This window comes from Ovis aries, chromosome 15 (assembly GCF_016772045.2).
Source record: "Ovis aries strain OAR_USU_Benz2616 breed Rambouillet chromosome 15, ARS-UI_Ramb_v3.0, whole genome shotgun sequence".
Lineage (NCBI taxonomy): Eukaryota > Metazoa > Chordata > Mammalia > Artiodactyla > Bovidae > Ovis > Ovis aries.
In genome coordinates, this window is record NC_056068.1 from 1160940 (window position 1) to 1282835 (window position 121896).

Sequence of the window (121896 nt, forward strand, 5' to 3'; positions counted from 1 at the left end):
TTAAAAAAAGTTAAAGGAGTAATAAAGAACCATATTAGAACAGTTTGAAGGAAAAAAGAAAATGAGAAGGGGAGGGAAGGAGAAAAAAGAGAGGAAAAACAAAATAAAAAAGAAAGAAAGAAAGAATAACATTTTTAAAAATTAAAAATAATATGGTAAAATAATATGGTAGTAGTGAGGTGGATGTTCATGTGATTCCTCCGTTTTCCTTCTCCAGTCGAGTTGCCTACTCAGAAATTCTTCCAGTATACCTAGGAATGTCTCTGGAGCTCTTGTTAGTATAGATTCAGTCCATTGTTCTGGCTTGTACTTGTTCTCAAAGTCTACAGGTGCCCCTCAAATGCACAGTCTCAGCTTAACTGCAGGAGTTTAATCTGTTGCACCTGCCACCTCTGGGGCGATTCCTCCTTTTTTATTTTTTGCTTAGGTTGGCCTCCTCTGCTTGCAAGTCTCTCTTCAGTGTTTGATTTCCACCCTGACATGACGGGGTGAAAGTGGTCACTTATTCGGGCTCACCTGCTCAGTTGTACTGTGGAGAGGGAGGGACACTGCAAACAAATACTACTGGTGTGTGGGGGGAGCTCTCACAGTTGATATACCACTGGGGAGTCTAAGTCACCTGGGCTCCCAGGTGCCCTGTGAGGGCACAGTCCATGGCATTTTCTTAATTGCTTTTGGGTTTTTGTCAGTCTTTTCCTTCTCTTGTGTTTCCTGCCTATAGAAGTCACTTTAACATTTGTTGTAAAGCTAGTTTGGTGGCGCTAAATTCTCTTAACTTTTGCTTGTCTGTACACCTTTTGATTTCTCTATAAATTTTGAATGAGACCCTTGCCAGGTAGAGTAATATTGGTTGTAGATTTTTCCCTTTCAGTAATTTAAATATATCCTGCCATTCCCTTCTGGCCTGAAGAATTTCTGCTGAAAGATTAGCTGTTAAACTTTTGGGGTTTCCTTAGTATGTTACTTATTGCTTTTCCTTTGCTGCTTTTAATATTCTTTTTTGTGTGTTTAGTCTTTGTTAGTATAATTATTATGTGTCTCAGGATGTTTCTTATTGGGTTTGCCCTGTATGGGTCTCTCTGTGCTTCTTGGACTCGATTGACTATTTCCTATCCCATGCTGGAGAATTTTTTGACTATATCGCTTCAGAAATATTCTCAGACCTTTTCTTTTTCTCTTCTTCTTCTGGAACCCCTACGATTTGAATGTTAGTGCATTTAATATTGTTTCACAGGTCTCTGAGACTATCCTCAATTCTTTACATTTTTTTTCCCTTTTTCTGCTCTTCAGTAGTTATTTCCACCATTGTATCTTCCAGCTCACTAAATCCTTCATCTGCCTCAGTTATTCTGCTATCAATTCATTCTAAAGTACTTTTAATTTCAAAATTAAGTAATTTCAATACTTAATTTTAAAATTAAGTATTAATTTTTAATACTTAAAAATACTTTTAAGTATTTAAAATTTTTACTTTCTAAAGTATTTTTATTTTTAATTGTGTCATTCATTTCTGTTTGTTTATTCTTTCTTTCTTCTAGGTCCTTGTTACATGTGTTAATTTATCCTTTCATTTTCTCCATTCTATTTTCAAAGTTTTGGATGATCTTTTCTAACATTACTCTGCTTTTTAGTAGTTTGCCTATTTCCTCTTCGTTTATTTGGCCTTGTGAGTTTCTAATTTGTACCTTAATTTTCATAATATTTTTCTGTCCTTTCATTTTTTTTCTAACTTACAGTTCTTGAGGTCTCCTTGTCCTAGGCTTTAGGGTCATATTCCTTCTTCATTTTGGTTTCTGTCCTTGGTGGGTTAGGTTGGTTCAGTGGTTTGTGTAGGATTTGTATTGGGAGGGACTTGTGCCTGCATTCTGGTAGGAAAAGGTGAATTTTTTTTCCCCCCTCAGATAAGCAGGGCTGTGTGATGAAGTATGTTTTGAGCTGTCCGTGGGAACCCTGTGGGCTGATGTAGGTTTGTGTTTTCGTCTTGCTTCTCTTTTATGTGAGGCATCTTACACTGTCTACTCCCAGCAGCTGCGTGATGCTGAGTCTTGTAAACTTGTGGAGGCCTTCATGGGAGTTCTCACTGATTAATAAAGGTCCATCTAGTCAAGGCTACGGTTTTTCCAGTGGTCATGTATGGATGTGAGAGTTGGACTGTGAAGAAAGCTGAGCACTGAAGAATTGATGCTTTTGAACTGTGGTGTTAGAGAAGACTCTTGAGAGTCCCTTGGACTGCAAGGAGATCCAACCAGTCCATTCTGATGGAGATCAGCCCTGGGATTTCTTTGGAGGGAATGATGCTAAAGCTGAAACTCCAGTATTTTGGCCATCTCATGCGAAGAGTTGACTCATTGGAAAAGACTCTGATGGTGGGAGGGATTGGGGGCAGGAGGAGAAGGGGACGACAGAGGATGAGATGGCTGGATGGCATCACTGACTCGATGGATGTGAGTCTGAGTGAACTCCAGGAGTTGGTGATGGACACGGAGGCCTGGCATGCTGCATTTCATGGGGTCACAAAGAGTCGGACACGACTGCGCAACTGAACTGAACTGAACTGAGGGTTAGGAGTTCTCTGTCAGTCTAGGGTCTTGGGTCCAGGACCCAATCCAAAGACTCAGGGCTGATCGCTGGCTGGGGAACTGTGATTCTACAAGTCATTTGTTATGTCATTAAAGGGAGTTAAAATAAACGTACAAAAACAAGAAATAAAGATGAACCCCAGGCAAATGGTAAATACAAAATCAGAAAAATAACAAAAAATAATGGAATTCACATACACTCAGGTACATACACACAAACAAAACCAAAATAGTACAAAGAAAAAGTACAAAAGCATGATCTGGCAAGCAAAGAATACTAAAAATGATATTGAGGAAAAACAAAATAACTAAAACACAAACTGGAAAATAAAACCAAGCAGAGTGCCAACTGGGGAATAAAGCAAAAACAAAAACAAAAACAAAAACAAACAAACAAAAAAACCCCCACAAAACTAACAAACATGGTGAAAAAGAGAAAGAGAATGAAAGAAAGGAAAAGTAGAAAAGCAAAGTTAAATAGAATTATATTTAAAAGATTTATATATATTAAAAAATAACTACAGCAGGAAAAGAACAGTAATGAATAAAACAAAAAAATATATATATTTTTTAAATTTAAGAAAAGAAAAAAATATCCCCAGAGAACCACAAAATGCCAGTGTAGTGGTAGAAGTGACATCTTATGGTGAATGATGTTGGATTTGTGATCTCTGAAGAAGATTCAGTTTGGGGATTGGGCACCAGGCTTAATCACTCAGAGCTTTTGTGCAATAAAACTCAGAAATTTTATTATAGTCAAAGAGGACAGAGAAAGCTTCTCCCACAGACATCAGAACGCAGATGGAGACTGTCCCACAAGCTAGTATGGTTAAGGCCTTATATCTTTTTAACATACCCACTCCAACAGTGGAAGTGGCAAATAGATTCAAGGGATTCGATCTGACAGAGAGTGCCTGATGAACTATGGGTGGAAGTTCATGACATTGTACAGGAGGCAGTGATCAAGATCATCCCCAAGAAAAAGAAATGCAAAAAGGCAAAATGGCTGTCTGAGGAGGCCTTTCAAACAGCTGAGAAAAGAAGAGAAGTGAAAGGCAAAGGAGAAAAGGAAAGATATACTCATTTGAATACAGAGTTTCAAAGAATAGCAAGGAGAGATAAGAAAGCCTTCCTCAGTGATCAATGCAAAGAAATAGAGTAAAACAATAGAATGGGAAAGATTAGAGATTTCTTCAGGAAAATTAGAGATACAAAGGGAAAATTTCATGCAAAGATGTTCATAATAAAGAACCTAACAGAAGCAGAAGATGTTTTAAAAAGGTGGCAAGAATACACAGAAGAACAGTACAAAAAAGATCTTCACGACCAAGATAACCACGATGGTGTGATCACTCACCTGGAGCCAGACACCCTGGAATGCAAAGTCAAGTGGGCCTCAGGAAGCATCACTACGAATAAAGCTAGTGGATGTGATGAAATTCCAATTGAGCGATTTCAAATCCTAAAAGATGATGCTGTGAAAGTGCTTCGCTCAATATGCCAGCAAATTTAGAAAACTCGGTAGTGGCAACAGGACTGGAAAAGGTCAGTTTTCATTCCAATCCTTAAGAAAAGCAATGCCAAAGACTGTTCAAACTATGCACAATTGCATTCATCTCACACACTAGCAAAGTAAAGCTCAAAATTTTCCAAGTTAGGCTTCAACAGTACATAAACGGTGAACTTCCTGATATTCAAGCTGGATTTAGAAAAGGCAGAGGAACCAGAAATCAAATTGCCAACATCTACTGGATCATAGAAAAAGCTAGAGAGTTCCAGAAAAACATCTACTTCTCCTTTATTGACTACGCCAAAGCCTTTGACTGCATGGATCATAAAAAACCGTGGAAAATTCTTCAAAAGATGGGAATACCAGACCACCTTACCTGCCTTCTACACAGGTCAAGAGGCAACAATTAGAACTGGTCATGCCCCCTGCTGCCTATGCCCAGAGCTACAGCCAACCTGGGAGAACACTCTCCCACTGCATACCGGTGGCCCCCATGGCCCTAACACACACAACCTACTGCATCGACCTTCCCCTGCTCAGGGACTGAGGGCATTGCTCCACCCAGTGATGCCACCGGCCAATGGAGACCAGGGGACGACACCCACATGATGCATGGAACAACAGACTGGTTCCAAATCAGGAAAGGAGTACATCAAGGCTGTATATTGTTGCCTTGCTTATTTAACTTATATGTAAAGTATATCATGCAAAATGCCAGGCTGGATGAAGTACAAGTGGGAATCAAGATTGCCGGAAGAAATATCAATGACTCCAGGACACAGATGACACCACCCTTATGGAAGAAAGTGAAGAGGAACTAAAGAGCCTCTTGATGAAAGCGAAAGAGGAGAGTGAAAAAGTTGGCTTAAAACTCAACATACAGAAAACTAAGATCATGGCATCTGGTCCCACCAGTTCATGGAAAATAGATGGGGAAACAATGGAAACAGTGAGAGACTTTATTTTTTTGCACTCCAAAATCACTGCAGATGGTGACTGCAGCCATGAAATTAAAAAACACTTGCTCCTTGGAAGAAAAGCTGTGACGAACCCAGACAGTATATTGCAAAGCAGAGACATTACTTTGCCAACAAGTCTGTTTAGTCAAAGCTATGGTTTTTCCACCAGTTATGTCTGGATGTGAGAGTTGGATGATAAAGAAAGCTGAGTACCAAAGAATTGATGCTTTGGAACTGTGTTGTTGGAGAAGACTCTTGAAAGTCCCTTGGACTGCAAGGGGATCCAACCAGTCCATTCTAAAGGAAATCAGCCCTGAATATTCACTGGAAGAACTGATGCTGAAGCTGAAATTTCAATACTTTGGCCACCTGATGTGAAGAACTGATTCACCGAAAAAGACCCTGAAGCTGGGAAAGATTGAAGGCAGGAGGAGAAGGGGACCACAGGGGATGAGATGGTTGGATGGCATCACTGACTCAATGGACATGAGTTTGAACAAGTTCCAGGAGTTGGTGATGGACAGGGAAACCTGACATGGTGTAGTTCATGGTGTTGCAGAGTCAGACACAACTGATTGACTATACTGAACTGAACTGAACTCCCACAACATACATATTAAATTAACAAGATTAGAACTAGCAATAGAAATGTCTTACCAGACCCACTGGTACAACATATATCTTAAGATAACAAGATCATCTAAGATTAGTCAGAATGTTCTTTTAAGAAGGACAAACATATCCTCAAGATACATTGTTCTTATAAAATCATTAGTACAGAGCTTAAGGAAAAACATATCCTTGAGCAAGATGAGTTGTTTTGTTGTATAATCATTAGCTCTGAGCTTAAGGAAAGTTAGTCTTAAAAACTGTTGTCATAACAACTCAGAGTTTAAGAATAAACATGTTATGTGACTAACACAAAGTAACGCAGAAAAAATGGTTGTCCTTTTCTCCTCCTTGAGAGCCCTAGACCCCTTTCTCCTTGAGGGCCCTGGACTCCTTATCAACCTACCTAAGAATTAACTCTCTCACAAGCATATGAAAGAAATAGAAAGTGTGATTAAAAAGAAGTTCTCAAAAGACTAAGTAGAGTTAATAGGAATAATAAAATCAACAACCACAGCAACAGGGGGAAAAGAAAAAGAATCCAGAACCAATAATAGAACAAATCAAAATAAAAGAATGATAAATATTTTTCTCAGATCTCAGCTATCAGTGTCCTTTCCTTCACTGTTATAGACCACCTGCGTCTCCTTAGGGATCCCTCCAGTACTGGCGTGGTCTCTGGACCTACTGTGGGAACAGCTCAGACTCTAATCTTGTCCTACTGTTGGGTGTTCTTGCCTCCAATGTCCACAGTTGCCAGAGTTAGTGCATTTCCTTTTGTGGGAACTCTCATTGTTCTTTCATAGACACAGAGTCTGCCTAGTCGAGTGTGTGGATTTAATCTGCAGCTTGTACAATTGGTGGGAAGGTATTTGCTCCTCCTCCTTAGCCCCACTGCCCCTGCATTTCAATTGTGTTTTTATCTTGAAAGGTTGTTGCTTGCTGAGCTGTGAAAAATGCTGGGATTCTTGGCCTCCAGAGTAGAAGAATTCAATCCGGGGCTAGTGCTGAGGCTTGACTGCTCAGAGCTTTTGTGTAATAAAGTTTTATAAAGTATAAAAGAGATAGAGAAAGCTTCTGACATAGACATCTGAAGTGGACAGAAAGAGTGCTTCCCCGCTAGTCTTTAGCCGGATGCTGGGTCTCATGTATTGCAGGCAGATGCTTTACCATCTGAACTACTAGAGAAGCCTTATATAGCTACTAGCATGCTGCTAATTGGAGAAAGGAAATGTTTCAAAACTCAGAGAATGGCACAAGTCCCCTCACATGCAACATGCATTTTGAAATAACATTGGCACAAGGTGAGTGGTGTCCTAGGCCATAAAATGGCTGACATGAATCTTGAAGAAAGGCAGGTTTCCAAGCAAATACTGTCTTATTAACATAGCTCAAGAGAACGTTTGAATGAGTAAAACATACTGGTTTGTCAAGTTGGTTCTGAGTCTTAAGCAGAACCAACTTGAAGACAGGGTCTAGGATAAATACATAGCTCACTAACATAGCTTAAGACAAACATTTCATAAGAAAAATACATTGGTTAGCTCAAGGTTTGAGAAAAGTTAAGTTCAGGTGGAACTGGGTGTTGTCATGGCAACACATAATTTTAAAAGAAACCTCTTTTTAAATTTCTATAGAGAAGGGGAAATAATCTAACACTTGTAGTTTATTTCCTCTGAAGGAGGAAAGGAACAGGCTGAGCTGACTTCATTTTGAAAAGGAAGGTTTCCTTGTCCATCTTACATTCCCAGTGAACTTTGGACTATGTGCCTGGAGGCCATAGAGATCACATACCTATGACAGAACAGACCTCCCAGCCTGACAGACACCAGATCCCATACCAAGATTTCCCTCTGCCAGAAAGAATGTAATAATCCCCTGTGTTGTCAATCACCTTCATAATCTTTATAGCACCTATTGGTGTAGGTTACAAAGTATAACCAGTTGACCTTTCTGATTATGAATCATGGCTGTAACCTGATTGTATCTCCCTTTAACATTTTCCAGGCTAAGCTTAAGGAATTTGGAGATGTGGGCCTGAGCAGTACACTTAAGGTATATAAGGTGTTCACAGAAGTTGGTTGGGGTCCCTGGCTAAAGAGGAAACTCTGCCTCAGACCCACCTGTGTAATAAACTGCACTCCAGTATCCACACTGTCCTTCTGAGTGGGTTTGTTTCCTGGAGCATTTGGCTATAACACCTCCTGCCACTTAAGAGAGAGATAAAAAATCTCTGACACTTGCTGCCTATATCCCCCATTTGGAGAACCCTAGATTCCTGCCTGTTACCCTCTCAATCTCTATTCTACACGTGGATTATCCACAGAAATTTGCTTCTGAGGCTGCCCTGGAGGACTTGCCCAGTGAGGACTGAGTGTGGAGGTGGTGCAGATGTTTGGATTTCAGGGACCCTGGTGGTACAAAGTGTGCTGGATGCCAGCTGCCTCAGCTGCCTCAGCTATAGTACTATTAAGAGTCTTTTTCTAGCCTCTGACAGCTGGCATACTATTCATACTGTTCATGGGGTTCTCAAGGCAAGAATACTGAAGTGGTTTGCCATTCCCTTCTCCAGTAGACCACATTCTGTCAGACCTCTCCACCATGACCCGCCTGTATTGGGTGGCCCCACATGACATGGCTTAGTTTCATTGAGTTAGACAAGGCTGTGGTCCGTGTAATCAGATTGGCTAGTTGTCTGGGATTGTGGTTTCAGTCTGTCTGCCCTCTGAAGTCTTCTCTCAGCACCTACCATCTTACTTGAGTTTGTCTTACCTTAGACGTAGGGTATCTCTTCACGGCTGCTCCAGTAAAGCGCAGCCACTGCTTCTTACCTTCAACATGGGGCAGTTCCTCTCGGCTGTGCTTCTATGCTGTCGCAGCTGCCATGCTTCAACAACACCCAGTTGTGGATGGGACTGGGGGTAGAAGCAAGGTTCAATGCTGTAAAGAGCAATATTGCATAGGAACCTGGAATGTTAGGTCCATGAATCAAGGCAAATGGGAAGTGGTCAAATAGAAGATGACAAGAGTGAACATCGACATTCTAGGAATCAGCAAACTAAGATGGACTGGAATGGGTGAATTTAACTCATACGACCATTATATCTACTTACTGTGGGCAGGAATCCCTTAGAAGAAATGGAGTAGCCATCATAGTCAAGAAAAGAGTCTGAAATGTAGCATTTGGATGCAATCTCAAAAACAACAGAATGATCTCTGTTTGTTTCCAAGGCAAACCATTCAATATCACAGTAATCCACGTCTATGCCCCAACCAGAAATGCTGAAGAAGCTGAAGTTGAACAGTTCTATGAAGACCTACAAGACCTTCTAGAACTAACACCCAAAAAAGATGTCCTTTTCATTATAAGGGACTTGAATGCAAAAGTAGGAAGTCAAGAAACTCCTGGAGTAACAAGCAAATTTGGCCTTGGAGTACAGAATGAAGCAGGTCAAAGGCAAATAGAGTTTTGCCAAGAAAACTGGTCATAGCAAACACCCTCTTCCATCAACACGAGAGAAGACTCTACAGATGGACATCACCAGATGGTCAACACCGAAATCAGATTGATTATATTCTTTGCAGCCAAAGATGGAGAAGCTCTATACAGTCAACAAAATCAAGACTGGGAGCTGACTTGCTCAGATCATGAACTCCTTATTGCCAAATTCAGACTTAAATTGAAGAAAGTGGAGAAAACCACGAGACCATTCAGGTATGACCTGAGTCAAATCCCTTAGGACTATACAGTGGAAGTGAGAAATAGATTTAAGGGACTAGATCTGACAGACAGAGTGTGTGAGGAACTATGGATGGAGGTTCGTGACATTGTAGAGGAGACAGAGATCAAGACCATCCCCAAGAAAAAAAATGCAAAAAGCAAAATGGCTGTCTGATGAGGCCTTACAAACAGCTGTGAAAAGAAGAGAAGTGAAAAGCAAAGGAGAAATGGAAAGATATACCCATTTGAATGCAGAGTTCCAAAGAATAGCAAGAAGAGATAAGAAAGCCTTTCTCAGCAATCAATGCAAAGAAATAGACGAAAATAATAGAATGGGAACACTAGAGATCTCTTCAGGAAAATTAGAGATACCAAGGGAACATTTCATGCAAAAATGGGCTCAATAAAGGACAGATGGTAGGGACCTAACAGAAGCAGAAGATATTAAGAAGAGGTGGAAGGAAATACACAGAAAACTGTACAAAAAAGATCTTCACAACCCAGATAACCACGATGGTGGGATCACTCACCTAGAGCCAGACATCCTGGAATATGAAGGCAAGTGGGCCTGAGAAAGCATCACTATGAACAAAGTTATTGGAGGTGATGGAATTCCAGCTGAGCTATTTCAAATCCTGAAAGATGATGCTGTGAAAGTGCTGCACTCCATACGCCAGCAAATTTGGAAAACTCAGCAGTGGCCACAGGACTGGAAAAGGTCAGTTCTCATTCCAATCTCAAAGAAAGGCAATGCCAAAGAATGCTCAGACTACCACACAATTGCACTCATCTCACACGCTAGTAAAGTAATGCTTAAAATTCTCCAAGCCAGGCTTCAGCAATACATGAACCATGAACTCCCAGATGTTCAAGCTGGATTTAGAAAAGACAGATGAACTAGAGATCAAATTGCCAACATCCACTGGATCATGGAAAAAGCAAGAGAGTTCCAGAAAAACATCTATTTCTACTTTATTGACTATGCCAAAGCCTTTAACTGTGTGGATCACAAGAAATTGTGGAAAATTCTTCAAGAAATGGGAATACCAGACCACCTGACCTGCCTCTTGAGAAACCTGTATACAGGTCAGGAAGCAACAGTTAGAACTGGACATGGAACAACAGACTGGTTCATAATAGGAAAAGAAGTACGTCAAGGCTGTATACTGTCACCTTGCTCATTTAACTTATATGCAAAGTACATCATGAGAAACACTGGGCTGGAGGAAGCACAAACTGAAATCAAGACTGCCAGGAGAAATACCAGTAACCTCAGATATGCAGATGACACCACCCTTATGGCAGAAAGTGAAAAAGAGCTAAAGGGCCTCTTGATGAAAGTTAAAGAGGAGAGTGAAAAAGTTGGCTTAAAGCTCAACATTCAGAAAACATAGATCATGGCATCCGGTCACATCACTTCATGTCAAACAAATGGGCATACAGTGGAAACAGTGTCAGACTTTATTTTTCTGGACTCCAAAATCACTGCAGATGGTGACTGCAGCCATGAAATTAAAAGACACTTGCTCCTTGGAAGTAAAGCTCTGACCAACCTAGACAGCATATTAAAAAGCAGAGAAATTACTTTGTCAACAAAGGTCCTTCTAGTTATGGCTATCGTTTTTTCCAGTGGTCAGGTGTGGATTTGAGTTGTATTATAAAGAAAACTGAGCACCGGAGAATTGATGCTTTTGAACTGTGGTGTTGGAGAAGACTCTTGAGAGTCCCTTGGGCTGCAAGGAGATCCAACCAGTCCATCCTAAAGGAGATCAGCCCTGGGTGTTCATTGGCAGGACTGAAGTTGAAGCTGAAACTCGAATACTTTGGCCACCTGATGTGGAGAGCTGACTGACTGGAAAAGACCCTGATGCTGGGAAAGACTGAAGGCAGGAAGAGAAGGGGAAGAAAGAGGATGAGATGGTTGGATGGCATCACCGACTCAACGGACATGGGTTTGGGTGGACTCTGGGAGTTGGTGATGGACAGGGAGGCCTGGCGTGCTGTGGTTCATGGGGTTGCAAAGAGTCGGACATGAGTGAGGGACTGAACTGAACTGACAGCTGGCATTCAAGGAAACTCCAACTGGTTCTTCTCTGTTGCTCGAGGCATTCAGGCAGTTAGATGCCCCCCCTGGCTGTGGTCCTTTTTTATTGCTTCGCATGTGAGGCACTTAAGTGGCCCCGTGGCTGGGGTCCTTCTTTAGGCACTTAACCCTCCTTTCCCCTCGGCTTAGATTCTTTTCCATTTCTTGGTGTGTCGGGGACCACCCTGTCTGAGGTCTTTCTGTGTTGATCAGCTGCTGGTGCTGGCATGTGGGCAGAGAGGTGATGGTGATGGCCCCACCCTCTGTGTGTAACTCAGCAGTATTGCTCAAAGGCATTTCTCATGGCGATCTCCTCTCTAATATCCCCTTGGGCAGTCTTCCTACAGTCAACAGCAGACTTTGTCCTGGGGTTGCTCTCCAATTCTTAGGGTTTAGCTCCCAGCCGCCGCGCATTCCAGGGGAGTTGCATCCTTTTCCAGGGTACGTACAGATGTGGCAAGACTGTATTGTTCTCATTCCATTCAGCCAATCGCAGATCACTGCTGCACTCTTGAACAGTCTCAAATTCTCCTGTGTCCCAAACAATTGCAGTTTCATTTCCCCCATCTACCGGGTGTAGGATCAGTCCTGCTCACTCTCTGGTTTTTCTCCTCCTTCATTTGTTCTGCCAAATTTTGCAAGGGTCTATATATTCCTTTCCAGTGGTCAAGGATTCCTGCCTGCTGTCAGCTGGTGTCCTGCAAAAGCTTCTGTGTCTGAAGGTGTATTCCTGATGCATCAGTGGAGAGATATACTCCATGTCACCTACTCCTCTGCCATTTTGTTTCTCCTGTTATCTGTAAACTTTTTAATGATGACCATTCTGACTGGTGTGAAGTGACATACTGTACTTTTCATTTGCATTTCTCTAATAATTAGCTATATTGAGCATCTTTTTATAGCCTATTGGCCATCTAGATGTCTTCTTTGGAGAAATGTCTGTTTAGGTTTTCTTCCCCATTTTTTATTGGCTTGTCTTTTAGTTGTTGAGTAGGATATTTTTAAATTATGCACTTTATTTTGACATTATTGGAAATTCATATGTAGCTGTAAAATACTAGAGATATCCTGTTTACTATGCATACAAAACTTCTCAGTCGTGTCTGACTCTTTGCGACCCATGGACTGTAGCCCACCAGGCTCCTCCGCCATGGGATTCTCCAGGGAAGAATACTGGAGTGGGTTGCCATTTCCTTCTCCAGGGGATCTTCCTGACCCAGGGATTGAACCCAGGTCTCCCACATTGCAGGCAGATGCTTTAACCTCTGAGCCACCAGGGAAGCCCATAGAACAATATTACAATCAGAATTTTGATATTGATACAATCAAGCTACATAACATTAACATCTCAACAAGGATCCCTTGTGTCTTACTGCAGACATACCTTCCTCCTTCCTGTCCCCAGCACCTCTTTATCCCCTGGCAGTCACTAATCTGCTATTTCTAGAATTTCATCATTTAAAGGATGTTATATAAATCCTTTATATATATGTGTGTTTATCAGTTCAGTTCAGTCACTCAGTCGTGTCCGACTCTTTGCGACCTCATGAACCACAGCATGCCAGGCCTCCCTGTCCATCACCAACTCCCGGAGTTCACTCAAACTCAAGTCCATCAAGTTGGTGATACCATCCAGACAGCTCATCCTCTGTCGTCCCCTTCTCTTCCTGCCCCCAATCCCTCCCAGCATCAGAGTATTTTCCAATGAGTCAACTCTTTGCATGAGGTGGCCAAAGTATTGGAGTTTCAGCTTTAGCATCAGTCCTTCCAAAGAACACCTAGGACTGATCTCCTTTAGAATGGACTGGTTGGATCTCCTTGCAGTCCAAGGGACTCTCAAGAGTCTTCTCCAACACCACAGTTTAAAAACATCAATTCTTCAGCGCTCAGCTTTCTTCACAGTCCAACTTTCACATCCATACATGACCACTGGAAAAACCATAGCTTTCACTAGACAGACCTTTGTTGACAAAGTAATATCTCTGCTTTTGAATATGCTATCTAGGTTGGTCATAACTTTTCTTCCAAGGAGTAAGCATCTTTTAATTTCATGGCTGCAATCACCATCTGCAGTGATTTTGGAGCCCCCCTACCAAATAAAGTCTGACACTGTTTCCTCACCTATTTCCCATGAAGTGATGGGACCAGATGCCATGATCTTAGTTTTCTGAATGTTGAGCTTTAAGCCAACTTTTTCACTCTTCTCTTTCACTTTCATCAAGAGGCTTTTAGTTCCTCTTCAGTTTCTGCCATAAGGATGGTGTCATCTGCATATCTGAGGTTATTGATATTTCTCCCGGAAATCTCGATTCCAGCTTGTGTGTGTGTGTGTGTGTGTGTATATGTATAAATGTAAATATATACACTATGTATACTTTCATAACTGACTTTTTCACTCAGTGCAATTTTCTGGTCATTTACCCATACTGTAATATGTATCAATAGTTCATTTTTTTTTTAGTTCATTACTTTTTATTGCTGAGTTAGTATACCATGGTATAGATGTATGATAATTAAACCATTCACTATATAATAGTAGATTGAATAACTGTCCCCAAAATAGCAATCCCTAATCCCTGGAACTTGTGAATTTAATTTTTATGGCAAAAAAAACCCCATAAATATGACTTAGTTTAAGAAATTTGAGTCCTAGATTATTTGAGTGGGCCATAAATTCAGTCACAACCATCCTTGTAAGGTAGAGGCAGAGGTAGATTTGACACGTGCTAAAGAAGAGGCAATGTGTCCTTGAAGACTATGAACACCAGCTGAGGGATGTTGGCAGCCCCCAGAAGCTAAGAGGCAAGGGACTGATCTCCCCTGGAGCCCTAGAGCCTCTGGAGTACAGCCCTGCTGACACCTTAATCTCAGCCCAGATTTTAGACTTCTGGCCTCCAGAAGTGTGAAAGAATACATTTGTCTTCTTGTAAGCAACCAAATTTTTGGTAATGAGCAAGCCCACATTCCCATTTCCCTAAGACTCTGGACCCTTCCAAACGTACTGACGTTTCCACCGAGCTGACTGTAGGCACCTATTGTGTCTATACTGCTATCATTCCCAGCTTTCCAAGCCAATACATTAAATCACATTTCCCATGTGAGTACACCGGTATCAATAACCCTGGCCTATCCTATGTTACACTTTTGGTGTGAACCCTTAGAATCCTCTTCCATACTTGTTTCGCAGACTCCTACTGATGCAAAGTGGTAATATCTTGTACAGGTGCCTTTTCTTGGGCTCAACCTTGTACTCATTTGGGATATACTGGCATTTTATTGTTTTCCAGAGTGTAAAGGTGGATGGCAGATGTAGACCCTGATATCCTCTGAGAGAATTTTCTTAGGTGAAGTCACTGAAAGCTTTATTTTCTTGAGAGTAAGACTGTTTCCCTCAAAGAGGAAGGATTCTTTCTGTCAACTATAAAGGACAAGATATTCCTCTAAAGCTGCCACAGTTAAGTTTTCTGAAGTTTCACACTTGCTTTCAATTTATCCTTTACCCTGTGCCTATCTCCTGGACATTAAAAAGACTAGCCCAGGACTTCCCTGGCGCTCCAGTGGCTTAGACTCTGTGCTTCCACTGCAGAGGGTACAGGTTTGATCCCTGGTCAGGGAACTAATATCTCACATTCCATGTGGCATAGCCAAAACATAAAATCCCAAACGACTAGCTCTCACAACCTCTGTAATCCCCACCGTGACCACAGTGACTGAACGCCACAGTGACTGAATCTTCTTAACCCATTGTTCTCCAACACCCTGCAACACCATTAGGGATGATATGAACAAAGGTGAAATCACCTTTTGCCACAAACATCATTTCCCCTACACTCAGGCTCTGCCTCCTAGAGCTAGTTGTGGTACAGATGACTATACTATACAGGACTGCATCAGGAAACGGGAATGGAGTGAACAAAGAATGCAGGCAAGGATAAAGGACACTGCAAGAGTTGGTGAAGCAGCCTGGGTTAAGCAAAAGCATCATGTTTCTATTCATAAGAAAATGAAAGGAAAAAGCAGTTGCTGAACCTATGAGATCTACTTTTGGGCTACATCAGGAGCTGTAATCTGGAGAAATACAGCCATTTCCAAATCACTGCATGAGAAGAGGCAAAAGCATAAACTCTTGGCCTCTTTCCCTTCCCAGTCTTCTAATGGCTTTGCCCATTTGCAATACTCTACCAAGGAAGAGGAATTCTGGTTACTATAGTGCACAGAAGTCAACTTCTTGGGCACTGAGCAGGGTGAAGGGTGGAGTAGTTAGATGGCCAGGTTATCAGGGTTCCTTATTAAGGCACTGGGAAAAGCACAGAAAGGGTGCCAAGTACAAACAGATATGCAGCGTACTGTTCAGTTCAGTTGTTTAGTCATGTCTCACTCTGCGACCCCATGTATTGCAGCACACCAGGCTTCCCTGTCCAACACCAACTCCCAGAGCTTACTCAAACTGCTATCCATCCAACCATCTCATGCTCTGTCACCCTCTTCTCCTCCTGCCTTCAATCTTTCCCAGCATCGGGGTCTTTTCAAGTCAGTTCTTCCCATCAGGTGGTCAAAGTATTGGGAGTTTCAGCTTCAGCATTAGCCCTTTCAATGAACACACAGGACTGATCTCCTTTAGGATGGGCTGGTTGGATCTCCTTGCAGTCCAAGGGACTCGCAAGATTCTTCTCCAACACCACAGTTCAAAAGCATTGATTCTTTGGTGCTCAGTTTTCTTTATGGTCCAACTCTCACATCCATACATGACTACTAGAGAAACCATAGCGTTGACTAGATGGACCTTTGTTGGCAAAGTAATGTCTCTGCTTTTCAATATGCTGCCTAGGTTGGTCAGAGGTTTTCTTCCAAGGAGCAAGCGGCTTTTAATTTCATGGCTGAAGTCACCATCTGCAGTGATTTTGGAGCCCAAGAAAATAAAGTCTGACACTTTTTCCATTGTTTACCCATCTATTTGCCATGAAGTGATGGGATCACCAAAACTCTGGGCTTCCACTAACCTACTACTTAAGCTCCAGGCTGGTAGAAGAGTGGCTTTGTATCTAGCACACAGGTGCTTTCTTGAAGGTGACTTGCAAAGGTAGCCATTATGCCAAGCATTAGGCTCTACTTCTGATTAAGTATTCAACAAATTTCATTTTGTCCTAATGTTGGCTCCTATTTAATTTTTACATTGAACAATGATCCTGAAGGAACTGTGACTGCATATTCCTAGGCAAGAAAGCTCTTCTGTTGTCCTTTTTAACAGTTGGGCAAGTTTATGTTCTGTATTGCTTCCATCATATTCTTTTCAAAAATTTAGATAAAAAATGAATGCCTCCAGGTGTCCTATTGTAACTCCTAATGGTGACCACCTACCTTTAAGGTTATGTATGGATGTACGTGCATCCTAAGTCACTTCAGTCGTGTCTGACTCTGTGACTCTATGAACTGTAGCCCCCAGGCTCTTCTGTCCATGGAATTCTCCAGGCAAGAATACTGGAGTGGGTTGCCATGCCCTCCTCCAGGGATCTTCCTGACCCAGGAATTGAATCCTCATTGCTTGTTTCCTGTATTGGCAGGTTCTTTACCACTAGTACCATCTGGGATGCCTCAAGGGTAGGTATAATTCAATTGAGTGAGCTGATTATTCTCATACTGTTGCCACTTTGAAGACATCCAATCCTGATGTTTCAATTCTAATAGGAAAAGATAGGCTGGAAGTATATAACATTATACATAGACTATGGATGCATATACAAGTAGTTAAGTCCATAAAACTACAAGTGATACAAGTTCTCTCTGGAGAGAGAAAAAGGAATAGGACTGGGGGTGATATCAAAACTCAGCCTCTGTGCGTCAGTGCCAAATTGAATCTAGAAGACAAAGTTTTGGGTGAAGTAGAAAAGAAGAGCTTTATTGCCTTGCTGGGTAAAGCCTCAAAACTGTGCACCCCAAGTCAGGGAGGATTTGGTGAAGAGTTTTATAGCAATGGTTCAAGGGTAGGATTGCTGAGAAGAGGATCAGTTATGTTTATGGCCTGCATTGTTTTAATCTGGCCTCAGGTGGTCTTCTGATGAGCTTCTGTGGTTCTCAAACTATGACCTTCTCTGGAATAAAGAATGAGCAAATAGTAAACATCTCCCACTTGTTGGGGGTTTTAGTTCTGTGGAAGAGCTCGTCATGTCTATCACTTGAGGCAGAATCATGACCCTGCACATTACTGTTTAATTATTCCTCCTGTCTCTGCATTCCCTCCATTCCTTGATTACCAACAGTTTGAACCTGTCCTTTGGAACTCAGAGGTCACGGAAGCTGAAGTCTATACTGTATAAACAAGAAATGAGAAACATGGAAAGGCTTCCATGCCCAGGAGCCCCACATAGTCCTGCTTGGTTTCAGGGATGGGAGCTCTTAGGCACTATCTTTGGGATAAAAAGTTTGAGGCAAATATGGCAAGACAGTGATAAACCTAGGTGTTGGTGACCTGGCATTATTTAATGAAATCAGCAAAAGCTACAAATTAAGGCTCCCAGGCTCTATCATCCTTGCCCCCAGGATCACTTTCATTCTTTACAGCGTTATCACTGAATTTCAGTACAGTTCAATTCAGACCCTGGGACTAGGCTACCTGGTTCAAATGTGGAGTCCACTATATAATTCCATCTAATTTATTAGTAAACTGCTTAACATCTCAGTACCTTATTTTACCCATCAGTAAAAAGGGGATACTAGGACTTACCCTGCAGTTATAAGGATTGCTTGATATATGTGAAGCAAAATGGAAGATAGGTATTCTAACATAGATGCTCTAAGACAGACAAATGATATTATTTTATGTTCAAAGACTTTTGCCAACCTCAAATTCACAAACTCTGGTGGCATATTTTTCCTATAATTTGATCAAGAACTGCTGCTACTGCTAAGTTGCTTCAGTCATGTCCAACCCTTTGTGACCGAATGGACTGTAACCTGCCAGGCTCCACTGCCCATGGGATTCTCCAGGCAAAAGCAGTAGGTTGCCATGCCCCTCTCCAGGGGATCTTCCCAACCCAGGGATTGAACCTGCATCTCATGTCTCCTCCAATGGGCAGGCAGGTTCTTTACTGCTAGTGCTACCTGTGAAGTACAAGTACTAGATGGAATTATCCTTAGGCATATTTTTGATCAAAGATGAATATATTTAGGTATACATATATTTATGTATATACACACATAAAAACATATACAGAAACATACACATATAAATCTCTTGAGCTGTAAGTTCAGATGGCAATACTTCAGTCAGCGAGGGGCTATTTAGTTACCCAAATCTAGTTTCTGAGTTTCAGATACTTAGTAGTAACGATGACAAATATTTTAATTGAAAATATATCCAAATATATTCAATTCCTGAGTTTGACGAGCACAGGATACGTGAATATGTTTATGTGCACACATACACACACAGATTCATTTTAAAAAGTCAATCCATCAGAGTTCCTAGGTAGGAAAATATTAACAGAAACCAATGAAGCTATAAATACTGGGCAGTATGGTACAATGCAAAGAATGCTTCTGAACTCAGCAAAATATGGATATGAAACAGTGCTGTGGTCCAGCCCAGCTCCAGACTCAAAAACTGGTGACACCAAATACAGGGTGCTTTGGTGGGGGAACTGAATGGCATAATCTGTAAGAAGAAATTAGATCTCCTATACCACTCTGTGAAAAAATGTATCTCTATACTCTCTTTGTTCTCAAGAAGTTACTTGATAATGATCCACACAAATGAAGCAGTAAATCTTAGAACATGAGACACAGAAAATGGGCCATCAGGGAACCCAATATAGGGGTGTGTGCTAGTTTGCCTGACTCTTGGACTATGGCCTCTATGCCCCTCTGTCCACAGGATTATCCTGGCAATAACACTACAGTGGGTTGCCATTTCCTCCTCCAGGGCATCTTCCTGACTCAGAGACTGAACTGCATCTCCTGCACCGGCAGGTGGATTCTCTACCACTGAGCCACCTGGTGAGCTGCCAACATAAGGGAGACAGAAGTAATTCCTAGGACGATGGTGAAGAGATCCCAGGATGACAGCTGTGCACTAGCCACAGAAGGCAAAAAGCTCAGAATGGACAACACAGATTATTGCTTCAGGAGCAACTTCTTCAAGATGGATGAAAGTGATAAACAACTGGTATGTCTGAAAGTAGAGTTTTGGGTTTAATTAGCAATAAGTACACAGAACCTACACAAACAAAGTTAATTATTAAGTCAAGGAAATAAAAAGGCAGTACAGGGTAAGAGTAACATATCACTTGGCTGTACAGCGTTACATAATCTCAATCGTGCACACATTCTTAATCACAGTCAATAATGAAAGCACTGAAGTACACACACTGGGAAAAGGGGAGCAGGACGGGAAAGCGTAATGGCTGGGAAGCAGCAGAACCAAGTTTTATATTAGAAATTAAAGAAACGCCTCAAACTGGAAACAGGTAAAGCAAGATAAGCATGCTATTTAGAGATACGGTAATAAATAACAAAAACAAAATCAGTGAAACAGCTCACTCTGGGGACAGGAAATAGGAGGTGGTCAAGGAAATGGTAATTTTTATTAGAAAAAAAGATTTTTATAGACCTACTTGAATCTAAACTATGTGCATTTATTTGATTCTGACTATGTGAAACCTTAAGACAACAGATCTCCACCCACTGACCCCCCGCCCCACCCCCGGAAACGCAGCATGGTGCCTGATCCATAAAAGTTCAGAAATGTTATAATGACAAGACAGACGGCAGCGTTTTCATATCACCATTATACTCATGCTACGGTTAACAATGCTTCCTCTGCTACAAATGCTACTTGATCCTTTTAAAACAAGTTATTTACTATGCTTGGAATATCTGTGCATGCTTAACGAGGTAAAAAATAAAATGTTCAAAATTTTTGTTGTACTTAAGCAAAATACCTAATTTTATACAATTTAAACACAACTTTTCACTTCAGTAATAGAAACAATGAAACTATTTCACTTCTGACATTTAACAATTATTAATGTAGGACTTCAAACTCCCCAAGACATGCACTACAACCATAGAATAGATTCTGTCATCAATATGATGGTCTTGCATCTTGCATATTATGTTTGTACTTTAAGTCTTATTTACCAAAATAAAAACAGGTTAAGATAATGAACAGGCAGTTCATACTAAAAGAAAACAAACAGCCAATAATAACACTGCCATAGTAACCTTGTTTGTAATGAAAGAAACACAGTTTTAAAATATAAGGTACCATTTTTAACCTATATTGGCAAAGATTATTTTTTTTTTTTTTAAGATCCTATCTATGATGACCTACAGATGACCAAGTCTGTAGGCTGATGGAGGGTGGGGGTGGTGAGAGAATGATCAAACATCTAACACTAACTGGAAATAATTATGCAGCCTTTTTGGAGAAAAATTTGGCAATACTTATTGAGGCTCTAAATATATTTAATTCTTTTGGACATAATTAAACCTGTACTTCAAAATGTGGCTACAAAGGATATTCAATAAACCACTGCTTACAGTAAAAACTGCAGACATTCAAAATGCCTAGCAGAGAGGACAGAATCAGTCAGCTGTGGCACACCTTCCTCATGGCAGGCAGTGGGCCTCCCCTAGGTATCACTCCCCCAGACTCTGCCTTAGGCTTCTTCCTTACTAAGAGTTTTCTTTCCACAGAAGCCAAGAGTGTCAAGTTCAGCTTTCTCAGTGACCTGATCAGGGTCACCAGAAACTTTGTGGAAATTTTCTGGGGGCTCTTAAGAGGGAAAAACCTTCCTCACTAACAAAACTGAGATGTGAGAGGCAAAACAGCCTTTTCTGCCTTTCAGATGCTTGAGGGAGACCAGGCTAAAGCAGAACAAATAAGCTAAGATGGAGGTAAAAGAAAAAAAGGCCCTAATGGGCAACTTTAAATTGTTTGTTATGTGACACAATAAATGTCCTTGGTTACTAAGTCAATTACAGTTGAACTGTATTACCTCTGGTCAATTGCATCTTGATAGTAGCTGGAAAACAGAATACTTAAGTAGCACTAAAAGTTATGCTACACCAGTATATTTATGGACCTCAGATGTAGAGTCAAGACAAAAATTAAATACAGTATTTTCTATTAAAAAATAAGAGTAAGTATATTAATAGGGTATCATTTGCCAAGAAAAAGATCTGGGAAGATACTCCATGTTTTAAGGATAGGTACCTCTAAAATAGTTCTCTCTGAAAAACACGAATTTGAACATTCTCTATTTTGTGTATTCCGTTTTATCACTTAAGGATTCTATTTTTTTTTTTTAGCAAATCCAATGTAATTTTGGGGAGGAAGAAGAGGTAAACATGTATTCTAGTCGTCTATCTTGATCTGAGAGTCTGCCTTTTTAATAGGAAAAGTTGTTTCTTCTTTTTAAAAATGTTTTGTGAAATAAAATTTGATACTCTCAGGCATTTATTTTTTTAGTGAATACAGAAGACTACAGTTTTCACTTCCCTTTGTTACTCAGAAAATCGTATCATGACTTTGTACCATTTCTTATTGAAATCTCTTCTGTAAAGCAAAAACAGTCCCAAAATGAAGGATCTTCAGGGGTCATAGGAACTGCAGATGATATTAAATCATTAAAGGTGAGAATAGTAAACTGCCTCTGGGTTGCTTTAGAATCATCTTGAGATGTAACCTAAAAGGGGGGGAAAAAAACCCTTAGATTACCTCAAAATTATAATGTGTATTAATCTTATGGTCAATTTTATAATTAGGAAAATAAATCAGTAATCACAATTCAGTAATATTAAATTACACTTCAATAACATTAAATAACACAGTGGGATTTTAGATAATTGTTTCTATTTCTTGTATTAGTGCTGTCAACATAAATAATATGAAATAATCTGATTCTTAAACTTTTTGTAGATAAAATTGCCTGTGGTATTTGTTTAAAATGTAGATTTATTGAGCCATACGTCCAACAATTCTGATTCAATAGAAGAGGATCCCCAGATAGATAACTTTAACAAACATGTGGGTTATTCTGACAGGGAGAGACCACCAGGTAAACTTCTGAGAAATACTCTAGAGGGTGCATCTAATACAATTCCCGTAACTACTTAGAGATGCAGCACTTCATTAGTAAGTGATTCATTCAACACTAAATCGAAATTATATCTTCTACTCTGTGATATAGCCCTTGTTCAAAAACTTAGCCCAGTGTGGACTGTCTTTAACATTCTATACATTCTAGTAAAGACAGTACTTGGGTCTTCTGCAGTGCTTTTACAGGGTCAATGTGTTTCATATGATTTAATTTTCATTATTATGTTGATACGGTTCTGTTACCTCAATTCTATTGATGGGGAAACTGAGGCTCAGTAAGATCAGTCAATGTATACACGCGTACAACACAGCTTAAATGGTAGATCTGGACCTGGAACCCTTGCCCTCTTCTCACTATGATACTGCTGCCCAAACAGACTCTCTTCAAGGAAATATGGTACTGCTATGTGCAAATGTTACAAAAAATATAAAGCTCTATGGAATCATAAGGTATCTGCAGAAAGGGCAATGCTGAGACTTCAGCATACAAGGACAGCTAACCTGTTTCAGAATATCTTCAGATAAAAGGAGTCAATTTTAACATGTTTTCCCTTTTAAAATAAAATAATTTATGAAGAATTTTACTTTTTTAATCTATCAAAGGCATGATCTGTATTGAGCTTTCATCCTAGAAGTAATGAAAATATACTGATCACACTACATTCCCTTATGCAGATTCCCTAAAATAATCATATGCATTTAATTTCAATTATTGTAACATTATCAGTATTCCTTAAATAAATACTTCTACAGAATCACAACTGTACGTAGACTAGAGTCAAGGCCCTAAGGTTTCTCATAAAAAATTTCCCAACTTACCAATTAATAGGAAAAGAAAGTAAAAACAGATTTTAATTGCAAGAATTGATGTTATGCTAGAATATAACATAAGGTCTCTCACACGTTTGATATTTGGGGAATAATTTAGGAGAGAACTATAAAAAGAGGAAGGAGATCAATTTGATAGATAATCTCATTGTTCACTACCTCTCAACTTAGTACCATTATATTCATCAGTTCAGTTCAGTTGCTCAGTCGTGTCTGACTCTTTGCAACTCCATGGACTGCAGTATACCATGCCTCCCTGTCCATCACCAACTCCCAGAGTTTACTCAAACTCATGTCCATTGAGTTGGTGATGCCATCCAACCATCTTATACTCTCTCGTCCCCTTCTCCTCCCGCCTTCAATCTCCTCCAGCATCAGGGTCTTTTCCAATGAATCAGTTCTTTGCATCAGATGGCCCAAGTATTGGAGTTTCAACTTCAGCCATCAGTCCTTCCAATGAATATTCAGGACCAACTTCCTTTAGGATGGACTGCTTGGATCTCCTTGCAGTCCAGGGGACTCTCCAAAGTCTTCTCCAACACCACAGTTCAAAAACATCAATTATTTGGCACTCAGCTTTCTTTATGGTCCAACTATCACATCTATACATGACTACTGGAAAAACCATAGCTTTGACAAGACAGACCTTTGTTGGCAAAGTAACGTCTCTGCTTTTTAATATGCTTTCTAGGTTGGTCATAGCTTTTCTTATATTCAAGACAGCCCCAGTTCACTAGGAAATAAACCATTGTTAAGATGACCAAGATAGTAATTACTTGAATTTCTACTGATAATACGAATATTGGAACAATACTGAAAAATTTTTTTCTTTGTAATACTTAGGTGTATTTGAATGTGAAGTAGCTGGTAACATATTTTAAAAACATTTCTGTGAAATCCCAAATGATCTTAAGGATTAGATAATGAACACTTCTAAAGTCTATCATTAAAAAAAACAAAAAGCTAAAACCTCTACCTGATATAAAACAAACGATTATTTCCATCACTAACAAATTCAACTTTAACACGTGCTTTTTAGAAAAACAAAAAAAAGCAAACAGAGAAGTCTTACATTCTGATGTCTAGATCCATTGGGTTTCCTAAGAGCTACTGCAACAAAATGGTGCTCATCTATTTTGCTTTCCTGAAAAATAAAACATAAGTAAATAGAGAATCGGAGAAGGCAATGGCAACCAACTCTAGTACTCTTGCCGGGAAAATCCCATGGACGGAGGAGCCTGGTAGGCTGCAGTACATGGGGTCGCTAAGAGTGGGACACGACTGAGAGACTCCACTTTCACTTTTCACTTTCATGCATTGGAGCAGGAAATGTCAACCCACTCCAGTGTTCTTGCCTGGAGAATCCCAGGGACAGGGGAGCCTGGTTGGCTTCCGTCTATGGGGTCACACAGAGTTGGACATGACTGAAGCAACTTAGCGGCAGCAGCAAACAGAGAATACTAAATACAGAAACTTAGATACAGTTCTATTTTCATCTAAATCTCACAACCACCCACCATACACACACACACACACTCTCACTTCCCCTGAATAGTTTAAGGTAAAGTCACATACATTTTGGCCCTTTACACTGAAATATTGCAATGTATCTTCTAATAGGGACACTCTCACATACCCACGGTAGTTAATAACTTCAATAAATTTAACATTGAAATAATACTTAAATCTACTCTCTGTATTTCAGATTATGTGAATACAATAATGTCCTTTACACCATTTCCCCACCTTCAGTATAGGAACCAGTTTGTGGTCAAGTATTGCACTCAGTTGCCATGCCTTGCTAAATGTTTTGTCTTTTATGACACTAATATTTTAAGATGCAAGCTCCACCCCCCACTTTTTTATTAATAAACACTGCTTATTTTTTGTCTGATGGCTCTTAATGATTATTTAGATTATAGATTCTAAATAGGAATACGATATAGATAAAGCATCATACCTAGAGGCATGTCTAGAGAGTCATCTGCCCTCATTGGTGGTGTTAGTTTTGTACATGCTTAAAGTGATTAATATGCAGATGACACCACCCTTATGGCAGAAAGTGAAGAGAAGCTAAAAAGCCTCTTGATGAAAGTGAAAGAGGAGAGCGAAAAAGTTGGCTTAAAGCTCAACATTCAGAAAACGAAGATCATGGCATCTGGTCCCATCACTTCATGGGAAATAGATGAGGAAACAGTAGAAACAGTATCAGACTTTATTTTTTTGGGCTCCAAAATCACTGCAGATGGTGACTGCAGCCATGAAATTAAAAGATGCTTACTCCTTGGAAGAAAAGTTATGACCAACCTAGATAGTATATTCAAAAGCAGACACATTGCTTTGCCGACTAAGGTCCGTCTAGTCAAGGCTATGGTTTTCCCTGTGGTCATGTATGGATGTGAGAGCTGGACTGTGAAGAAGGCTGAGTACTGAAGAATTGATGCTTTTGAACTGTGGTGTTGGAGAAGACTCTTGAGAGTCCCTTGGACTGCAAGGAGATCCAACCAGTCCATTCTGAAGGAGATCAGTCCTAGGTGTTCTTTGGAAGAAATGATGCTAAAGCTAAAACTCCAGTACTTTGGCCACCTCATGCGAAGAGTTGACTTATTGGAAAAGACTCTGATGCTGGGAGGGATTGGGGGCAGGAGGAGAAGGGGACGACTGAGGATGAGATGGCTGGATGGCATCACTGACTTGATGGACATGAGTCTGAGTGAACTCCAGGAGATGGTGATGGACAGGGAGGCCTGGTGTGCTGCGATTCATGGGGTCGCAAAGAGTCGGACACGACTGAGCGACTGAACTGAACTGAATTGAAAGTGATTAAAAAAAAAAAACAGTCTGCAACATTGGTTTATAAGCATTAAGTTAACTACATATTACAGCTTAAGGAAAATCATGTGGAAACTCTTAGGTACAACTTAAAATATGCGATTTCCTATTTTCCCCTATGTGTGAGACAAATGGAGAGGGGGCTTTAAAATAGACACTGAGGCAGTTACTAGAGAATAGTATGAACTATTAAAAACTAAACAAAATTTCACTGAGAAGCCACTTTACTAAGGCAGCACTCCATAAGAAATCAGTTGAAATAGGAAACTACAATAAAAAATAATGTTAGAGACTTTTCATCCTTTATCCTCCTCTGTGTATCTTCGTACCTTAAGATATCCAAATTTGTAAAAAACAAATAAAAGAAATTCAAAAGAGATAAACTTAGGAAAATATTTCAAGAGAAAAAATAACTAAGTATGAGAAAGATTTAATAGGCTACAGTTTGTTATTAATATTATAAACAGAACTATTCTTTTTGAACATGGTCCTCCCATTCTTTACACTGAATATATTGATAATACAAACACTGTAACACAGAGGTGTTTTGGCTATAGTCACTTTTGGAAAACTACTTAGATCAGCAGTTTTGTATCTGTATCTAAGGTGGAATATCAGTGTTCACCATGGGCAGCAGACCATTTTCATTCAGTCTGTCCTCTAAAATTCCAAGGTACCCTGCTCAATTTGTCTATTTACTTCATAATGAGCCAAAATTTAATGAGATTGACTTCAAAATAAAGATTCACTGTATCTACTCACCCTTCATCAACATCACATAAATATGAAATTTAACACCGCAAAACTAAAGAAGTTATTTGACAATGATTCCAGTTATCAAACATTAATATTTGATGTCTTACCAGAATAAAAGTTCTATGCAATTAACTTTACCCTAAATCCCTTCTGCCTAGTATGTCTATAATATTAGTTGAAAAAGGAAATGAAACTAGCAAGGTAGCTAGCTAAAGTTAAGGCAATACATTCAACACTACTGAACTTAAGACTTAATTTTAAGACTTTCTAAATTTAAAATTTTTTTCTCAGCTTAGGTTTTTATCCATAGAATTATGAATAGCAAAAATTTCCTTAGAAACGCCAACAAACCCAAAGAAACAATATTCTATTTATTCAAGAGGTAGTTTAGCATTAGACTACAAAGGTTAATCTGCTTCAGTTAAATTGTGTGTCAGTCATTTTCTTAGTATAATTTTAGTTTGTTTATAAGATAAAATACAAAGTTTAACTTAAAACATTCAAGTTTTACAATGCTTTCCCAATGGTAAAGTGCTGAACAAAATCTGTCATAAATATTCTTTCTACGCTTAAAATGCCTCCTTTCAAAAGTAAAGCAAAGAATTAATCTAATCTCATCATTTTAAACTATGATGGTAAATTTAACTTTCCAAATAGAAACTGGTTATGAAAACTGAGAGCCTATGAAAACACAAGATTCCTCTTGGCATAAGAATTCATACTTCTGAGTATTATTTTTCTAGGTGTGAGATACACGTGTGCCTACTAAGTTGCCTGGGTCATGTCTGACTCTGTGCTACCCTACGGACTGTAGCCTGCCAGGCTCCTGTGTCCATAGGGTTCTCCAGGAAAGAATACTGCAGTGGGTTGCCATGCGCTCCTCCAGGGGATCCTTCTGACAGAGGGATCAAATTCATGTCTCTTCAGTCTACCTGCATTGGCTGGCGGGTTCCTGACCACTAGCGCACCCTGGGAAACTCCATGAGATACATCTCTCTTCCGGACTCTGGGTGCTCCCTCATTCACTATGCCTCACCAGGCAAAGTAATGATAACACTTGTTGTAATGCAGCTTTTAGAACCCTGGGTCATATCAAGTATCCAGTGTGGGTGAATTCAGTGGATGAAATGAGGGCAGATCGGGAGGAAAGGCCAGTGAAGACCACTTACACCGCAGGTGTCCACTGTGATCACAGCCATCCCTCCGCTGCACTCCTAAAGGCTGGCTCTTTATCTCATGTGGGTACTCAGAGATGCCCCAAAAGGAATTCCCATCTGTGTTCCTTGACTCTAGGCATGCCTCCCCTGACTCCAGGCTCATCATTCTCCCCTCAAACCCTGGCTTCTGGCTGTCCATACCACCAGACTCATTCTGTTAAGGTCACTCTCTCTTCCCAGGCCTGTTTACAGTATAATATAGTCCACACTTAAATATATGTATCTAACATATTATTTGTATATTTTCCTAACTGGTACACTGAACAGACAAAACGCTCAAGTACATTCAATTCAATAAAGAATTTTTCTTCCATAGATGTTTCCAAATGTGCCCTGCTAGATCTCCATTCCCAGTTCCTGGACAAGCTCTGAGGCAAACCTGATAGCTCCTCAGTCACTTTCAGCTTAAAAAAAAAAATTCTATTTCAGTTCTTAAGATACTTTCTTCCTGGCCTCACCTTCCTCTTCCTCTGGTTTCCTTCAGGCAGGTGGCAGAGAGGAAAGCAATGGAGAACAGGCAAAGTAATGATCAACACTGTTGCAATCTACTTTTTAGAACCCTGGGTCACATCAAGTATCCAAAAGCTAGGTTAGTGGGCATGTGAGGGATTTTCAGAGAAACACTATCTGTTCCTCTGCCCTATACCACTGCATGGGCCTAGCAGTGCATTTAAAAGCTGACTTCTTGTATTTCCTATCCTCAGCAATTAATACACAGTAGAATGCCCACTACTTCTTTCTTTTGGAAATCCTCTTAGGTATCTTTTCAAGATACTTCAGGCCCTTTTTCTATAGCATTTCACAGGCCCACAGGAACTCAGACATCTTTGTCACCTAAAAAGTTGAAGCACAGCTGGCCCAATCACTGATTCTTTCCTCCTCACCCTGCTACTAGGTCTGTTCCATCTGGCACCATTAAGAATAAAGGAGTCTCCATGAATGAAATGGCTGACATCTGCCCCTTTCATAATGAGAAAAAAATTTTTAATTGTATTAAAAAATAGTATGCTAAATATAATTTACTCTTTAACTGATAGAATCCCTATCTTACTTGGTATGATAGCAATTTTGCTAACTTTCTGCCTTTGGAATCACCTAAACCTACTTTCTGTCATTAAAAATATTTATATATATTTATTGGGCTGCACAGGATCTTCATTGCAGCATATGAGACCTTCCTTGTGTTGTGCGGGTTCTTCTGCTGAGGCGCCAACTCCAGAGCTCAAGCAGCACTCAGGCTTAGCTGTTCCACAGCTCGTGGGATCTTAGATCTCTGGCCAGAGATCGAACCTGTGTCGCCTGCACTGCAAGGTGAATTCTCAACCACTGGACCACCAGAGAAACCTCTACTTTCTTTAATTTACATTTTGGTTATTCTTCCTCGGTCTCCTCTTCACCCCACCTTTAAGCAGCATTCTCAGGACTGGACTAGGTCTTTCTAAATTCTAATTTAGGTACTCTCACTGCTGCAACTGTAAATCCCATGGTTTCAGCTACCACTCACATGTTAATGATTACCTTTTTTCCTTTAGCCCAGTCTTTCACTCTATTCGCCTGCTCAATGCCTTCACTTAGATGTTTCTATGGTATCTCACACTTAAATCCCACTTGTTTTCTAATATTCAGTATCTCAACAGACAGTCCTATAAGTCACAGAATTGATAACTTCTTTGACACCTCACTTCCTTAACCTCCAGATACCATCATACAGAGAACATGGTCTTAAAATATGATTCTGATCTTACATCTATTTACAACTTGTTAAAATTCCCTTGAGAAAATGAATGAACATCTCCTATTCTACCTACTCATCATGAATTCTTTTTTTATTTTTAATGCATTAATTATTTTATTTTTGGCTGTGTCAGGTCGCGGCACGTGGGACCTTGTGTTGCGGCAAGCAGGCTCTAGAGCGCACGGGTTCAGTAGCTGTGGCTCGAAGTCTCAGCCGCCCTGCAGTATGTGTGCTCTTAGTTCCCTGACCAGGGATTGAACGTGTATCCCCTGCATTGGAAAGCGGATTCTCAACCACTGGACCACCAGGGAAGTCCCTCATCATGAATTCTTTATTCTGGATACTGACGTTCTCCGCACAATTCAGGTGATGACTGCGAGAACCACCACATTATAGTACAGACCATTTGGTTGGGCTATGGACACTTGATATCAGTTGTAACACACTTCCTTGGCTATGTCTGGTCAAGAGAAAGGCAACTAACATCCAACCTAAGCCATGGAATCTCTTTTCTGGAGCTTTTATGCTTTGAACCAATGAGTTCACCAATCTCTGTGGGTTTTTAAACTGTAAATTGTTACACATAAGAGTGGTAAACAATCATACTTCCTGCCACATAAGGATTCTTAACTAGATAAGGTTAAGAAAGCTGGTGTATAGAATGAGAAATGTGGGTGGGAGAAAACTGAAGCCAGGAAGGCAAAAGAGAAAAGATAAAGAGTTCTGAGTTTTCCAGTCTCTAATTCTAGCCAATTCTGCAATTTGGTTTTAGGAATCACTCTAATAACCTATCATAATGTCTTTTTGGCTAAAATGAGTTTGTTAAGATTTCTCTCATTAGCAGCCAAGAACTGCTAGTGACAGAAACCAGATAAGTAAGACGCCAAAATATAAACCGACTCATAATGCCCTACATGATCTTATCAGCCTGAATCAGCATCTCTCTCCAGCCCCCTCACCTCAGCATAGTGACAGAATGGCGGCCTTTAGTGGTTCTATTACAGGGGCTCCTTGCCTCTTCTCTTTCACTTTATGTACTATGACTTATCTCTCATGCATCAGCTTAAACGTTACATGTGCTCCCGGTATCTCTGACTTCACCTTCAGAGCACCCAGACTGGATTTCGAATGTGTCAAGTTTCAATGACTAGCCTCCCCAAGCTGAGCTTATAGCAATTCTGATAAATTTCTTACCTCAAATGCCCATTCTTTTTCTTCTTCTCCATCCAAAAATAAACGTGTTTCTTTATAGACTTGGCCTATATCCAGGTTTAATGGGGATATATCGAATTCAAGCCGCTGCAATTCAAATCCTAATCCAACACCTATTGCTTTTATGAAGCTTTCTTTCAGTGCCTAAGATACAGACAGACATTTTCTCTTAGAGCTTTAGTAGATAAAATTGTTCATAAAATCTTCAACCCTCAAAAAACATATGGATTTTTAATTCTCTACCACACTACAACTATAAACTACTTATTTTCACCTTTATACTAGCACAGAAGCCAGCCAGCTGTGAAAGTTGAAGATAAACCACTGGGCTCCCCGTGCCTCCATTACCCCATGTGTAACATGCAATAATAATAGCACCTTCCTCATGGGGTTATGACAACTAACTTATGAAAGGCTTACAGTAATGTCTTTTGGTACATAATAAATATTATGTGTTTTTTAATTAAGTTCTATTATGTATGAGATTCCTTAAGACAGAAACCATTAAACTTTACTAATAATGATAAATGACTTATTTTAGTTTTAAGAGTACGGATCTTCTAATTGAATATTAAACATGTTAAATTTTCTTAAATGTCATTATAATATAATAACATATACAAAAAAATCATGAAGTTCCCAAGTAGTGACTTATGTACTTCAAACACTGTACAAAATATAGGGTTATCAATGGACTTTTGCTCCTGCTTTTAACAACACAGGGCTTACTCTCAAAACTAGAAAGAAATTATACCCAATTCCTATAAAACATATCCAGCTGAGTCCATTCATCCTTAAAGCTTCTGATTGTTTCCCATTCTTTGTTGGTGAACTTTCTTTTCATAATATGAAAAAATTCTGGAATTGAACCACGACCTGTCAATTGAGGAAATAGAGAATTACCAAACTGTTAAAGATAGCACACAAAAGGAAACAACAGTCCAATATTGCTTTTGAATACAGTCACAATATTGCTAATCAAAGCAAGTTGAGAATTAAAAGGATAACATGCAAGACAAGCGTGGGTTAGTCCAGAAAGAAGGGTGACTTAAGAGAGTGGTGAGACTCTCTGAGCTACTAAATAGTTAAGGAGAAAAACACGTTTATATAAACAGATGCCCACCAAAAATCTGATAAATTTTTATAGATCTTAAAATAACTAGGGGAAGTTTCCTACATACGGTAGAATATCAGAAATCCAAAACAAGTACTCTTTAGAATTTTACTTTGCTATTTAACAGGAAAATCAGGAACAATTTCTTTACAATTTTGGGGGAATTGGTAGAAAGCTAAGAAAGTGTTCTTTTAAGTGAATAACATGACTGGAAAGTTAATATACACTTATTTCCTTCACAATAACTGTTTTTAAACATGTATTCTAATATGATTTTTCCAAATAAAAATAGATTTGACTTTTGTTCTATTGGCTCATTAAAAAAAAAATACTGTTCCACATAAAATATTACACAGCATCCAAAACATCAATAGAACTCCAAGAATCTGATTCCCACAATTAAGAGCTAAATTTGTAATTTATATATTACAAATTATAATATATAGCATGCTTTTCATATTACATTTTTCAAAATATTATGTGTTCATCATTACTACTAAACGGGAACCTTCTATCATCATCGATTTACTTACTCTACAATTATGCAGAATGTGTACTAGTATTATACCGTTATGAACTGAACTAATGGTTAAAAACAAATCGGTCATGATTCTTACTCTCACACAATTACAGCCTAAGTGGTCTATCAGAAAAATCTGGCCACAAGGTGCATGTGTGCTAAGTCATTTTAGTCGTGTCCGACTCTTTCCGATCCCGTGGACTGTAGCTCTCCAGGCTCTTCTGTCCATGGGATTCTCCAGGCAAGAATACTGCCCTCCTCTAGGGCATTTTCCCACTCCAGGGAATCAAAACCCAGGTCTCCTGCATTGCAGGCAGATTTGTTACCCTCTGAGCCACCAGGGAAACCCAGCAACGAGGTAGGTAAATCATAAATGTTTACTATATGAATAAATGTATGTAAACTATTACCTGCTAAATTAAATGCTCTATTGTCCTATATCTTTATTTCATGATTACATTACTTCCAGCAAGCATCTTGAAACAGTCCTTCTGCAGCTTCTGTTAACACAGTTTGTCTACTCCTGAACTTCCATTTCTAAAATACTTAACTTCAAAATCTGACATTCCCAACTGGCTGGAACTATAGCACGTCTGGAAAGAAAAAAGATGTCAAATCCCCCTACTTCATGCTTTCCTGGCATTTAATCACTAACTAACCCCATGAGAATTCAACAATTAGAATGCACACTATATTATCCACTCTAAAAGTACCTTTTCCATGGTTATTTCAAAGGCAGAAAATATTAAAAACCAGCTCTTCCACAGAATTGCCCATAATTCCCCCACCATCCCGACTTCGAAATAATAAAAATAGCCTCCTCTCGTTTACATAGGTAATATTCCTAACGGCCCTCCGATGATATGTGATCTTTTAGTTCAAAGCAAAGATCCTCCATTATTTTCAAGTTCATCACACTCATTTGATTTATCTATCTACTCAGTCCTCTACTGTTTTCAAGAATGAAAACTTTACAATCCATTTTTATGAATCAATTAATGTTTATTGTTTGTATTCACATTAATGTTATAAGGCTATCATTTGTGGGACTTTCCTGGTGGTCCAGAGGTTAGGACTTCACCTTCCAATGCAAGGGGTGCAGGTTCCATTCCTGGTCAGGGAGCTAAGATTCCACATGCCTCACGGCCAGAAAGTCAAAACAGAAGCAGTATTGTAACAAATTCCATAAAGACCATAAAATTTTTAAAAAGGTAGATTACACACACACACACACAGAGCTATTACTTCCTAAAATAGCTCTGCAAAGCTGTAAAGTCATTTCATGCAAAAGCACTGAAATATTAAACTGGGATCTTAGGAGTCCTGGGGGGATTCTAAGCCTTTTGGGGCTATGAACACTCTTTGACAGGCTGGTGTTTATTCCTTAAGCCTCTTAATAAGACTGTCTTGTTAAAATGCAAGCATCACTAGTATATCCTGGCTTGACAGGTAAATCACTAAAAGTATGGTAAGCTAAGCTTGCTTTTTCAAAAGTGACAGAAGAAAATCTGGAGATTTTAAACACTAGGAGCACTAAACACATACAAATCATAAACTGTTTTCTTTTGAATAGATTCTGTTACAAATAGGATAAATAATAACGGAATGAACAGCTACCTTGAATTTGGAAGACACCATTTTATATTTTGAGTGGAAGGGAAAGTCATTCAGTGGTGTCAGACTCCTTGCGACCCCATGGACTATACAGTTCATGAAATTCTCTAGGCAATAATACTGGAGTGGGTAGCTATTCCCTTCTCCAGGGGATCTTCCCAACCCAGGGATTGAACCCATGTCTCCTGCACTGCAGGCGGATTCTTTACCAGCTGAGCCACAAGGGAAGCCCGTTTTGAATGGAACTGCAGCTTTAACAGAATACTATCCAAAAAACCCTAAAATTTTAACAGATATGCCTGTTCTCATCTATAGTGTCATTATGTTCGTTGGTTTCCTTAAGCTATAATTTCATAACCTTCAAGAAGTTCTCTGATTTTTACCTAAATATGATGGGGTAATCAAGGAAATAAATTTAGTCATGCTAGTAAAAACACTCATTTAACATAAAAAAGCAATCTAGCACAATCACTGAAAAAAGTAATAACTGATCATGCACACTAAAAAAAAAAATCTATGACTATTTTCATATACTTTTGAGGGCATCATATGCCACAAAAAGAGACTGACAGCAACAGAAAACAGCTTTGTAAATATTCAGCCAAAGAGCCACAGTGCCACACCGTGACTTCAGGTGAAAATACACATGCACTGGATGAGCACTCTGTTAAGGACTCAGTTTATCGTCAATATTGGAATTTAAAATACCAGTAAGAAATATCAGAACAGAACACCCTCAAACTAGCTGAAAATGACACAATCATTAGTTACATAAATTGGCAAAGCTTCTAAGTAATACCAACACAATTCATGTCTATTACAACCTTCAATTTAATAGACAGGTGAGAACTTAAGTACATAAAAGTACATACATAAAGATAAAATAACTGAAAAACTTCTATAGAATGAATCACTAACCAGGTTGAGAAAAACAGGATTCCCCCACCTTACAGCTTAATCTTTCGGGAAAGCAGCACTAGATATTAACTAAGTGTTCTGCAATGATCAATTAATCAAGGTCACAACTAAAAAAATACTTTATATAGTTGAGCCTTGAATAAGGCGGGTTTGAACTGTGAGGGTCTAGTTGTCCTAAAACTCACGCCCACATAGAAACTAAAAATGTGACCTTATTGGAAACATAGTCTTTACAGATGTAATCAAGTTAAGATGATGTCATCTTGGATTAGATAGGTCCTATATCCAATGACTGATGTCCTTTAAGGAGAAACGTTTAGACACACAAGAGAGAATACAGGGGAAAAGGAGCCCTAGGAAACTAATACATAAACGCAAACAATTTAATCTATATATACAGACACATTCATATACTCAGCTTCAGTGTTACGCCACTGGAGTCAAATGTTCAAATCTTGGCTCTATCACTTCTTTTAACTGTTTATTTTATATTGGGGTATAGGTAATTAACAATGTTGTGATAGTTTCAGGTAAAGAGCGAAGGGACTCAGCCATACACATACACATATCCACTCTCCTCTAAACTCCTCCCATCAGTCTACCACATATTGAGCAGCGTTTCATGTGCTAAACAGTAGGTCCTTGCTAGTTATCAATTTTAAATACAGCAGCGTACATGTCCATTCTAAACTTCCTAACTACCCCTTCCCCTCTTCCCTCTGGCAGCCATGAATTATTCTCTAAGTCTATGAGTCTCTTTCTATTTTCTAAGTTCCATTGTATCATTTCTTTTTAGATTCCACATATGAGGGATGTCATACAATATTTCTCCTTCTTTACCTGACTGAATTCTCTCAGTATGACACTCTCTAAGTCCCACCAACAGTGTAGGAGGGTTCCCTTCCCCAGTATTTATTTATTAAATTTCTACTCATTTATTTGGCCATGTCACACAGCATGCGGGCTCTTAGTTCTTCAACTAGGGTTGGAACCCATGCTCCCTGCTGTGGAAGCCCAGAGTCTTAACCTCTGTGCCACCAGGGAAGTCCTCAGCATTTATTTTTGATGACAGCCATTCTGCTTGGTATCACTTCTTTACTATTATTTAACTTCTCTATGGCTGTTTCTTAAGCTGTAAGATAGGGAAAAGAGTTGGGTAGTTCAAGAAAGAAACATATAAATGACCTGGGCCTGGAGCTAATAAGTACTTAATAAATATTAGCTTTAAGTCTGCTGCAGTAATTGTTATATATATACATTGCTTCTCTTTTGTGAAATGTTTTATCAAGCCCTTCGTCCATTTGTTAGGTAAGTTTTAAGGGGCTTTTCTAGCAATACTTATAAAGTACTTTTATTAACCATATTAACCTCTGTGTGTCTTATTTGCCCCTGTTTGTGTGAGAGAAGAGACTTAACATGAAATCAATGACATCTGCTAACTTTGTGGGTTCTTCTTACCTAAGTTTAAAAGGTATCTTTCTTTCGGAAGTCTGGCCAAATATACAATTCTATTGTGTTCTAGTAACCTTTGTTAAAACCCAATTCTAATTAACTTTGTTGTACATGGTGAAACAAGATCTAATGGCTTTCAGATAATCTTACTCATTAAAAAATGTTGACAGGTTACAATCTTCTTGTTGGTTCCATAAATTTACATCTAATACAGTGTTTCCTGAACACTAGTATGTCTAACAATCACCTGAGAAACTGTTTTGAGTATAGGATCACTCACTGGCTGCATCTAAGAAATTCTAGTTTGAGAGGTCTGAGATGGTTTCAAGGAACCTGCACAGGCATCCTGGCTGATTGTTAACATCCCGATCACTGTTTTAGAAACACCATTCTATACATGTAACAGCTATCACAACCACCTTAAACTAACATTTACTTATAAAGTACTTAATAATTCCAGGAACTTTATATGCTTATTCCTAATCTATCCCATGCTGATGGTGCTAAAACTTTTGTGCCGTATGATGTAAAATATATACACAAAAATTCTAGGGGAATTAAAGATTTAAAGGTAAAAGAGAAGGTACAATTTTGAAACAAAAACTAAGAGACTCTATAACTTATTGTTGGAGTAAATCTTTTACCAATTTATTTATTTTTTTCAAATGAGAGTTCAGTATTTATCAAGGAAATGTTAGATATATTAATTTAAAAAAAGATAAATAAAATTCAGACATAAAAAACAAAAACAAACAAATTCAAGATAAATAGTATAGTGGGAAAAATATTTGTAGGGGCTTCACTGGTGACTCAGTGGTAAAGAATCTGTTTGCCAATGCAGGAGACACAGGTTCAATCCCTGATCTAGAAAGATCCCACGTGCTGAGGAGCAACTAAGTCCATGCACCACAACTACTGAGCCCATGTGATGCAATTACTGAAGCCTGCACTCTGTAACAAGAGAAGCCACTGCAATGAGAAGCATGCATATCACGGCTAGAGTAGCCTCTGCTCTCTGCAACTAGAGAAAAGTCTGCACAGGAACAAACACCCAGCACAGCTGAAAATAAATATATAAATAAATACAATTAAAAAAAATAAAGAAAATAATTGTAACAGATATTAAAGAAGAATCACTATCCAAAGTACATAAAGAGCTTTTATATATGGGTTAGAAAATATTAACAAGCAGTTTACGGAAGAGCAAATTCAAGTAGCCAACAAGCTAGTGATTAATGTACCACTTAATAAAAATCTTTAACTACTGAATTGAAATATTACATATAAGAACTAATCAGTACTAGTTGTCTTTTCTTTCACTAACATCACGCTTTTTTGTTCAGGATGACTCAGTTTAGCTCAGTTCAGTCACTCAGTCGTGTCTGACTCTTTGCGACCCCATGGACTACAGCATGCCAGGCCTCCCTGTCCATCACCAACTCCCGGAGTTTACTCAAACTCACGTCCATTGAGTAGGTGATGCCATCCAACCACCTCATCCTGTCGTCCCCTTCTCCTCCCATCTTCAATCTTTCCCAGCATCAGGGTCTTTTCCAATCAGTCAGTTCTTTGCATCAGGTAGCCAAAGCATTGGAGTTTCAGCTTCAATGACATCAGTCCTTCCAATGAACCCTGAGGACTGATCTCCTTTAGGATGGTCTGGCTGGATCTCCTTGCAGTCCAAGGGACTCTCAAAAGTCTTCTTCAATACCACAGTTCAAAAACATTAATTCTTCGGCGCTCAGCTTTCTTTATAGTCCAACTCTCACATCCATACATGACTACTGGAAAAACCATAGCCTTGACTAGACGGACCTTTGTTGACAAAGTAATGTCTCTGCTTTTTAATGTGCTGTCTAGGTTGGTCATAGCTTTTCTTCCAAGCAGCAAGCCTAGTATAAGTTTAAACAATAGTAAGGCCAGTTCAGCTCACTTTTGTATACTCTTCTGAGACATCAGTTTCTTCCTCAAAACTTTAAATTCATTTAACCCAGTTCCATAGAATTTTTAAGTATTTTGTACCTGCAAATTCTTAGCATTTAACACACAGAAGTTGCTCAATAAATACTAGTTCTATGTTGTGATCCCACTGAATTCCTCTGCACAATGGGAAAGACCTATTCTGTAACCTGGGAAAAGGGAAAAATTACCTGCCAGTAAACACCTGCTTTTCCAGTAGCAGTTCAAAGCACAAAAAGAAGTGTGACTTATTTAAGCTGCTTGACAGCTGTAAACTCCCAGTTTAAAAAAACCCCCAAAATCCCAAAACAATGCTTTAACTAAGCATATCTTTCAAAATGCAGATCCAGAAGAATGTAGATCAGCTTAAAAATGTAGATCAGAAATGACAGTGGAATGCAGTTCTTTGATTTATGATGTAGTTATGTCCTGATAAACCCACTGTTAAGCTGAAAATATTTTAGGATTGAAAACGCATTTAATATCCCTAAGCTATGACACGTCACAGCTTAGCTTTGCCTACTTTAAACGTGTTCAGAACACTTACATTAGCCTACAAAAAGCCTATAACAGAGCGTAGAATACTTCATAAAATGCACTGAATACCTCACTGAAAGTGAAAAAACACAATGGTTGTACTGGGTGTTTACCCTTGTGACTGTGTAGCTGACTGGGACTTATGGCTCACTGCTGCTGCCTAGAATTAAGACATATGGCTAGCCTGAGAAAAGGTCAAAATTAAAAGTATGGCTTCTACTAAATTGCTTTTAAACCATCATAAAGTTAAAAAATTTTAAGTCAGAGACTGTAGGTTGCAACAGTAACAAAGTTGGAAACTGAATCTGATGGGGATGCAAATACAGGAGAGAAGCAGCTAGGGAGATTATGGAGGGTGAGGAAGAAGACGTGAAGGAAGAATTGTTTGTAACCACAACTCACTAATGAGAGCAGTTTATACTCCAACTACAATCTGATATGAACATCACTGTTTACTGTAGCTGCAAACCAACTTTTCAACAAATTTAAGGAATATTTTAAGTGAAATTGAGAATTTCTATTATTTGTTCATTCAATGAATATTTACTAAGCACCTTCAATGTGCTATACACACTAAGTACCAGGTCTGCATGGCTCCTGAACTTATTTAATGACGGGGGACAGAAATGAAGGATAATAATCAAATAACTAAGTTATAATTAGAAATGAGAAAGGCCATGAGAGAAAACAAGAGCCGGTGGTTGTCAGGAAAGCCCTTTCTGAGGAGGTACTAGAACTGGTTGCTTCCCAGCCTTCAGATCTCCGGTACTCAAGAAGAGTGAGAAGAAGAACAGGCAGAGGGATCAGCATTTTTTAAATGACCCTGAACCGGAAAAAAATTTGCTACATTCAAGGTAATAAAAGATGAGTGTGGAGAACAGTGAGCAGAGAACAGATAAAAATACAAAAGGAGAGATTAAGGAGAAGCGACAACAAGACGACACAGTCATGTTAGAAGGAATGAATTTAAGTTTTAAGACAATTGCTTTAAAAAAATTTTTAAAGACCACTCTAACTCTGTACAGACAATGTACTAAGTGAGAACAGAAGTAAAGAGGGAGAACCAATTAAGAAGCTACTAAAATAGTGCTACCAATTAGTATGGTGGAAGGAGACAACAAATAAACTCTACCAAAGCTATCATATAATACCATCACTTACTTTATACTTACTGTCCTTAATTTAGGTAGCAACTGTTCAAGAGAAACAGTTCTATGATGCACTCATTTCAAAGCTATTAAATTAGCATTAAATCTCATAATACTGAGTCATTTTTGTCCTGCCAATTAATATCCAGAAAAGTTTATAACAAAAACATGAACTACAAGTATAAACTCGTGGGGAAGAGTATATTGGGTCTTTCTCCAAATTCTAATAATTTTTACACTGTATCTATCTTATCTTGGCCTTCTCTCATAGTTCAGTTGGTAAAGAATCTACCTGCAATGCAGGAGACCCCAGTTTGATTCCCAGGTTGGGATGATCCACTGGAGAAGGGATAGGCTACCCATTCCAGTATTCTTGGGCTTCCCTTGTAGCTCAGCTGCTAAAGAATCTGCATGCAATGCGGGAGACCTGGGTTCGATCCCTGGGTTGGGAAAATCCCCTACAGAAGGGAAAGGCTACCCACTCCAGTATTCTGGCCTGAGAATTCCATGGACTACAGTCCATCGGGCTGCAAAGAGTCGGACACAACTGAGCAACTTTCATCTTTTTAAAAAATTAATTAATTTAACTGGAAGCTAATTACTTTACAATATTGTGGTGGTTTTTCACTTCCATCTTAACTTGGCATATCTTCTAAGTATGGGTACAAAACTGAACAATTTACAAAACTATTCATATACTTCTAACTGCAAAAGCCTTTAGTGGCAGACAAAAATTATTAGAAAAGGAAGGAAAAATCACCAATATTTCCCAACTGGGTGCAGCAGATTATAATGATGACCTATAAAACACCCACCCCCAGGGTTAGGATTATATTGCACTGGCAATTTATCTATACTGGAGCCCCAATATCTTATATTAACAACTCCTTCTCTGGATATTCATTAAACAAATAATTACTGAGTGCCAAATATACACCAGTTACTTTTGTATAAGGTTCCTCTCTCCATTACGCAGAGAAAATAGTGGCAGGTGCAACAGTGTCCTTAATTGTGGGCATCTGGCTAGAAGGAAGAAGCCCCAAAACTTCTTAATCCATGATATATTCTCTCCTACCCTGTCACAGCAACAAAGACAACTAGAAGGTGAAAAATGATCTGCACCTAGTAGGAATGTCTAATGAGACAAGGAAAGACTCCTCAAGTTCCTACGTGATGTTTGCATGTTAAGTCACTTCAATTGTGTCCAAACTCTTTGCAACCCTATGGACTGTAACCCACCAGGGTCCTCTGTCTGTGGGATTCTTCAGGCAATACTGGAGTGGGTTACCATGCCATGCAGACAAAATGGGAGTAATGGAACTAAGTCTTTCAATATACTGATGATGCCCCCAAAGTCTATGAGGTTAGATAATCTTAAGAACAACATTCAGAACAAAGTACAATACTTCCCTTGCTGCTATACTAAGTTTTACCCTCCATCATTTAGCAAATCTTAGGAATGTCTCCTGCTCAGTTTCCTCACTCTGATAAGCAGAGTAATTCAGTGAATTGTCAGTGAAGTAAACCAGTGTCTACTTCCTGAGAAACAATCCTGCATCCATTAATCTTCTCAATATTAGTGACAGAGTAACAATACTAATTAAAACTGGAAAATATCTCTTCCTCAGTGCATTACCGGATATGTCAACAGCTTTTTGGCAATGAAACAGCTAAAGAGTAAAAGGCCTGGATACTGTGATTAGGCAAATTAGAGCAAAGAAAAAAAGACGGCGGATAAAAAAGGCTAATAAAATATAATTAACAGATTATATTGTGTCTCACAGGCATGATTTTCAAGCAGATATCAACCTGATGAGCCAACCATTACTATGTAATTATGCTGACTGCATTCTAAGGAGCAATGGCCTCTCCAGTAATTTCTGATTTTAAGGGAAAATTCATGTAAGAAACACAGAAAACTGTGACGTTTACAGGCTCATTTGCATGCTCACTCTGAATCTTCTAGAGCAGTGGTTCTTTCACAATACATCTTCTATGACACTGCAGAAAACTAGATAATCTCTTTGAGAAAAGCATACCTGTGCATACAAAATGTAGAGAACAATTTCAGGTTAAAAAAATGCTTATTTGGGGTCAAGAACCTGTTATACTTAGTACGGCTCCCTTCTGAACAAAGAATAGAGTTTTAACAGATTTATGAATAGGTTAGAGAAAAACCAGCTGGTGGGAAAATTCAACATAAGGGAGAGATGATAGTCACAGCCATATTCTGAAGCCTTACTATTGTAGCACAGAATGCTTACTCATTCATTTAACAAATATTTATTATGCGTTACTTTGAACTAGGTAAGGGGTAGATGTGATAGTACAGTGGGAAGACAATCATCCTGATAAATAACTATAAAATGAAGTATATTATTGGAATGAAGGAAATATATTTTATTAGAGCCTAGAGCAAAGCAACCTAGCTTACTCTGAAGGTCCACAAAGGCTTCCCTAAAATAAGACTAAAGTGGAAGCTAACCAATAAATAAGTTATCTGTGCAGAAATGCAGGTGGGCACGATGTTATCACAAATATTCCAGTCCAAGGGAAACACAAGCAAAGAACCTGTGGTGGATGCAGTGTGGAGATTAAGAAATCGCACAATGAAATTAGGAGGACTGCCGGGAGCCAGCGTGAGGAATTCTACCCGTGACAAGGTCATGCGGCAGAGCTCTGATGGCAAGGCTAATCAGACCTCAGGTTTTCCCCTGGAATTTCCTGAGCATCCACCCCGCAAAAAATAAGAATCTGCCTGCTTTTCCACTCTTCTGATACCCTCTGGAAAAAAGTCAACTCAGGGCTTTAGTCTTCTGCATTTGAAAGGGATGTTTCAGTTAAACCCCCTCTGATAACTCTCTAGCTTGCCTAACAGGTTCCCCCGACCTCTTACAGCTTGTGAATTGCTTACAGCCCCCCAACCATGAGAGGCACAAAGCTTAAAGGCATCTTAAAGATACAGACCCTTTTCTAAAGAGTTAAAAATCATACTGGTGACGGGTTTTCACTGTTGACTTAACGACTGCTGCCAGGCCTCCATATTCTTTACCTTTTAGGCACCTGGGAGGATGTTAATCAATGTAAACAGGATATGGAAAAAGATATATAGCAGTTTTGATGTTAGCAACACTAGACTTTTGAGTGAATTACTTTTCTCTTTGTTATATATCACTGCACTCCTCTTGTGTCCTTGCTATGTAAGAATGTAACTTTATTTAGTGCTTTCTGAGAATGGCACCAGACTTTGGGAAGATCAACACAAGTAAGTCTTCTGGTTGACAAACCCTTATCAGAAAAAAAGCTGTAAAATGTTAATTGGCCCTTCTGGCTGGAAGATGATGTAAATTACTTAAGACTTGTGTACACAATTAGGTATGCAGAGAGAAAAGCCTGGTTTTGATAAGAGTCTGGGTTGCTAACGCTGCATAACCTTGTGTTACCCATTGATCTCCATGTTTTATCAAAAGTATAAAAGGTCTTCTGAACAATAGAGGACGGAACCAGTCGCTGGACTGGTTTCCCCAGTGCCTCTCTCTCTCTCTCCTTTTCTCCCTTTCCCTCCTTACTTTAATTTCAGGCTGAATTCCCATCTGGGGCGTGGAGGCTTGCGAAGTCTACTTACTTGCTCTGGCTAAGACCCGCGCGAAAGGGAGCCTAAGGCGAGGCACCCTTAGATATTCAAACTAGCGCTGGTGGCCCAACGCAGATGGTGCAAATTCCTTGTCTGGAATTTTATTGGTCTTCCACGTAATCCAAGTTATTCAGCCCTCTTTCTCCACTTAATTTTCCTACTACACTATTTCTTCCTAATCTAATCTTATATTAATAAATAAATAAGTTTTCCTCGCCAATGCCGTCCACCCTTCGAATTCCCTGGATCCACCAGGGCTGGACCCTGGCAGAGGATGTTGGTTCTCTTATTTTAACAGCTTTCTTCTTACCGTGTTACTTATCTTCTGAAAAGTCCCACTCAATATATAATATAATATACATAAAGCAGTGAGTAAAATGTCTTGGCACACAGTAACTGCTCATTAATGTTACTGATGATAAAAATTACAGAGGAGTTGAGAGAGCCTATGTTCTATTTAAATTACTTAAGTATAGTCAACCACACAATAAATGTCAGCAGTTCTGAGTCATCAACTGCAAATTTCTAAGGCAAAATATAAATATTTTAGAAACTGTTTGCTTTTTCTTTTCGTTGTATATAAATGTGCTACAAAGAACTATATTTAGATGTAATACAAATACATGTTATCTCTGCTTACGGATTATAATATACTTCACTACTGAGATTATTATTTTTTAAACAAGTTAATTAGCGTTAGTCACTCAGTCATGTTTGACTCTTTGCGAGTCCATGGACTATAGCCCACCAGGCTCCTCTGTCCACAGAATTTTCCAGGCAAGAACACAGGTGGGTAACCATTTCTCCAGGGCATCTTCTTGACCCAGGGATATTGAACCTGAGTCTCCTGCATTGCAGGCGGATTCGGAGCCACCAGGGAAGGCCACCAGTTTGATCTTCCTGACAAAGGGATAGAACCTGGGTCTCCCCTGGTGGCTCAGAATGTAAAAAATCTGCCTGCAATGCAGAAGACTTGGGTTCAATCCTGAGTTGGGAAGATCCCTTGGAGGAGGGCATGGGAACCCACTCCAGTCTTCTTCCCTGGAGAATTCCACGGACAGAGGAGCCTTGAGGGCTACAGTCCCTGGGGTCGCAGTCAGACACAATTGAGCAACTAAGCACAACACAAGAACTAAGACAAGACATTTAATAACTCATGTATTACAAAAATGCAACATTACCTGGAAAACTAGTCTTCATTATATCAATTCCAACTTGTAGCTCAGATTCTGCAGCAAGTACAGCATAGTCTCCTTGATGAGAGATGTTAAAGTTGAAATTGGGGTAAGGATTCAATGAGTCTTTTGCAAGAACTGGTTTTCCTTTTGCAGTTCTTTGCAAACGAATATTATTCCAAGGTATATTCAATTTCTCTGCAACTAATTTCCTTATCATCAGACGGCCAGCCTGTTAATAAAACATTTGGTAAGTATTGCTGTCTATACTAAAGATTCAAGTAAAACTGCCTATAACATACAAAGTCTGTTTTTGTGGTTTCTAAAATACTTCTTCAAGTATTAAAACTAAGTAGGTATGAAATATTCTGCATTAAGATTTAAGAAATGCTTAAGACAGAAGAGTCAAGTCCCTCTTTAGCAATTCCCTTCATCCCATCAATAAGTAACCAATGTTGACAAGTATTCATCCTTCATTTTTTCTCTAAGTATCCAAATATATGCTCATTTGCGATCCATCCATTTACTTGAAATCCCACTATATGTACTATTCTACCATGTATGAACTTTTTCATTTCTAAGCATTGGGAATTATTTTATGTCTGCACATAACCAATGGCCTGTGCATTTTTAAATGTAGCATAATATTTCATAGCATCAAGGTACCAAAACTTGACTATCCCCCTATTACTGGATATTTTGGGCTGGCTCTGGTTTTGCTATTATATATTAAAAAAAAAAAAATTCCCCAGTGGGCAATCCTGTTGTACTTACATCTTTGTGCACATGTGCAAGTGTTTCTAGATCACATGTACTTATCACGTGCCTCCACGATAGCAAGACATAACCTATCTTTTTTCACATATACCCATTCCACTCTCTCTCCGATTAAGGTCTAAAATCACAAAAAATACCCAACGACGTAAGAAAACAAGGTAGATAACATTTTGCAAAATCTTTCTCAAGTTTTTTTTTCCTTCAGTTCTAACACTGACTGCAACACTTTGAATTTCACGGAAATAGTCACTACTGTGCCTTCAAAAATCAATTAGTCTACATTTCGAAAGAAAAAGTCCTTTGACAGAGGGACATTTTCAGGATAACGAGTCTTTGACGAGATGGCACCCAGAAGCTGTTCCACACTGCGCTATATAGACATCATTTGAAACCTAAGTTCCCATTTGTTGCTAAAAATATATACGTAAAATAAACGATTATATTCAAAATAGTGTTTTCAGAGCTAAATAGTTAACAAGGTATGCCTAAGACCACATCCTTTCTTGGCTTCGGTTTCATCGGTAAAAGGAGGCTAGACTCTTCCAGTTCTACGGTGTGCAAGGTTAAACTGATACTATCAGTATTTTTTTAGGGCCTACCACGTTCACGGTGCACAGGGAGACTGGTGGGATATTTAACAGGCTGACTGTGCTATGAGCCCAAGCAAGGAAATTAAAAATAAGGAAAATCCTATTGACAGACCTCCGCAACAGCTATTTTAGGGTTTAGCAGGACCTCTCTTTTCAAATGCAACGGGGGAGGGGCTGATTTTTTCTGCGGACGAGGCGACGACAAAGGCGGCGGAGACTAGGCCGGGCACACCCCGGAGTCGCCCGGGGTGGCCGCCAAGGGTCGCGTGTGGGGTCTCTACTGCGCGGCCCACCACCCCGACGGCTGCTCCCCGACCCGAAGCGCGAAAGACCCGCGGTACCAGGGCGGCCTTAGCGTCCCGGGCGAAGACGAACTGGCCGATGCGCTCCTTCTCCTCGGGCTGGATCGATCGCACCGCTAGCAGCCATTCGGCGCGGCTGGGTAGCCACGTGCCACAGGGAAAAGCCCAGCGCACGCCCTCCATCGCCGGCAGCACGCAGAGTCGCTGGGCAAGGAGAACCATCCACCAAAGGCCCTCGCCGCCGCCCCGGGCTCGATGGCGCGGACGCGGGCGGAGAGCCTCCCAGCTGCCCCGGCGCCGCGTGCGTGGACTGGGCGCCGCGTGCGTCCGCAGGACCTCGGTCACGGGGGGCGGGGCTCCGCGTGCGTCCTCCCGCGCGGGGGCGGGGCGTCGAGTGCGTGGGAGGGGCGCCGCGCGCGTCCGCGGGACGTGGCTCACCGGTGACCCTCACTTCACATCACCCGCGCGGCCGCCGCCTCCTCTGTAGCGGGAGCCGGGACCCTGCTCTGCGCTCTGCGTCCTCTGCGTTCTGCGGCAGCGCGTGACCGCGCGCGGGGCGGGGCCTCGGGGGCGCGAGGGGCGGGACGGAGGCGCGGCTCGTACCGGCCGTCGCTCAGACTTGAAGAAGAGGTAGCGCGACAGCGGCGGGAGCCAATCGCAGCCAGGCCTCGGGAGCGGGGAGGCCGGGCTGGAGACTTCGGAGACCGCGGTGCAGGTGGGTGATCGCGGGGCGCCTCGTTCCCGGGGTAGGGCCGGCCCCGTCGTCCGCAGAGAGGAGGGCTCTTTAGCCTCGGCCGCCCATGCCGCTCGTCCTGCGCCGGGGCGAGGGGGCTTCCGTGACAGAGGGCGCCGCGGGGCGCCTCGGGAGTTGTTTCCCGGGCCCCGGGTTGCCTCCCCCAAGACCCAACTCCGGAGGCCTGAGCGCCCCGAGGCCCTTCCGGCCCTGTAGCCGCCCCGGCCCCCGAGCCCCGCCTCACTCCTCCTGGAGCGGCGCGGCCCCCGCCTGAAGGCGAGACTTCGGGCGAGCCGCGGAGCCGTGCCGAGGCCGTCAAGGGAGCCAGGGGCTGTTTCTGCGGTTGTCAAGCCCGGGCCGGAGCCCTGGGGAGAAAAGTGAGGTTTCTGTTGTTGAGGCCTCGGTGGTTCCGTTGTTATTACGGGTCCTGGCTCTGAAAGCTGCGGAACCAAGTTAAATAGTTTTAGGAGCCCTTCATAGTTGCTCTGCGCCTTTGCTCAGTTGTTTGTGATCAAAGATCTTGCGGGTTTGGGGCCAGGGAACAGTTGAGATCTGTAGATGAATATAAATGCCCATCTTTGAGATTAAATGCCACGCTGTGTGATTCAGCCGATTCCCTTCTTTGGCTGCCAGAGAGTATTAACTAAAGGCCAGCAGTAGCACTTAACAGTTACCTGCGGCTTACTTCCGTCTTTTTAAAAATGGATTCTATTCTATTTTCATTTATATTTATTTCTGTTAACTTTTCGTGATATCAGCCCCCTCCAATCATTTACAACTAAATGAGATGTTGAACACAAGCAAACACAAATCCTCAAAGGGCTTTAGAATTAATTACTCGCTTCACATATCAATTTAGCCAATACTAAAAACGTGTCAGGTGCTTTATCTGCTTACAGTCTGACAAAGAAGATGAAACATGTACAAAAAAGTACAGAAGGAGAAAATGTAAAGATATGTAAAGTATGAAGTGCTCATACCCATACCAGCAATGATTGTTACTAATTTCTCTACTTTTAACGTTATGTAGCTAAGCATCGTATTAAAACTTTTCCATTCTTGTTTATTTGAACTTTTACAATTTTGGTATATTTATGTTTCTGTTTGTAAACCTCTTATATGTTGATTATCTCGCGTGTTCTATGCAGTAATTTTTACTGATGCAGAAACTGAGATGAGAAAGAGAATTTATGGGATTACTTAAACTCAGATTTAGAAATTTATGGTCTACTCTTTTACTATTCAACTAAGCTCTGTGTATTCAATCTATAGAGCCCAATGTAGGCAGGTAATGTGGTGGTTATTTGTACTTGTTCTCTCAGAATATTCTCCGCAACTTCCATCATCGCCTTCCTTGTTTTTCTTTGTCATTCAGGTCTCAAATGTCATACCAAAGAGAATGTTTCCATGGAACATATATAAAAAGCTCACTCTTCCCATTCCCTAACCCCCAGCCCTGAGCCTTACCTTAGTCGACACTCTAATCCCCTTCCCCATCTACCCTTAAAATTCTTACTTGTCCTTGAAGGCTTAGCTCAAATCTAAAGGACTACCACAGTATACTAAAAAATATATACATATACACATATAGTCTATACAATTCGTTTGACAATTATTCTAGTACTATTTTATGACATCTCTTCTGTTGGCCTGAATTATTTATATGTGTGTTATCTTGCAAATTAGAATATAAACTGCTCAAGGGGGATTTCCTGTGTATCTTGTCCTTTACAAATAGTTTACTTCAGCAAATGTTTTTAATGAACTTTTAATAGACTTTACTCTTCATAAGCCAATACTGATATTTATATTCTACCTTTTTTCTTAAAGACATGTAAAGTGTGCAGTTAATAGCTTGCCTAATTATATGCAATGAACCCAAAAATGTATTGCAGTATTTTTTACTGCATTGGTTAGGGAAAAAAAAGGACTAAAGCTTCTGAAAGCATTCATCTTGCCAGATCCTGATCTGTGGCTTCTTAGGATTATGAGAGACTTGTGTTCTGTTTTCAGTTCTATCACCAGTTATCTTTGTGACTTTGGGTAAATCACACAACCTCTCCCAAGAATCAGTTTTAGTAGAAAAGTATCAAGTGAAATCCATCTCTAAAATTTGGTGATTTTTTTTTTTTTAGTTCATTAGTTTTTTATTCTATTGCAAAATCTTGATTTCCCCTATTCCTTTAATTCCTGTATCCGATCTGTCCCAAAGTTCTATTGGTTCTATTTCTAAAATAGAGCTAAAATCTATTTCTAATCTCTAGTCTAAACCACCGTCATTTCTAACCTGAAATACTGATTAGTTTTCTATCTTGTTCAGGAAAGGGAAACATTCTCTTCCTGTGTCTGTCTTCCATGACAAGCACTCCTGAACCAGTCTTCAGAGCTAAGTTTATAAGGCCATGCTATTAAGCACAGTGCTATAGGCCTCTTTATTTAAGCTAAGGAGAGAGGAAACCTGAAAAGTGTTGTGGCACAGAAAAGAAGGGGAAACTAGTTAGCAGTGTGAACACTTCTGAGAGGTTATAAAATGAGGGAAGAGAAGTTAGCATTTGACTGCAAGTTGAAAGTGTGGTGACATTGACATAAACAGTTTATTTTCATTTTTATTTGTATTATTGAAGTAAGGTGGCTTACAGTGTTTCGAGTATACAGCCAAATGATTACATTATATATATATATATATATGTGTGTGTGTGTGTATATATAAATGAGACTTTGAATATAGTGCCCTGTGCTACACAGTAGGTCCTTGTTTATTTTATATATGTAGTGTGTATCCTTTAATTCCCAGGTCTCAGTTTATCTTTTCCCCTATTTCCCTTTTGGTAACCATCAGTTATTTTTCTATGTCTGTGAGCTTATTTCTGTTTTTAAAGTTAAGTTTATTTGTATCATTTTTTAGATTCCACATAATAAGTGATATCATATGATAGTTATCTTTCTGTGTCTGATTTATTTCACTTAGTGTGATAATCTCTAGGTCCATCCATGTTGCTGCAAATGGTATTATTTCATTCTTTTAAATGGCTGAGTAATATTGCATTTGTATATATATCACATCTTCTTTATCCATTCATATGTTGATGGACATTAAGGTTTGTTCGTTGTCTTGGCTATTGTTAATAGTGCTGCTGTGAACATAGGGTGCATGTATCTTTTCTAATTAGACTTTGCTTCTTTCTTGAAGTGGCTGTACCAGTTTATATTGCTACCAACAGTGTAGGAGAGTTCCCTTTTCTCCACACACTCTGTAGCATTTATTTGTAGATTTTTTTGATGATGGCCATTCTGACTCATGTAAGGTGGTACCTCATTGTAGTTTTGATTTGCATTTTCCTTATAATGAATGACGTTGAGCATCTTATTATGTGCCTGTTGGCCATCTGTGTGTCTTCTTTGGAGAAATGTCAGTTTAGGTCTTCTGTCTATTTTATGATTAGGTTGTTATTTTTGATATTGTGTTGTATAAGCTGTTTGTATATTTTGGGAATTAAGACTTTGTTGACTGCACTGTTTGCAAATATTTTCTCCCATTCTGAAGGTTGTCTTTTTGATTTATGATTTCTTTTTCTGTGCAAGAGATTTTAAGTTTAATTAGGTCCTATTTGTTTATTTTTGCTTTTGTTTCCAATATTCTAGGGGAGAGATACAAAAAATGTTGCTGGGATTTATGTCAAAGAGTTTGTTTCCTCTAGGAGTTTTATAATATTGGGTTTTGCATTTAGATATTTAATCCATTTTGAGGTTTTTTTTTTTCCTGTATATGTGTTAAAGATTATCCTAATTTTATTCTTTTACCTGTAGCTGTCCACTATTCTCAGCAGCTCTTATTGAAGAGACTATCTTCTCTGCTGTGTTGTAATTGATTGACTATAAGTGTGTGGGCTTATTTCTGGGCTTACTGACCTTTTGCATTGATCTCTCTGTGTGTGTGTTTGTGCCAAATTTTTGGTTCAGTGACATGAACAATGTTAATAGAGTGAAAGAGAAGAACCTGATTGTCGTGGGTTGAGATAATAACTGGTTGCAAAGTTACTGCAGACAGTTCTTTAAAAAACTTTTTTCTGGGAATAAAAGAATAGAAAGATAGCTAGCAGAGAGTGCAATGTCAAATGGTAAGATTTTTGTTTGATGTTTGTTTAAACATGGGAGATAGTAAAACTTGTATACTGATAGAAAATGTTCAGTAGAGTGGGAGAAATTGTGGATGTATGAGTTAGTATGTGTGTTCACCACTCAAAAGTGTACTCCACAGTGGAGGACCTTGTCTCTAATATTTTTGACTCTGTGTCCAATCTCTGGAATAGTGCTTACTACAATAATAGTTACTTCATAAATATTAAATATTTGTTGAATAAATGAATAATTTAGATTGTTTATCTTCTTTCAATTCATTCTTTAAAAAAATTCTTTTTTATTATTATTTACACATCAGCCAGATGGATTATTTAAAAAAAAAAATCGGATTATGTCCCTGTCTAGTTTAGTCTTCCATAAATCCAGTAGGAAGTCAAGAAACACCTGAAGTAACAGGCAAATTTGGCCTTGGAGCAGGACAAAGGCTAATAGAGTTTTGTCAAGAGAACGCACTGGTCATAGCAAACACCCTCTTCCAACAGCACAAGAAGAGACTCTACATATGGACATCACCAGATGGTCAACACCAAAATCAGATCAATTATATTCTTTGCAACCAAAGATGGAGAAGCTCTATACAGTCAGCAAAAACAAGACTGGGAGCTGACTGTGACTCAGATCAAGAACTCCTTATTGTCAAATTCAGACTTAAATTGAAGAAGGTAGGGGAAACCGCTAGACCATTCAGGTATGACCTAAATCAAATCCCTTATGGATTATACAGTGGAAGTGATAAGTATGTTTAAGGGACTAGATATGATAGAGTACCTGATGAACTATGGATGGAGGTTCGTGATATTGTACAGGAGACAGGGATCAAGATTTACTTTTCCCCAGGAAAAGTAAATGCAAAAAAGCAAAATGGCTGTCTGGGGAGGCCTTACAAATAGCTGTGTAAAGAGGGGAAACAAAAAGCAGAGGAGAAAAGAAAAGATAAACCCATTTGAATGCAGAGTTGCAAAGAATAGCAAGGTGAGATAAGAAAGCCTTCCTCAGTGATCAATGCAAAGAAATAGAGGAAAACAATAGAATAGGAAACACTAGAGATCTCTTCAAGAAAATGAGATACCAAGGGAACATTTCATGCAAAGGTAGGCTCAATAAAGAACAGTAATGGCATGGAACTAACAGAAGCAGAAGATATTAGAAGAGGTGGCAAGAATACACAGAAGAACTGTACAAAAATGATCTTCACAGCCCAGATAATCACAATGGTGTGATCACTCACCCAGAGCCAGACATCCTGGAATGTGAAGTCAAGTGGGCCTTAGAAAGCATCACTATGAACAAAGCTAGTGGAGATGACGGAATTCCAGGTGAGCTATTTCAAATCCTGAAAGATGATGCCGTGAAAGTGTTGCACTCAATATGCCAGCAAATTTGGAAAACTCAGCAGTGGCCACAGGACTAGAAAAGGTCAGTTTTCATTCCAATCCCAAAGAAAGGCAATGCCAAAGAATGCTCAAACTACCGCACAATTGCGCTCATCTCACATGCTAGTAAAGTAGTGCTCAAAATTCTACAAGCCAGGCTTCAGCAATACGTGAACCGTGAACTTCCAGGTGTTGAAGCTGGATTTAGAAAAGACAGAGGAACCAGAGATCAAATTGCCAGCATCCACTGGATCATGGAAAAAGCAAGAGAGTTCCAGAAAAGCATCTATTTCTGCTTTCTTGACTATGCCAAAGCCTTTGACTGTGGATCACAACAAATTGTGAAACATTCTTCAAGACATGGGAATACCAGACCACCTGACCTGCCTCTTGAGAAATCTGTATGCAGGTGAGGAAGCAACAGTTAGACCTGGACATGGAACAACAGACTGATTCCAAACAGGGAAAGGAGTATGTCAAGGTTGTATATTGTCACCCTGCTTATTTAACTTCTATGCAGAGTACATCATGAGAAACGCTGGACTGGAAGAAACACAAGCTGGAATCAAGATTGCCAGGAGAAATCTCAATAACCTCAGGTTTACAAATGACACCACCCTTATGGCAGAAAGCAAAGAAGAGCTAAAGAGCCTCTTGATGAAAGTGAAAGAGGAGAGTGAAAAAGTTGGCTTAAAGCTCAACATTCAGAAAACTAAGATCATGGCATCAGGTCCCATCAGTTCATGGCAAATAGATGGGGAAACAGGGGCAGACTATTTTTTGGGGCTCCAAAAATCACTGCAGAAGGTGACTGCAGCCATGAAATTAAAAGACACTTGCTCCTTGGAGGAAAAGCTCTGACCAACCTAGACAGCATAGTGAAAAGCAGAGACATTACTTTGCCAACAAAGGTCTGTTTAGTAAAGGCTATGGTTTTTCCCGTAGTGATGTATGGATGTGAGAGTTGGACTATAAAGAAAGCTGAGTGCCGAAGAATTAATGCTTTTGAACTGTGGTGTTGTAGAAGACTCTTGAGAATCCCTTGGGCTGCAAGGAGATCCAACCAGTCCATCCTAAAGGAGATTAGTCCTGAGTGTTCATTGAAAGGACTGATGTTGAACCTGAAACTCCCGTACTTTGGCCTTCTGATGGAAAGAGCTGACTCATTTGAAAAGACTCTGATGCTGGGAGGGATTGAAGGTAGGAGTAGAAGGGGACAACAGGATGAGATGGTTGGATGGCATCACTTGACTCAATGGACTTGGATTTGAGTAAGCTCCGGGAGTTGGTGATGGACAGGGAGGCCTGGCGTGCTGCAGTCCATGGGGTTGCAATGAGTCAGACACAACTGAGCGACATAACTGAAATCCAGCTGCACATAGAATAAAATTCCAGTTCCTTGCATCTTACAAGATCCTGCACGAGGTAGCACCAGCCTTCTGTAGGCCTGTCTCCAACATTCTTGCTGTCATTAACTACACTCCAACAATGCTGGCCTTATGTCATATTCTAAAACTGAAGGACCCTTTCCCACTTTAGGGCTTAATACATAATTTCTCTCACCACCCCTTCTTATTTTTCAGATCTTAACTTATGACACCAGCTCAGGAAGGCTCTCCCTGAAATTATAGTGGATTGAAAGCATGTTCTCTGGAGCCAAACTTTCTGGGTTTATAGCCCATCTCCCTGCTTACTTGCTATCCATTATTATTTTCAAGATTTTGTTTCAAGACACTGTGAAACCATTTTTCGTATTTTAATTCACATACATAGGTAATGACAACTATGTCATGACTTCTGCCCAACAGAAGTGATTATAAGGTATATATCAATTTTCAGGTATGTTAAGCCTCATATTCTCTGGGTCTATAAAATAGAGATAATAGTAGTATCTATTTTATAGTAGTTGTTTTGGAGATTAAAGAGTATGTAAAGATGTAGTTACAGAGTCTGGCACAGAGTAACGTTATGTAAGTTTTCGCTGTTACCATTGCATTATCTGCAACTGAATACCATTCACTGTTCATTTTTATTTTCTTTTTCCAGTTGTTTCTTCACAGAGTTTATTATAATTTATAATTTGTCAATCTTTTCTATATACTAAACCTCAGGAAAGCAGCGATCATGTCTACCTTTATTCTCCTTGCTATCTCTAGTGTATAATTCAGTGCCTGGCATATAGTTAGCACTCTGTAATAAATATTGAAATAGAATAGCTAGAAATGTCAGTGACCAAACTTCTGTCAGTGGGAGACTTAAAGAAATCAGAGCCTGCATCAGTCATAGCACAGCTTTAGTTTAATATTCCCCTTCTATCAATTTGCATATGTTCCTTTGTTGTTACTTAATATCAAAGGCTTGGTTATTAGGCTTGGTGCCTGTACTTTTAGTGACTAAATTTTTTAAAATCAAATTTTAATGGAAGACATTAAAAGAAAAAAAGTGAAATTTTGAAAATTGATTCAGTGTTTTCAGCAGGAAGGTGAAGAGAAAAATGCCATTTAACTATGACACAGCTTTTCTTGACTTGGAAGTTTTCATTCTTATGGCAAGCTCTTTTAAAAATAATCGTATATCAACCTTGTACACACATTTTAAAAAGTAAGCAAAATTAATTTGCTGAGATAATCACATTCAGAGTCTTAACTCTTCTGTTCACCTTCAATTTAAAGTTGCAGTGTCCAGGTTTTTCTATATAATGTTGTTCTCTGTTATCAGGAACATTAGTGATGTCTCAGTTTTTAAACAAAATCAGTGTCCATTTTTATCTTCATGGTTTTCTTCCAAGACTGATACACATCTTTCACATTTTGATGCACATAACACATGTAATAACAAATATGTTATGACTGCTGTTTAACTAAAGTGGTTATTAGATACATTTCCATCAATTTCAGATGTGTTAAGTATGAAAAGTTGTGTCTTAAAATTAGTGAAATATGATATTGAACTTATAGAATATTTTGGAGAAAAATAAGTGCCTAAAATCTTTTATCCAGATTTAAGAATTGTTTAACATTTAATAATGTTTATTGCTAAGTATACATTATTATTGATTTTGACCACTAATGTTTATATACCACTTGACAATATTAATATTAATGTCATTTAAGCATCACTGCAGTGCAGTGTAATTTAGTGTGTCCATTTTGCAGTTAAGGAAGCCAGAGCCTTAAAGAGCATCAGTAGGGGTCACTAGTCAGTGATGCATCATCTGGGACCCTATTCCTTCACCTCTCAATCCCAGGTGGTTTGCCATTTGCAAAATACACTAATATTAGGAGTGAAAGTAAAAGTCACTCAGTCGTGTCCGACTCTGTGATTCCATGGACTGTAGCCCACCATTCTCCTCTGTCCATGGGATTCTCCAGGCCAGAATACTTAACGGGTAACTGTTCCCTTCTCCAGGGATCTTCCCAACCCAGGGACTGAACCCGGGTCTCCCACATACAGGTGGATTCAGGCTTCCCTGGTGGCTCAGTTGGTTAAAGAATCTGCCTGCAATATGGGAGACCTGGGTTGGGAAGATCCCCTGGAGGAAGGCATGGCAACCCACTACAGAATGTTGGCCTGGAGAATTCCATGGACTGTATAGTCCATGAGGTTGCAGAGTCAGACACGACTGAGCAACTTTCACTTTCTTTTACCCCCTGAGCTACCAGGGGAGCCTTGTATTATTAGAGACTTACTCAAACTAAATTTAAGAATAGAAAGTTTCAGCTTCTTGATTTATCCTTGGATTTTACCTGTTTCATTCATGATAGTGTATATATGTCAATGCTACTTTCTCAATTTGTCCTACATTTTCCTTCCCTCGCTGTGTCCACAGACCATTCTCAATGTCATGGTTGGCATTTATTCTCCGTAAATAGGTTCATCAGTACTATTTTCTAGATTCCATATGTATGGTTTTTTTTTCATATGTATGTTTTAATATACAATTTTTGTTTTTCTATGACTTACATTACTCTGTGTAACAGGCCTTCATCCACCTCACTACTTCTAACTCAAATTCCTTCCTTTTTATGGCTGAGTTTGGGCTTCCCTGGTGGCTCAGCTGGTAACGATTCCGCCTGCAATGTAGGAGACCTAGGTTTGATCCCTGGGTTGGGAAAATCCCCTGGAGAAGGGAACGGCTACCCACTCCAGTGTTCTGGCCTGGAGAATTCCATGGACTATATAGTCCATAGGGTCACAAAGAGTTGGACTCAACTGAGCAACTTTCACTCACTCACTCATTCCATAGTATATATGTATTACAGTTTATCCATTCATTTGTTGATGGACAACTAGATTGATTTCCGTGTCTTGGCCATTGTAAACAAGTGCTGTAGTGAATATTAGGGTGCATGTGTCTTTTTGAATTGTTTTTTTAAGGGTATATGCTCAGTATTGAGATTGCTGGGTCATATGGTATTTGTATTGCTAGTTTTAAAAGAAATTTCCATATTGTTCTCCACAGTGGCTATACCACTTTCAGTTTAGTTCAGTTCAGTCGCTCAGTCTTGTCCGACTCTTTGCGACCCAATGAATCGCAGCACGCCAGGCCTCCCTTGTCCATCACCATCTCCCAGAGTTCACTCAGACTCATGTCCATCAAGTCCGTGATGCCATCCAGCCATCTCATCCTCGGTCGTCCCCTTCTCCTCCTGCCCCCAATCCCTCCCAGCATCAGAGTCTTCTCCAATGAGTCACCTCTTCGCATGAGGTGGCCAAAGTACTGGAGTTTCAGCTTTAGCATCATTCCTTCCAAAGAAATCCCAGGGCTGATCTCCTTCAGAATGGACTGGTTGGATCTCCTTGCAGTCCAAGGGACTCTCAAGAGTCTTCTCCAACACCACAGTTCAAAAGCATCAATTCTTCGGCACTCAGCTTTCTTTACAGTCCAACTCTCACATCCATACATGACTACTGGAAAAACCGTAGCCTTGACTAGATGGACCTTAGTCGGCAAAGTAATGTCTCTGCTTTTGAATATACTATCCAGGTTGGTCATAACTTTTCTTCCAAGGAGTAAGCATCTTTTAATTTCATGGCTGCAGTCATGATCTGCAGTGATTTTGGAGCCCCCAAAATAAAAGTCTGACACTGTTTCCACTGTTTCCCCATCTATTTCCCATGAAGTGATGGGACCGGATGCCATGATCTTCGTTTCCTGAATGTTGAGCTTTAAGCCAATTTTTTCGCTTTCCTCTTTCACTTTCATCAAGAGGCTTTTAGTTCCTCTTCGCTTTCTGCCATAAGGGTGGTGTCATCTGCATATCTGAGGTTATTGATATTTCTCCCGGCAATCTTGATTCCAGCTTGTGTTTCTTCCAGTTAAATAAGCAGGGTGACAATATACAGCTTTGACACACTCCTTTTCCTATTTGGAACCAGTCTGTTGTTCCATGTCCAGTTCTAACTGTTGCTTCCTGACCTGCATACAGATTTCTCAAGAGGCAGGTTAGGTGGTCTGGTATTCCCATCTCTTTCAGAATTTTTCACAGTTTATTCTTATCCACACAGTCAAAGGCTTTGGCATAGTCAATAAAGCAGAAATAGATGTTTTTCTGGAACTCTCTTGCTTTTTCCATGATCCAGTGGATGTTGGCAATTTGATCTCTGGTTCCTCTGCCTTTTCTAAAACGAGCTTGAACATCAGGGAGTTCACGGTTCACGTATTGCTGAAGCCTGGCTTGGAGAATTTTGAGCATTACTTTACTAGCATGTGAGATAAGTGCAATTGTGCAGTAGTTTGAGCATTCTTTGGCATTGCCTTTCTTTGGGATTGGAATGAAAACTGACCTTTTCCAGTCCTATGGCCACTGCTGAGTTTTCCAAATTTGCTGGCATATTGAGTGCAGCACTTTCACAGCATCATCTTTCAGGATTTGAAACAGCTCAACTGGAATTCCATCACCTCCACTAGCTTTGTTTGTAGTGATGCTTTCTAAGGCCCACTTGACTTCACTTTCCGAGATGTCTGGCTCTAGATTAGTGATCACACCATCGTGATTATCTGGGTCGTGAAGATCATTTTTGTACAGTTCTTCTGTTTATTCTTGCCACCTCTTCTTAATATCTTCTGCTTCTGTTAGGTCCATACCATTTCTGTCCTTTATCGAGCCACTTTACATACCACTTTACATCCCACCAACAGTGCAGGAGGGTTTCCTTCCTCAGCTTCCACTCCAGCATTTATTGTTTGTAGGTTTTTTAATGATGGCCATTGTGATCTGTGTGAGGTGATACCTCATTGTAGTTTTGATTTTCATTTCTCTGATAATGAGCAATGTTGGGCATCTTTTCGTGTGTTTATTGGCCATCTGTAAGTTTTCTTAGTAGAAATGTCTGTTTAGGTCTTCTGCTCATTTTTTGATTGGGCTATTTGTTTTTCTGATGTTGAGATGTGTGAGCTGCTTATACATTTTGGAGAATAATCCTTTGTCAGTTGCTTTTTCATTTGCAAATATTTTCTCCCATTCTGAGCATTGTCTTTTAATCTTGTATATTGTTTCCATTACCTTGCAAAAGCTTTATAGTTTAGTTAGGTCCCATTTGGGGCTTCTCTGGTGACTCAGTGTTGGGATGACCTACAGGGATAGGATGGGGAAGGAGGTGGGAGCGGGTTTCAGGATGGGGAACACATGTACACCCGTGGCTGATTCATTTTGATATATGGCAAAACCACTACAATATTGTAAAGTAATTAGCCTCCAATTAAAAAGAATATATGTATATGTGTATATATATATATATATATATATATATATATATATATATAAAGGATCTGCAGGAAATGGCAAGAGTCATGAGTTCGATCTCTGGGTCAGGAAGATCAATTTGAGGAAGAAATGGCAACCCACTCCAGCATTCTTGCCTGGAGAATCCTATGGACAGAGGATTCTAGTGGGCTACATCCCATAGGGTCACAAAGAGTCAGCTACACTGACGCCACCAAACATTCATGCCAGTCCTATTTGTTTATTTTTGTTTTTATTTCCCTTACTTTAAGAGGTGGGTCAAAGAGGATCTTATGTCAAAGACTGTTCTACCTATGTTTTCCTCTAAGAGCTTTATAAGTTGCTAGCCTAACATTTGAGTCTTTAATCCATTTCAAGTTTATTTTTGTGTATGGTGGTAGAAAGTGTTCTTTTCATTGTTTTATATGTGGCTGTCCAATTTTCCCAGCACTGCTTATTGAAGAGGCTGTCTTTTCTCCATTGTATAGTCTCCTTTGTCAAAAATAAGGTGCCCATAGGTATGTGGGTTTATCTCTGGGCTTGCTTTCTTGTCCCATTGGTTTGTATTTCTGTTTTTGTGCTGGTACCATACTCTTGATGACTATAGCTTTATAGTATAGTCTGAAGTCAGCAAGGTTGATTTCTCCAGCTCTGGTTTTCTTAAGATTGCTTTGGCTATTTGGGGGTCTTTTATTTTTCCAAATCATGAATTTTTTTTGTTCCAGTACTGTGAAAAATTACATTGGTAGTTTGATAGGGATAACATTGAGTCTGGAGATTGCTTTGAGTAGTATAGTCATTTTCACAATGTTTTTCCAATTCAAGAACATGGTATATCACTCCATCTGTTTGTGTTCTCTTTCGTTTCTTTTGCCTGTATCTTATAGTTTTCTGCATACAGGTATTTTGTCTCTTTAGGTTGGTTTATTCCTAGCTATTTTATCCTTTTTGTTGCAGTGGTGAATGGAATTGTTTCCTTAATTTCTCTTTTGATTTTTCATTGTTAGTGTATAGGAATGTAAGGGATTTCTGTATATTAATTTTCTATCCTCTGACTTTACTGTATTCATTGATTAGCTCTAGTAATTTTCTAGAAGGAGAAGGCAATGGCAACCCACTCCAGTACTCTTGCCTGGAAAATCCCATGGATAGAGGAGCCTGGTAGGCTGCAGTCCATGGGGTCACTAAGAACCGGGCACGACTGAGTGACTTCACTTTCACTTTTCACTTTCATGCATTGGAGAAGGAAATGGCAACCCACTCCAGTATTCTTGCCTGGAGAATCCCAGAGACTGAGGAGCCTAGTGGGCTGCCGTCTGTGGGGTTGCACAGAGTCAGACATGACTGAACGACTTAGCAGCAATAGCAGCAGTAATTTTCTGGTGGCATCTTTAGTGTTCTATATATAGTATTTTGTCATCTACAAACAGTGAGAATTTTACTTTTTCTTTTCCAATCTCTACTCCTTTTATTTTTTCTTCTTCTCTGCTATAGCTAGGACTTCCAAAACTCTATTGAATAATAGTGTTAAGAATGAAAACCCTTAATCATGTTCCTGATCTTAAAATGTTTTCAGTTTTTCACCATTGAGAATAATGTTTTTCTGTGGGTTACTTGTTCAGTTCAGTTCAGTCGCTCAGTCGTGTCCGACTCTTTGTGACCCCATGAATCGCAGCACTCAGGCCTCCCTGTCCATCACCAACTCCCAGAGTTCACTCAGACTCACGTCCATCAAGTCTGTGATGCCATCCAGCATCTCATCCTCTGTCGTCCCCTTCTCCTCCTGCCCCCAGTCCCTCCCAGCATCAGAGTCTTTTCCAGTGAGTCAACTCTTCACATGAGGTGGCCAAAGTACTGGAGTTTTAGCTTTAGCATCATTCCTTCCAAAGAAATCCCAGGGTTGATCTCCTTCAGAATGGACTGGTTGGATCTCCTTGCAGTCCAAGGGACTCTCAAGAGTCTTCTCCAACACCACAGTTCAAAAGCATCAATTCTTCGGCGCTCAGCCTTCTTCACAGTCCGACTCTCGCATCCATACATGACCACAGGAAAAACCACAGCCTTGACGAGATGGACCTTTGTTGGCAAAGTAATGGGTCTGCTTTTGAATATGCTATCTAGGTTGGTCATAATTTTTCTTCCAAGGAGTAAGCGTCTTTTAATGTCATGGCTGCAGTCACTTGTACATGACCTTTATTGTGTCGAGGTATGTTCCTTTTCTATCCACATTCTGGAGAATTTTTTATAATTATATTTATTTTAAATTGATTGATTGCTTTACAATATTAATTTAATTTCTCTCATTCATCAACATGAATTAACCATAGGTGTACATATGTCTCCTCCCTCTTGAACCTTCCTCCTGCCTCCCATCCTTTCCCACCCCTCTAGGTTACCACAGAGCCCCAGTGTGAATTCCCTGAGCCATACAGCAAATTCCCTTTGGCTGTCTGTTTTACATGTGTTAGTGTATGTGCCTCCATGCTGCTATCTCCATTCGTCTTGCTGACTCCTTCTTCTCTCCTGCCCTTGTCCATAAATCTGTTCTCTGTGTTTTCTCCTTTGCTGCCCTGCAAGTAGGTTCATTATTACCATCTTTCTAGATTTCATAAATATGCATTAATATATGATATTTGTTTTTCTGACTGACTTCAGTCTGTGTAATAGGCTCTGGGTTCATCTACATCATTAGAACTGACTCAGATGTGTTCCTTTTTATGGCTGAGTGGTATTCCGTTGAATATAGGTACCACAGCTTCTTGATCCATTCATCTGTCAGTGGACATCTAGGTTGCTTCCGTGTCCTAGCTATAGTAAATGGCACTACAGTGAACATTGGGCTACATGCGTCTTTTTCAGTTTTTGATTCCTCAGGGTATATGCCTAAAAGTGGTATTGCTATGTTATATGGTAGTTTTATTCCTGATTTTCTAAGGAATCTCCATACTGTCTTCCATCATGGCTCTGTCAATTCATATTCCCAGTAGCAATGCACGAGGGTTTCCTTTTCTCCATACCTTCTCCAGCACTTGTTTGTGGACTTTTTGATGATGGCAGTCTGACTCGTGTGAGGTGATAGCTCATTGTAGTTTTGATTTATATTTCTCTAATAATGAGTGATGTTGAGCATCTCTTCATGTGTTTATTAGCCATCCATGTATTTTTGGAGATATGTCTGTTTAGGTCTTTTGCCCACTTTTTGATTAGATTGTTTCTCTGGCATTGAGTTGTATGAACTGTTTGTATATTTTGGAGATTAATCCTTTGTCAGTTGTTTAATTTGCTATTATTTTCTTCCATTCTGAGGGTTGTCTTTTCACCTTTACAGTTTCCTTTGCTGTGCAAAAGCTTTTAAGTTTAATTTGGTCCCACTTATTTATTTTTTTATTTCCATTGTTCTAGGAGTTGGTTCATAGAGGATCGTATTATGATTTATGTCATGCAGTGTTCTGCCTATGTTTTCTTCCAAGAGTTTTATAGTTTCTATAATTTCTATAAAGCTAGTTTTATAGTTCACATTTAGGTTTAATCCTTTTCAAGTTTATCTTTGTGTATGGTGTTAGGAAGTGTTCTAATTTCATTCTTCTACACATTGTTGTCCAGTTCTCCCAGCACCACTTATTGAAGAAGCTTTTTTCCCCACTGTATATTCTTAACTCTTTTGTTAAAGATAAGGTGCCCCTAGGTACACGGGTTTGTCTCTGGGCTTTCTATCTTGTTCAGTTGGTCTATACTTTTCTTTTTGTGCCGCTACTGTACTGTCTTGACTGTAGGTTTGTAGTATAGTCTGAAATCAGGTAAGTTAATTCCTTCAAATCCATTCTTCTTTCTCAAGATTGCTTTGGCTATTTGGGGTCTTTTGTGTTTCCATACAAACTGTGAGATAGTTTTCTTCTAGTTGTGTGACAAATGCCATTGGTAATTTGATTGGGATTGCCTTGAATCTGTTGATTGCATTTGGTAGTTCAGTCATTTTCACAATATCTATTCTTCTAAGCCAGGATCATGGAATATTCCTCTATTTATATCATCCTTGATCTTTCGTCAGTGTCTTACAGTTTTCTGAATACAGTTCTTTTGTCTCCTTAGGTAGATTTATTCCTAGGTATTTTATTCTTTTTGTTGCAATGGTAAATGTGATTGATTCTTTAATTTCTCTTTCTGATTTTTCATTGTTAGTATATAGGAATGCATGTGTTTTCTGTGTATCGATTTTGTATCCTGCAGCTGTACTATATTCACTGATTATCTCTAGTAATTTTCTGATAGTATCTTTAGGGTTTCTTATGTACAGTATCATGTTATCTGCAAATAGAGTTTTATTTCTTCCTTTCCAGTCTGGATTCCTTTTCTTTCTTTTTCTTCTCTGATTGCCGTAGCTAGGACATCCAAAACTATGTTGAATAACAGGGCACCCTATCTCACAAGTGGTCACCCTTGTCTTGTTTCTGATCTTAGAGTGAATGCTTTTAGTTTCTCACCATTGAGAATCATGTTTGCTGTTGGTTTGCTGTAAATGGCCTTTATTTTTACGGTAGATTCCTTCTGTGCCCATTTTGGGGAAGAATTTATTTTAACATGCATGGGTACTGAATTTTGCAAAAACTTTCTCTGCCTTTATTGAGATTATCATATGGTTTTGTCTTTCAGTTTGTTAATATGGTGTATCACATTGATTTGTGTGTATTGAGGAATCCTTGCATTCCTGAGATAAATAAACCCCACTTGATAAGGCAATATCTGATGCTTTTAATATGTTGTTGGATTCTGTTTGCTAGTATTTTCCTGAGAATTTTTGTATCAGTGTTTATTAGTTATTGACTTCCCAGGTGACACAGTGGTAAAATAATCTACTTGCCATTACAGGAGACTCAGAATCACAGATTCAGTCTCCAGGACAGGCAGAACCCCTAGTGTAGGAAATGGGAAACCACTCTAGTATTCTAGCCTGGAAAATTCCATGGACCAAGGAGCCTGGTGGGCTACAGTTCATGGGATGGCAAAGAGTCAGACCTGAAAGCATGCATGCAGCACATGTCATCAGTGATACTGGCCTGTAATTTTCTTTTTTTGTGTATGTTTGTCACGTTTTGGTATCAGGGTGATGGTGGCCTCATAAAAGGAGTTTGGGAGTCTTCCTTCCTCTGCAGTTTTCTGGAAGAGTTTGAGCAGCATATGGGTTAGTTCTTCTCTAAACTTCTGATAAAGCTTGCCTTTGAAGCTACAGGGCTTTTGTTGGAAGATTTTTTTCTTAGAGTTTTGATTTCAGTGTTTGTGATTGGTGTGTTCATTTTTTTCTATTTCTTCCTGGCTCACTCTTGAAAGGTTGTACTTTTCATAGAATTCATCCATTTCTTCCAGCTTGTCCACTTTATTGGCATATAGTTGCTCATAGTGGTGTTTTATAATCCTTTGTATTTCTTTATTGCCTGTTATAACTTTTCCTTTTTCTGTTTTATTGATTTGGGTTTTCTCCTTTTTTTTTTTTTTTTTTCCTTGATGAGTCTGACAACAGACTTGTCAAGAGTCTGTCAGTTTTGCTTATCTTCTCAAAAAACTAGCTTTTAGTTTCACTGATTTTTCCTATTGCCTTCTTCATTTCTTTTTCATTTATTTCTGATCTGATCTTTATAATTTCTTTCCTTCTAACAACTTTGGTTTTATTTATTTATTTATTTTTTGTTGTTATTTTTCTAGTTGCTTAAGTGTAAAATTAGATGGTTTATTTGATGTTTTTCTTGTTTCTTGAGCTAGGTTTATATTGCTATACATTTCCCCCATAGCACTGGTTTTACTGATTCCAATAGATTTTGAGTTGTTGTGTTTTACTTTTTTGCTTTTCCCTCTTTGAGATCTTCAGTAAACTCGTGGTTATTTAGAAGCATATTGTTTAGCCTCCCTGTGTTTGTGATTTTTTTTTTTTTACAGTTTTTTCCTGTAGTGCATATCTAATTTACAGCATTGTGGTTAAAAAAAAAAATGCTTGATATATATTTTTAGTTTTACTTTTTTCAAACTTCGTTAGTTAAGTCGCTCACTCGTGTCCGACTGTTTGTGACCCCATGAACTGTAGCCCATCAGGCTCTGCCATCCATGGAATTCTCCAGGCAAGAATACTGGAGTGGCTACTTTGTGACCCCAAGATGTTATCTTTCCTGGATTTTCCAACCTAGATAGTATATTCAAAAGCAGAGACATTAGTTTGCCGACTAAGGTCCATCTAGTCAAGGCTATGGTTTTTCCTGTGGTCATGTATGGATGTGAGAGTTGGACTGTGAAGAAGGCTGAACACCGAAGAATGGATGCTTTTGAACTGTGGTGTTGGAGAAGACTCTTGAGAGTCCCTTGGACTGCAAGGAGATCCAACCAGTCCATTCTGAAGGAGATCAACCCTGGGATTTCTTCGGAAGGAATGATGCTAAAGCTAAAACTCCAGTACTTTGGCCACCTCATGAGAAGAGTTGACTCATTGGAAAAGACTCTGATGCTGGGAGGGATTGGGGGCAGGAGGAGAAGGGGACAACAGAGGATGAGATGGCTGGATGGCATGAATCACTGACTTGATGGACTTGAGTCTGAGTGAACTCTGGGAGTTGGTGATGGACAGGGAGGCCTGGTGTGCTGCGATTCATGGGGTCGCAGAGAATCGGAAATGACTGCGCAACTGAACTGAACTGGGAGAGAAAAGTGAAATCTACTGTTTTTGGATGAAATGTCCTATAGAAATCAATCAAGTTCATCTGGCCAAATGTATCATTTAAAACTTGTGTGTCCTTAGTAACTTTTGTTTATGGATGACCTGTCCATTGGTGTGAGTGAGGTTTTAAAGTCCCCTTCTGTTATTATGTTACTGTTGATTTCTCCTTTTATAGTTGTTAGCATTTTCTTAAATATTGAAGTTCTCCTATGTTTGGTGCATATATATTTTTGATTGTTATATCTTTTTCCTGGATTAGTCCCTTGATCTTTATGTAGTGTCCTTCCTTGTCTCCAGTAATGGTCTTTATTTTAAAGTCTATTTTATCTGGTTAGGCTACTCTTAACTTCCTTTTGATTTTCACTTGCATGGAATATATTTTTTAAGTTAAGCTCCATACTTTAAATCTCTATGTGTCCCTATGTCTGAAGTGGGTTTCTTGCAGATGGCATACATAGGGGTCTTGTTTCTGTATCTGTTCCAGTCTGTGTCTTTTGCTTGGAGCATTTAATCCATTTACATTTAGCTTAATTAGTGATGCAATCACTTAAATGTAATTTTATGTAAATGGATTAAATGCTCCAAGCAAAAGACACAGACTGGATGAATGGATACAGAAACAAGGTAATTAGTGATATGCATGGAGAAGGAAATGGCAACCCACTCCAGTGTGCTTGCCAAGAGAATCCCAGGGACGGGGGAGCCTGGTGGGCTGCCGTCTATGGGGTCGCACAGGGTCAGACACTACTGAAGCGACTTATCAGCGGCAGTGATATGCATGGTCCTATTACCACATACTTTATTGTTTGGGGTTTGTTTTTGTAGGTCTTCTCTTACTCTTGTGTTTCCTCTTTAGAGACGTTCCTTTAGTATTTGTCGTAAAGCTAGTTTGGTGGTGCTGAATTCTCTTAACTTTTGCTTCTCTGTAAAGCTTTTGATTTCTCTGTCAAATCTGAATGAGATCCTTCCTCTAAAGAGTAGTCTTGGTTTTAGGTTTTTTCTTTTCATCGTTTTAAGTATATCCTGCTACTCCCTTCTTGGACTGCAGACTTTCTGCTGAAAGAGCAGTTATTAGCTTTATGGGAATCCCCTTGTACATTATTGTTGTTTTGCCCTTGCTCTTGCCTTGCTCTTTTAATAGGTTTGCTTTGTGTCTAATTTTTGTTGGTTTGATTACTATGTGTCTTGGTCTGTTTCTTTTTGGTTTTATCCTGTGTAGGACTCTATGGGCTTCCTGGGCTTGTATGGTATTTCCTTTCCCATATTAGGGAAGTTTTTGACTATAATCTCCTCAAATATTTTCTCATACCCTTTCTATTTGTCTTCTTCTTCTGGGACCTCAATAATTCAAATGTTGATGTGCTTAATTTTGTTACAGTTGTCTCTGAGACTGTCTTCATTTCTTTTCATTCTTTTTTCTTTGTTCTACGCTGTTTCAGTTATTTCCACCATTTTATCTTCCTGCTCACTTATCCATTCTTCTGCCTCAATTATTTCTGCTCTTGGTTTCCTCTAGTGTATTTTTCATCTCAGTTATTGTGCTTTTCATTGCTGATTATGTGTTCTTTGTTTCTACTAGGTACTTATTAAACATTTCCTGTATCTTTTAGGTCTATGCCTCCATTCTGTTTATCTGTGCTTCCATTTTCCACATTTTTGGATCATCTTTACTTTAATTACTCTGAATTGTTTTTCAGGTAGACTGCCTATTTCTTCTTCGTTTGTTTGGTTTTGTGGGGTTTACTGTGTTCCTTCATCTACTGTATGTTTCCCTGTCTTTCCCTTTTGTTTAATTGACTGTGCTTGAGGTTTCCTTTCTGTAGCTGCAAGCTCATAGTTCATGTTGTGGACTTGGTCCCCAGCTGGTGGGTTTGGACCAGTGCCTTGTGAAGCATTACTTATTGGTGGGGATTGGTGCCTATGTTCTCGTGGTTGGAGTTGAATCTTGTCTCTCTGAAAGGCAGTACTGCATCCAGTGGTTTGTGTTGGGGTGTCTGTAAACAAGATAAGGCTTTGGGACACCTTTCTGCTACTGAGCAGTGTTGTGTTCATGTTTTGCTGATGGTTTGGCATCAGACATCTGGCATTGGAGCTTGCTGGCCTTTTATGTGTTGCATGGTCTTAGTGTTGAGATGGTGGCCTTTGGGAGAGCTCTTGCTGTTTAATGTTTCATGGGGTTGGGAGTTCTCTCATGGTGCAGCATCCTGTACTCAGGTTTCCTACCTTGGAGATTCAGGTCCGACTCCTTACTGTAGCCCCAGGACTCCACAAGCCACACAGCACAAAAGGGAAAGAAAAAGTCATAAAGGGCACAAAAAAGGAGTGAGAAAAGAGGAAAACAACAGAAAAGAAAAGAGGGGAAAGAGTGAATAAAAAACAAAAGAAATGAAAAGCAAAAGGAAAAAGAAGATGTCAAATATAGAAAGAAAAAAAAATGGACAGACAAAACCCAAGACAAATGGTGAAAGCAACACAAACAACAATCAACACACAAGAATAAACAAAGGAGCTTTCATATTCACAAAGAAAATAGAAAAAAAAAAGCGAAGAAAAGAGAATAACAATAGGAACCAAAAAGGGAAGAGTATGTTCAAGCCAAGAAATAAATGCTGCTGCTGCTTCTGCTGCTAAGTTGCTACAGTCGTGTCCGACTCAGTGCTACCCCATAGACGGCAGCCCACCATTTCCTTCTCCAGTGCATGGAAGTGAAAAGTAAAAGTGAAGTCGCTCAGTCATGTCAGACTCTTTGTGACCCCATGGACAGCAGCCCACCAGGCTCCTCCACCTGGTTTTGGGATTTTCCAGGCAAGGGTACTGGAGTGGGTTGCCATTGCCTTCTCTGAAACAAATGCTCAGTGAAAACAAATACTAAAAACTAGAGTAGCAAAAATATAAGATCAAAAACGTGGGAAAAAATGGAATATATCTAGAGTACTGTAAAAATAGGAAAAAAATATATTCAAAAGTAAAAGGTTTTTAAAAAGGAAAAGTTAAAAAATAAAAATTAAAAGAATAGTAAAGAACACCATTACAACAGTATGAAAAAGAAAAAATACATACATACATACATACATATATAGAGAGAAGAATGTCCTCCTGAATCCTCCGTTGTCCTTGTGTACAGTGCGTACTAAGCATTCTGTTTACTCAGGAAGTCCTCCAACTTTTCTGGGAAGGTCTCTGGACCTGTTGTGGGTGCTGTATGGTCAGCTCAGACTCAGATCTGGTCCTACTCCAACTTGTTCTTGCTCCCAAAGTCCACAGTTGCCCCCAAAGTCCACAGCCTTAGGCTCTTTGTGGGGATTTAATCTGCTGCACCTGTGGCTAGAGGAGCACATTCCCTTCCTCTTCTTCCATCCTACAACCCCTGGTGCTCAGCTTTGGTTTTGGCCCTGCTTCTGCTTGTAGGCCACCCTCCAATGTCTGTTCCCTACCCGGACAAGAGTGAACGAGAGTAGCAGCTGATCAGGGCTCACTTGCTCAGTTGGACTTGGGAAAGGGAGTGATACAGCAGACACATGTAGGAGTGCTCACTGAGGTGGAGGCCTGCAGGAAGTTGCTATAGTCAGACCATATGTGTTCCCTCAGGGGCGTTGGCCTTGGTTCGTCCCTCAGCAGAGCCAAGCTGCAAAGGTTCCCTGAAAGGTGTGGGCAGTTACCTGTGCCTGCTCATTGCTTGGTGAAAGCTGCTGCCTCTGGGGTTGGGACCACAGTGGCATTTTGTCAACAATCTCTGGCCCTTGCCTTGGCTTTAGAGGTGGCCAGTCAGCCTGCATTCCCTGCTCTCGGATCGTAAACTGCAGTTGTGGCTAGTGCCACACCTGGCACTTTTGCCAGCTTTGGCAGTGGTGGCCAGTGTACCTGCCTCTGGGGTGGCAGTCCACATCTGTGGCTTCTCCCGTCTGTGGCTCTCACAAAGGCAGAGTCCTGTAGTCTGTGCGTGTGTGGAAGTTTCCCTGCAGCAGTGATCCCTTGACTCTCCGGAAGGCCCATGCTTTACCCTGGACTTGCTCAGCTGTGTTGTACTAGTTCCCTCAGATTAGCATCATTGCTGTCAAACCCAGTTTTCTCCCTGGGGTCCAGTGCCTGAAACCTGAGCCTCAGCACTCAGCCCCAAATCACTGTAGTGGGCACGCAAACAGCATCTCAACTGGGAAGTGCTGGTCAGCAGTTATCTCTGTGGTGAATCTTTTTCATTTTGGCTTCCTAATGTTGCTGTGTTCCCCTTTGAGGTTCTGAAGATGCTTCTGTCCCCACCCATGAGGGGGTTTCTGAGTGTGCAGACTTTCCCTCCTTCACGGCTCCCTGCCTGAAGTTCAGGTCCCCATCCCAAGTCCTTTGTCTTTCATTTTTCCTGTATCTTTTGCCCTACTTCATTCTGTGGAGATTAGCTTGCCTTTTTGGAAGGCTGGCGTCTTCTGCCAGCATCCAGAAGGTGTTCTGAATGAGTTGTTCCACGTACAGATGGTTTTATGATGTATTTGTGGGGGACAGTGATCTCTCCACCTTCCTTTATGATATAGTCTTCATGGTATAGTCTTACTTTATGGTATAGTCTTACTCCTCTGCCATTTTGAAAGTCCCCCAGAGAACTTCTTTATACTGATATCATTGAGTTTAAGTCTTTAATTCTTCATGAACAATGAAACTCAGTAATTGACTTAATCTAACAATCCAAATTACTTTCATATTTTTGACATCAGTGAACTTAATATAAAAAATTTATGATTGAGTTTTTAAAATTGATGTTTTCAAAGTCTGTGCCACAATGAAGAAATAGAGATTTTATCCTTTTGAAAGTCTCAAATTTGGATATCTTCTTGTTGCTTTACATTCAACTTATTTTTAAAAACTGAGGAACCAGTTACACCAAAAATAAAAGGAAATTTTCTTGTAATATTCTGAGGGTGTTGAACAAGAACAAAACTGTAAGGTCAAAATAGTTTCTAATTTGAATTTATATGTCATTGTCTTTTTCCCTTCATTTTTAAAAGAGTAACTACAGATACACAGGAAGTTATAAATCTAGTACAGAGAGATCACATGTATCCTTCACACAGTTTCCCCAGTTTTATATCTTACATAATTATTGTTCAAATTCAAAACCAGGAATTTGACATTGATACAGTGTGTGTATAATTTCATGTCATTTTTATCACCTGTGTTAGATTCCTGTGGCTACTGTCACAATCAAGTCTCCTTTGTTTATATCCACTTCCTCCAACCCCCCACAACAGAGTCTTCAATCCCTGGAAACCTCTAATCTCTTTCTCATGCCTATAATTTTATCATTTAAAGGATATTTTAGAAGTAGAATTATAAAATAGGTGACCTTTAGAGACTGAATTTTCATTCATGATAATGCTCTTGTTGTTCCTTTTTAAAGGTGCATTATATTTCGTGGTATGGATGTACCAGTTTGTATTCTCATCCATTTGTTTAGCAACATTTTGGTTGTTTCCAGTTTTTGATTATATAAATAAAGCTGCTATGAAAGGTTATATACAGGTTTTTATGCCCACATAAACTTTCATTGTTAAATGCCCAGGTCTGTGATTATTGGGTTGCATGATATGTGTTTACTTTCCTGCTCCTAGTTTTATTGAGATATAATTATATATAACATTGTATTTTTGGTGTACATCATGATTCCTGCAATGCATCAGATGCAGGAAACACGGGTTTGACCCCTGGGTTGGGAAGATCCCCTGGAAGAGGAAATGGCAACCCTCCCCAGTATTCTTGCCTGAGAAATCTCATGGACTGAGGAGTCTGGCAGGCTAAGTCCAAAGGGTCACAGAGAGTTAGACACAACTGAGCAGATGAACACACACATACATGTATTGCTAAATAATTACCAGAATAAGTTAGCATCTGTCTCCTGAAGTTAGTTTTTTCTTCTGATGTGAACTACACAGATGTGAGAGCTCTACTCTCTTAGTAACTTTCAGATATTCCACATAGTATTGTTAACTTGTCATCATGCTGAATGTTATATTTTGAGAACTTATTTATCTTTTAACTGGAAATTTGTATATTCTTACTACCTTTACCCAGTTCTCCCCTGCACACACACACCCATCCACCTTTGGCTAACACTAATTTGTTCTTTTTCTATGACTTTAGGTTTTTAGATCCCACATGTAAGTGACATCATACAGTATTTTCCTCCATCTGACCTAGCATAATGCCCTTAAGGTCAATCCATGTTGTCACAACTAGCAATATTCTTTTTTATGGCTGAATAATTTTCCTCTGTGTGTGTGTGTATGTGTGTGTATCATTTTTTCTTTATCTTTTTTATTTACCCATGGGCCTTTACAATGTCTCCATGTCTTGGCTGTTGTGAACAATGCTACAGTGAAGTGGGGGTACAGACAGCTATTCAGGATGGTGATTTGTTGTAGTTTGGGTATATACCCAGAAGTTGAATTGCTGAATCATGTGGTACTTCTCCCTGGAGGAGGAAATGGCAACCCACTCCAGTATCTTTGCCTGGTAAATCCCATGGACAGAGGAGCCTAGTGGACTACAGTCCATGGGTCGCAAAGAGTTGGACACGACTGAAGCATAAAGTGGTACTTCTGTCTTTTCAAGAAACATGCAGACTGTTTTCTATTTGACTATACCTGTTTACATTAACAATAGATATATACAGAGGTTTCTTTCCTTTTATCCATATCGCCAACACCACTTGTTATTGCTTCTGTTTTTGGCGTAGTCATGCCAGTAAGTGTGAGGTTATCTATTAGGGTTTTGATTAGTGATGCTGAGTACCTTTTCATGTTCCTGTTGGCCATTTGAACATCTTTTTTGGAAGAAGAAATCTATTTGAGTTCTTTGCCCATTTTTAATTGTGTTATTTGGATTGTTTTGCTATTGAGTTGTTTGAGTTTGTTATAGAGTTTGGATGTTGATGTTTTATTAGATGTGTGGTTTCATAATATTTTGTCACATTCTATATATTGCCTTTTCATTTTATATATTGTTTCATTTACTGTACAGAAACCTCTTGGTTTGCTATAGTCTCACTTGTTTATTTTTTTGTCTGCACTTTAGATGTCATACCCCACCCTCCACCCCCAAAATCATTGCTATTACTGTGGTCAAGGAGTTTATTCCTCATTTTCCTTCTGGGAGTTTTATGGTATCAGATTTTACATTTAAGTCTTCAATTAATTTTGAGTTAATTTTTGTGGATATTGTGAAATAGGGATGTAGTTTCATTCTTTGGCATGTGAATATCCATTTTTTCCAGCTCAATTTTTGAAGAAATATGTCTTTTTACCACTGAGTTTGTAGCCTTCTTGTCAAACATTAGTTGAACTTATATGTGTTTCCCATTAGTCTATGTATCTGGTTTTGTCCTAGTGCATACTGTTTTAATTACTGTAGCTTTGTAATTTAGTTTAAAATCAAGACATGATGTGTCTAGCTTAGTTCTTTCTCAGGATTGTTTTGGCTCTTTAGTGTCTATAATAGTTCCATATAAATTGCAAGACTTTTTTTTGTTATTTGTGTGTGTGTGTGAGAGAAATGCCTAGGAAATCATGATAGGGATTGTATTGACTCTATAGATGGCTTTGTGTTGTACAGACATTTTAATAATGCTGATTCTTCAAATCCAAGAACATTTAATATCGTTATATTTATTTGTGTCTTCTTCAGTTTCTTTCATTAATATCCTGTACTTTTCGGTGTGTTAAGTTTTCACCTACATGGTTAATGTACTCCTAAGTATTATATTGTTGTTGATGCTTCCATAAGTGGGAATGTTTTATTTACTTCATAGTTAATTTCATTCTTAGCATATACAAGACCTGGAGCTGACTGTTGCTCAGATTATAAACTCCTTATTGCAAAATTCAGACTTAAATTGAAGAAAGTAGGGAAAACCATTAGGCCATTCAGGAATGACCTAGATCAAACCTTTATGATTTTACAGTGGAAGTGACAAATAGATTCAAAGGATTAGATCTGATAGAGTACCTGAAGAGCTATGGATGGAGGTTCATAACATAGTACAGAAGACAATGGCCAAAACTGTACAAAAAAGATCTTAATGAGCTGGATAACCCCAATGGTGTGGTCATTCACCTAGAACCAGACATTCTCAAATGTGAAGCCAAGTGGGCTTTAGGAGGCATTACTATGAACAAATCTAGTGGAGGTGTTGAAATTTCAGCTGGGCTATTTCAAACCCTAAACGTTGATGCTGTGAAAGTGCTGCACTTGATATGTCAGCAAATTTGGAATTCACCACTGCCCACAGGACTGGAAAGGGTCAGTTTTCATTCCAGTCCTAAAGAACAGCCTTACCTAAGAGTCTTCAAACTACTGTACAGTTGCACTCATTTCACATGCTAGCAAAGTAACGCTCAAAGTTCTTCAAGCTTGGCTTCAACAGTATGTGAACTGAGAACTTCCAGATGAACAAGCTGGATTTCGAAAAGGCAGAGGAACCAGAGATCAAATTGCTAATATCCATTGGATCACAAAAAGCAAGGGATTCTAGAAAAGCATCTATTTCTGCTTCATTGACTACGCTAAAGCCTTTGACTGTGTGGATCACAACAAACTGTGAGAAATTCCTAAGAGATGGGAAAACCAGACCACCTTGCTTATTTAATTTATATGCAGAGTGCATCATGAAATGCTGGGCTGGATGAATTACAAACTGGAATCAAGATTGCCGGGAGAAATATGAACAACCTCAGATATGCAGATGATACCAGTCTGTTGGCAGAAAATGAAGAGGAACTAAAGAGCCTCTTGACGAAAGTGAAAGAAAGTGAAAAAGCAAAAATCTAGTGCTGGCATCTGGTCCCATCACTTCATAGTAAGTAGATTGGTAAAAAGTAGAAACAGTGCAGATTTTATTTTCTTGGGCTCCAAAATCACTGCAGATGTTCACTGCAGCCATGAAATGAAAAGACAGTTGCTCCTTGAAAGAAAAGCTATCATAAACCTTGTCAGTGTATTAAAAAGCAGAGACATCACTTTGCCAACAAAGGTTCATATTGTAAAGGCTATGGTTTTTCCAGTAGTTGTGTATGGCTGTGAGAGTTGGACCATAAAGAAGGCTAATTGCTGAAGAATTGATACTTTCAAAGTATGATGTTGGAGAAGACTCTCAAGAATCCCTTGGACAGCAAGAAGATCAAACCAGTTAATCCTAAAGGAAATCAACCCTGCATATCCACTGAAGGACTGATGCTGAAGCTGAAGCTCCAATACTTTGGCCACCAGATGGGAAAAACCGACTCATTGGAAAAGACCTTGATGCTGACAGAGATTGAGGGCAGGATGAGAATGGGTTGAAAGAGAAGGAGATGATTGGATGGCATCAATGAATCAGTGGTCTTTGAGTTTGAGCAAAGAGGTAGTGAAGGACAGGGAAGCCTGGCATGCATGAGGTGCGAAGAGTCCATGAGGTGCAGAGAGTCAGACACAACTTAAGAACTGAACAATTTTTGTATGTTGATACTGTATCCTGTAATTTTGCTTAATTCATTAATGCTTGTATTTCTTGGTGGAATCTATGGAATTTTCTACATAGGTAAAGACTTCTATTGCCATTTTGTTAATAGTGTTGAGTTTCTTTTTTATCTCTCTTCTTTGTGACTTGACTCTTTGTAGTAATATTCTTTGACTGGCTTCCCTGATAGCTCAGTTGGTAACGATTCTGCCTGCAGTGCAGGAGACCTGGGTTCAACCCCTGGGTTGGGAAGATCCCCTGGAGAAAGGGAATAGCTATGCACTCCAGTATTCTGGCCTGGAGAATTCCGTGGACTGTATAGTCCATGGGGTCACAAAGAGTTGGACTTTCACTCCACAGTCTTTGACTCTTTTGTCATAATCATTAGTTTAACTACTATAGGTTTTTTGTTTTTGGTTACCATGAGACTTACATAAAATTTATGTTTTTAACTTATTTGTTAAAATAAATTTTAATCTGTTTTAATCTGACACAATTTCGACTGCATATATAAACTTTATATTTTTACTTCTCCTTTTCCATTTTAAATTATTGATGTTTTAGTTTATATGTATTTTATAGTGTGCATCTAATACATTATTTTAGTTATGGTTATCTATTAATATTTATTTAAAAATTTTGAATTATGTACCACCATTATAATATTAGAGAATCTGACTTTGTATATTTACCCAGTTAGCTTTACACTTACATTCATGTGTTTTTATTATCTTTTCATTCCTACTTGAAGAACTCCCTTTATTATTTCTTTAAAGGCAAATCTAGTGGAAATGAATTCACTTTTTGTGTTTTCATAAAAGTCTTTATCTTTCATTAATTTCTTTTTTTTTTTAATTTTAGTTTTTATTTTTAAATTTTAAAATCTTTAATTCTTACATGCATTCCCAAACTTGAACCCCCTCCCACCTCCCTCCCCATAACAACTTTCTGGGTCATCCCCATGCACCAGCCCCAAGCATGCTGCATCCTGCGTCAGACATAGACTGGCGATTCAATTCACATGATAGTATACATGTTAGAATGTCATTCTCCCAAATCATCCCACCCTCTCCTCTCCTCTGAGTCCAAAAGTCCGTTATACACATCTGTGTCTCTTTCCTGTCTTGCATACAGGGTCGTCATTGCCATCTTCCTAAATTCCATATATATGTGTTAGTATACTGTATTGGTGTTTTTCTGGCTTACTTCACTCTGTATAATCGGCTCCAGTTTCATCCATCTCATCAGGACTGATTCAAATGAATTCTTTTAACGGCTGAGTAATACTCCATTGTGTATATGTACCAAAGCTTTCTTATCCATTCATCTGCTGATGGACATCTAGGTTGTTTCCATGTCCTGGCTATTATAAACAGTGCTGCGATGAACATTGGGGTACATGTGTCTCTTTCAATTCTGGTTTCTCGGTGTGTATGCCCAGAAGTGGGATTGCTGGGTCATAAGGTAAAACAAATGGGATCTAATTAAAATTAAAAGCTTCTGCACAACAAAGGAAACTATAAGCAAGGTGAAAAGACAGCCTTCTGAATGGGAGAAAATAATAGCAAATGAAGCAACTGACAAACAACTAATCTCAAAATATACAAGCAACTTATGCAGCTCAATTCCAGAAAAATAAACGACCCAATCAAAAAATGGGCCAAAGAACTAAATAGACATTTCTCCAAAGAAGACATACGGATGGCTAACAAACACATGAAAAGATGCTCAACATCACTCATTATTAGAGAAATGCAAATCAAAACCACAATGAGGTACCACTTCACACCAGTCAGAATGGCTGCGATCCAAAAATCTGCAAGCAATAAATGCTGGAGAGGGTGAACCCTCCTACACTGTTGGTGGGAATGCAAACTAGTACAGCCACTATGGAGAACAGTGTGGAGATTCCTTAAAAATTGCAAATAGAACTACCTCATTAATTTCTAAAAGATGATTTTGTTGGGTATAGTATTCCTGAAGACAGTGTTTTGTTTTCTTTTGGTATTTTGAATATATCACTTCATTCTGTCCAGGACTACAAAGTTTCTGTTGAGAAATCTGACCATAGTCTATTGGGAGCAGTCCCTTATATATGATGTATTGCTCCTCTACTCCTTTTAAAATTCTTTCTTGTCTGACTTTTGACAGTGTAATTATAATGTGTCTCTATAACTGTTTTGGAGTAGTCTATTTGGCATCTGTTGGGCCTCATGGCTCTTGATATCCATATCTCTCGCCAGGTTTGTACAGCCGTTATTGCTTTAAAAATATTTTCTGTTCTTTTTTCTTCTGGGATTCTCATAATGCAGTTGTTATTTATTTGATCGTATCCTGTGGTTCTTATAGACAATTTTACTCCTTTGCACCTTTTTGCTCCTCCAACTGAATGATTTTAAATGCCCTGGTTTCTATTCATTGATTCTTTTTTCTGCTTGACCAAGTCTGATGTTAAAGCTCTCCATTGAATTCTTCATATCAGTCATTGTGTTTTTCAACTCTAGAAATTTTTTTTTAATGGCTTATTTCTTGGTTGAACTTCTTGCTTTGCTCATGCACTGTTTTCCTAATTTTGTTTAATGTCTGTAAAGAAGCTCACTAAACTTCTTTGAGGGGATTATTCTGAAGTCTTTGTACACAGTTGAGAAATCTCTTGATTCTTTAGGGTCAGCTTGGAACTTTATTACTTTCCTTTGATGGTGCCATGTTGTTGTAAGCAGGGTGGTACGTGGGTCTCAGCTTTCTGCCCCATTGCTGTTGTAAGCAGGGTGGTACGTGCGGCTGCACAGCTTCCTGAGTTTTCTGTTTAGTTTTTCTGATTGGGCAGGCATGGAAGCTGTATTCAGGCCAGGCTTTGAATTTGCTTTCCAACCTGGGGGCCACGTAACAGCATTCACAGCTGGTACGACTTGCTGGCTAAAGATCTTAATCAGTCAGAACTGTTCACTAAGTTCCGTGGTCAGACAGAATCACTGGCTTGGTGCTCTTCAAGTGTTGCTGAGCTGCTCTGTTTCCTGGATGCTCTGGGCAGGTTTCCAGGTAAGTGGGGTTAGGGTTGCATTCACCAATAAAGCTAGGAATTAGCTTCCCTACCTGGTCCAGCTTCAGCAGCAAAGCAGGCGTCAAAGCCAGCAACGCATTGTTGGGGATCTTGCATCATAGTCTTAAAAACACAAGCTAAACCAGTTTTTAAGAAACTAGCAAATAATTTCCATTAGCAATATATGGATGGTCTAGTGTCTCTGAATCCTCTCAAGCTTTTGGTGCTACCACTGTTTTTAATAATATATTAGCAATTCTAATAGGTAATAATATTCCCACTGTGGTCTTAACTTTATATTTTTTCATAGTGGAATATCTTGGAGGTATAGACAGGTTGGTTCCAGACCTCTGCAATAAAGCAAATATTGCAATAAAGCAAGTTATGTGTAGTTGTTGTTTTTCCCAATGCTTATAAAAGTTATGTTTATGATAAGTATTAATATCAATAGCACTATGTTAAAAAACACTGTACATACAACCTAGATGTCCATCAGCAGATGAATAGATAAGAAAGCTGTGGTACATATACACACTGGAATATTACTCAGCCATTACAAAGAATGCATTTGAATCAGTTCTAGTGAGGTGGATGAAACTGGAGCCGATTATGCAGAGTGAAGTAAGCCAGAAAGAAAAACGCCAATACAGTATACTAATGCATATATATGAAATTTAGAAAGATGGTAACAATAATCCTGTATGTGAGACAGCAAAAGAGACACAGATGTATAGAACAGTCTTTTGGAATCTGTGGGAGAGGGAGAGGGCAGGATGATTTGGGAGAATGGCATTGAAACATGTATAATATCATATAAGAAACGAATTGCCAGTCTAGGTTCAATGCAGGATACAGGATGCTTGGGGCTGGTATACTGGGATGACCCAGAAGGATGGTATGGGGAGGGAGGTGGGAGGGGGATTCAGGATTGGGAACATGTGTACACCCATGGCGGATTCATGTTGATGTATGGCAAAACCAATACAATATTGTAAAGTAAAAAATAAATAATAAAATTTAAAAAAAGAAGAAAAAAAAAGGTTGCCACAAATTATCAAAACTGCAATATCTGTGAAGTTTAAAAGAATGAATTATGTCTTTAATGGCTAATGATATGAATGCCTCTTAATGTGCTTATTTTCCATCTGTATGTTTTCATTGGCCAAATATTTCTTCATGCCCTTTGGCTATTATTTAGTTGGATTATTTGGGGTTTTTTCAACCCATTGAATATCGGGAGTTCTTTATGTGAATCTTTTATCAGATTTCATTTGCAAGTATTTTCTTACAGGCCATAGCTTGTCTTTTCATCATCTTTACATGGTCTTTCATAAAGGAAAAGATTTTAGTTCTGGTAAAATTCAACCTATCATTTTTTTCCCTCTATTTTATGGATTATACTTATTCTGTCATATCTGAGAACTCATATTGACTAACGCCTAGTCAAAAAGATTTTCTCCTATAATTTCTTTCTTCTACAAGTTTTATAGTTTAAATTTTTTCCTTTAAATATATGATGCATTTTTGAGTTAATTTTTGAATAAAGGGTGCTGGTTAGATCAAGGTTCGCTTTTTTTTCTGCTTGTGGATATCTATTTGTTTTAATATCATTTGCTTCAGTACTATTCTTTGAATTACTTTTGAACTTTGGTCAAAAATCAGTTGACTTTACTTGAGTGGGATTGTTTGTTGGTTATATATTCTGTTCCACTGATCTGTGTATTTCGTCTTCACCAGTATCATACAGGTTGGAGAAGGCAATGGTACCTCACTCCAGTACTCTTGCCTGGAAAATCCCATGGACAGAGGAGCCTGGTGGGCTGCAGTCCATGGGATCTCTAAGAGTCGGACACGACTGAATGACTTTACTTTCACTTTTCACTTTCATGCATTGGAGAAGGAAATGGCAGCCCACTCCAGTGTTCTTGCCTGGAGAATCCCAGGGACTGGGGAGACTGGTGAGCTGCTGTCTGTGGGGTTGCACAGAGCCAGACGCGACTGAAGCAACTTAAGCAGCAGCAGCAGGAGTATCATACAGTCTTGATTACTGCAGCTATATGTCTTAAAATCAGGTAGACTGATACTTCTCACATTATTTTTCAAATTTGTGTTAGCTATTCGGCTTTCTTTATCATCACATACATGTTTTGGAATAAAGTTATCCAAAGGTTAACTTTATATTAACCTTTATATTTTTATATTTTAGAAAAACCTTTCCAGGATTTTGATAGGAATTGTATTAAACCAGTCTAGTCAGTATGGGGAGAACTGACATACTTACTATGGTGATTTTTCTAACTCGTGAATGTGGCATATCTTACCATATATTTAGGTTTCGTTGATTTCTTTGATTAGCATGTTGTAGTTTTCAGTGTGTGAATCCTTGTACATGTTTTATTAGTTTTATACCTGTGAATTTCTCTTTCCCTTTCTCCTTTCTTTGATATTGTAAGTAGTATTATCTATTAAATTTTGGTTTCCATGTATTCATGGCTATTTTATAGAATAACTGTTTTCATATGTTATATCCTGTGGCATTGTTGTACTTATTTATTAGTGTGTGTGTGTGTGTGTGTGTGTGTGTGTGTGTGCGCGCGCGCGTGCGTGCGCATGTGCTCAGTCATGTTTGCCTCTTTGCAGCCCCATGGACTGTAGCCCACCAGGCTTCTGTGTCCATAGGATTTCCCAGGCAAGAATACTGAGGTGGGTTGCCATTTCCTACTCGAGGGGATCTTCTTAACTCAGGGATTGAACCCTCATCTCTTATGTCTCCTGCATTGGCAGGCAGGTTCTTCACCACTAGTGCCACCTGAGAAGCCTATATAAATATATATGTATGTATTTGCATATACAAATATGTATTTATATGTATATATGTACATAAATTTTATCAAATACTTTTTCGCAGACAAGTTTAAGGTCTATAAATACTTTATTTCTTCCTTTCAAATATGTATGCTTTGTATGGTATTTTCTTGCTTTGGTGTGCTGGCTAGAACTTCTAATATGATGAAAGGCAGTGGTGAGAGTAGATATCCTTGTCGTTTTATCTCATCTTAGAACATTCAGTTCCTTGTTATTGTTCAGTCGCTAAGTCATGTCTGACTCTTTGTGACCTCATGGACTGTAGCATGCCAGGCTTCCCTGTCCTCTATTTCCCAGACTTTGCTCAAACTCAGTGGTGCCATCCAGCTGTTTCATCCTCTGTCACCCTCTTCTCTTCCTGCCTTCAATCTTTCCCAGAATCAGAGTCTTTTCCAGTGAGTCTGCTCTTCACCTCAAGTGGCCAAAGTATTGGAGCTTCAGCATCCGTCGTTCCAGGGTTGTTCAGGGTTGATTTCCTTTAGGATTGACCAACCAGTGACCTCCTGTCCAGCTCTCTTACCCTTTAGTATATAATGTTATCGATAAATTTTATTGTATATGTTCTTCATCAATTTGAGAAAGTTCTCTATTTCTTATTGGCCTAGGAGCTTTTCTTATTAAATAGGTATTGGATTTTTAATGCTTTTACTGTGTTGATTTTCTTTCATAGAATCCTTCAAAGGTGGATTACATCTATTATACTTGAATATTGAAGTATTCTTATATCCCTGGATAAACCTACATGGTTGTAATATAAAATTTCTTTTGTTTATTGCTGAACTTTAAAAAAAATAATTTAAAAAATTTTTACATCATATTTGTAAAGGTATTAATTTATAGTTCAGGCTTTTTTTTTTGTAATTTCTTTGGGATGCTACAGTAAAATTGACTTTATAAAATTAATTAAGAAGTATTTCCTCTTCTTTTATATTGTGGAAGAAATTGTATAGATTTAGTGTCCATTCTTTAAACTTCTAGAAAACTTAATTTGTTTAATAGTAACATAGCTGTTCAAATTTTATATTTCATTTTGAGTGAGTTCTAATGTGTGCTTTTTGAGGAATTAGTCCATTTCATCTGTACTATCAAATTGTTATGTGAACAGTTATTTATATTAATAGTACTCCCTTATCCTTTTGATGTTTACAAGGCCTATAGTAATTCCCTTGCTTCATTCCTGATATTATTAATTTGTGCTTTTTTTCTTCTTTCTTTGTCAGTCTTGCTGTAGGTTGGTCTGCTTTATTGAACTTTTAAAAGAATAAGCTCTTTGTTTCATTGATTTTTCTCTGCATTTAAAAATTTCTATTTCATAGATATTTGCTCTTCATCATTTCATCTCTCTTACAAAGAGTTCATTTTGCTCTTCTTTTTCTAGTTTTCTAGGGTGTGAGCTTCAGTTATTGGTTTGAGAACTTTATTTCATAACATAGGCATTTACTGAGATTAAATTTTCTCTCAGCATTGTTAGTAGCTACATCCCACACATTTAGGTATGTTATATTTTTGTTCCAATTAAATGTAGTTTTAAAAAAATTTCCCTTGAGACTTTTTCTTTGCCTCATGTATTGTTAGGAAGTGTGTTATTTAATTTCTAGGTGTGGGGAGATTTTAGTGTTAACTGTTTTCTTAATTTCTAGTCTCATTTCATTGTGGCCACATAACATAGTGCCTATGTGATTTCAATTCTTTTAAATCATTGGAAGTTTCTTTTTGTGAGTCAGAATATGGTCACCCTTAATATATGTTTTATAGGCACTTAAAGCTCATGTGTATTCTGTTGATTACCGAGTTCTTATGTATCATTGCTGATTTACTGTTTTCTTGTTAATTTTAGAGAGAAAGATATTCAGGTCTCCAGCAGTAGACCTATAATAAATACTTTTGTCTGTTCTTTTCAGACCTATCCTTTTTTGCTTCACATTATTGTAGCTCTTTTGTTTGATGTACACACACATCCGATTTACCCTGTCTTCTTGGTGGATTGACCTTATGTGATATTTCTCTCTGTCCCTGATACTTTTTCTTGCTGAAGTCTACTGTATCTGATATTCATATAGCCCCGCCTGTTTTCTCTTAATTCATGCTTGTATAGTATATCTTTCTTTATCCTTTGACTTCTAGGCTACTTGTATCATTCTATTTGAAGTGACTTACTTGTAAGAAGAATAAAATTGGGGTAACTTAAAAACAAAATCTCTGCTATTCTCTGCCTTAAATTGATATAAATATGTGGGGTGTGTGTATGTACCATTTACATTTAGTACAGTTGTTGATATTTTAGTACTTAAGTCTGCTTTTTGGTTGTTTTCTGTTTATTCTGTTTTTAATTTATTTTTTTCCTGTCTTCCTGTGGGTTACTTGAACCGTTTTTAGGATTCCATCTTGCATTTTCATAACTCTGGGTTTATCTCTTTGTATAGACTCTGTAGTGGTTGTTTTAAGTATTACATCACTTACATATTTTGTACATGCATTCAGTCCTCCATATCAACAGGTTCTGCATCCACAGATTGAGAGGACTGACCATCCTTTGCCAGCCATTTAAAAAATTAATTTATTTTTTTATTGGAGGACGATTGCTTTAAAGAATTTTGTTTTCTGTCAAACTTCAACATGAATCAGCGATAGGTATACATATATCCCCTCCCCTCGGAACCTCCCTCCCATCTGCCTCCCCATCCCACCGCTCTAGGTTGACACAGAGCCCCTGTTTGAGTTTCCTGAGTCATACAGCAAATGCAAGTTTCCATTTTACTCTTTCCATACATCTCACCCTCTCCTCCCCTCTCCTCATGTCTGTAAGTGTGTTCTCTATGTTTGTCTCTCCATTGCTGCCCTGTAAATAAATTCTTCAGTACCATTTTTCTAGATTCTGTATATGTGCGTAAGAATATATTTATCTTTCTCTTTCAGACTTACTTCACTCTGTATAATAGGTTCTAGGTTCATCATTAGGACTGACTCAGACGTATTCCTTTTTATGGCTGAGTTTTATTCCATTGTGTATATGTACCACAACTTCCTTATCCATTCATCTGTCAGTGGACATCTAGGTTGCTTCCATGTTCTATCTATTGTAAGTAGTGCTGCAGTGAACAATAGAATACATGTTTCTTTTTCAGTTTTGGTTTACTCAGGGTATATCCCTAGGAGTGGGATTGTTGGGTCATATGGTGGTTTTATTCCTAGTTTTTAAAGGAATCTCCATACCGTCTTCCATAGTGGCTGTATCAGTTTGCATTCCCACCAACAGTGCAAGAGTGTTCCCTTTTCTCCACACCCTCTCTAGCATTTATTGTTTGTAGACCTTTTGATGATGGCCATTCTTACTGGTGTGGGGTGATATCTTAATGTAGTTTTGATTTGTATTTCTCTAGTAATGAGCATATGGAGCATCTTTTCATGTGTTTGTTAGCCATCTGTGTGTCTTCTTTGAAGAAAATCTTAGGTCTTTTCCCACTTCTTGATTGGATTGTTTCTTTTTCTGGTTTTGAGTTGTATGAGCTTGCTTGTATATTTTGGAAATTTATCCTTTGACAGTTGTTTCATTTGCTGTTATTTTCTCCATTCTGAGGGTTGTCTTTTCACCTTGCTTATAGTTTCCTTTGCTCTACAAATCTTTTTGTTTAATCAGGTCACACTTGTTTACTGTGGTTTTTATTTCTATTACTCTAGGAGGTGGATCATAGAGGATCTTGCTTTGATTTATATCATAGAGTGTTCTGCCTATGTTTTCCTCTAAGGGTTTTATAGCTTCTGGTCTTCCATTTAGGTCTTTATTCCATTTTGAGTATAGCTTTGTGTATGGTGTTAGGAAGTGCTCTGATTTCATTCTTTTACATGTAACTGTCCAGTTTTCACAGCACCATTTATTGAAGAGGCTGTCTTTCCCCATTGTATATTCTTGGCTCCTTTGTCAAAAATAAGGTACCTATAGGTGCGTGGGTTTATTTCTGGGCTTTATATCTTGTTCCATTGGTCTGTATTTCTTTTTTTGTGGCAGTGTCATGCTGTCTTGATAACTGTACCTTTGTAATATAATCTGAAGTCAGGAAGGTTGACTCCTCCAGCTCCATTTTTCTTTCTCAAGACTGCTTTGGCTATTTGGTGTCTTCTGTGTTTCCATATGAATTGTAGTTTTTTGTCCTAGTTCTGTGATAAATGTCATTGGTAATTTGACAGGGATCACATTGAATCTGTAGATTGCCTTTGGTAGTATAGACATTTTCACAATATTGATCCTTGCTACCCAGAAACATGGAATATGGAATATGATGCATCTGTGGAGTTTGGTATTAGATGAGGTGGAGTGTCTTGGAAGCAACCACCTTTGGTTACCAAGGGACCAGTGTATATAATATATATGTGTGCATGCTTCTATGGTGGCTCAGTAGTCAAGCATCTGCCTGAGATCAAAAACACTCTGGAGGCAACAAATAGTAGAATAATGGAGGCAGAAGATAGGATTAGTGAAGTAGAAGATAGAATGGTAGAAATAAATGAATCAGAGAGTGAAAAGAAAAAATAAATTGAGAAATGAGGACAATCTTAGAGACCTCCAGGACAATATTAAATGCCCCAACATTCGAATCATAGGCGTCCCAGAAGAAGAAGACAAAAAGAAGGACCATGAGAAAATACTTAAGAAGATAATAGTTTAAAACTTCCCTAAAATGGGGAAGGAAGTAATCACCCAAGTCCAAGAAACCCAGAGAGTCCCAAACAGGATAAACCCAAGGAAAAACACCCCAAGACACATATTAATCAAATTAACAAAGATCAAGCACCAAGAAAAAATATTAAAAGCAGCAAGGGAAAAACAACAAATCACACACAAGGGGATTCCCATAAGGATAACAGCTGATCTTTCAATAGAAACTCTTCAGGCCAGGAGGGAATGGCAAGACATATTTAAAGTGATGAAAGAAAATAACCTACAGCCCAGATTACTGCAATATGTAAGACAAATGCTAACAAGTATGAAAGGGGACATTAACAATAACACAATAATAATGGGAGACTTTAATACCCCACTCACACCTATGGACAGATCATCTAAACAGAAAATTAACAAGGAAACACAAACTTTAAATGATACAATAGACCAGTTAGACCTCATTGATATCTATAGGACATTTCACCCCAAAACAATGAATTTCACCTTTTTCTCAAGCGCACATGGAACCTTCTCCAAGATAGATCACATCTTGGGCCATAAATCTAGCCTTGGTAAATTAAAAAAAATTGAAGTCATTCCAAGCATCTTTTCTGACCACAATGCAGTAAGATTAGATGTCAATTACAAGAGAAAAACTATTAAAAATTCCAACATATGGAGGCTGAACAACACACTTCTGAATAACCAACAAATCACAAGAAGAAATCAAAAAAGAAATCAAAATATTCATAGAAATGAATGAAAATGAAAACACAACAACCCCAAACCTGTGGGACACTGTAAAAGCAGTGCTAAAGGGAAAGTTCATAGCAATACAGCCGTACCTCAAGAAACAAGAAAAAAGGCAAATAAATAACCTCACTCTACACCTAAAGCAACTAGCAAAGGAAGAAATGGAGAACTCCAGGGTTAGTAGAAGGAAAGAAATCTTAAAAATTAGGGCAGAAATAAATGCAAAAGAAACAAAAGAGACCGTAGCAAAAATCGACAAAGCCAAAAGCTGGTTCTTTGAAAGGATAAATAAAATTGACAAACCATTAGCAAGACTCATCAAGAAACAAAGGGAGAAAAATCAAATCAATAAAATAAGAAATGAAAATGGAGAGATCACCACAGACAACACAGAAATACCAAGGATCCTAAGAGACTACTATCAGCAATTACATGCCAATAAAATGGACAATGTGGAAGAAATGGACAAATTCTTAGGAAAGTACAACTTTCCAAAACTGAACCAGGAAAAAATAGAAAATCTTAACAGACCCATCACAAGCATGGAAATTGAAACTGTAATCAGAAATCTTCCAGCAAACAGAAGCCCAGGTCCAGATGGCTTCACAGCTGAATTCTACCAAAAATTTAGAGAAGAACTAACACCTCTACTACTCAAACTCTTCCAGAAAAATTGCAGAGGAAGGTAAACTTCCAAACTCATTCTATGAGGCCACCATGCCGTCATCACCCTAATACCAAATACCTGACAAAGATGCCGCAAAAGAAGAAAACTATAGGACAATATCACTGATGAACATAGATGCAAAAAACCTTAATAAAGTTGTAGCAATCAGAATCCAACAACACATTAAAAAGATCATACACCATGACCAAGTGGGCTTTATCCCAGGGATGCAAGGATTCTTCAATATCCGCAAATCAATCAATGTAATACACCACATTAACAAAGTGAAAGATAAAAGCCGTATGATTTATCTCAATAGATGCAGAGAAGGCCTTTGACAAAATTCAGCATCCATTTATGATAAAAACTCTCCAGAAAGCAGGAACAGAAGGAACATACCTCAACAAAATAAAAGCTATATATGACAAACCCTCAGCAAACATTATCTTCAATGGTGAAAAATTGAAAGCATATCCCCTAAAGTCAGGAACAAGACAAGGGTGCCCACTTTCACTGCTATTATTCAGTATAGTTCTGGAAGTTTTGGCCACAGCAATCAGAGCTGGAAAAGAAATAAAAGGAATCCAAATTGGAAAAGAAGTAAAACTCACTGTTTGCAGAAGACATGATCCTCTGCATAGAAAACCTAAAGACTCCATCAGAAAATTACTAGGGCTAATCAATGAATATAGTAAAGTTGCAGGATATAAAATCAACACACAGAAATCGCTTGCATTCCTATACACGAACAATGAGAAAATAGAGAAATTAAGGAAACAATTCCATTCACCATTGCAACAAAAAGAATAAAATACTTAGGAATATATCTACCTAAAAAAACTAAAGACCTATATATAGAAAACTACAAAACATTGGTGAAAGAAATTAGAGAGGACACTAATAGATGGAGAAATATACCATGTTCATGGATCGGAAGAATCAACATAGTGAAAATGAGTATACTACCCAAAACAATCTATAGATTCAATGTAGTACCTATCAAGCTACCAGCAGTAGTTTTCACAGAGCTGCTGCTGCTGCTGCTAAGTCGCTTTAGTCGTGTCTGACTCTGTGCAATCCCATAGACAGCAGCCTACCAGGCTCCCCCATCTCTGGGATTCTCCAGGCAAGAACACTGGAGTGGGTTGCCATTTCCTTCTAGAACAAATAATCTCACAATTTGTATTGAGATACAAAAAACCTCGAATAGCCAAAGCAATCTTGAGAAAGAAGGATGGAACTGGAGGAATCAACTTGCCTGACTTCAGGCTCTACTACAAAGCCACAGTCATCAAGATAGTATTGTACTGGCACAAAGACAGAAATATAGATCAGTGGAACAAAATAGAAAGCCCAGAGATAAATCCACACACCTATGGCCACCTTATCTTTGACAAAGGAGGCAAGAATATACAATGGAGAAAACACAGTCTCTTTAACAAATGGTGCTGGGAAAGCTGGTCAACCACTTGTAAAAGAATGAAACTAGATCACTTTCTAACACCATACACAAAAATAAACTCAAAATGGATTAAAGATCTAAATGGAAGACCAGAAACTATAAAGCTCCTAAAGGAGAACATAGGCAAAGCACTCTCTGACATAAACCATAGCAGGATCTTCTATGGCCCACCTCCCAGAATACTGGAAATAAAAGCAAAAATAAACAAATGGAACCTAATTAAAATTACAAGCTTCTGCACAACAAAGGAAACTATAAGCAAGGTGAAAAGACAGCCTTCAGAATAGGAGAAAATAATAGCAAATGAAACTGACAAACAACTAATCTCAAAAATATACGAGCAACTCCTGCAGCTCAATTCCAGAAAAATAAACGACCCAATCAAAAATAGGCCAAATAACTAAGAAGACATTTCTCCAAAGAAGACATACAGATGGCTAACAAACACATGATATGATGCTCAACATGACTCATTATCAGAGAAATGCAAATCGAAACCACAATGAGGTACCATTTCACACCAGTCAGAGTGGCTGGGATCTAAAAGTCTACAAGCAATAAATGCTGGAGAGGGTGTAGAGAAAAGGGAACCCTCTGACACTGTTAGTGGGAATGTAAACTAGTACAGCCACTATGGAGAACAGTGTGAAGATTCCTTAAAAAAGTACAAATAGAACTGCCTTATGACCCAGCAATCCCACTGCTGGGCATAAACACCGAGTAAACCAGAATTGAAAGAGACACATGTGCCCCAGTGTTCATCACAGCACAGTTTATAATAGCCAGGACATGGAAGCAATCTAGATGTCCATCAGCAGATGAATGGATAAGAAAGCTGTGGTACATAGACACACTGGAGTATTACTCAGCCATTAAAAAGAATACATTTAAATCAGTTCTAATGAGATGAATGAAACTAGAGCCTATTATACAGAGTGAAGTAAGCCAGAAAGAAAAATACCAATACAATATACTAACGCATATATATGGAATTTAGAAAGATGGTAACTATAACCCTGTATGCGAGACAGCAAAAGAGACACAGATGTATAGAACAGACTTTTGGAGTCTATAGGAGAGGGTGAGAGTGGGATGATTTGGGAGAAGGGCATTGAAACGTGTAATATCATATAAGAAACGAGTCGCCAGTCCAGGTTCAGTGCAGGATACAGGATGCTTGGGGGTGGTGCACTGGGATGACCCAGAAGGATGGTATGGGGAGGGAGGTGGGAGGGGGGTTCAGGATGGGGAATATGTGTACACCCATGGTGGATTAATGTTGATATATGGCAAAACCAATACAATATTGTGAAGTAATTAGCCTTCAATAAAAATAAATAAATTTATATTAAAAGAAAAAAAAAAAGAATCTGCCTGCCATACAGGAGACACAGGTTCATTCCCTGGGTTCTAATGTTCCTCTGGAGAAGGAAATGGCAACCCACCCCAGTATTCTTGCCTGGGAAATCCCATAGACAGAGGAGCCTGGCAGGATACAGTCTATGGGGTCACAGAAGTGTCAGAAAGAACTTAAGATCTAAACAACAATGTAAAATATACTTGTAATTGTTCATTGAAGCTCTTTCAAGATCAGTTCAGTTGCTCAGTCCTGTCCGACTCTTTGGGACACCATGGACTGCAGTACACAAGGGATCTTGTCCATCTCCAATTCCTAGAGCTTGCATAAATTCATGTCCATTGAGTCAGTGATGACATCCAACCATCTCATCCTCTGTCATCCCCTTCTCCTCCTGCCTTTAGTCTTTCCCAGCATCAGGGTCTTTTCCAGCGAGTCAGTTCTCCACGTCAGGTGGCCGAAGTACTGGAGCTTCAGCATCAGTCCTTCCAATGAATACTCAGGATTGATATCCTTTAGGATTAACTGGTTTGATCTCACAGTCCAAGGGACTCTCAAGAATTTTCTTCAACACTGTAGTTCAAAAGCATCAATTCTTCAGTGCTCAGCCTTCTTTATGGTCCAACTCTCACATCCATCCATGACTACTAGAAAAACCATAACTTTGACACATGGTACTGACTAAATGTTAGCTCTTATTATCATCATATATGTCTTTCTTATTCAAAATGACCTTAAATTGTCACGGTAACTTTTGGCCAGTACATTTATATTTGGATATTTTGAGCAATAAAATACTTTGTGAGCTTTCATTTAATATTAAAATCCAGGGTCAAAATAGTATTGAAAATACCATGGACTTTGAGTGAAGCAAGCATAGTTCTGTTAGTTTTGTGTCTAAATCTTATTGTTTAACTTGGCTTCAATTTCCCATTTTGGAAAACTGTTAAAGTATTATGAATATTGAATAAAATAGCTCTATAAATTGCTAATTATAAAATTTAATACTGTCAGGTCTGTTATATCACAAACTATGAAATTTGAGTCTCTAATCATTCATTTGTTTATTAATGTTTACATGTTAACAGAAAGTGGAGTTTTACCCGATAGTATTTTTCTCTAGTTTATTACTTTAACGGTCCAAAAAGATCTGCATTGTGCATGTAAGAATTAAAGATTTTAAAATTTAAAAAATAAAAAACTAAAATTAAAAAAAAAAAAAGATCTGCATTGATAGGGATGTAAGTTCTTAATTCCCCTTCTTGGATCACTGCCTTATGGTGAAGGGGCTAGCGTAACTCAATGAAAGTATGAGCCAGGCCATGCAGGGTCACCTAAGATGGATGGGTCATAGTGAATAGTTCTGATAAAATGTAGTCCAGTGGAGGAAGGAATGGCACACCACTCCAGTATTCTTGATGTGAGAACCCCATGAACAGTATGAAAAGGCAAAAAGATACGACACTGAAAGATGAGTCCCCCAGGTCATAAGGTGTCCAGTAGGCTACTGGGGAAGAGCACAGGGTAATTACTAATAGCTCCAGAAAGAATGAAGTCGTTGGGTCGACAGTCAGTTGTAGACGTCTCTGGTGGTGACAGTAAGTCCAATGAACAGTACATTGCTTAGGAACATGGAAAGTTAGGGCCATCAGTCAAGGTAAATTGGACTTGGTCAAGTCAACAAGAGAGTCTGAAATGCAGTACTTGGGTGCAATCTCAAAAACAATAGGATGTTCTCGGTTTGTTTCCAAGGCAGACCAATATTACAGCAATCCAAATCTGTGCCTCAGCCACTAATACTGAAAAGCTGAAGTTGACCAGTTCTGTGAAGACCTACAAGACTTTCTAGAACTCACACCAAAAAAAAAAAAAAAAAAGAGATGTGATTCTCATCACTGGAGATTGGAATTCAAAAGTAGGAATTCAAGAGATACCTGAAGTAACAGGCAAGTTGGCCTTGGAGTGCAAAATGAAGCAGGGCAAAGGCTGACAGTTTTGTTAAGACATGCTCATAGCAAACATCTTCTTCCAAAGCACAAAAGATGACTCTACACATGGACATCACCAAATAGTCAGTAACTAAAGCAGATTGATTATATTCTTTGCAGCCAAAGGTAGAGAAGCTCTATACATACAGCAAAAGCAAGACATGGAGCTAACTGTGGCTAGATCATGAGCTACTTATTGCAAAATGCAGGCTTAAATAGAAGAAAGTAGGAGAAGCTACTAGCCCAGTGAGGTATGACCTAAATCATATGGTGGAGATGACAAATAGATTCAGGAGATAAGGTCTGGTAGGTAGAATACCTGAAGAACTATGGACAGAAGTTCGTAGCACTGTACAGGCGGCAGAGACTAAAACCATCCCAGAGAAAAAGAAATGCAAGAAGGCAAAGTGGTTGTCTGAGGAGGCTATACAAAAAGCAGTGAAAGGCAAAGGAGAAAGGGAAAGATATACCTAACTGAAGGCAGAGTTCTTGAAAATAGCAAGGAGGGTTAAGAAGGCCTTCCTAAATAAACAGTGTAAAGAAATAATCGAATGGAAAAGAGATCTCATCAAGAAAATTGAAGATATCAAGGGGGCATTTCATATAAGGATGGACACAATAAAGGACAAAAACGGTAAGGGCATAACAGAAACAAAAGATATTAAGAAGAGGTGGCAAGAATACGCAGAACTGTACAAAAAAGATCTTAGTGACCCAGATAACCACAATGGTGTGGTCACTCACCTGGAGTCAGACATCCTGGAGTGTGAAGTGAAGTGGGTCTTAGGAAGCATCACTATGAACAAATCTAGTGGAGGTGATGGAATTCCAGCTGAGCTATTTCAGATCCTAAAAGTTGATGGTGCTAAAGTGCTGCACTCAACATGTCAGCAAATTTGAAAAACTCTGCAGTGGCCCTGGGACTGGAAAAGGTCAGTTTTCATTGCAACCCCAAAGAAGGGCAGCCAAAGAAGGTTCAGACTACTGTACAGATGTGCTTATTTTACATGCTAATAAAATAAGGTTCTGCTCAAAATCCTTCAAGGTAGGCTTCATCAGTACATGAACCCAGAACTTCAAGATGTACAAGCTGCATTTAGAAAAGGCAGAGAAACCAGAGATTAAATCTCCAGCATTTGTTGGATCATGGAGAAGGCCAGGGAATTCCAGGGAAAACACACACACATCTTCTTTGGCTATGAAGCCTTTGACTGTATAGATCACAACAAACTGTTGAAAATTCTTACAGATATAGGAATACCAGACCACCTTACCTGTCTCCTACGAAACCTGTATGCAGATCAAGAAGCAACAGTTAGAACCAGACAGTGAGCAACTAACTGATGTAAATTTGGGAAAGGAACAGGACAAGTCTGTATGTCTCTGGTTATTTAACTTCTATGCAGACTACATCATAGGAAATGGTGGGCTGGATGACTTACAAACTGGAATCAAGATTCCGTGGAGAAACGTCAGCAACTTCAGGTATGCAGATGATACCACCCTTAATGACAGAAAGTGAAGAGGAACTAAAGAGCCTCTTGATAAGGTGAAAGGGGAGAGTGAAAAAGCTGGCTTGAACTCAACATTCGAAAAACCTAAGAACATGGCTTCTGGTCCCATCACTTCATGGCAGATAGAGGGAAAAAGTAGAGGCACTGACAAGTTTTATTTTCTTGGGCTTCAAAATCTCTGTGGACTGAGATTGCAGCCATGAAATGAAAAGATGCTCCTTGTAAGAAAAGCTGTCACAAACCATGTCAGCATATTAAAAAAGCATAGACATCACTTTGCCAGCAAAAGATATCTAGTCAAAGCTATGATTTTTCCAGTAGTCATGTCCAGATGTGAGACTTGGACTGTAAAGAAGGCTGATCACTGAAAAATTGATGCTTTTAAATTGTGCTGGAGAAGACTCCTGAGAGTCCCTTGGACAGCAAGGAGATCAGACCAGTCAATCCTAAAGGAAATCAATCCTGAATATTCATTAGGACTGATATTGAAGCTGAAGCTTCAATACTTTGGTCACCTGATGGGAAAGCTGACTTACTGGACAAAACACTGATGCTGGGAAAGGTTGACAGCAGGAGCAGAAGGGGGCAGCAGAGGATGAGTTGGTTAGGTATCATCACTGACTCACTGCATATGAATTTTTTTTTTTTTTTGCATATGAATTTGAGCAAAGTGTGGGAGATAGTGAAGGACAGGGAAGTCTGGAGTTCTGTATTCCGTGTGGTTGCAAAGTGTCAGATTCAACTTTTGACTGAAGAATAACAATAAAAAGTGCTGAATTTAGATTGTTATAATCATTATCAAAAAATTTCCTCCACTTTTCCCCCCTTTCTTCTCAGTGTATTTGCATGCTTAAATTTCTCCCATCTAAGCAAAATAAAATTCCTTAGAATCTACATGGTTCTCTAGTTCCAACCTCACTGAACCTAAAAAAAAAAAAATTATATAAAATACGTTCATTATCCTCTCTTAAAACCACTGTAATCTGGCCTCTCCCTATCCCACCCTCAAATCATCAGTGACTTCTTTTCAGTCCTTGCCTTACTTAAACTTTTTCAGCCTTTGATGATGTGGGAGCTACTTCATTTTTGAAATTCTCCTCCCATGGCTTCCACCATCTCTCCAAATTAATTTTCCTCCATTTCTGTCCCTGTTCTTTTTATGTGTTTTTCTCAGCTCTAGAACTTTTCGCCTGTGTCTTCTACAGATAATATTTCTCATATTTTCTTTCCATCTAGGCTGTCACCTGGTATGTGGCAGATGCTGCATAAATAATTCTTCAGCTTAGATTGTCTATCCCTTAAGGTTAATTATCCTTGGTGTTCTATCCTTAACACGCTTCTCTAGAAATTCTACATGTCTTCTTTGATTGATTTTTATTAATTTCAGTGGATTTAGTTATCTTGTGGATTAGTTCCCTCTTTCCCTTTCATATATTTTCCAGGGCCCTTTGTGTATGATAGTGCTTGTAATTTTTGATTAAGTAAAGTCTACATACAGAAATTTATTCAAGCCAAATTGACCAAATAGGACATTTCAACTTCTCTGCTTAACCACTGTACATAGAGTAAACATACAGAGTTTTAACTTTTAGGCACATTGCAAAAGTGAATACCCTTGTGTAATACTAATGTATTATTATGTCAATACTTGAAAATTTCCAATAAAGCCATTTTACTTATATTACTAGTCATAGAAATAAAAATCACTATGTGTATATATCATTGTATTCACTTCTTATCTATGAACTATTAGCTTCAGTAATTTAGACTTACTCTAATACAAGTTCCAGATTATTTATATATTTATATAATAACAGTATAAGTAATTAGGTGTAAATTAGATATACACGCTTATATAGAGATATTTTTATTTTTATTTTTATTTTTTTTTAATTTTAGTTTTTTATTTTTTAAATTTTAAAATCTTTAATTCTTACATGCATTTTTAAAAGTATTGCAACCCATGTTGCTTTTATTCATCAGTGTTCAGGAGGTCTTAGCTACTACTGTACAAAAAAAGGAAATTGGTAAAAAAATAATACAAAAAAAGCAATCTCAATATTTACAAATGATATGTTTTTTATGCATTAAACCAAAAAGTTAAGAATCAACAGATAAATATTTAGATTAATAAATATGTTTAATGAGTTACTGAGATTAAAATTAATACTCCTCAGTTAAGATAATCCTATTTGGGTTTTATGTAGGAGCTCAGTAGTTAAGAAGCTGCCTGCCAATGCAGGGGATATAGGGTCAATCCCTAGTCCTGTAAAATTCTGCCTACCAAGAAGCAGCTAAGCCTGTGCTCAACAGCTGCTGAGCCTGTACTCTAGAGCCTGTGTACTGCAACTACTGAGCCCCCAGTCACTGCAACCAAAGATAGCCTGTGCGCAGCAGTGAAGACCTGGTACAGCCAGAAATAAATAAAATTTAAAAAAACGACCCTATTTGCTATAATAGCTGCATTTCAGTGACTTAACAAAATTAGTTTTTCATTAAAGTGGATTTTAAAAAGTTGATACTCATTACCAGTGCCGCTGCATATGCATATCTGTCTCATTAGATAGTAAACTCCGTGAGCATAAGAACCTCATCTTTGTTACTTACTGCTGTATTCTTAGCAGAATTTCTAAATGTAAATCCAGTGGTATGATGCCAATCCTTAAAAGTTTACTGTATGTTCCGTATTACCTATAGAGTGAAACCCACACCCCCTTTCATGAGGTAAACACCCTGTTTACCACTTAAGCTTTCTTTTATCCTGTCCCCTGTCCTCAACTTTGTTTTTCTCCATAGGGCCATAATAACTCTTTTATCCATGCCTTTGCACTTACAACTTAATTTTTTTCTCTTAGAAATGTTGGTCTCATCTTCTTTGATAACCATTTTTCTTAACAGCTCAAGTACCATACTCATCAGAATGGTTTCCTCAGTCCTCCCCTCTCTACTCTGTCCTCTCCACTCTTGAAGCAAGTCTGAATGTTGTTCTTCCTCTCTGCATCCGTAGTACTTGCTCATATCGCTATTATGACCCTTGTACAGTTTACCTGGGGCTTCACTCCTGGCTCAGATGGTAAAGAATCCGCCTGCAATGCAGGAGACCAGGGTTCAAGACGTGTTTCAGGAAGATCCCCTGGAGGGGAATGGCTACCCACTCCAATATTCTTGCCTGATCCCATGAACAGAGGAGCCTGGCAGGCTACATATAGTTCACGGGGTTGCAAAATTTGGACAAAACTGGGTGACTAACTTTCACAGTTTACTTATTTCTCACCACACTAGCCTATAAACCTGTAAGAGCAGGAATCCTGTACCTCATTTATCTTATATTCCCAATGTATGTGCAGGTTTGAAAACTAGAAGATTCAAATAAAAGTTTATAGAATAAGGAATATTAGTATGGAGGCTGTTGGGGCAATTCAACCCCAGTCCAACCCCAAGTGAGAGTAATGAGAGCCTCAACTAAAAGAATGACAGATAGGGAAAGAACTGGTTTTAAAATGAGTGTGTATTATTGGTGAAATATGACTTCCTGTTGTCTGACTTGGAGAGTATAGTAGCTATTCATCTAGATGAGAATTAGAAAAAATTTTAATAGAGTTATGGGGGGAGAAACCCTATATTGTTATTATAGAGTAAGGATGCTTCAGCCCATTGCTGAACTTGAGAAACAAGCCAAGAATAACACCTTGGCCTCATTGTGTTGTTGAGAAAATACTTTGATCCTTTGCACCACATTAACCCATGTCTGTCTGCCTAGTGCCAGTCTTGGTGGTGATTTGCTTTGTTATGCTCCCCTTTTGTGTGTAAGTACTCCCTGGCTCATCCCTATGAGTATTCTTTTCCGTCATCATGGAGTCAGAAAGAGAAGGCTGGTTCGTGTCTCTACCAGCTCTCTCTCTACTCTTTCATTGTTACTCCATATAAAACTACTCTGCAGTGATAGCTCTTATGCTCAACTTTCTCTTAAGCTCTCAGTTCAGGTCAGTTGCTCAGTCATGTCCGACTCTTTGTGACCCCATGAACTGCAGCATGCCAGGCCTCCCTATCCATCACCAACTCCTGGAGTTCATTCAAACTCATGTCCATCGAATCAGTGATGCCATCCGGCCATTTCATCCTTTGTCTTCCCCTTCTTCTCCTGCCCCCAATCCCTCCTAGCATCAGAATCTTTTCCAGTGAGTCATGGAAACGTCACCTTCGCATGAGGTGGCCAAAGTATTGGAGTTTCAGCTTTAGCATCACTCCTTCCAAAGAACACCCAGGACTGATCTCCTTTAGAATGGACTGATTGGATCTCCATTGCAGTCCAAGGTACTCTCAAGAGTCTTCTGTAACACAACAGTTCAAAAGCATCAATTCTTCAGTGCTCAGCTTTCTTCACAGTCCAATTCTCCCATCCACACATGACCACTGGGAAAACCATAGCCTTGACTAGACCGACCTTTGTTGGCAAAGTAATGTCTCTGTTTTTAGTATGCTATCTAGGTTGGTCATAACTTCCCTTCAAAGGAGTAAGCGTCTTTTAATTTCATGGCTGCAATCACCATCTGCAGATTTTGGAGCCCCCCAAAATAAAGTCTGACACTGTTTCCCCATCTATTTCCTATGAAGTGATGGGACCAGATTCCATGACCTTAATTTTCTGAATATTTAGCTTTAAGCCAGCTTTTTCACTCTCCTCTTTCCCTTTCATCAAGAGGCTTTTTAATTCCTCTTCACTTTCTGCCATAAGGGTGGTGTCATCTGCATATCTGAGGTTATTGATATAACCTCTCCCGGCAATCTTGATTCCAGCCTGTGCTACCTCCAGCCCAGCGTTTCTCATGATGTACTCTGCATAGAACTTTAGTAAGCAGGGTGACAATATACAGCCTTGCTGTACTCCTTTTCCTGTTTGGAACCAGTCTGTTCCATGTCCAGTTCTAACTGTTGCTTCCTCACGTGCATACAGGTTTGTCAAGAAGCAGGTCATGTGGTCTGGTATGCCCATCTCTTTCAGAATTTTCCACAGTTTATAGTGATCCACACAGTCAAAGGCTTTGGCATAGTCAATAAAGCAGAAATAGATGTTTTTCTGGAACTCTCTTGCTTTTTCAATGATCCATCAGATGTTGGCAATTTGATCTCTGGTTAGTCTGCTTTTTCTAAAACCAGCCTGAACATTGAGAAGTTCACAGTTCACGTATTGCTGAAGCCTGGCTTGGAGAATTTTGAGCATTACTTTACTAGCATGTGAGATGAATGCAATTGTGCAGTAGTTTGAGCATTCTTTGGCATTGCCTTTCTTTGGGATTAGAATGAAAACTGACCTTTTCCAGTCCTGTGGTCACTGCTGAGTTTTCCAAATTTGTTGGCATATTGAGTGCAGCACTGTGACAGCATCATCATTCAGGATTTGAAATAGCTCACCTGGAATTCCATTACCTCCACTAGCTTTGTTCATAGTGATGCTTTCTAAGGCCCACTTGACTTCACATTCCGGAATGTCTGGCTCTAGGGGAGTGATCACATCATCGTGATTATCTGGGTCGTGAAGATCCTTTTTGTACAGTTCTGTGTATTTCTTGCCACCTCTTCTTAATATCTTCTGCTTCTGTTAGGTCCATACCATTTCTGTCCTTTATCGAGCCCATCTTTGCATGAAATGTTCCCTTGGTATCTCTAATTTTCTTGAAGAGATCTCTAGTCATTCCCATTCTGTTCTTTTCCTCTATTTCTTTGCATTGATCACTGAGGAAGGCTATCGTATCTCTCCGTGCTATTCTTTGGAACTCTGCATTCAGATGCTTATATCTTTCCTTTTCTCCTTTGCTTTTCACTTCTCATCTTTTCACAGCTATTTGTAAGGTCTCCTCAGACAGCCATTTTACTTTTTGCATTTCTTTTCCATGGGGATGGTCTTGATCCCTGTCTCCTGTACAGTGTGACGAACCTCTGTCCATAGTTCATCAGGCACTCTATCAGATCTATTCCCTTAAATCTGTTTCTCACTTTCACTGTATAGTCGTAAGGGATTTAATTTAGGTCATACCTGAATTGTCTAGTGGTTTTCCCTACTTTTTTCAATTTAAGTCTGAATTTGGCAATAAGGAGTTCATGATCTGAGCCACAGTCAGCTCCTGGTCTTGTTTTTGCTGACTGTATAGAGCTTCTCCATCTCTGGCTGCAAGGAATATAATCAGTCTTATTTTGGTGTTGACCATCTGGTGATGTCCCTCTGTAGAGTCTTCTCCTGTGTTGTTGGAAGAGGGTGTTTGCTCTGACCAGTGCATTCTCTTGGGAAAACTCTATTAGCCTTTTCCCTGCTTCACTCCATATTCCAAGGCCAAATTTGCCTGTTACTCCAGGTGTTTCTTGACTTCCTACTTTTGCATTCCAGTCCCCAATAATGAAAACGACATCTTTTTTTTCTTAAGTTCTAGGAATTATTAGAGAAGGCAGTGGCACCCCACTCCAGTACTCTTGCCTGGAAAATCCCATAGACGGAGGAGCTTGGTGGGCTACAGTCCATGGGATCACGAAGAGTTGGACATCACTGAGCGACTTCACTTTCACTTTTCACTCTGCTGCACTGGAGAAGAAAATGGCAACCCACTCCAGTGTTCTTGTCTGGAGAATCCCAGGGACAGAGGAGCCTGGTAGGCTGCCATCTCTGGGGTCACACAGAGTTGAACACGACTGAAGTGACTTAGCAGCAGCAGCAGCAGGAATTATTAACTGTTTCTACTCTCCTCCCCCCATCAGCTTATAAACATTTTGATTAATGTCGTTTAAATGATTTTTTGACTTTTAAGTGGACTTCTAATGGAAAACTGGCTTCCCTGGTGGCTCAGATGATTAAGAATACAGCTGCAATGCAGGAGACCCAGGTGTGATCCCTGGGTCAAGAAGATCCCCTGGGGGAGAAAATGGCAACCTACTCCAGGATTTTTGCCTGGAAAAGCCCATGGACAGAGGAGCCTCATGACTTAACAGTCCCTGGGTCACAAAGATTGGAACTCAACTGAGTGAGTAAGCACACATGCACACACTAACTTTCATTTAGCACATGGTAAATGCTAAATTATGTATTATTTTTTAATCTCAGCAACACAACTAGATAAATAAAATTTATCCTTATTTTACAAATGAAGAAAATGAGACTCAAAGATTAGTAGTTGCTTGCCTCAAGTATATCACAAGTATATTACACAGCCAAGATTGGAACTCAAATCTATCCTATTCTGTGTGTGTTAGTTGCTCAGTTGTTTCCCAGCTGTTTGCAACTCTGTGGACTTTAGCCCACCAGTCTGCTCTGTTCACAGAATTTTCCAGGCAAGAATATTGGAGTGGGTTGCCATTTCCTTCTCCAGGAGATCTTTCTGACCCAGGAATCAAACCTGGGTCTCCTGCATTGCAGGCATATTCTTTATAGTCTGAGCCACCAGGGAAGCCCATCCTATTCCAGAGCCCCTTTTCTATTTCGTATTATGTCATAGCTCTGGGACAGTATGATCTCGTAGTTATTAGACAAGGAGGAAAAACATGCATGTTTTATCAACATAGTTTTACAAATGAGTGAAGTATCCCTTGTGAGGTAAAGAATTACCATTGGGACAATAGCCATATATAATTATTGGTACACATATTTTGTACCCTACTCTGACTTGGAATATTTTTTCAATTCTTGATCAGATGTTACCAACATTCTTTTTTGTTGTTTTGTTTGGCCATAACATACGGCTTGGGGAAATCTTAGTTCCTCACCAAGGATTGAACCCAGAACCCAACAGTGAAAGCACAGAGTCTTAACCATTGGACGACTAGGGAATTAACCTCAACAGTCTTAAAGATTTGCACCACTGTGATGATTTTCTCTGTAGCTCACTTTAACTTGGAATATTCTTTTGCATCCTAGATTGGATTTATCAACATTCTTAGGATTTGCACAGTTGCACTGTTTGCAGTGTTGTGATGGCTTGGCACTGGGTGCCCAGACATTTGGTCAAATGGTTATTCTGGGTATGCCTGTGAGGGTGTTTCTGGATAAGATTAATAACACTTGAGTAGATAGACTGAGTAAATTACTGCCACTTCTAATCCATGTGGGCCTCATCCAATCAATTGAAAACCTGAATAGAACATTAGTCATTTCCTGCCTTTGGCCTTGAACTGAAAAGTAATCTCTTCCTAGGTTTCTAGCCTGCCAGCTTTCAGAGTAGAACTGACACCATCAGCTGTCCTGGTTCTTAGGCCTTTGGATTCAAAGTAAAACTACACCATTGGCTGTTCTGAGTCTCTGACTAGCCAACCATAATCTTGGGACCTCCACAATGTTATGAACCAATTATGTTTATGACAACAGACTACTTCCAAATAGGAAAAGGAGTATGTCAAGGCTGTATATTGTCACTCTGCTTATTTAACTTATATGCAGAGTACATCATGAGAAACGCTGGGCTGGAAGAAACACAAGCTGGAATCAAGATTGCCGGGAGCAATACCAATAACCTCAGATATGCAGATGACACCACCCTTATGGCAGAAAGTGAGGAAGAACTAAAAGCCTCTTGATGAAAGTGAAAGAGGAGAGTGAAAAAGTTGGCTTAAAGCTCAACATTCAGAAAACTAAGATCATGGAATCTGGTCCCATCACTTCATGGGAAATAGATGGGGAAACAGTGGAAACAGTGTCAGACTTGTTTTTTGGGGCTCCAAAATCACTGCAGACAGTGATTACAGCCATGAAATTAAAAGACGCTTACGCCTTTGAAGGAAAGTTATGGCCAACCTAGATAGCAAATTCAAAAGCAGACACATTACTTTGCCAACAAAGGTCTGTCTAGTCAAGGCTATGGATTTTCCAGTGGTCATGTATGGGTGTGAGAGTTGGACTGTGAAGAAAGCTGAGCGCCGAAGAATTGATGCTTTTGAACTGTGGTGTTGGAGAAGACTCTTGAGAGTCCCTTGGATTGCAAGGAGATCCAACCAGCCCATCATAAAGGAGATTAGGCCTGGGTGTTCATTGGAAGGACTGATACAGAAGCTGAAACTCCAATACTTTGGCCACTTCATACAAAGAGTTGACTCATTGGAAAGGACTCTGATGCTGGGAGGGATTGGAGGCAGGAGGAGAAGGGGACGACAGAGGATGAGATAGCTAAATGGCATCACCGACTCGATGGACATGAGTTTGGGTAAACTCTGAGAGTTGGTGATGGACAGGGAGGCCTGGCATGCTGCAATTCATGGGGTCGCAAAGAGTCGGACACGACTGAGCAACTGTACTGATATACATATATACTATATTTACATACACTCATATACATATACACACACAACCCACACAGATATCACACGTATAACAGTAGTTATGTATATAACAAATAGGCTTATAGCCAAATATATAGCTTATTGGTTCTTTTTCTATGAAGAACTCTAATACAACTTTTCTGTCTTACGTTTCTTTGGAACCCAATCTTTTTATTGTCTTTCTCCTTTTATGACACTTCATTCTTTGTGTTTATTTGTATGTGAGCTCAATTTTATTGGCAACAAATAGTCTCAGTTTTTTTCCTCAAAATGGCAGGCTCACTTCCTTCACTTTTGAGCTTATCTGCCAAATACGCAAGATAGAATAGCCAGAGTGTGTCTGTCCTTTGACATTCTGTATAAATGGTGGCTGCATCTGTGCTTTTCCTCAAGACGGCGTAGTTCTTGGGCACGTAGCAGAAGTGCTCTATATGGGCTTCCCATTTTGTCACACGGAATTAAAAAGATGTATCCTTAAGGAGCAAGCTTTAATAAAATCCAGAATTTTTAGCACTTCACTAAGGACAGTTTTAAGTGAAGTTAACTTTTTCCCCCTTCCGAGTGCTTGGGGTGAAGAATACAATAAATAGGTGTATTCCTAGATGGCAGCAATTTCATTCACATTTCTTTTGTACCATCAGTGGAAGTGTCAGAATAGTGAGAAAAGCAACTACTTAATATTTGTATGAAAATAGTTTTAACTTCACAGATTCCTGAGAGGGTTTTAGGGACCTTTGGTGGTCCATGGGCTACGTTAGAGAAACAGTTTGAGATACTGTCTCACAGAATAGATGTGGTTGCTGATGATGAATATGAGTGATACTTGACCTTCTTTCTCTCCCTTCTCTCTTGTGATTTTTTTTTTTTTTTCATGATATGTCAGCAACTGAAGTTCCATCAGATGCCTGTAGCATGTCTCTAAAGGAGATTGGCAGAACAAATTCACCATTTGTTCCTTCATATTGTATGTCTTGCATCTGCTTTGTTTGATCTTATAAATTTGAAACCAGTAACATGGAACAACAGACTGATTCCAAATAGGAAAAGGAGTACGTCAAGGCTGTATATTGTCACCTTGCTTATTTAACTTATATGCAGAGTACATCATGAGAAATGCTGGACTGGAAGAAACACAAGCTGGAATCAAGATTGCGAGGAGAAATATCAATAACCTCAGATACGCAAGTGACACCATTCTTATGGCAGAAAGTGAAGAGGAACTTAAAAGCCTCTTGATGAAAGTGAAAGAGAGGAGTGAAAAGGTTGGCTTAAAGCTCAACATTCAGAAAACGAAGATCATGACATCGGTTCCATCACTTCATGGGAAATAGATAGGGAAACAGTGGAAACAGTGTCAGACTTTATTTTTGCGGGCTCCAAAATCACTGCAGATGGTGACTGCAGCCATGAAATTAAAAGACGCTTACTCCTTTGAAGGAAAGTTATGACCAACCTAGATAGTATATTCAAAAGCAGACACATTACTTTGCTGACTAAGGTCCGTCTAGTCAAGGCTATGGTTTTTCCTGTGGTCATGTGTGGATGTTAGAGTTGGACTGTGAGGAAGGCTGAGCGCTGAAGAATTGATGCTTTTGAACTGTGGTGTTGGAGAAGACTCTTGAGAGTCCCTTGGACTGCAGGGAGATCCAACCAGTCCATTGTGAAGGAGATCAACCCTGGGATTTCTTTGGAAGGAATGAGGCTAAAACTGAAACTCCAGTACTTTGGCCACCTCATGTGAAGAGCTGACTCATTGGAAAAGACTCTGATGGTGGGAGGGATTCGGGGCAGGAGGAGAAGGGGACGACAGAGGATCAGATGGCTGGATGGCATCACAGACTCGATGGACATGGGTTTGGGTGTACTCCGGGAGTTGGTGATGGACAGGGAGGCCTGGTGTGCTGCGATTCATGGGGTCCCAAAGAGTCAGACACGACTGAGCATCTGAACTGAACTGAACCGACACCAGTAAGGTTCTAAGATATGGAGATCAGAGAGAAAACAATAGCAACTGGGAAACAAAACTTTGACCTGGCTAGAGTAAAACCATAATTATTGTACACTCACATTTAAAGCCATTCCTTCAATATGTTTTTTTCCAGAGCTATTTCTCATCATTACTGTATATTTCAGCTTGTAAGTGGCCACTTTGGAATTTTCCTAAATTCAGATTTATAACATTTGGTAATAACATCGAATCTGTGAGGCACACAGAAAGTGAGGCATGCTGTCAGAATCAGAAACAATTCTACTTCCCAAGACCTGTAATCATCCAATTTGAAACTCTTTGCATACTGGCAATATATTAAAGCATATGTAGCAGGCACAGAAGTGAAAATGGAAATTTACTACAGGAATCCTCAGTTTATGATATGTCATGATCCCGTACCTAAATCTGCAGAAAGGGGCATCCATTTTTTATACCCTTAAAGATACTGTTTTTGAAAATTTCCCTTTTTTCATCTCTACCTATTTGATTTATGTATTGTTTCATTTCCACAAAGTTCACTCCCACCTTCATTCTTAATATATCTCCCTCCTTACTCAGAACACTGCTCACAAAATCATCTCTGCAGGTAACTTATTTTTCTAAAGTTACTGCAAATTACATCATATTACTGCCTCCTGCACATGTGTGCACACACACTCTTTAACACAGGCACATTATTTTATAGTACATCAGCTAGTCAGTAACTTTCTATGATGATGAAAATACTCCTTATTTGCTATATAATACAGTACACTGCAGTAACCATTAGCCACATGTATTAGTGTTCTCCAGAAAAACAGCCAATTGGAGGGAAGATAGATTGATTTACTCTGTAGAGTTAGCTTGTATGCTTATGGAAGCTAGGTATTCCGAACATCAGAAAACTGGTCCTAGTAGTAAAACTAGCAGTAAAGTTGTAATCCAAGTTTTAGTCCAAAGGAAGGAAAAGTCTGATCCTCCAACTTAAAGACAGTCTGGCAGAGAGAAAAAATTCTTTGTTACTGGACCTTTTGTTCTTTGCAGGCCTTTAATGGATTCAGTGAGTTCCACTCACATTAAGTAAAGCAACCTGCTTTCCTCAGTCTGCTGATTCAGATATTAGTCTCATCCAAAAACACCTTCACAGACATACCCAGATACAATGTTTAGCCAAATATCTGGGTACCCCCATGGCCCAATCAAGTTGACACATAAAAGTAACCATCATATTACATATAACTATGGACTACTTAAAATATGGCTAGACCAAGGAACTAAACTTTTAAGTTTTATTTAATTTTAAATAGTTTAAATTGATATACATGGCTCATGCTTACTATTTTGGATAACAGAGATGATTGTCTCAGTCTTAGAATGAAGCTTTGATTGATGTTGTAGGACAATTCAGACTACTTCTCCATCATCTAGCTTTCACCTGGGCTTGAAACTCCTCCTCTAGAACACAGCTACCATGTAAGAAGTCTAGCTACCCTGAGACTGCCATGCTATGAGGAAGTATTGCTTTGGCCACCTCCTGCGAAGTGTTGATTCATTGGAAAAGACTGATGCTGGGAGGGACTGGGGGCAGGAGGACAAGGGGACGACAGAGGATGAGATGGCTGGATGGCATCACTGACTCGATGGACATGGGTTTGAGTGAACTCCAGGAGTTGGTGATGGACAGGGAAGCCTGGCATGCTGCGATTCATGGGATCGCAAAGAGTCAGACCCTACTGAGCAACTGAACTGAACTGATGGATAGAGTGCATCAAGAGGGGGAGAGAGCTCTGTCTGTTCTAGCTGTCCATCCCATCTGAAGGAGATGTGAGTGAGGAAATCATACTGGACCTCTCACCCAGGTTAATCAGGCCTTCAGGTGAGCTGCCACGTGACTGACCATATGAAAGCCTGCAAATAAGAAGCTCCATCTAACCCTGCAGAACTGTCAGAGACTAAGTTGTCTTAAACCACTAAGTTTTGGGGTGATTTGCAAAGCAGTAAATAACCGGAACAGAAGTATGCTAAGGAATCAAGGTTTCCTATTTCTGTGACTCACCTAGATCGCAGTCTTACTGTCTTTCTGTTTCCTGCTTTCTTGCTTTTCGTGGTATAAACTTTAATGCTCAAAACTAAATTTGCGGTTTGGGAAAGTCAGTTAATCTGGCCTTCAACTATCTTGGATTTCTGACCCCACTTAAAAGGCTTTCCTACTTTGAAATAGGACAGCTTGAACCAATGTTGACTTTTCCTTCCTTGCTAAAGGCCATAACCAGTTAATTTAACACCTTTTTCTTTTTCAACCAATTGTTTTTTAAAAGTGTGATCCCAGAATACACCTACCAGTGCTTCAATATCAACATTTTAACATCTGAAGAAAAAGGATGGGAGTAGAGAGGGGTGTGTTGGATAGATAGTCAAATGATACCTGCTTATAAAAGTGATACCACTTATATGTAACAAGACTAGACATGTAGTCAGGTTCTACATCAGTTTTTAATATAATTCATAATTGTACTATTTAATGCAGTTATACAGCCTCAAACTTTATTCATAAATAACATTTTTATTTCAGTGAGCTCAACATTTATAAAAATTTAAAAGGAATTTACTGTTAAATGTCATGAAAACAAGTGTGTGGGACAAGATTTACCATTATAATTGTTTTTAATGAGCATTTTTTTGTGATTTACACTAAGGGCGAATTTTAGATCTGAAAATTCATTAAGATTCTGCTACATCAGTGATTTTTTTTTTTTCCTTCTAGTTCTAAGAACAGATAGAAGTGGCTATGGATAATTCATATGATTTCAATCAAAAAGGCTCATGTAATGGAATTCCATCTGAGAAGAAAAACAACTTCCTTGTGTCAGAAGATCATGGACAGAAAATCTTAAGTATACTACAGAATTTTCGAGAACAAAATATCTTTTATGATTTCAAAATAATCATGAAAGATGAAATAATCCCATGTCATCGTTGTGTGTTAGCAGCATGCAGTGACTTTTTCAGGTACTTTTACCTTGTCTGTCTATCCCTCAGATTTTATGATACCAGTAATTAAGTTATTTTTATGACTGTAACTCAATTTTTCCCCTACAGAGCATGGAATAGTAATCTTTAATACTTAAAAAGAGATACTTAGAACCGAGATTAACTAATGATTTTTTAAATATGAAAATATAAGAATACCTTTTTTAAACCTCAAGTCTTCCCGGGCTAGGATTTCCCAAAGTTAAACATTAGTCCTTATTGTTCTGGAAAAAAAAAGTTGTTTTGATGTGGGGTCAGTTTTGTTTGGAAGGTCCCCTGCACTGTATAATTTGGCAAAAGAGAAAAGGATAGACTGAGCAGAAATGGAAGCCAAGCTCAAAGAAAATGAGGCATCTGAGAAAAAATACATCTTGGATATGGGTTGTATTCCATGGATTGTCCAGGGAAGAGGTACTCTAATGCAGAGAGTTTCTCTTCTCTTTAGCCTGGATCGTCCTAAAGTGGGGAAAAGTACTTCCACAGCCATTTCTGGAGAGCCCTCAACTTGTTTTGATTCTAATTCTGAGTATAATTCAGTTCCCCAAGTAGATCATCCTCCAAAGAATGCACTAGTCATAACACTGTTAGAATCCACTATGACAGTGGGTTTCTGATTCTTCGTGGTTAAGGGTCAGACACATTACCTTAGTATTGTGGTAACTGTATGAAGATAATACCTGTGAGACCTATTCATCAGACAGGCAAACTTCTCTTGCTGACATCCTGATCTTCAGGCCTCCTAGTCATACTTCAATAAACTTAAATCCTAATTGCAGTATTTTACATTAAGTTCAGTTTTAGAAGCAATTCTAAGTAAGCAGAGTTTAAATCTCTAACAAACTTGAAAAAAGAGAGCAAGATATAAGATATAAAAACATCTAGATACAAGTTAACTTATACTGGTTTTAATCCTTAATTTAACTCTTGTTTTACTACCAACATATAATTAAATGATACCCTTATTGCTCAAGATTAAATCTTATAGGTTGCACTTCATTCAGCAGGTTTATTGATATCTAGTACTCACTAAACACCTTTTTTTTTTTTTTTTGACTCTCCTATGTGGCATGCGGTATCTTCATTCCCTGATGAGGGATCAAACCATGCCCCATGCATTGGAAGCGTAGAGTCTTATCCACTCGACCTCCAGTGAAAGTCACTAAACACCAGTTTCTCTAGGGTTTCCTGCTTTGAATTTGAGAGCAGTGGCTCAGTGCTACATCACAGTTTACTGAGGACAAGGGGAACTACACCTTTTACTAGCTTTTTGCCTAACTAGACTATATGTCTTCATGTATTCTTTTCATTTCTTCTCTCAGGTAACCTAAGTTGTTATTCTTCAGCCTCCACTGGGGCCCTAACTGGCCTTATGCTCTCCCAGTTTCAGATTCCACTAGTTTCTTTCCACCTCCCTTTGAATTCAGTTTTTCTTCCAAGGAAATCTTTTTTGTTCCCTTATCCTTCATATCACCTCTTCACTAGAGGAAGCAGTATAGTATAATAGGTAAGTATTTGGCCTCTTTATGCACATGCCCTAAATCTAAATTCTAGCTCTACCACTTATTAGACTAAACTTTATGCTTCAGTTTCTCTTTATGCTTCAGTGTCTTTATTTGTAAAAAATTAGGATAAGACAAATAGGATCTAGCTCATAAAGTCATTAATGAGAGTTGAATGAAATAACATATATGTAATGATTAGGTCAGTCTTCCCTGGTGTCTTGGTGGTAAAGAATCCACCTGTCAGTGCAAGAGAGGCAGATTCAATCTCTCAGTCAGGAAGATCCCGTGGAAAAGGAAATGGCAACCCACTCCAGTATTCCTGACTGGGAAATCCCATGGACAGAGGAGCCTGGTGGGCTATGGTCCATGGGGTTACAATGAGTTAGACACTAGAGACTAAATAACAACAATTGATTAGTGTCCACTGCTTTCAGTTATTATTGTTGAATTAAATTGTTATTAAGCTGAATTTAGTATTATTTATTAATATTATCATTAGCTGAATTTTTTAGCTGAAATTATTTCCAAATCTAGCCAAAAAATGGAAATAATTTGGTATGAACATGCAGTCTTATTTCCTGATAAAGTTTTCATGTTAACAAAATGAGAAATTCATGTGAGCATTTGAATTGGCAGTCCTCTACTCTTTATGTTGGAATTATGCCTACTGCTTAGCTTTTTAGGGATCTGTTTTCAATTTTTAAAAATTACTGTTAAAACAGTGTTTTTAAAAATGTGTACCTGTTATGAAGTAAAACAAATGACAATTTTATAATGACCTGAATCTTTTATGATATATAATATTTTACTAAATGAGTATATAGTTCACTTAAAAATGCATACAGATGTAGTTAGAAGGTCTATATAATTTACACTTGTAGATAAGGCCACTCATTCATAATTTTGTGTTATGATCAAACTCACTGGAGTATTGGGCTATAAACTTACAGGAATATTGGGGTGTATAAAATTAAAAATAGCAGAAAAGTACACAGTGCATGGTAAATGCCTTTTATAATGTTTTTGGAAAATGAGAATTATGATTGAAATGTAAAGTCCCTGGAGACAAGATTCAAAAGGAAGCACACTATTGTATAACCAGTTATGATAACACAGTAAATTTGAGATAGAAGTTAACTGAATACTTTAAAGATGAATAGGATGAAGTATAGAAATATGATATTACATGTCTTCTCAGAGACAATGTGGAAGCTGATGGTAAATTAGAAATGCATGCGATTTTAGGAAACTTGTTTTCCTTAAAATGATAGTAACAGCTAATGAGCTCAGTTGCAATGCAACCCCATGGGCTGTAGCTCGCCAGGCTCCTCTGTTCATGGAGTTTTTCAGGCAAGAATACTAGACTGGGTTGCCATTTCCTACTCCGATAACAGCTAATATTTTGCATCAGTTAACTTAGTTGTTCCTCTCATAACTCGGTGGCATAGGTACTACTAGTATCCTCATTTTCAGAAGAATTTGAAGTATGATTAAGTTGTTAGCTCCCCAAGGTCACACAGTTAAGGCAGCCCTGTCCTAGAGGCCATGCTCTTACTATTACCTTAAACTGACTATCAGTTCAGTTCAGTTCAGTTGTTCAGTCGTGTCCGACTCTTTGCAACCCCATGAATCGCAGCACGCCAGGCCTCCCTGTCCATCACCAACTCCCAGAGTTCACTCAGACTCGGTCCACTGAGTCAGTGATGCCATCCAGCCATCTCATCCTCTGTCGTCACCTTCTCCTAAACTGACTATAGATATCTTAATAATCTAATATGATTATCACCACAGGTTAATGTTTCTAAGTTGATCACATTTTTGAAATATCCTGCACAATGTGGAACATGTATAAATTTTTGTAACCATGTTTATTTGTTATTATATTAAGAAGTATTGAATATCCCTATTAGAAAGAGGCTTTATCATCCTTTTCCTAAGGAGTGTTCTGTATTTGGAAGCCTCCTCATATTTTTCAGGTGGACTCTAGTGTTTCTTTAGTAGCTTGAGTTACTCTCTAGAATAGACTTTAATAATGAAATTTACTTTCCCCCAGTACTACTTGGGGGCTTCCCTCATAGCTCAGATGGTAAAGAATCCACCTACAATGCTGGAGATGTGGGTTTGAAACCTGGGTTGGGAAGAAACACTGGAGGAAGAAATGGCAACCCACCCCAGTATTCTTACCTGGGAAATCCCATGGACAGAGGAGCCTGGTGGGCTACAGTCCGTGCAGTTGAAAAGAGTTTAACATGCTAACCAACTAAGCATGCCTGCAGAGTACTTGGGCACTGCTCACAAAGGTATCCTGGACAATACTGGTACAAAAACAAACCAGTGTTAAACCGGGCCCAAAGTCAGATGATCTTTAGTCTTAATGAGTGTTCAACTGGCAATCTTTGTTCTTTGTTTTAGCCCTTTCCTCTTTAACCTTAATTTTTATTTGCAGTTCTATTGAAAACCATCTTAATGGGTTTATTTAAAGTGTAAACGTTAGTAACTCTGGATATAAAGTTAATTAAGGATGGATGGCAATATTGTTCTTAGCAAAGCCAGTCGTGAAATATTCTTAGTCTCCTGCCTAAACATTTCCAAATAATTTATATTTTTGCTTAAAATGAGCCAAAAATGTTCCCAATTTCTCAGAGTGGTATCAACATTACCAGGTGGGGATAATGTATATGTAAGTTTATCCTGTATTTTAAGTAATTTTAGTTATCACCTGCAGAGTTGATACTAAATTAATCCATAGGTAAATAAATTCAGCCATTAGATTTTACCCCAATTTTATGAATAATATAAAAGAACATCAAATCAGACACAAAATTTAAATCTTTTTATAGCCTTTGGATTCATTGCTATGGCTTAGCTGTAATCTATATATTTTTCAGTGTGATATTATATAATATATGTATTTTACATATAAATAATATGGTCTCTATTATAGACATTAATTTATTAGGATGCTTTAAAATATATTTTGTAAATTTATTTTATATCAACCTAAGAGTGAAGGAAACCTCTTTAAGGTCATATTGAAAATTGTCTTGGAATAAAATATTCCTGTTTATTTGTTCTTCTGTGTTCTTCATTTTTGCAGGGCTATGTTTGAAGTAAACATGAAAGAAAGAGATGGTGGAAGTGTTACCATTACTAATTTGTCCTCCAAAGCAGTAAAAGCATTTCTTGATTATGCCTATACTGGAAAAACAAAGATAACAGATGATAATGTGGAAATGTTCTTCCAGTTGTCATCATTTCTTCAAGTTTCCTTCCTATCCAAAGCTTGCAGTGACTTTTTAATAAAAAGTATTAATCTTGTCAATTGTTTACAATTATTATCTATATCAGATAGCTATGGCTCTGCCCGTTTGTTTGACCATGCTTTATACTTTGTACAACATCACTTTTCTTTATTATTTAAATCCAGTGATTTCTTAGAGATGAATTTTGGAGTACTGCAAAAGTGTTTGGAATCAGATGAACTAGATGTTCCTGAAGAAGAAACTGTACTGAAAGTTGTCCTTAGTTGGACTAAACATAACTTAGAATCAAGGCAAAAACATCTGCCTTATTTGATTAAAAAAGTAAGATTATGTCAATTATCTGAGGAGACACTTCAAGATTGTCTACTCAATGAAGAGTGTTTACTCAAAAGCACAAACTGTTTTGATATAATCATGGATGCAATTAAGTGTGTGCAAGGTTCTGGTGGACTTTTCCCTGATGCTCGACCATCCACAACTGAAAAATACATATTTGTTCACAAAACTGAGGAAAATGGAGAAGCTCAATATACGTTTTGCTATAATATTAAAAGTGACTCATGGAAGATACTGCCACAGTCACACCTGATTGATTTGCCAGGATCTAGTCTGTCTAGTTATGGGGAGAAAATATTCTTGACAGGTGGTTGCAAAGGGCCATGTTGTAGAACAGTTCGGCTTCATATTGCAGAATCGTATCATGATGCCACTGATCAAACCTGGTGCTACTGTCCAGTCAAAAATGATTTTTTCCTGGTATCAACTATGAAAACACCAAGAACCATGCATACATCAGTTATGGCTCTCAATAAATTATATGTCATAGGTGGAAAAACTAGAGGATCTCAGGACATTAAAAGTCTCTTAGATGTTGAATCTTATAATCCTCTTTCTAAAGAATGGGTGTCTGTTAGCCCATTACCTAGGGGCATATACTATCCTGAAGCAAGTGCATGCCAAAATGTAATTTATGTTCTTGGATCAGAGGTAGAAATTACAGATGCTTTTAACCCATCACTTGATTGCTTTTTCAACTACAATGCTACAACTGATCAGTGGTCTGAACTAGTAGCAGAGTTCGGGCAGTTTTTTCATGCAACACTAATTAAAGCTGTCCCAGTAAACTGTACACTCTATATATGTGACCTTTCCACTTATAAGGTTTATAGTTTTTGTCCAGATACTTGTGTTTGGAAGGGTGAAGGATCTTTTGAATGTGCAGGCTTCAATGCAGGTGCAGTTGGAATTGAAGATAAAATTTATATATTAGGTGGTGATTATGCACCAGATGAAATCACAGATGAAGTCCAAGTCTACCACAGCAGCAGGTCTGAGTGGGAAGAAGTTTCACCAATGCCAAGAGCCTTAACTGAATTTTACTGCCAGGTGATTCAGTTTAATAAATACAGAGACCCATGGTTTTCTAATCATTTCTAAAAATTGTATATGATTAGACATTCTAAAGCAATTGCAGTTCTAGAAGCCTGCAGTAAATTAATTAACTTTAATTATTGGTAAAAAGGTCTTTATAGCTTAGTGAGATAAAATAGACCTTCTATAAGAGAATTACTATGAATGTATACCATATTAGAAAAATACTATGAATGTATACTATATATGAATTAGCAGTTCCCAGAAACTTAAAATACACAATACATTTTACCAAAAACTGTATTTAATCTTGGAGAATAGGATATTAGTATTTTCATATGTAAGTAAAATTCAGGCTTTGATGTTTTGATTCTTAAAGTACTTTATCCATGACAGAAAAACAAATCATACTTCACAGAACTGTACAATGTAAATGGGAGAAGTCTCTTTAGGTAGTAAAAATGACTTATTTATACTATATTATATGAAGTGTAAAATATATTAGAGGTGAGAATCCTATCTTGTTACTACAGGTATAAGAGTAGTTGAATTCCTATTTTTTCTGATCATTGGTTAGCTATTTTTAAGCCCTTTCTTTTCTTTGACTATTTTTCAGTCAGAAAATTTTCTGAAATGAAGTGTATTTCCCAAGCCTTCTAAAACTCTACACTAAACATGTTTTAATTTTTTGATTCAACTCTTCATTAAGAGCATAGTGTACTGTAGTGCTGTTGGTAGTTACTGAAATGTCTTAAAATTTGCTTATTAGTTTTCAGTGTTAGTTGGTCTCAGTTTTTAGAGGTATTTTATTTTCTGGCTCAAGCTCAGTAAATTAACTTTCTTGATTTATTTAATCAGTTCAAGTTATATCTTGATTTTATCTTGACATGTAATCCTTTTAGTGACATTCTTGGATTCTGGGATGGTAGTCCTAAAATACTTTTCCATATCATTGCCAGATTCCAGTGTAAGCGAGGATATAGAAAATCTGACCTCTAGATAAGTGGACCACTATTGCTGGCTTTTCTTGAACTTTTGCATGTCCAAATTTGAGTTGCAGTAAGAAATTTCAACATCTCAGTTAGTACTGTGTCAGTTTTTTGTGACGTTGTATACCAGCTGTAAAGTGCTGTGTATGTTTTCTTCTTCAGCATATTATTCATTGTGAATTATTTACTAAATTTAAAAATGTGACTGGGCTTTTGGTATTGATAGTAGATATGTGAAACTTGCAACTTATTCGATGTTTAATTATCTCTAACCCAAACAATAAAAGAGGATCATCCTTGTTCTCAGTTAAGATGATTCTGCCTTGTAAGAGGATATGTTTCTTTAATCAGTTTTAACGATACAGGTATTTTAGGTTTTAGGACCTGATTTATATCTCAGGTAATCTGTAGATTGTATTTCTCTAGAATCAAGCGAAGTTTCCCACACACTGTAGTAAATGTTAATCTATTGTAAATATTCTTTAGAAGTAGAAATATACCTAAATGAAGGTCCTTTTATTTTACCATATAAATTTATGTAATCATAAGTTTCAAATATATTTTTCAAAATGGAACAGAATGCTAGACTAAATTATGCAATTTCAAAACCAGGGATTGTCTATAATCAGATGATAGTTGCATAAAAATTATTCTGTAGAATTGGTGGCTTCCTCCCTTCCTACCTTAATTGGCTCTGCCCTTCTCTTTCTCTCTCTCTGTGTGGGTGTGTGTATGTGTGTTGTGTGCGTTGGAAAGAAAATTCAGTGGAGGCTTTCTCTGTGTGTTATGTGGCACTTTGAAAACAAGTTATTTAATAAAGACCATAACACAGTAGGTGATTAAATTGTTAAACCTTTATAAACAAATATTTCCAGAAAGGAGAAACTAAAGCAAAATAGAATCCCTTCCTGATCTTGTTTCATTATTATATCTTGATTTCTACCATTCTTCTCACTGGCCATTGATTTTTAAATTTTATTTTTACTTGGAGGATAATTACGATGTGGTGATGGTTTCTGCCACACATCAACATGAGTCAGCTATAGGCATATATATGTCCCCTTCCTCTGGAGCCTTCCTCCTACCTCCCTCCATACCCCACCCCACTGGGTTGTCACAGAGCAATCACAGCCATTGGTTCCTGATGTTACTAGAAGTATCCTTGTTACCAAGCCATAAGTAACTCCCTCTGCATTTGATTTTAAACACTTTTCAATGCACAAGGCCTTCTGCCTTAGTTTCCACAATGGCTGCAGGAAACTTGATTGTTTTTCGCTTACTGTCATCTCTTTACATCTGTACCTGAGTGTTCTTCATCAGTTATAACTAAAAAAAGTTGTCTAGTCATAAAACCTCAAACTCTTCCTTTACTTACTGTTCTTTTTCCTTGGCATTATAGCAATCTGTGCTGGGCTTGGCTCTCTTAGCAATTAATCTTGTACTCTCCAATTTTGCATCATCTGGTAAAGGGAACACTTTCATTTGATCTACTAAATGGTTATTGAAGAATGGTTCTGGGTGTTCAAAATCCTCAAGGAACCCAGGCACATGTACACATGGTCAGTGGCTTAACTGGTATTATTCTGATCTTGGCAATCACTTTGGCTTCACCAAGAACCACATACATTATTTCTGGCCTGGCTCTCTATTCTTGATCTCTTGCAAGTCTCAGTGATCTTTCAAGTCTATTCTGCTACCCAGGAGGAGCCGTTTTTCCTGTCTGTAAGATTAGAAAACAATATCCATTTATGACTTTTTCCCTTAGTCTTTTTTTTTCTTTAAAGTTTCCTTCCCTTTCATTATCATCCTTCAGTCAGTGCTGCATTGTAAGAGAAAATAATTAAGCTCATTATCCAGATTGCTTTCATTCTTGTATCAAAATTCTGAGTAACATTTCCAAATTGTTTGTCATTTGTCCTGGTAAATGGATTATGCATGCAAAAAAAAAATTGCAGTATGTAGTATCCTAGTGTCCGCTAAAATTGAAAGTAGTTATGTGTCACTATTAAACAAAAAAGATTAAATTCAACATTTATATGATATCAAAGTTAATGAACATTTTTAGAACTATCTTCAAACTTGACTTATAATGTAGAGCACCTGTTCATGTATTGCCTGTGAAACAAAAGCAGTAGGAAGAATATTTGCATAATCAAATTAACTGCATTCATATAATACTCAATTTTGGTTGGGGAGGGGAAAAAGTCTTTATCACAACAGTATCCATTTATATGTTACTCTTGAAAGCCAGAATATTATTTGAGAGCAACCACATCCTGCAACATGATTCCATTTTCCCCAGATACCAAGAAGAGCAATTGAGTATGTGTTCAGGGTACCTAAATGAAGGCATCTGTCTTGAAAATCAGAGTCAAATATAGAGGGAGACATCTGTTTACCTTTTGAGATTTGGAAGCAATAAATGTAATGGCTAAATATATTGTTGAATATATTTTGGATCACCATTCTCAGTTTAATTGGATCCAATGTTTGGAAACCCCATATGTTTAGAATTGAATGTGTAAGAACAAAACATGCCTTCCAGTGGGCAACTCTTGAGGGCAACCTAAAAACGAAGGCAAAAGTTTAAATGGAAGCCAATTTCTGTTCAGCATAACAGAATTCACTCAACTTTATAAAGTCATATTTGGAATAAGACTAAATATCCAAAATGGCATGTGGTAGAAAACTAGGCCAAATAAATTCCTACACAGGAGTACACAACCAAAGATTTTATATTTTATTTGCACATTTTGATCTTAATATTTTTCTGCCTTTTGACTAATTGCTTCCTCCAATTTGTTTAGCATTTAGGCATTCTGAGTAACTTGATTTTAATTTCTGTATACTCAAGATTTTGATAAGATGTGAGTCATAAAATTACATCATTTTAGGAGCATTCTTGTTGAAGGAAATTTGTTCTTTTTTTAAAAATCACTTTGGAAAAACTCTGTAAAGGGTGCTGACATTTATAGTGAGCTGCTAATAGGGATTTCTCCTTCTGTATACCATAACTGCACATTTGTTTTACAGTGAATAGAAACTGAAAGACCATTACCTAAAATTTTGTCCTGAATTATTTCACCACAAATGTGGCTGTATATCTAGATGTAGTGAATTTAGTTAAAGATAATGTGCTTTGAAAGATACCTTTAATTAAAAATCTGTTTATAAATTATATTTGATTACACTAAGATGCTTAATCAAATTTAATTTAGGGGTTTTAATCAGTACAATATTACAATAGGGATTTTAATCACAGCATGGTATTACACAGTGACAAGATAACTTTTCTAAATCATAGATTCATATTCAAACTTGAAGGTAAAATCTAATACAGCTTCCAGCCTTGTATAGAAAACCTCTCTAAATTCTAAAATACCTTTGACAGATGATTTTCTTTTCAAATTCTAATTCAGTTCTTTCAGGGTAAAGAGCTCACTACCTCCATTTTTAAACAGTTCTATTAGAAAGTTCTTCCTAAGGTTGAAAGCAACTCTGCCTCCCTGTAATAACTTTCAGTCCTTGATCTTAGGTTGCTGTCTCCATAAGTATTGGAAATAGCATGTCTTCCATTCCTCTAAAATCAAGTCTTCACTTTCCTTCTTGTTCAAATGCTTAACACTTTAAAACTTGCCACAGTGGCCAAGGGTACATACCTTCTACATGTACATTTGCCTCAGAAAAATCCATCCTAGTTCTGTTGCTTTTTTGGTGTGTTGAGCATGATGAGCATTGCATAATCTAATAAAGCAAGCATTTCATTCCCTTAATCAGCTCTTATAAATCCAGTGTGAGCTAGAGCCTTGCTATCTCTCCTATCAGCTATTGACATAATAACAAACATATTTTCTGGGAGAGGAATTTGGAAGCCAGATTTTAATGTCTTTTGATCATTTGACATTAGATATGGTTTTCAGAATTTTAATAATACTTCTAAAAGAGACTAAAGCATTTACAAAAAATAGAAACCAAAGCAGTCACTAACTAGATCAACAAATTATGCTGTTGGTTCTAAGGGTAACAACGTTGCTGGAATTACTTAAGAGTACAATTCTCTTGAGTATCATTGTAGTGTAAATACTTCTTTACATATCTGTCGTATTTAATTGGAAACTCTTAGGAGTAGGGGTATTATCATTTCTGGACCTAGCAATTAGCACAGTGCTTGCATATAATAAGGCATCTAATAAGCTAACATTCTATCAAGCCAATATATGAAGCAAAATGTATTATATTTTTTTTGAATGGGTTAGACTTAACTGCATATTTTGCAATTTTTGTGTACAAAAAATTGATTTACATTAGGATTTTACATTTAAGAATGCTACACATTGTACTTTAGTTATCAATGTATGTGTTAATTCTTTTTGTAATATTTGATATCCTTATATTAAAAGTCTGGGCTAGCTAATTTACACAACTTTTTGTTAGTATATGTTGTATATCTTTGTTACTATATGGAAAAATTAATAATGAAGTACTTTTTATTTGAGAATGAAATTGCATTACATAGTACATTGCCCACATTTGGAGAACATGTATAGTTGGTTGTATAGTTGTGTTGTATATGTATATTTGGTACTGGAAAGTGAAATTATACTTTCAAAATAATTCATTGAATTTTTTTAGTGCTTAAGGATTATTTGTTCTCCTTGAATTTTAATTATAAGATTTAATTCTGTGCTGCTTTTCAAATACAGTAATAGATAAGACAACGACTGAAAGTATCGTTAGTAGACATACAACCCCCATTTCCCCTACAAGAACATAATAGCTTTAGTGACCTTTTTCCCACAGGGGAGACTGTGCACAAAGCTACTTAACTTTGCATACATAAGTGATTTATTTCATTTTCTGTTAGTAGAATATGGGCATTTACTATATGCTATGAGAAATAAAATCATTTTTTTCAGGTCCATGTTAATCATATTAATATGTAGTAAACATTTCAATTATATAAAATTATTAATGTATTAAAATGTATCTCAGAAAAGAATATATATTGTTTGTATTTATTGTTAATAGAAATAAAAAAGGTAGAAAAAGGTGAATGCTAAGGCTCTCATTTTCTTACCACCCCCTTCCCCAGATGCCCTGAGAGGCTCTGATGAATCTCAGAATTCCTGAGAGAGTGGTGGTGGAGGTGGGGTTACTGTTAGAACTGGCTCTGTAACTGTGGACAGAGCAGCATAGACTTCAAGGTGGACATGTTGGGCTGAGTGAATAAAATGCAGCTAGATTTGAAATGAATCATAGATGGGGAGAGACCTTGAGGCTCTGCATGTAAGAAAGAACAGACCAAATGTCCATGAGCCACAAATGAAATCAGTAGAAGCTAGCTGAATGTCCAAGGTCAGGCACTATCCAACCCTACTTCAACGGACATCAGCAACACAAGAATCAGCTAGATGCCAGGGTGTAAGCCTCCTTCCTACCTAATTGTACAGGTGAACTAGTGAAGAGGTCCAGAGTCTGAGAGATGATCATACCATAACATTATTTTAAGATGTTCACATTGGACAGATGCTGTCTTAATTCCAGTTCAATTTTTCCTCTTTCTGGACAGGCCCATTTGCCATCACATTTCTGGTTTTCTTACATGATCAGTTGTGATTTACTAAACAACCTTGACTTCCAAACCCTCTTCTAGAGTACTACTCAGGTTGAAACAGTTGTTCTATGGAACCAAGCCCTTAAAAAATCAACTGTTGTATCTCACATGCTTGCATAATGCTAGTTGCTTTCTCTTCATTTCTTAGGCTCTGTTACCAAACCCTTGGTCCAACTTTACTGCTCCAGACTTCTGCCCGTATTACCTGCAATTCTCCATGTGCTTCCAGCTTCTGTAGTTTACTTGGCCAGCAAATGATGACTCACCTCCTTCTGTTTAATTCCCATAGTTAATTTAAAATGTAAGGATATTGGGGGGGAATTTGCCTGTTACCAGGTTATTGGGGATGCTACCCCGAAACCAGAGGTCTCTTGGTAAGCATTTTAATACTTGGAAGTTTTCCTCTTAAGTCATTAAATAGAGTGGTTCATAATCTCAGACTGATGCATTGGCATTTGAAGTTCTTTCCCTAAATTCTGAACTGCCTGAATTTATCTTACTGCAAAACAAAAGTCCCTCAAAGACAAAATTTA

The 121896-nt window shown here is 38.6% G+C and overlaps 2 protein-coding genes across 8 annotated transcripts; one reads left to right on the top strand and one right to left on the bottom strand.

Annotated features, from left to right (window-relative positions):
- Positions 1 to 19625: 19625 nt before the first annotated feature.
- On the bottom strand, positions 19626 to 47191 carry AASDHPPT (aminoadipate-semialdehyde dehydrogenase-phosphopantetheinyl transferase). The gene is made up of 6 exons (XM_015100869.4): positions 46919 to 47191; positions 45217 to 45442; positions 31894 to 32015; positions 31122 to 31283; positions 24460 to 24531; positions 19626 to 22146 (listed from the first exon to the last, which is right to left on the bottom strand). The coding sequence occupies exons 1-6, from the start codon at positions 47099 to 47101 to the stop codon at positions 21982 to 21984; spliced, it is 930 nt and encodes a 309-aa protein (XP_014956355.1). The 5' UTR covers positions 47102 to 47191; the 3' UTR covers positions 19626 to 21981.
- Positions 47192 to 47532: 341 nt separating this feature from the next.
- Positions 47533 to 120803, top strand: KBTBD3 (kelch repeat and BTB domain containing 3). 7 transcript variants are annotated; one of them, XM_060399615.1, is made up of 4 exons: positions 47533 to 47989; positions 100751 to 101341; positions 108359 to 108603; positions 113224 to 120803. In XM_060399615.1, exons 3-4 carry the CDS (start codon positions 108383 to 108385, stop codon positions 114824 to 114826), a joined length of 1824 nt encoding a protein of 607 aa, XP_060255598.1. In that variant the 5' UTR covers positions 47533 to 47989; positions 100751 to 101341; positions 108359 to 108382; the 3' UTR covers positions 114827 to 120803. The 7 variants fall into 7 exon arrangements, with proteins under 7 accessions (XP_060255598.1, XP_011950675.1, XP_060255597.1 ...); XM_012095285.5 differs by having other exon boundaries at positions 47533 to 47594; XM_060399614.1 differs by having other exon boundaries at positions 47533 to 47594; positions 100751 to 100972.
- The last annotated feature ends 1093 nt before the right edge of the window (positions 120804 to 121896 follow it).

Excerpts from the sequence above, each read along its gene's own strand:
- AASDHPPT (XM_015100869.4), bottom strand. The coding sequence starts at position 47,101 with ATGGTTCTCCTTGCCCAGCGACTCTGCGTGCTGCCGGCGATGGAGGGC. Across the intron at positions 24,532-31,121 it reads AAAAAGAATGGGCATTTGAG|GAAAGCAAAATAGATGAGCA; the intron begins GTAAGAAATTTA and ends TTTATTTTTCAG. Across the intron at positions 22,147-24,459 it reads ATGGATCTAGACATCAGAAT|GTTACATCTCAAGATGATTC; the intron begins GTAAGACTTCTC and ends CCCCCCTTTTAG.
- KBTBD3 (XM_060399615.1), top strand. The coding sequence starts at position 108,383 with ATGGATAATTCATATGATTTCAATCAAAAAGGCTCATGTAATGGAATT. Across the intron at positions 108,604-113,223 it reads GCATGCAGTGACTTTTTCAG|GGCTATGTTTGAAGTAAACA; the intron begins GTACTTTTACCT and ends TCATTTTTGCAG.